Source organism: Convolutriloba macropyga, chromosome 6 (genome assembly GCF_964194025.1).
Source record: "Convolutriloba macropyga chromosome 6, txConMacr16.3, whole genome shotgun sequence".
In the NCBI taxonomy this organism is placed as follows: domain Eukaryota; kingdom Metazoa; phylum Xenacoelomorpha; order Acoela; family Convolutidae; genus Convolutriloba; species Convolutriloba macropyga.
In genome coordinates, this window is record NC_134473.1 from 68,681,711 (window position 1) to 68,825,889 (window position 144,179).

Below are 144,179 nucleotides of genomic sequence, written 5' to 3' on the forward strand. Positions count from 1 at the left end.
AGGATCGGTAATTTGCGTTCGCACATAATACTCTGAACCGTCATCCACATTTTAGGCTCAATAGTTTACCAAATGAAGAGTTAGAAAACTTTCAAAAATTCAAAATTTTCAAAAATAATCGGTTTATGAATAAAACATTGCTTCAACTCAAATGACTTGGAAAAGTAAATAATGCCACATTAGAAGGCCGTTGAAACCTGCTGTTATTGAGTCTACGAGACAAGACAAACAACAATATCAAATAACAAACATTGTTTACATCCAAAACATGGTCTTTTAAAAAAAAGCAAAATAGTCTCGAATAAATTCTCAACAAAATTTTTTGAACATTAATGGAAAAAACATGGGAGCAATCTTTAACGAGATTTGGTAACAAGTAGACAAGAAAGAACAAAAGCGCATATAATGGACATGAAAGCATTGAATTTAAAATTGTTTTCAAGGTTGAAATATAGACGCTGAAATATTTTTAAAACAGCCCGCTGAGAGAAAATACCTGATAAAAAATACAACAATTTGCTGTTCCATAGGCAACAAAATTTCTTACGGATCAGTTCAACAATTTCGTCAGTATAGTTGATAGGTTTCCGGTTCCAAAAGCATCAATCAACCAATGTTAGCCGGTTTTAAATATATTTTTAAGACAGCTATTTATAACAGGTCACATATGGTTAGTAATCGACTACGTCAAAAATAATTGGAAATTCACCGAAGAGACCCGATGTGACTGATCAGGATTACTTGTAGAATATAAAAACGTTCTGTCGTCATTTAGCGCAAGTTATTGAATCTGGCTTAAGTTATCAGTTTAATTATTGAGATAATTGTAGCTTAATTAAATAGATGTATAAAGTTTCTTGCTGACAAATTGAAGTAACTGATGTCTTTGGCCAATTTACTAATTGCGAGGATTTACAGATTTAATTGTAAAGCCTCGCGGTTAGTCAGTTCGCAAAAGACACCAGTTACTTACATTTGCTTACTTGAAACCGTAGACAACATTTCATATAAGCTGCAATTAATTCAATCGGGCTGTGATTCACAAAACCTTAAACGCCAATCCTGGCTGCTAGCCCTAAAAGAAAAAAATGCAATTAACTTTGCGATTCAGAATCAAAAGAGAATATTTTCAGTAAAATGCTTCCTGAAATTCTTTAAATTTAGTGAGAAACAGCATCCTTTGCAGTGGCTTTTGAATAAATTGAACTAAAAAAAATTAGTTTTTTTGAAGTTCTTTAACAGAAAATTGAATAATCCATTTAATAATGAATGAATAAAATAAATGAAACATTGGATTTAGCCAAATCCTAGTACGAGTAACAAGTAGGAGTCGATCTAGATTTTATTACTAAATGGAGGGTTTGTAACACATTGATCAACAGCTAGTGCAGGCCCCTAAAATTGGTCCAATTTTGAGTAGTTCAGTCTGTAGATTTTTATTAGCAAAAAAGGACTTGACTCACAAAATTTCGAAAGTAAAGTCCACACAAAGGAAAAGAGCCCTTACCTTATAATTCGCTCCAATTTTTACCCGCAAAACTAAGAATGCGATAATCCTAATTAATGAACGTGAATTGCAGAGGCTCGTAAAATTGAAAACAAACATAGCAGTTTTATAATCAATAATATCGGAAATTATGTGAATCAAATTGTTACCAAAAGACGCAAAAGTATATTTTTTTAAATTATGTTGCAATATTTTACCAAATATCGGCAGTATGTCTCTAACGTTTTTCTTGTAATTTGATAAGAGTAACAATGATACAATGGTAAGGAATTATTTGCAAGAGTTAATTCTGGTATTCTTTTGTTTTTCTTATTTGTAAACTGAACGCCAAATTGAAAATATGATTTAACTCTTTTGCAAGAGTGAACTTTTTAATTGCTCTCATACGAAGTATTAATTTGAGCTTTTTCAAACTGAATTAACATCTTAAAATTTTTCTATTTTAATTTGGTCTGAAACAAAATTTGCAGCAATTTCACTTGTCACAAATTTTTATTCAAAAAGATCAATCCAAACTAAGGTTCTGCAGCATTACATATTCAATTTTAACTTTTTGATAGCAAATGCGCAAACCTTAAGAATGACCGAGATAATTGAGAAATTTAATCTTGTTTTACCTCAGTTTAAAAATGGATGCTCTGAGCACATCTATTGAAAGTTGTTTGATTTCTTCATAATGAACCAAAAAAAAATATTAGAAAGACCTTTGCTTAAAATGTCTCAGTCAAAAGGGAAGAAATTGTGTTGAAAATCAAGAGAAAAACGCTTCTAACCAAGAGAAAAGGCTAATTCAACAGAAAATGCGATCTTATTCAGTGAATATTTAAAAGGATGCCAATATAGCAAACTTTAGAACGCTTTTCTAGCGAATAAAACAACTTAAGAAAAAAATTTTGAAGTAAGCAACACCCAAGATCTCATGAAAGAACAGTATCAATAGTTTTTAGCTGATCGGTTCTGGTTATGCTTGAATTAAAATATCTTACCTCTGAGCTTAAAGTTAACAGCAAAGGGCTCGATAATTTGCGTTCGCACATAATACTCCGAACCGTCATCCACATTTTAGGCTCAATAGTTTGCCAAATGAGGAGGAGATAGAAAACTTTCAAAAATTCAAAATATTCAAAAATAATGGTAATTTGTAAAAACATTGCTTCAACTCAAATGACTTAGAAAATCAGATAATGCTACAATAAAGACCGATGAGAATTGCTGTTATTAAGACTACGAGAAAAGACAAACAACAAAATCAAATAACAACAATCATTGTTTACATCCAAAACATAATGTCTAACTTTTGAAAAAATATATAAAGCAAAATAGCCTCAAATAATTTCAAAAGTTTTTTTTTACCATCAGTAGAATAAACATCGGAACAGTCTTTAATGAGACTCGGTAACAAGTAGACAAAAAAGAACAAAAGGCATATATTGGACAAGGAGGCTTTGAATTTAAAAGAAAGTTTTTAAGGTTGAAAAATAGACATTGAATTGTTTTTAAAACAGCCCGTTTAGAGACAATACCTGGCAAAAATACAACAGTTTGTTGGCTGTTTCTTTCATAGGCAACAAAAGTTCTTAAGGATCAGTACAACAATTTTGTCAGTATAGTTGTTAGGTTTCTGGTACATGCAATAAAAAGTATGTTAGCTTTCATAGCAAATGAACGGCATAATTATGATGTAACAAAAGTAGTATTTATAGAAGGTACGATGAGCCACATCCACACTTTTTTTTTACTCATAATGACTGAGATAAAACTCTTAAACGGAAGAACGCGCTCTAGAGCAGTTAGTATCAATTAATGTCGCAAAGAATAAATATAGTTTTTCCATCATAATTTGACAGATTTTGAAAAATACGGCTCACTCTGGCCGTTGTTTTTTAACTGTGAACGCTAAAAATTTGGTCTGTTCTCAGATTTAATTGTCAACATGATTTGAAAATTTTTGGACAGTGAAGTGCTGGAAATATAGTTATATTGATTATGTTGATTGTTTTCTCTTTGCTGCAAAAAAATTTCCTGAAGAAAACATTAATGGTTTCTTAAGCCTATCTTTTTGCGTGTTTTCTAAATAGATTGGGTGCGTCTTGTTTTTTAGTACTGCTGTTGTATTTTTCCAAGTTGAAAAACTGTTTATTCAATGTAAATTGAAACAAGGAGAGAGAAATGTGCACACTCCATGCTCTAATGCGAAAAAAAGCTATGATCTTAGTCCCGCAGGTCTTATGCAATATTCTGTCTGACTATATTTTTGTCCGACTGATTTGTCATTTTTTCGGAAAAACGGGATATACTGACACAGCGGAGTACGTTGTTGCTCTGCCGTTCTTTTAGATATTTACTAGTCGATTATTGCATGCTTCACTGAAACAGTTGGGGACAGAGTTACGAACTCATGGTGTCAAGGGCGAGTGTGCAGGTCTAGATCACAACTGCCCCCCCCCCCACTCGTTCCTGAGAGTCATTTGAAAACGAATCTTACGATGTTAATTGGTTACTGGCCGACTGCATTTTTTGCTGGATTTTTTGGTTTTCTTTGACTTTTCTTTTCAGAAATAATTTTAACTTAAAGCCCGTAGACATCAAGTCCCTTTTCAGTACTAGCGTCCAAGCATACATTTAACAAAAAACTGCCGAAGAGGAAGAAATTCATTGCTTAAAAGCATGTTGGAGATCAATCACCCAACATTAGCCGGTTTAAAATATATTTTTATGGCGGCTATATTTTACAGGTCACCTATGGTTAGTAATCGATAACGCCAGAACAAATTTGAACATTCTCCGTTCAGACCAAATTTGAACAGACCCAATGTGACTGTTCAGGATTTTTTGTAGAATATAAAAAAAACGTTTTGTCGTCATTTAGCACAAGTTATTGAATCTGGTTTAAGTTATCAGTTTAATTTATGAGATAATTGCAGCTTAATTGAATAGCTGTCTAAAATTTCGTGTCAGCTGATGTATTTGGCGAATTAACTAATTGCGAGGCTTTACAAATATAATTGTAAAGCCTCGCGGTTAGTCAGTTCGCAAAAGACACCAGTTACTTCAAATTGCTAACTTGAAACAGTAGACAACATTTCAGTTAAACTGCAATCAATTCAATGCGGCCATCTTTTGCAGTGGCTTTGAAATAATTTTAACTAAATAAAATTAAGTTTTTTAAAGTTCCTTAATAGAAAAACGCATACTCCATTAAATATTGAATAAACAAAATGGACGAAATTTTGGATTTAGCCAAATCCTAGTACCAGTAACAAGTAGGAGTCGATTTAGATTTTATTAATAAATGGAAGGTTTATAGTACATTTATCAACAGCTAGTGGAGACCCCTAAAAATGAGTAGTTCCGCCTGTAGATTTTTATTAGCAAAAAAGACTTGATTTAAAAAATTTTGAAAGTAGAGTCCAGATAAAGGAAAAGAGCCCTTCCCTTATAATTCGCTGCAATTTTTACCCGCAAAACTATGAACGCGATAATCCCAATTAATGGACGTGAATTGCAGAGGCTCGTAAAATCGAAAAAACATAGCATTTTTATAGTTTATAACATCGGAAATTATGTGAATCAATTTGTTATCAAAAAGATTCAAAAATAATTTTTTAATATGTCTTCATATTTTACCAAATATCGACAGTATGTCTATAAGTTTGGGGAAGAATTGAAGACTGGTTTTTCTTAGTTAAATGTTTTTCATGTTATTTGATAAGAGTAACAATGGTTAGGAATTCATTGCAAGTTAAATTCTGGTATTCTTTTCTTTTTCTTATTTGTAAAGTAAACGCCAAATTGAAAATATGATTTAAAACTTTTCTGCAAGTGTGAACTATCTAATTGCTCTCAAACGAAATTTGTAGCAATTATATTAGCGCAATTTTTGGCTTGACCGATTTTATGTCTGATCCATTTAATTTTTCGTCCAAAAAACGGGATAAGCATGTAGCCCCGGATGGCGGCATTAAGTTTGCGAGTAGCTCTCTTAGAGCCTCACGCCTTACTAGTCTCTAAATATGTGATTCGCCAAAACCATTTTAGGAGACAATTTCAGGGTGTGAAGGGTGATTCTTAGTCTTAAATGTTTAAACCCCCTCCCCCCGTCGTCACCCCCTCAGTCCTCGTCCAGCTCTCCCACAACCCTACCCCCATCGCTTTACACCGCCACTCCACTCAGAACCCCTAATGCTAGTATCTCTGATCCCCAGCTGGCTGCCACCAAAGCCAACCGCTCACCGGTCTTTTGAGAGCTATTCGGATTCATTTTTTTGCTAATTTATGGAAACAATTTCTGTGAAAATCATTTTTTGGTTGTACAGTACCACTGCTGTTAATGAACAGCAATATATTTTTTATAAGAGGAAGAGAAAGGTTGAAGAAAAATTAGATATACGGATATTTTTTCTCGTATAATTATCATATCCGATTTCTGTGTACCGATGCAAAGACAATATATGGATCTCACCAATCACTAAAAGACTATATAAAAACACTGTGTCATTGCAAGATTGTCCTAGCAAACTCTGTGTCTTGATCGGAATTATAAGTTATCTTTGGATGGTTAATCTTTGGATGGCTAATAAGAATGTTCATTTCATCAAGGGTACCAAATGCAAATATAGTTTCCTTTTCTTAAAAAAATTTTTGGATAATACACGCATTTAAATGCCACCACATAGAATTTATATGTACAACTAAATAATAGAAACTGAGGATCTATTCTGCCCTTTTGCCTTTTTAACCCCCCTCCCCATATTTCGTGTATAGATCGATATTGCACATGCTTGAGTAGTATACACTTCTCGTTAATAAACTAGGGAGTCTTTCGCTATACCCCCCCCGCGCCTATTGGGAAAATACGCCATATCCGTACTTATAACAACGATATGGGGGGGGGGGGCGGTTCTGTAACTTCGTGTGCGCGGAGATGGTGGGGGGGGGGCTACGGCTATATAGGGAAAGAGCCATTAATTCGGAGCTATCTTTCCGCCATGTGAATCAAATTTTTTGTTTCCACAAGCCTTCTAAACAAGCCTTTTTGAGTTAAAAATGGTCAGTATAACCTAATAAGAGGTGGGATAGGTGGCGAGGCTAATTCAAGTACCAGATAGGATCATAACGGGTCTCTATATAGGATGTGAATTGTTCAATATCGATGTTTAAACTCTGTTCCTGGAAAAGGAAATGATTCTATAAGGTTACATGACAATTTACCCAACGCCAAAATACCCAATGTGCCACAACACCCAATTTATTTCCCACAAAACTTAATATACTAAGTAAATATCCTTTAATAAATAGTAAATTATCTCACTCACAAATAGTTTTTCTGATAATTTTAGCAATAGGGTAAAATATCGGGTATATCTTGGATATTTTGGCGCTGAGTTTTGTCTTGTCACCATTCCACCCATAATCGGTATAATTAATACCCCTCCCCCGTACCCCATAAGAGTGGGAGGTCATACAGAATAGATTTGAAAATCATCCCATGTTTACTTCATTCTGAACAACGATTTCAGACTGAATGAGCGTTTCTTTTGCCTTTTTTCAATTGGAGAGCTTGATGCATTGGTTGGCTCTATTTGTTGTTGACCAGCATTCGTTGAGTCATTCCCAGTGGCTCCTCTGGAGTGGATAACCATTGACTTGGCATCGGGGTCATTTACACACAAAGCGAACATACTCAAGGAGCATGTTTTGTCAAATAATGCACCCAAGTGACTAATTATGATGCAAGACTCACCCGGCCCCTCGCTGGGCGGCACTTCACCCCACAGACTATTAGGATTAGAGTTGGAGGGGTACATGCATCCAAACAACTTTTTTCTTTTTATAATTTTCTCAATATTTAAATCTTATGCTAAATTAAAATTTTATGCTAAGTCAAAAAACCAGATCTTTTTTGTTTGTGACCCTCATCTCAGTGGGTTAATATTAATTGTAATAGTATGAAGCATGTGCTTTAATGCAGCATTAGGAATATCTATAAGCAATGACACATATTTTTTGTACCGAAATCTGCTACATAATTTGTTCCTGATACCATGTAAAACAACTACCAGTCAACATTAACGATACGGCACAATCTAGTTCTGAAATGTTCAATTTTGTTCAATTGTAAAATAGGAAAATAATTTTAGCAAAACCCGGAAGCAATTTTCTATTAGGTGATCCGATTTTTCCGAAGCAATTTTTCTCTAATAAAGCAAGTCTTTTGAAATTAAAAAAAAACGATATTAGCTAAGGTGTGTGTTCGATTATATTTTTGCAGAAAAAATATCTTGTTTTTACTAGATTTAAGGTTTGTCTGGAGATAATAAAGTGCAAAATAGGCGGGTTAATACACTTTTACAGTTAAAAAAGGAGTGGACTTTCTTCTTGAAAAAGTTTAGGCCAAAAGTAGATTAGTTTTTCCTAAGAATTGATACTTACATTACGGAGTTTATGTTGATCAGTAGTTTTGATAAAGCAGAAAGGGCAGCTTAAAATTAAGAAGTTAATTCTGATGTGATTTATATCTAAGATTGATGGCAGTGATATAAATTGAAGCAGGAAAGCTGTACACGAACCAGTTTGCCGTTTTTCGTTTGTTTTGTTGAAATTTTTTCTTCATTGATCATTTAATTTTACACCGTTTCTAGAATTCGTCAAGTTTTGTTTTCTAGTCCAACCAGTCTCGTGTTGTTTGTTTAAAGAAAACTAAAATTGGGATTTTGAAACTTCTTGTTTTCGATGTTTTGTTTTTTAATCTGCTTTTTGATTAGTCTAGGAGAGTATGAATGAAGAAAATGCTGTTTTTTGCCTTTCGCAACAAATGAGCTTTTTTCAATGAGCTTGAATTTCCGAAGGCGTTAGCAAACCTCTATGAAATTTTGGTTTCCTTCTGAAACCGTTTTCCTCTTTTCACACAAAACTGTCTGCTCTAAATTGTTTCAATTGTTGACGGCTGCATCAATTGTTATGCAACTGTGCTTCAGCAACCTGTGCCTATTAATATTGCTTTTTTGTGCTGTAAGTTCAGAACAAATTGAGCTTTGTTTTTTTTGTTCTTGCCTAATTTTCGTATCTGATTTCGGCGTACCCACAAGAAAAACAAATTTATTAAAATAAGTTTTAATGAATCAATTATAAAACTAAAAAAGTCAGCACTCGATGGAATGCTTATGTTTTATCATACAAGACTTTATCGTTTTTTTTTGCGCGTAAACTTTTCAAAGTTAATCAGCTGCTTCATCTTGTCAATTTTTTTTTCAACACCGCTTATGTTCCTCTCTCACTCAATATAGCGTATGCTGAAATATACTAATTCAGGACCCATTTGTTTTAGTTGAACTTATGAAAAAAGAAAGGTTGTTTCTAAACTAATAAGGGTTTTATAGCTTAATATTATGTAGGACTAGACAATGCAATAGTAAGATAACTAGTCATATCCTACTGTGAGAAAAAACCAATTCCTTCATTAAACAGTACCAAAAGCCCCCTCCCCTAAGAAATGGAGGTCACGCCTCATGGAATTGAAAAAAATTCCTAGTCTCTAGATGAGTTATTTCAAAATATTCGAGCGTGTCTTGCGCTTTTTTGCGGGCGGGTAGATGTTTATGATGGGTATGCTGGTTATACACTGGATGGTTTATGCTGGTTTACCATTCAAAAGCGTTCATCGGTTATTCCCCTTGCTTCCTCTGACCTGGATAACTATTGATTGGGCGTCCGGGTAATTTACACACAACGCATACATGCTAAGGTTGCAATTTTGATCAATTAAAGCTCCCAAATGACTAAGTATTATGCAAGAATTATTGGGGTCACCGCTTGGCCCCATATCACCCCATAGACTATCAGGACAGGAGTTGGAGGGGGAGGGGTACAAATATCTAGAAATCACATTTTTACATCTCATTTTGGTAACATTCATTAGAAAATTCACGCCATTTCTCTTCTTCCCCCAAATTTAAACGTATCAAACTGCAACCCCACGCGTGTTTGCTTTTTAGGCATAATGCATAAGGAATGACACATACTTTGCGGGGGGGGGGCATTTAATGCTGGTGAACTACAAGGAAAAAATGTTCCAAAATCTTCTGTGCAAAATGTTTCTAATGCTTTGCAAAACAATTAAGTCAGCATTAACGATACTGGGATAGGAAATAATCCACTTGAAAAATTGGAAAAGGATTTTAGCAGAATCCTGAAGCCAGTTTTCTTTTAGGTTAAAAGTTTGAGGCTTCCAATAAGCTTCACTTAATTTTTTTTAGAATTCTTTAAGGGTTAAGGTCCTTCTTCCAATCTCGTTAGTCGTTTCCGGTTTTAAAACACTGAAATTGGGAATTTGTTGTTCTTTTTGATGTTTCTTTTGATTTTGTGCCGTAATGAGCCCAGGTAGGTTAGATAGCAGTCTTGACCAAAATCGGCAGTTTTTATTTTTTTTTTGTAATTAATACAATTATTAAACATGCCTTTTTCAAAGAATGAAAATAAAATTTAACAGATTTTTTTCATAGTTTTCATAATCTAATCTCGAATGTTAAAAAAAACCAAAAGAAATTTTTTCCTACAAAACTCTAAGATAGGAAAATCAGCTGATATGCGTTTGTCATTTGATGACTTTGTACTCTTGTTTCTGTTCATGGTCAAATTGTTTTCTCTTAGTATCATATCTGCTAGTTTCTTGTTTAAACGGCCAGCCAATTGTTTTAAACACTTAAATAATGATTATCACAAAACTTTTTTTTATTTTTATAGTTTTGAATCAGAGTTTATATAGAATAAATTTGGTGTCAATGGCAACAACGAACTGTTGTTAAATAGTACAATTATCATAATTTAGTTGCTCTTTACTGTTGTTGTTTTTTCTGTGATTGGTTTCAAACGATGTTTTTTCTTTAACTTTTAAAAATTGCATTTCTTTATTTCTCCAATTCACTTCTCAAATTGTTTGATTTAAACTTCAATCTTCGTTAAAATTCAATCCGGAATTGTTTTTTCCTTATTGTAATAGCCTAACTGGTATAGGTATCATCCTTGAGATACTTTTGAGAATACTTTTGTTTAATTTCGGCTACATATTTGCACTCCTGTTAATGATAATGGAACTCAATTTCAAAACTAACCATCGCAGACTATTATTAATCGTTTAAACATTGCGTACATATTTTGTTGAAATAAAGTAACACCACCCAGTATTAGTTGTTTGACCCAAGACCCCTCTGATAAAACCATTTTAGAATTGATGAGACCATACATTGTCCGCAGCCTTAGTTTCCATATGTGTTGGAAGCGGCCATAGCCTCCGTCCAACACATCTTTCAATGACAAAATTGGGTCTGGCTTGATCCAGAGCAGTCTTGGGTCGAGGACCTCATTCTGTATAAGCTACGTTGGTTTTAGGTAAAATTCCTAATACTGTGTCATTGATTTCAGGTATTTTTCCTATAAATATGTTGTTAATTGTGCCTATTATTTTTATAACTGTGTTGTTGATTGTGGCTATTACAGAATGTAGAATTTCAGCAACTCTGGTTGGCGGAAAATTTAAAATACAGGAACTTTATGCGTTCAAATAACGTAAGTTGGGCCATGCCTCGCTTCCCATGGCCCGGCCTCAGCGGTCTGTGTGACTTGAAATGAATCTATCACAACCGAACATCAGGTAATGGTTACGTGACTCTGCTTAAAGTCATTGCGAACTTCTGGCGTTTATCGAGAACAGCGAAGCTGTTCGAGATATTAAGTCAGAATTTCGAAGTGACTTCTGCAGTCACGTAACCATGCTTAAAACACGAAACGCGCGCGTTTTAAAATGACGAAAGTCAACGGAAGACAACTTCTGGCTAAGCAGTAACTTCTGGCATTTTAACTTCTGGCACTGCAGACTTTCGGCATTTTAAAATGTGCACGTGAGTGTTTTAATTCAAATTACCTATTTTTCTGTTTTTGGATTAACAATCCCTGTGGATATTTATGTTAAGGTCTACATCCAGTTTAAAAAAAACGTGGAAGCTTTGTTGAGAGCATTATTGATCAATAATGAGAGCGTTATTGATCAATAAACCAACCAGAAAGCAGTGTTTAGATTTTCATGATTCTGATTGGTCAGCTATCACAACTTCTATATTTTGATGAGGCTACCATTTTCACTTGTTCAACCGTATACGATTTGGCATAACAACCATGTTTTATCATAGGAGCTAGGAATTTCACCCAAAAAATTTAATTTCCAGCCGTGGAGTTTCACGAATGAGACTACGGAGAAACTACTTACGTCGATTAGTTAGCCAATGGGATGGTGGCTTTTTTCCCACATTGCAAGGCGCCCACTAAACTAGATCGGCGTCTTCCACTTTATTGAGCTTATCGGTTTTACGGGGTTAAATTGATCTGCTTTTTCGCTTTTTTGATGTTCGTTGTGACAGTTTTATTTCATATCCCACGGGCCGCTGAAGCACGGCCAAGGCAGTAAACTAGCTTTTTCTCTAATAACAGTGTAAGAAATGCTATAAATTTTGGATCTATTCTGTCCCCCCCCCCCCCCCCCCCCAGTTTAGTGAGCATAAATCTTTTATGACCCCCAGGCGCACGTGCTATTTGCTTACATAGTAAGTACTATATAACATCATATAATTGCAACTGTGGGTCATAAAAAACACTGGGGGGCTGAAACAGAATAGATCCTAAATTTTCAGCGCACGTCTCACATATTTTAAGCGCTTTTCAGAAACTGGTAATTATGGTTTTTGTTTACACGGAGTGTACCCCTCCCTCTTTTCCATGGGCAATCGAATGGACGCAGACCTCCAATGAGGGTTAGATATCGTCAAGTTAGTATCGGATATAACAGCTTGTTGTTTGACAAATCCTATCCACGAATCTGCGGTAGCATTAGCCACTTTGAAGTACTCTGCAACTTTTAGCACTTCTTCATAAGACTGTGGCTCATACAAAATGCCGCTGCTGAAACACTTTATAGGGTCAGGGGAGCTATTCTCTGCAACTCAACCCCCCACCCCCCTCCGGGATTATAATTGACATAGCAAAACCAAAACAATTGGCCAATGAAGATAGCTCTGTAAAAATTAAAAAAACCAAAATTTCGCTTGAAAACGATGAATCACAGCAAAATTTTTTATCAGGATCCTAAACTAGGTGACTGAGTTTGCCGAGCAGTTTCACTTGTCAAAAAAGTGAGAGAAAAATGAACTCTACTGTTTCATAGAATAGAGGACAAAATGCTAGAAGACGAACTAAATATTTTCTGCTGCCTTAATTGGGGCTTTTAACAATTAGGATGTATCAACGCGAAAAAATATTCGAACATAAAATGCCCTCAGGTTGATGTACAGAACAGATTATTCCGAAATGTCTAACACAAAAACACATTGGTATCACTTAATATTTTTGAGCCTGATGGTTTTAATTTCAGCGAGTATTAGGACGTTAACTACCTTCTAACACCTGTATCAATCGAAACATTTTTCAAAATATTTTATCGAAAGATCTTCAAATATCGCTGTTTATGTCATTCTTAAAGCAAAAGCGGGTTTGAAACTGTATGAAACCCATCGACGTATTTCAGTTACACGATTGGTTGCTAATCTCTTTAGAGACCCTTCCGCAATCAAGTGTGATACTAAAAATAAATAAACGTAAGCGAGAGAATATTAAACAATCAGATTCAAGTATTTAAAATACGTGCGGAAATCGTTCAAATTTATGTAGAATGCTCGGAGAAAGTGCAACTAACATAATTTCAATAAATCTAATCAAATAACCTATAATATAAGGCGTGTTTAGACTTAATAATTTTCGGTTTTTTTGCATGATTTTTGAATAGAATGGTGACCGGCTTTGATCTCAAGTAGCATAAACTGACTGATACCAGTCAGATTAGCAAAAAGACTGCCGTCTAAAACACTTGTTGCTATCCACAATGGAATCTCAATACGTTGCTTAATGTTGATTTACAAACACGTTGATTTGGTTAACAGGATTTGTGTCGTTATCTGGAATAATAAAGAATAAACTGAATGGAAAGAGTGATTTGCACTGATGAATACAATTCTTTAAGAAGAATAATTGTCAGTCAGAAACAGAGAAACAGATTGAATTTTAGAAAATTAAATCCTCAACAGCTGCTTTCGCAAAAGTTGGCTAATACTTTGCAAAACCACTCTGGCAATGGGAATGGGGAGAAGTTGATTGTCTTTCATTAATTTTGCTCAAGCATCATAATCAAAATCACGCCAAATGCTGGAAAATGGTATCTTTATTCAATTATGCAATGAATTTTTTTCATTGTTTAAAAAGTAACTATACAAAATTGTACTTCGAAAAAATATCAAAAAACTTGAAAGATTGAAAAGTTAATTGGGATCTTTTCAACAATTGCCCCCCTTTGGTACCTAGTAGAGAATCGCCACCCCTTCTATGCTATACTTTACCATAATATTACTTGGCCTAAAGTTTAGATAGCCGAATATCAGTTTAAGCGCAATTGCTGACCGCTGTTCACGGCCATGCCTCTCACGCACTGTGGGATGCAATCCGGAAATCGCGGGTCGGTTATCGCGGCGAAGCCACGCGCGCCCACCGACCCGCAAGTCGGGAAATTCTTTTCGCTTTGTATTCCAATTCGGCTATTTGCCCTAGCGTGGTGCATTTTATTCTATCCAGTTTAACAGTATATGCATACGTGGAAAGCCTTTAGTCGTCTCTGATTGGTTAATAAGTGGCTCCCTTAAATTCTATTCAAGAATAGACCCCCCTTTTGCAAAGGGGGGGGGGGAATTGTTGAAAAGATCCGTTAATTGTATCACATGGAAGAGCAAACAATGGTAAGTTTTCTGATGAAGACGTTTGCTAAATTGACGTCAATTTAGTTAAATCGGCGTCAATTACTACTCGAAGTTAGGTCGATGCCATTCAAGACATTGTTTCAGTCAAACTTAATTTTTCGTTCAGGCGTTTTCAAAATTTTTATTGCAGTTAAATAGAACCGAGAAACAAAATGAGGATTCAGAGTTCTCTCATTACACATAGTTTAGAGAAGTCTCGTGATCTTACCAAGAACGAAAACTTGATATCAGTGAAGCTTTTTACTCAAACAAAAATCTCAAAAACTGGGAAGTCAATTGTTTTTTTTGCAAAACCAGTTGCAAAATGTTAACTGAACAAAAACAAATTCCTGACTTAAATTCTACAATTATTTGAAACTTGTTCCATTTTCAGGTAAAATAGATTCATAATTCATTTTCTGCAAATGTTAAGACGGCAACGTCAACATTTTGAGTTTTTTTTGGGTAGCAATATTTTACGTTTGAGAAGTTATTTTACGTATTCATTTGTTTCTATATTTTCCTAAAACTAAGTTTAAGGCGAGGTTTTAGGTATAATTTTACCTGCTCTTAAAAGCATTTTGTTTTGAGATCTAGTACAAACCTTCATCTTAAACATGTTAGTATAAATCTTTATCTTCTTTTCAGGCCGCGATATAATTTTAGGTTTGGTAGTAAAAGAGTAGTCAAACGTAATTTAGCTGCGATGAACAGTTGAAAAGTATTGGAGAGTTTGGAAACTTGGGTGGCACAAAAGACAGTAAAAACGATGCTACAAGAACTGCCTTCTTGCAGCATCGTTTACAATTTTTTTGTACCAATTAAGTTTCCAAACTCTCCAACAGTTTTCAACTGTTTTTCGCAACTAAATAACGTTTCATTACTTTTTTTCAGTGGAGTGCACGTTTTTCTCAGAGGAGCCAAATTTCGGAAGCTTTATTCTTATTTTATATTGAGCAAGCAAATGCGTTAAGCAAAACTCAGTATTGTTTAAAAACCATCATCGTTGCCAACTTGAAAAATTGTACTAAAGTGCACACATGTTTGCTAAAGTGATGTCAATTTAGTTCAATTTATTTGAATAGTTAAATTGAGGTCAATTCAATCTACGTTGATGCTGTTCAGGAAATTGGTTCAGTTTTATTTAAATCTTAGTTCAGGCGATTTCCAAATTCCCAATCCAGTTCAATTCCCAATGCAGTTCAATAAAGAGGAACAAAATGGGGATAAATGGTTCTTTTGATAACACTAAGAACGCACGCACAATATCAGCGGAGCTTTTAATCACACAAATCAGAAACTCAAAAACTTTAAAACAAGCCATTGCAGACTTGTTGCAAAATTTAAACTGAAAAAAAATTAAAAAACGGCAGGACCTAATTTCCTCTTTTAATTGAAACTTTATCTGACTTCCAATTAAAACATAAAATTCTTCGCAGTTTCTAACTTATGTTTTCAAAAGCCTCTTCATCAATTTTTGAAGTGCAATGATTATTTTACGTTGTAAAAGTTAATTTAAATGTTTATTCGAGAGTTAAATGAGAAATTTCTCGTATAAATTTGTTTCTATAAATCCTTATAGTAAAACTTAACGACAAGTTTCAGGTTTAAGTCTGCCCATTAATAAGAGCTTTGTTTTGCAATCTCAAACATGTGAACTTAAGAAGCCACCCGGTGATTTACCGGTCTGACAACTTATCAAACCAAGCAGTAAACCTATTTCAATCAAACTAATCGTTCAGCAAACTTTTGATAAAAACAAAGGTTCCGTTTTTGCTGTAAGAAAGCTAATTTGGTAGCAAGAAAACAAAAACGTTAGCTGCAAATAGGAACAACGGTTAAGATTATTTTTTGATTCATTGCAATGCCGCTGAGACTCGGCTTCATTGAGACGAAATAAGAAAATAAAATAAATAAAAAACACGGAAGAAAACCTTATTGAAAACAACGAAAATTTTTTGGAAAATGCCAAAGTTGCTAAACCTGTTAGATATGACGTGGAAGCATGAAATCATTCTTTTAGCTTTGATTAATTCAATGAAGTTCAATCATTTAACATTAGAACACACGTATCACATATTCAACTTTTAGAGCATTCGTGAAAATATATCAAGACAAAACTACTAAAAACAAGTCGAAATTTAACAAAAAAAATTGCTCTTAGAAACCGATTTTTTTCAAATGCTGTTCTATCTTTACAATTTACAATAGGTTAACATGCTTCAAAGCTACTCGTTCTTTCGGTTTTTACTTCAGCGTAATTAGAATTGCCGTTCTCAATCAGTTTTGATTATTCCAACTTCACTTCAAATAGGCGTGAACAGATATTAAAATAGACAACACCGCATTACAAATTAAAATAGTTAATTTTATAAACTAAAAAACAGAGAATGAAAAATCGGAAGAGATAATGACGCAGCCATCAACAACCGACTAGTGTTATACAAATTGATCTCAAAACCCAGTCTCGTGATAATTTGATTGTAGCCAGCTTCTAGCGTGATAGTTCTTCATCATTTTTGCATTTCTCATTACACGTTTAGAAAACGCATTAATAAAGTAAAATCTGCAATGACAACTTTCGCAGTTCAAAGTGTTTGTTTTTGAGGAGTTATTTTGTGTGCCACTCTATCGTGACCACTTCGTCTGACAGCACTATCTATGGTCTGGACAGTCTAATCAGGACCCCATCCAGAGTCTGCACCGTCTGATCAGTGCAATACTTAAGGTCTCGAGAGTCTGATCAGGGCCCGCCCAGAGTCTGGATTGTCTGATCATAGCGTGGTATAGGATCGGGATAGTTGTGTGGTATGAACAAACCGAATAGAGCTCTTTCCTGAGCCTGTACGGTCTGATCAGAACCAAAAAGTCCAGCCGAAAAACGCCCAATACCCTGAAAAAAAGAAGATTTAACCCCCAAGGGGACTGTTTTTTGGGGAGCGCTTCCCAATTTTACTTGAAGAAAGATAAAAGACCACGATAAAAACTTAGTTTTGGTAATTGCTGTCGAATTGAAAAGTTTTTATTCTTTGGACTAAAAATTTTTTTACTGTTGAACCCAAAAACCATATACATAAAATAACGTCGTTTTTCTGAAAATAAAACATTATATCAATGATTACTGAGATACTTAAACAGTTTAAATTGTCAGTCGGGGTAGTGTCATGGTAGTTAAAAGTGTCAAGCCGCAAGATGTTCTTGAGGTTTCTCGAAGCCCGTAAAAAATTAGAGTGTGCGTGCCCTCACGTGCTGTGCCCTTATTAATAGGCTGATAGATTACCAATATGAAAATCAAGGAGACTTGAGGCTCCTTACGGTACTCAACTCCTCAAAGAGCAGGACCCCAGATCGTCTTCGCACCGATGCTCTAGCTTACCTTGGCTTGGAATTCATTCCTCTAAAGGACAGTAGACTAAATACCCAAGGCTCCGGCTAAAGCGTAGGTGCACCCTCTCAGTGCGCGCCCAAAATGGGTCTGCCCCCACCCGTGCGACGCAAATTGGTCTGGCACCCTCAGTGCCCGACTCAAGCCCTCATTGTGCGACAAATCGGTCTGGCACCCCCGTGCGCAACTCAAGCCCTCATTGTGCGACTCAAATCGGTTTGGCACCCCTAGCGTACAATTCAATTTCGCATTGTGCAACTAAAATTGGTCTGGCACCCCCAGTGCACAGCTCAAGTTCGCATTGTACAATTAAAATTGGTCTGGCACCCCCAGTGCACAACTCAAGTCCCCATTGTGCGATTCAAATCAGTCTGGCACCCCCAGTGCACAACTCAAGTCCCCATTGTGCGACTAAAATTGGTGTGGCACCCACAGTGCACAACTCAAGTCGCCATTGTGCGACTGAAATCGGTCTGGCACCCCCAGTGTACAGCTCAAGTTCGCATTGTTCAACTAAAATTGTTCTGTCACCCCCAGTGCCCGACTCAAGCCCTCATTGTGCTACTCAAATTGGTCTGGCACCCCCAGTGCACAACTCAAGTTCGCATTGTTCAACTAAAATTGTTCTGTCACCCCCAGTGCCCGACTCAAGCCCTCATTGTGCTACTCAAATTGGTCTGGCACCCCCAAAGCACAACTCAAGTTCGCATTGTTCAACTAAAATTGTTCTGTCACCCCCAGTGCCCGACTCAAGCCCTCATTGTGCTACTCAAATTGGTCTGGAACCCCCAGTGCACAACTCATGTCCCCATTGTACGACTAAAATTGGTCCGGCACCCCCAGTGCCCGACTCAAGCGCTCATTGTGCGACTCAAATTGGTCTGGCACCCCCAGTGCACAACTCATGTCCCCATTGTACGACTAAAATTGGTCCGGCACCCCCAGTGCCCGACTCAAGCGCTCATTGTGCGACTCAAATTGGTCTGGCACCCCCAGTGCACAACTCATGTCCCCATTGTACGACTAAAATTGGTCCGGCACCCCCAGTGCCCGACTCAAGCGCTCATTGTGCAACTTAAATTGGTCTGGCACCCGCAGTGCTTGACTCAAGTCCCCATTGTTTGGCTGAAATCAGTCTGACAACACCAGTGCGCCGCGACTTAAGTCTAACTGATCAGAACGGAACAAAATTTGATCTGGATGGTATAATCGGAGATAACTTGGGTCGCGCACCTCGTCCTGGGTAAATTTAAGACGATGTATAAACAAATTTAAACAGAAGTCCGAATAACGTTGAAACAAAACACTCAAAAACAGGCTGTTTGCAACGCCGGAACAGGTGCGACTAACGAGCTGTGAATATAGATACCAAAAAGTACAGAATTGAGTCTATGTCGCTTAAAAAACTACCATTAAAAACTTCTCAGCTATAAACACTGTTTCAAGCCTGTTCAATTTTACTCTACAGAAGCGTTTTTTAGTGACTTTCCTCAGATGAAACATAAGCATTAAAGGATCTATTCTAGTTTGGCCGCAGCGGCTTAGTTGGCTTATGAATTCTACGCCCTTCAGGCTCATGTTATAGTTTTTTATTCAGTAACCGTTATATAGCAATACATAATTCGTAAGTTGGGAGAAATCACGTCGTATGCGCAAATGCTGTTAGTAAAAGAGAGAAGTCATTCAAAATTATTCGAGGTTTTCAGTTTTCCTTGGTTAAAAAAATGTAAAACGAAAACAGCGTGAGGAAACAATTGACAAGAATCACTATTCAAAAGTTGTCATCGAATAAAGAAAAAACTAGACAGGGAAATAACTCAAAATGGATAGAAACGGTCACGAAACTCACAAAACTTTTAAGTTGTCGCTGGTGCACAAGTATCGCTAGCACGAAAGCGATGTATTGCTCAAAAACCGTTTCGTCATTCTATTTAAAAATTATCAAAAATATGTCACGTTGGAAACTCAATTTTTTCACTCCACTTACTGTTTAGACAAGACCAAAATCACAAATCAAACTTGTTTTCAACGATGACCACAGATTGTACACGTACACAAATGTGTACACAGATTTGAAGAAGAAATGGCCGCAAGGTTACCCCAAAATGGTTTCAAAAGTATCTTTGATAAAAAAAAACTGCTTCAAATATTATGTAAGCTACAATAGGCTGATATTTGGCTTTGTAGTAATTCATCTACGAAAGAACTGTAATCAATTGCTTGGATCAATCGAACTCAAACAATAGGCAGGCCAATTGATCCCTATTGTAGTCGGATAGAGGGTACGATGTCAACAACGACCTCGAAGTGATGGTATTAAAAGATTATTACAAAAATCAGGCGTCAAAAAATTTATTTGAAAAATCAAAGTGTCTGACGAAAAATCGATCAAGCAAAAAAGCATTTAACATAAAACTGCTGAATAAAAAGCATTCAACATAAAACTGAAGAATTGCTCTTGAACGACAGGCGAGGTAACTTAATTCAGGGGCTGTAGCCTAGCTCAAGGCGTGACTGACTACTCAAATGACTGGCGTATGGGATCCTGCTTAACAGTCACACAATTAAAAAATAAGACAGTAAATATCTATTAAACTAAAAGTTGGCTCCTAACAGTGTTGCACAATAAAACATACCAGAATACCGAAAAAAAGCCCCCATCATTGATTCCCAGTAACCCAATTGGGATAAATAAAAAACAATAAATAGATTATTTTCAGAAAAATTGATCAAAGAGTGCACTTTCTTAAGTAGATTTTGTGGTAAAGTGTTCCTTAAAGAGAGGGTACAATGAATAGAGTTATTAGCACTAAGCTTTAGACCTGGTAAACAAGAGTTTTTAAAACAAAAATAACGGTCAATTAAAGCTCGGCATAATGATTTAAGCTCCGTTTTTGATTGCGTATTTCAATAAAGATTCTATTTGTTTAAAACAGAATCACTATCGAAGCTGGGTAAAGTAGAAAGTTCATTTGAAGAAATAGAAAATAGCAATGCCGCAAAATTTCCAAAACGACCCAAAATAGGGAGCTGACCACACTAGCCAAAGATACCAAATTAAAATAGAATTAATAGTTTTCAGTATACTGTTCTGCCATCCCTTTCATTCACAGATTGAAAAAATGCAGTGTTTTTCAATAATTAATCAATTAATTATCAAATAAATTGTTTTTGAACTACAATTAGGCCTTTTTCTGTCTTAAACAACTCACAAGAGCAAACAACTGAAAATTTAGTAAAGATTACTCCCATTACAATGGTCGATTTCGAATTGTATTGAGAAGTTTTTACAGTTTGTATTGCAGGTATCCACTAATATTGAAAAGCAACTCGCATTTATATTTTCATAGTCGAGATAATTAAAAAAGCGTTATCCAAACAAATTTTCTCTAGCACGTTAGCTGCTCAAAATCCACAACACCAACCATTTAGCACACGACGGTACAAAGAGATAATAATTTCAAAAATAATAAAAGAAACTTTTACTCAACTGTCTGCATAAGAATCTTTATGCAGTAGCAATTATTTTTTTTTCGATATGAATTTTCTCACAGTTAAAAAAGAATTTCAACTAATTACTCTCAAAAAAGAAATAAAAAATATTCTTAACAGAATAACGATGGTTTTCATACCTCCTTTAATCTGCAAATGATCCATTACCAAAAATTATCTATGGAATCTTTATCGTTATAAATAAAATAACGCTGGAAACTAAATTTTGACCAAAAAACTGAACAGATGAAAACGATGAAAATGAAATTGATATAAAAATGTATAAATTTTGTCAGAAAGTTTTCCACAAAAATTGAAAAAACATCTCCCACCTTTCCTTAACCTATAAAATTGATTACGCTTTTACCAAAAGCAGGAAACGAGAAACACGGAAATTTAAAAGGAAGATCATTTGAGCAATTTTAGGCAATAGACAATCAAAATGAACTTTTCTTGCCACTCAATCCAATCTGAACACAGAAAACCTGAAATGATTTTCAAAACTGACAATTAAAATATTGAGAAATTAATTTAGAATTTATTAGATTGAGTCTAATAGCAATCCAAAATGTTCGAACTGTCTGAAAACAAAGTGAGAACGTGGATTGATGAAGCATAATGGAACAACATCAATAAAAAACATAGCTTGGTAAATATGCAGTCTCAGGAAAATGAAAAAAGCGAAAATTCCTTTCTTTTCATTAGATGCTAAGATGTTATATTTATAATAATCTGGTTAATAATCTGCATACCTTATTGCACATTCTATTAGCTGCTCTCAAAGCCTTCAATTAGAGTGGTAAACAATCAGTTAACGTCATCTCCAATTTACCTTGCTCATATAAAGGTGGAAATTGACGTCAATCACGCAATTCAGCCGAAAATGCTTAAATTAATCAACAAAAGGCAGACTAAGTGATCCTGACGTCAAATGGTCGTAAACATATTGGCGACGAAATAAAAAATAACCGGAAGTGCCCTGGGGCATACCGAGCAGTCGGAGCTTCTCCAGCATAATCTTAATTGTAGCCGCATGTAATATCATTAGTCTTTAAACGTTTCTTTACCAGACCAGATTTGTTTAACACCCTTGTCAAAACAAGAGATTTAAGCATTAACATCACTGAAACCTCTCAAAATAAAAACAAACATAGCCGGCAGATTGCCGGAATAGCTGCGAAATAGACTTGCGTGCCGTAAAATACAGATGGAAAAAGATACAGAAGTGAGTTGATAATAGTTATCGCAGCCGCCTATAAAACTTAAGTTTATTTCAAAGGAGGTTGTTTTTGGGTGCAAAAAAAGTTTCCCTGTCGCGTCTCGAACCTGCGATCTCCGGATTAACAGCCAGTTGCCTTAACCACTCGGCTGTCGGACCATACAATCTGTTTTCTAACAATCAACTTTGTTTTAGGAACAGATTCTATTTCTGAATAACCGCAATTTAGGTCACGCAGAAAGCGTGAAATCAAGCGTGAAAAAGCCATTTAAGCAGTGACGAGACAGAATGTTCTAGAACAAATGTAAAACGAAAATAAAGCGTCAGACGACGAAACAAAAAAAAACCAAGAGCACCGCAATATAGCTACGCTCAGCTTACAGCTTCGCAGCTATAATTACATCATTCAGAATCCATACTAAAACTTTGCATTGAAATAAAACATAGGAAATAATTGAAATATATCTGGTGACGTTAAAAAATAGCCGAATTCAGGACAGACAATTGCTGATAGGCTAAAAAAAACTCACCGGGCACATTAACATGAAATAACTAATGTTAATGGTATGAAATGTTCAATGAACACTGCGAGCAAAAAGATACATAGTGAACGCATGTAATTCTGTCATTTAATAGGAACGAATTTTTGAAAAGAACTAAAAGATAGGACAAAACAGAAAAATTGTTTCGGCGTCCCAGCAATTAATACAGAAAAGATATATTTCTCTCTTTCGCTATTGTAATATAATAATTGATCATGAAAGCGACAAAGAAAACAGACAAACAACAGAGCCAGGGAAATCGATCACTACCACACAACAAAGCCCCATAAATATTTTAAGAAAAAGTATGTCAGAACTTTTAACACTAACTCAAAAAAGCAACTGAAAACAAAGAAAAGATGAAAAAGAGGCTTGTATCATTTAATTTTTAACGACTGGTAAAGCAGAGCAAATATATTTCTAACTACCAGGAAATAGATGGAATGATACATGCTACAATTTAAGATACACGCTACAAAACTACTTCATAATTTTTTTAGCTAACAATCAAAATGAGAAAATGAAGTAGAAAAACAGGGACAATTCCTAATTTAGCACTTGATGCTTAGAAAACATAGCCACCCTCTTCTGCTGTCCAACAAACGCTGAAAACAGTTCAGTTTCAGACAATAAAATAATTTGCATAAAAATAAATTTAATTTGTCGAAGATTCGTCAAAAATTTACTTATGAAACAAAATTTCACTAACAAAAAAACAGAATGTAAAAATAATTCAATTATTATAAACACAATACGAAAATCTCAGCACGGCGGACAGAAAAATGTCTATACAATAAAAAAACTGGAAAATATTCGACAAAAAACAACCAAAATCGGGACTAAAATGTATAAACATGCATAAACAGAAACATAAAAAGAAAACCTGCACGTTGAAAAGGGCCTTTAATTCATTAACTATCAAACAAAAGTTCCCATAAATATTGATTTTTTGAAAAAAACTGCTCGGACCTTAAAAAAGCTTAATGAAAAAAAAATCCCAAAGGATGAGAAATACGTACCATTTTGCAATTGAAAATCTTTATTAGGCTCTCAAAACTGGTTTTAATTTCAGAGTGTTACCTGTTAATTCAACATCAATTAGAATTTGTTTTCACAAAGAACTTAACTACAAGCAAAAGATTGAGCACCAAATAAATGGAAAGACGCCCAAAAATCGCGATCTATATGCGTCATTCAATCAAAACACTCGCAATGTCCAAAAGTTATTCACTGAGTGCAGCGCATGATTAAAAACTTCTCGCTCGGAAAAAAGGTCAAACGGAAAATTTCGTTTCGTTTCTGCATAATAAAAGGAGTACTTCCGGTTATAAAATACCTAAAGGAATACACCTCTCTATGTCGTAAAAATCCACTCAGCGGCTATTAAAAACGAGCCAACGCAAAAGTTTTGAAAATGCTGCATGTGATCGATATTTAGCTCGCTAAGCGATAACACTTTTCCACGCCTAATTTTCTCGCTTTCTCAAAAATATGGCATAAGTGATGTCGCTTTCTTTTCTCTGCGATTCATCAATTTGACCTGAACACTTAACTTCTTGTTTTCAACTCTCCGAATAAAGACGCTTCAAAAATACTCCTCCTTCGAGTCGTAAAAAGACAGTGCCCTGAGACTATTCAAATTTATAAGTTCACATCAAGGTCAACTGCTTAAAATTTGAATGTTGAGCAGCTTATATCATCAAAATTAAGAGGTCACATGGGAAAAGTCAATCGAAGTGAAAACTTTGTATCAGACACAAACTACAGTAATTGCAACCAGTTGTATTTGAGAAATTTATTGTTAAACGCTGGTTATTAGCCGCAAGTTCGCCTGAATTCGCATTAACTCTCATTAAATACTGAGTAAGCAGATTAACTACAATCCGAAGGGACAGCATGTTTCATTTTTGCATTACAAACCTTTCCGTTCTGCAGTATTCTAAAGCAGCCCCAATATCTCCAACTTCCACTCGACTGCGATGGAAGCATCTACCGTCCACTCCAGGCACTTTGTTATAATGGATCGGACAAAACCCAACACACGTTTCAACATGAATCAATAAAACCCACAGCCACGTAACGAAAAAGATGGACCAATTCATTCTATCGTCCTCTTCTGTTTGTTTAACAATGTCATTTGTAAACACAGAGCACCATTAGAAATTCGAATGCTCTCTACTTCAGCAAAGGCTTCCTTAGTATACCAGCTAAAGTTAAGATATATAGCTGAATGAAAATAGGCCAGTAATGTAGTAAAGAAAGAACACCTTAGATTCCCAGATGCGATTATTGGCTCAATTCAACAAGAACAGAATTACAGTCGCGTTTTCATGCTAGGTTCCATTAATCTAGCTTTAACATACAATATAGCCATCACGTAAAACTTTACTTTTCTAGTTGACCATTGAAAACTTTAAAGCACCATGTAAAGTCGATTCAATTTGAATAAATTCTCTTTGAGAAATCATCTTCAACATTTGGCTTTTGGGGTGCTAATTAGATAAAGAAAAGCAATAATTGCTCAGAAAATACGGCAGAATGGCTTATGGCCAGCTTGACCCAAATGGCCAGAACCGGAAGCAAACAGCCGATTGCTATATTGATTTTATATATATTTCTATATCTTATATATTTCAATGCTGATTGATATATATTTCTTGCCAAACGTAATCCAAAACCTGGAAAGATTCTTCTTCATCCTCAAGTACCGTCTTAAAAGACACCATCCCAAAAGAGTTCGTGTTATCGATTTGGTCAACCATTTTACAGAAATTTAGAACTAATATTGACCTCATTGACCAATTACACACACAATAACAAAAAGATATAGTAAACGGTTTGATCTGTTCCTAACGCTAGGGCAAAAATAAGAAAACTAGGTTTTCAATTTCAACAGTCTAATCAACACAAAACTATTACTATCTTCAACAATAACGATTTGAACTTAAACCGACTAACGTCGGACGCATTGCTCTCGAACGACTGCGGGGGCGATGTAATTTTGAGAGGGTACAGGCCACAGAAACTTCTATGGGTGCAAAAATTTCAGACAAGATTGGGGGTCGAACCAGCGCTCTCCAGGATTGAAGTCACTCCCATTACCCGCTGTGCTACACGTACCATGTTCGGTGATCCCTCACAATCACTTTTATTTAGCAACAGACTTAATTTCCGAATACGAGCAATTTCAATCACAGAACATTCAAAGAAGTCAGAAAAGAAAAGCCACCCGAGACGTAAAATTGACGGAACGTTCTAGAAGAAAACGTTCAAACAACAATTTTGCATAAAAAAGACCAACACGTTTACAATAATTGCTCAAAACTTTGTTCGAGAGCAATTAATAACAGTCTATATTGTCCACAATTAACCAAGTTTATTTGATATAACCTTAAAAAGAAATCAGTTTGCGAATTACTTAATCTTCCTGATTTGTTCAATTTGTTTCCTCCAAAACTCGGGTGGATAAGTTTTGATGGCTGGGTCGTCGTGTATCACAACAGCAGGCAAATGACCCGAGTAGGCAAAATTCTGTGAGATTTTCTCTTGGAATGAGTCAGCAATGTAGCAGCAGAGATAAGTTGTAATAATCCTGTGTCCTGAAACATCAGTTCTCACAGTCGTAAAACGATCAAATCAGAGCATAAAGAAAAGTGTCATTTTGGTATTCTCAGACATCAGGTTAATCAGATTTCATGACGAAACTTTTCAGAAAAACATACATTTGTTCTCGCTTAAGATAATTGTAGCCAAAAAAAAATAAAATTGCGAGTCTACTTCATAGGAGCCGGGATATGACAGCGAATTTGCGCCCTGAAAGATCCATGCCCTGAAAAGTACACAAACAAGGTACTCAAAGAGGAAAGTGGCTTTTTGAGACACACTTTAATTCTAAGATCTTATCATGGGATACAGCTCGCATAAACACGCCAGCACCTCCAAAAACCTAACTAAACCACCAAGCATTTTACGGTTTATACAAATTTTACTTTCAGGGGCCTTGCGTTAAAATCAAGATCTTATAAGTATATCTTTCTCAGATACGCGATTAGAAGCAGTCAAATCAAAGTCATTAGATGAGGCAAAAATGAATTAAAACAAAACAAGCGTTATTACCCTGACCCAGAATTTAAAAACATACCCGGCAGATTGCCGGAAAATAGCCGCCGTTGATTCCCATAACTCTATTGGGATAGAAAGAAAAGAAAATATCAACAAAAATTGACAAAAACATTTTCAAGTGCGATTTACTTTGATGTCATTTCGTAGTGGAACATACTCCTGTCTCTGTGAGAGGCTACAGGGCCTAGTATCAATACCAATAAGCATTATAGATAGTAACTAAAACTTATGAGAACAAAGTTCAAGTACCGGGCATCTAAAAAATGGGCTTTATGGGTTTATCCCGTTTCTATTTCTGACTTTGATTTTTTTAATACTGACTGTGTTCATTTTGAATTGCTTTGCTGAGCAGCTGCTGTTTAAAAGGACTTTTAGCAGAATGACAGAAGAGAGAAACTAGCCTAGAGAAGTCGAAAAGATTTCACGCAAAATGTCGAAAAAGCGGCAAAATGGGTAAAGCAAAAAAAAAGTTCGACGAAGTAAAAAAAAACATAGCAGGACAAGTCCTGACGTACAATTCAAAAACAAAATGGGCCGTTAATCAACATCTAACCACTCTTGACAACAGGAATATTGGCGAAGTGAGTGCAATTAAGTAAAAGCTCGTATGAAAGAAACATGGGGATCATACGCAGATAGAGATCTCGATTATGAATAATTGCTACTCATCTTTTTTATCATCAAAAGTAGAAAAAAGCAGCTTGCTCTAAGATAATAGGTAACTATACTATCGAGCATTTCTTTGATTCTGAGACTAAAACTGCCTTCTCTGAATATTTCTGCCTTGAGTTATTTCATGTTTCGTTTTTGATCAAGGTTTCACGTCAAAGTGTATCTTTGTCTACACAAATAAAAAACGAATTAGACGAGTTCAAGCCGCTAGAAGAGCAGCGCAACTCGCAGATCCATTTACAAACATACCCGGCAGATTGCCGGAAAATAGCCGCCGTTGATTCCAATAAGCATGATTGGGATTGAACGAATAGAATATATTGAAAAAAAATTTTTGTACAAAAATATTTTTTAAGTCCGATTTATTTTGATGGCATTTCGTAGTTGAACATACTTCTGTTTCTTAGAGAGAGGCTACAGGGGCTACTATCAACACCAATAAGCATTAGAGGTGGTAACTAAGACTTATAGGAACGACGTTCAAATAGCGGGCATCTAAAATTGGGCTTTATGGGTTTATCCCGTTTCTATTTCTGACTTCAATTTTTATACCGACTCTGTTCATTTTGAATTGCTTTGCTTAGCAACTGATGTTCAAATTCACTTTTAGCAGAATGAGAGAAGAGAGAAACTAGCCTAGAGAAGTCAAAAAGATTTCACGCAAAATGTCGAAAAAGCGGCAAAATGGTAAAGCGAAAAAAAGTTTGACGAAGTAAAAAAAAATACGAGCGCAATAATAGCCGGCTGATAAGATGAGGGCGGCTATTAAAAATAGTTTATGAAGTGCAAGAATTGCTGCTTTCTATCTACCTCAGGATGCTGCTCCGCTAAGTCAGCACAACAAAACACGAGGCCAAAATTCAACTGAACTTTCATGACTTTGGTTAACAGAATGCCATATATAACATTTCAACTACATTTCGCTAGAGAAGACAAAATCACGTCAGTGAGCCAACTTAGTTCGAATTGGTTCTGCCTATAAAGACTTTTTCTAATTTGCGCAAGCAGATGGATTTTAATTAAAAAATCTTTCATTTTGACGGTCAGTGCAGGTAGACGTTCAGACGTCACCTTGCTCATCGCCATCACTAGAAAAAGCCAGCAGTTCCAAAACACTGACTGAATTACGGAGTCCTTCTTATACGGTTTGAACTGATTATAATTTCAGCTACTCTCTTATTTGAGTAAGGATCAGGACTTCAATAATGTATCTTTTAACTCAAACGTACTTAAAGGTAGCCAAAACAAGGCGGCTAAAGATTAATATATTACTCAAAAAAAGAGGAAAAACAACTCAATTTGCTTTCAAATAGAAGAAAGACTGCTACAAAAGGCTCATCGCCAGCAGTAGAAAGACACCAACAATTCTATAAAACTGACTAAACTACCGAACTTTCTGCAATACCAACAAATCCTGCCTTCAAAGCCACTACAAGCAGCAAAAACGAAAAGTACGCAAATTTACTACACTGCCACAGAAACTAAAATTACAATAAACACTCAATTACATTCATTATGGCCTAATAAACAACGTACAAACAAGCGCCACAACAGGAGTCTTGACGAAGTGACAGCAATTGAGTACAAAGAATCGTATAACAGACCACCAGCATTAGATTAAACGCAGGCAGAAAATCAGATCAATATTTGCTACTCTATGTTCTTGTATCTAATGACTAGAAGTAGGAACAGAGCCGCTAGCTCTACGAGATAACGACTAAATAATCTATTTTTTCTTAAATTCTGATTGACTCTGCCCTCAATTAGTTCTTCCTGTTTTTGTTTTGATCAACCATTCTTGTCCAAATATATCTTTGAATACAGAAGTGCAAACAAAATTACACGAGTCGACGCCGCTATAAGATAATTGCAACCCACAGATCAAATTATAAAATAATTTCACAAAATAAAAGTAAAAGGCTGAGTGTTAACCCAAATTGCACAAAACTTTCAATTTTTTTGATAAACAGAAATCAGTGTAAATATAACACTTCAAGTATGTTATGGCTCGGTAGGGAATAAAAAATAAATTGAGAAAATGCGCCAAATAAGCAAAATAATTCTGGGATCTTTTTACTTTTGCGTAAAGATATGGCTTTAAAAGAACATCTTTTGCTTAATTCATGAGCAGCTAGAAGCTGACAAATGAAAGCAACAAGAGAAAAATTAAAGCAGGTTTTAGTATCCTGCCTCAACCGCCAAAACTAAAAATTTCAAATACGTAATGGGTCGTTAAACAACATTCAATCACTCTTGACAACAGGAATTTTGGCGAAATCAGAGCAACTAAGTAAAAGGGACCGTATAACAGAGAAACATGGGATCATACGCAGATAAAAAATCGATTATGAATAATTTTTTATCATCAGAAGTAGAAAAAAGCAGCTCGCTCTAAGAGAATAGGTAACTTTACTATCAAGCTTTTCTTTGACTCTTCGACTAAAAATGCCTTCTCTGATTATTTCTGCCTTGAGCTTTTTCATGTTGTGGTTTTGATCAAGATTTCACTTCAAAGTGTATCTTTGTCTACACAAATACAAAAATAAGTCCTGTCCAAGCCGCTAGAAGAGCAGTGCAACTCGCAGATCTATTTACAAAAACAATTTGATGAAGTGCAAGTTATGCTGCCGTCTGTCTAACTCAAGATGCTGCTCCGCTTAGTCAGCTGAACAAAACAGGAAGCCAAAATTCAACGAAATTTTCATGACTTTGGTTAACAGAATGCCGTATATAACATTTCAAGTACATTACGGATCGCTAAAAAAATCAAGCCAGTTTTGAAACACAGCAACAGATTTTAAAAACACAAATACATTATGGCTCACTGAACCATACACAATCAAGACCGAAAATGGCTACTGGCAAAGTGACAGCAAATAAGTACAAAGGATAGAATAAAAGACAACCAAAATGAGGTTATAAGAAGGGAGCCATAAAAAATTGCCACTCTATATTCTTGCTATACTATAATCTCTGAAAGTAGAAGCAGAGCCGCTAGATCTAAAAAATTTTTGACTAAACCAACCAGCTTTTCTTGGACTTAGATTAACTTTGCCTACAATTAGTTTGTCTTGTTTTGATTTTGATTAAGATTTCACATTAGAGTATATCTTTGTATACACAAGTCCAAATAGAATTAGACGAAGATAAGTGCAATCCGCAGATCCAATTATAAAAAGATTTGCTGAAAAACAAGTAAAGGGCTGTTGAACCAACAAGTGTGTTGAACTATACTTTCACTCAGTTTGTTAAAGAGAAATCAGTTAAACATAATAACACTTCAAGTATATTATGGCTTCAAGTAAATTATTTCAGAAATTTGACGCTTAATTCATCTGTTTAACTCAGTCGCTGTGAGACTGAGAAGTTGCCTCATGAAGGCCACCACGTGAAGCAAAAAAGTAGGTTTTATTACACTGACTCGTACCAGGCAGGAGGACTAAGGGAGAAGTTACAGCAATCAAATACAAAGAAACATTAAATAAACAACATGGCACTACACGCAGAAACTAAGACAAAGAATTGCAACGCACCATTCTGATAATCAAATAAGAACGCTGCAGCTAGCTGTAAAAATGTGACCCTTCTAACAAGATTTTCTATGACTCGGATCAACTCTACCATCAGTGAGTTTTTTCCTGTTTTGGTTTTAATCAATCTCTCAGGGTAAAGGATAAATTTCTAAAGAAAAGTCCAGAGAGATTTAGACCGGCCCACACCGCTAGAAGATTAGTGCAACTTGCGGATCCATTACCAAAATCGAATTCAAAGAAAGGCCAGTTATGTTGCCTTCAGTCTAACTCTCGATGCTGATGCACTAAGTCAACAATCCAAATGAAAATGCCAAAACAAACTTAATTTTCATTACTTTGGTAAACAGAATTTAGTATACATTCCTATTTCAAGTACATTAAGATCCACTAGACAATATAAAATCACTCCAGACAAGGGGCATCAGAAAAATTTGACTCAGTTTAACCACATAGAGCAATGTTCCGTGAAACATTAAAAATGCAGTAAAGGACTTTATTACCTGTAGCAACTTAAGATCACGATGTAAAGAGTAAAGATTAGCAGAACAATAGCGTTACAAAATGTGTAAAAGTAACTGATTCTTTCTTATTGTAGAAATAGATTTTTTCAATCGAACTATCCTCCTTCACTGATCATCTTCTTTCGCCGATATATTGGGTGTTTTCTGACCAAGGGTTTGTCATTTATCACAACAGCAGGCGAATAACCGGTTTAGGCAAAGTCCGTCCAGATTTTATCTTACAATGAGTCATAAACGTAGCAGCAGAGAATTTTTAAAAATTCTGTGTCCTGGAAGAGCAGTTGCAACAGTCACATACAGATCAAATCAGATCATAAAGAGCAACATCGTCATTTTAATATTCTCAGATAGCGATTTAATGGGATTTGATGCCATAAACGTTTCAAAACGCAAACATTTAGCCTAGAATGAAAATTGTACTAAAGAAATTACAAATAATCACAATGACAAATAATAATAGGTCAGACAATAACCTATATTTGTTCGGAGACCTTATTCTGACCTCAGCGAGCTTTTCTAATTGGCGTAATGAGCTGGACTTATAATGAAAAAATTTATCGCTTTACTCCTGCGCGACCAGAACTTGCCTAATGTAGACTACCAACTGAAGCAAAAAGCATGTATTATTACACTGCCTCAGGACTAAAAATTTAAACAAAACACTAAAACCATATGGCTAGTTAAATCATATTAAACCGAACCAGACAGCAGGACTAAGGGAGAGGTGACAAAAATTTAGTACACAGGTTCATAGAACACATAACCAACATGGGACTTGACGCAAAAAAAAAGTAAGACAAACAATTGCTGCGCACTGTTCTGATAATCGAAAATGGAACACTGCAGCTAGCTGTAAAAAAGTGACTATAACAACAAGCTTTTCTTTGACTCGGATCAACTCTACCTTCAGCTAGTATTTTATTCCCGTTTCGGTTTTGATCAACCTTTCACGGCAAAGAATAAATTGCTATACAAATTCCAGAGAGATTTACACCAGCTCACACCGCTAGAATATTAGTGCAACTTGCAGATCTATTACAAAATCGAATTCAAAGAAAGTCCAGTTCTGTTGCTTTCTGTCCAAATCTCGATGCCGATGCAATAAGTCAACAACAAAAGAAGAAAAGGCCAGAAGCAAACTAAATTTTCATTACTTTGGTAAACAGAGTTTAGTACATAGTCACATTTCAAGTACATTAAGGCCCATTAGACAATATAAAATCAATCCAGACAAGAGGAATAAAAATATTTGACTAAGTTGAACCACATAGGGCAATGTTCCATGAAACATCAAAAATGCAGTAAAGGACTTTATTACTTGTAGCAACTTAAGCTCACTTGGGAATGAGTAAAGCTAAGCACAACAAGGCCGTAACAAAATGAGTGTAAAAGTGACGAGTTCTTTATTATTATAAGGACTAATTTTTTGAATCAAATTATCCTCCTTCACTTATCATCTTCTTTCACGCATAAATTGAGTGTTTTTAAACGATTGATTGTCATGTATCAAAAGAGCAGGCAAATAACCAGTGTAGGCAGTTCGTCGAGATTTTCTCTTGGAAAGAGTCAGCAAAATAGCTGCAAAGATAAGTTGCAGTAATCCTGTGTCCTGAAAAAGCAGTTCCACAAGTCACACCCACAGATCAAATCAGAGCATAAAAAGCTACATGGTCAGTTTAGAATTCTCAGATTTCGTGTTATTGGGATTTGATGCCATAAACTTTTTCATAACAAACATTTAGCCTAGAAAAAAAATATTACCATAAAAGTCACAAACTATCACGTCAGACACTAACCCACATTTGTTTGGAGACATTGTTCTGAACTGAGCTTTTCTATTTGGCCTAATGAGCTGGACTTAAAATAAAAAATCTATCGTTTTACTCAAGCGCGAACAGAAGTTGCCTAATGAAGACTACCACCTGAAGCAAAAGGCATGTTTTATTAACTGCCTCAGGATTTAAATTTACACAACACACTAAAATCATATGGCTAGATAATTCATATAAAATGGAATCAGACAGAAGGAATAACGGAGAGGTGACAAAAATTAGGCACAAAGGGTCAAAACATATAACCAACATGGGACTAAATTCAAAAAGAAAGACAAATAGTTGCAGCGCACTACTCTAATAATGAAAATTGGAACACTGCAGCTAGCTGTAAAACAGTGACTATACCAAGAAGCTTTTCCTTGACACGGATCAACTTTACCTTCGGCAAGTTTTTTCTGTTTCGGTTATCAACTTTTCAAGGCAAAGAAGAAATGGCTATACAAATTCCAGAGATATAGAGCAGCGCACACCGCTAGAAAATTAGTGCAACTTGCAGATCAATTACCAAAATCGAATTCAAAGAAAAGCCAGTTATGTTGCTTTCTGTCTAACTCTGGATGCCGATGCAATAAATCAACACCAAAAAAAGAAACGCCCAGACACAAACTAAATTTTCATTACAGAAGTTACTATAAAAACTCATTTCAAGTACATTTTGTCCCCCTAGATAAAAAAATTCACATCAGACAAAAGGCATATAAAATCCTTCAATATGTTCGAGCACAAACAAATTTTCATTACTTTTGTAAACAGAGTTTAGTACATAGTCACATTTCAAGAACATTAAGGCCCACTACACGATATAAAATCACTCCAGACAAGAGGCATAATAAATATTTGACTTAGTTGAACCACTTAGGTCAAGGTTCTATGAAACATCAAAAAAGCAGTAAAGGACTTTATTACTTGTCGCAACTTAAGCTGACGTGGGAATGCGAAAAGAAAGATTAGAACAAGGCCGTAACAAAATGAGTGTAAAAGCAACGAGTTCGTTATTATTGCAGAATTTATTTTTTGAATCCTTCTTCTCTGGCCATCCTCTTTCGCGAATATATTCCGCCTTTTTTGACAAAGGGTTTGTCATTTATTACAACAGCAGGCGAATGACCGGTGCAGGCAAAGTTCGTCCAGATTTTCTCTTACAATGAGTCATAAACGTAGCAGCAGACAAGTTTTAAAAATTCTGTGTCCTGGAAGAGCAGTTACAACAGTCACATACAGATCAAATCAGATCATAAAGAGCAACATCGTCATTTTAATATTCTCAGATAGCGATTTAAAGGGATTTGATGCCATAAACGTTTCAAAACGCATACATTTAGCCTAGAATGAACAATTGTACTAAAGAAGTTACAAATAATCACGTCAGACAATAACCTATATTTGTTTGGAGACCTTATTCTGACCTCAGCGAGCTTTTCTAATTGGCGTAAGGAGATAGACTTAATATGAAAAAATCCACCGTTTTACTCATGCGCGACCGGAAGTTGCCTAATGTAGACTACCACCTGAAGCAAAAAGCATGTTTTATAACACTGCCTCAGGACTAAAAATTTAAACAAAACACTAAAACCATATGGCTAGATAAATCATATAAAACCGAACCAGACAGCAGGACTAATGGAGAGGTGAAAAAAATTAAGTACAAAGGTTCATAAAACATATAACCAATATGAGACTTGACGCAAAAAGAGAGTAAGACAAATAATTGCTGCGCACTATTCTGATAATAAAAATTGGAACACTGCAGCTAGCTGTAAAAAACTGACTATACTAACTAGCTTTTCTTTGACTCAGATCAACTCTACCTTCAGCACTTTTTTCCCTGTCTCGGTTTTGATCAACCTTTCACGGCAAAGAATAAATTGTTTTATAAATTCCAGAGAGCACCTCACACCGCCAGAATATTAGTGCAACTTGCAGATCCATTACCAAAATCGAACTCAAAGAAATGCCAGTTCTGTTGCTTTCTGTCTAACTCTGGATGCCGATGCAATAAGTCAACAACAAAAAAAAACAGAAATAGACTAAATTTTCATTACAGAATTTACTATAAAATCACATTTCAAGCACATTAGGGCCCACTAGACAATAGAAATTCACATTAGACAAAAGGCATGCTAAATCCTTCAATATGTTCGAGCACAACTAAATTTTCATTACTTTTGTAAACAGAGTTCTGTACATAGGCACATTTCAAGTACATTAAGGCCAACTAGATAATATAAAATCACTCCAGACAAGAGGCATAATACATATTTGACTAAGTTGAACCACATAGGGCAACGTTCTATGAAACATCAAAAATGCAGTAAAGGATTTTATTAATTGTCGCAACTAAAGCTGACGTGGGAATGAGTCAAGAGTAGAAGTACACGGCCGTAGCAAAACGTGTAAAAGCAACGAGTTCTTTATTATTGTAGCAACTAATATCTTGAATACTTCTTCTCAGACCATCTTCTTCCACGTTTTTAACCAAGCTATTGTCATGAATCGCAACAGCAGGAAAATGACTCGTGTAGGCAAAGATCTTCAAGATTTTCTCTTGGAACAATCACGTCAGACACTAACCCACATTTGTTTGGAGACATTGCTCTGAACTGAGCTTTTCTATTTGGCCTAATGAGCTGGACTTAAAAAAAAATCTATCGTTTTACTCAAGCGCGACCAGAAGTTGCCTAATGAAGACTACCACCTGAAGCAAAAGGCATGTTTTATTACACTGCCTCAGGATTTAAATTTACACAACACACTTAAATCATATGGCTAGATAATTCATATAAAATGGAATCAGACAGAAGGACTAACGGAGAGGTGACAAAAATTAGGCACAAAGGGTCAAAACATATAACCAACATGGGACTAAAATCAAAAAGAAAGACAAATAGTTGCAGCGCACTACTCTAATAATGAAAATTGGAACACTGCAGCTAGCTGTAAAACAGTGACTATACCAAGAAGCTTTTCCTTGACACGGATCAACTTTACCTTCAGCAAGTTTTTTCTGTTTCGGTTATCAACTTTTCAAGGCAAAGAAGAAATGGCTATACAAATTCCAGAGATATAGAGCAGCGCACAACGCTAGAAAATTAGTGCAACTTGCAGATCAATTACCAAAATCGAATTCAAAGAAAGGCCAGTTATGTTGCTTTCTGTCTAACTCTGGATGCCGATGCAATAATTCAACACCAAAAAAAGAAACGCCAAGACACAAACTAAATTTTCATTACAGAAGTTACTATAAAAACTCATTTCAAGTACATTGTGTCCCCCTAGATAAAAAAATTCACATCAGACAAAAGGCATATAAAATCCTTCAATACGTTCGAGCACAAACAAATTTTCATTACTTTCGTAAACAGAGTTTAGTACATAGTCACATTTCAAGAACATTAAGGCCCACTACACGATATAAAATCACTCCAGACAAGAGGCATAATAAATATTTGACTTAGTTGAACCACTTAGGTCAAGGTTCTATGAAACATCAAAGAAGCAGTAAAGGACTTTATTACTTGTCGCAACTTAAGCTGACGTGGGAAGGCGAAAAGAAAGATTAGAACAAGGCCGTAACAAAATGAGTGTAAAAGCAACGAGTTCGTTATTATTGCAGAATTTATTTTTTGAATCCTTCTTCTCTGGCCATCCTCTTTCGCAAATATATTCCGCCTTTTTTGACAAAGGGTTTGTCATTTATCACAACAGCAGGCGAATGACCGGTGCAGGCAAAGTTCGTCCAGATTTTCTCTTACAATGAGTCATAAACGTAGCAGCAGACAAGTTTTAAAAATTCTGTGTCCTGGAAGAGCAGTTACAACAGTCACATACAGATCAAATCAGATCATAAAGAGCAACATCGTCATTTTAATATTCTCAGATGGCGATTTAAAGGGATTTGATGCCATAAACGTTTCAAAACGCATACATTTAGCCTAGAATGAACATTGTACCAAAGAAGTTACAAATAATCACGTCAGACAATAACCTATATTTGTTTGGAGACCTTATTCTGACCTCAGCGAGCTTTTCTAATTGGCGTAATGAGATAGACTTATTATGAAAAAATCCACCGTTTTACTCATGCGCGACCAGAAGTTGCCTAATATTGACTACCACCTGAAGCCAAAAGCATGTTTTATTACACTGCCTCAGGACTAAAAATTTAAACAAAACACTAAAACAATATGGCTAGATAAATCATATTAAACCGAACCAGACAGCAAGACTAATGGAGAGGTGAAAAAAATTAAGTACAAAGGTTCATAAAACGTATAACCAACATGAGACTCGACGCAAAAAGAGAGTAAGACAAATAATTGCTGCGCACTATTCTGATAATAAAAAATGGAACACTGCAGCTAGCTGTAAAAAACTGACTATACTAACTAGCTTTTCTTTGACTCAGATCAACTCTACCTTCAGCACTTTTTTTCCTGTTTCGTTTTTGATGAACCTTTCACGGCAAAGAATAAATTGTTTTATGAATTCCAGAGAGCACCTCACACCGCCAGAATATTAGTGCAACTTGCAGATCCATTACCAAAATCGAATTCAAAGAAATGCCAGTTATGTTGCTTTCTGTCTAACTCTGGAAGCCGATGCAATAAGTCAACAACAAAAAAACAGAAATAGACTAAATTTTCATCACAGAATTTACTATAAAATCACATTTCAAGCACATTAGGGCCCACTAGAGAATATAAATTCACATTAGACAAAAGGCATGCTAAATCCTTCATTATGTTCGAGCACAACTAAATCTTCATTACTTTTGTAAACAGAGTTTTGTACATAGGCACATTTCAAGTACATTAAGGCCAACTAGACAATATAAAATCACTCCAGACAAGAGGCATAATACATATTTGACTAAGTTGAACCACATAGGGCAACGTTCCATGAAACATCAAAAATGCAGAAAAGGATTTTATTACTTGTCGCAACTTAAGCTGACGTGGGAATGAGTCAAGAGTAGAAGTACACCGCCGTAACAAAACGTGTAAAAGCAACAATTTCTTTATTATTGTAGCAACTAATATCTTGAATCCTTCTTCTCAGACCATCTTCTTTCACGTTTTTAACCAAGCTATTGTCATGTATCACAACAGCAGGATAATGACCCGTATAGACAAAGTTCTTCGAGATTTTCTCTTGGAACAAGTCAGCAACGTTTTTGCAGCGATAAGTTATAAAAATGCTGTGAACTGGAAGAGCAGTTCCAACAGTCACAGAGATCAAATCAGAGCATAAAGAGCAACATCGTCAGTTTAGTATTCTCAGATATCAAGTTAATGGAATTTTACGCCATAAAATTTTCATAGCTAACATTAAGGCTAGAATGAAATATTGTTATGAAGAAGTTACAAAGCATCAAGTCAGACAATAACCTACATTTGTTCGGAGACCTTATTCTGATCTCCACGAGCTTTTCCAATGGGCCTAATGAGCTGGACTAATAATGAAAAAATCTATTGTTTTACTCATGCGCTACCACCTGAAGCAAAAAGCATGTTTTATTACACTGCCTCATGATTTAAATCTACACAAAACACAAACCATATAGCCAGATAAATCATATAAAATACAATCAGACAGCAGTACTCATAGAGAGGTGAGAGAAATTAAGTGCAAAGGGTCACAAAATATATAACCAACATGAGACTAAACGCAGAAAGAAAGTAAGATAAATAATTGCAACGCACTATTCTGATAATAAAAACAGGAACACTTCAGCTAGCTTTAAAAAATTGACTATTCCAACAAAATTTTCTGTGACTCGGATGAACTCTAATTTCAGCGAGTTTTTTTCCTGTTTTGGTTTTGATCAATCTTTCACGGCAGAGGATAAAATTCTAAAGAAAAGTCCAGAGTGATTTAGACCAGGCCACAACGCTAGAAGATTAGTTCAACATGCACATCCATAACAAAATTGAATTGAAAGAAAGGCCAGTTATGGTGCTTTCTGTCTAATTCTCGATGCCAATGCAATAAGTCAACGCCAAAAAAAGGAAGGACCAGAAACAAACTAAATTTTCATTACTTTGGTACACAGAATTTACTATAAAATCACATTTCAATCACATTATATTGGGCATTTTTTTACCAAGGTATTGTCGTGTATCACAACAGCAGGAAAATGACGCGTGTCGGCAAAGTTCTTCGAGATTTTCTCTGAGAACGAGTCAGCAACGTAGTTGCAGCGATAAGTTATAAAAATCCTGTGACCTGGAAGAGCAGTTCCAACAGTCACACAGATCAAATCAGAGCATAAAGAGCAACATCGTCAGTTTAGTATTCTCAGATATCAAGTTAATGGAATTTGACGCCATAAAATTTTCATAGCTAAGATTAAGCCTAGAATTAAATATTGTTATAAAGAAGTTACAAAGAATCAAGTCAGACAATAACCCACATTTGTTCGGAGAACTTATTCTGATCTCCACGAGCTTTTCCAATGGGCCTAATGAGCTGGACTAATAATGAAAAAATCTATCGTTTTACTCATGCGCGACCAGAAGTTGCTTAATGAAGACTACCACCTGAAGCAAAATGCATGTTTTATTACACTGCCTCAGGATTTAAATTTACACAAAACACAAACCATATGGCCAGATAAATCAAATAAAATTGAATCAGACAGCAGGACTCATAGAGAGGTCAAAGAAATAAAGTGCAAAGGGTCACAAAATATATAACCAACATGGGAATAAACGCAGAAAAAAATAAGATAAATGATTGCAACGCACTATTCTGATAATCAAAACAGGAACACTTTAGCTAGCTTTAAAAAACTGACTATTCTAACAAGATTTTCTGTGACTCGGATGAACTCTACCTTCAGCGAGTTTTTTTTTCCTGTTTTGGTTTTGATCAATCTTTCCCGGCAAAGGATAAAATTCTAAAGAAAAGTCCAGAGAGATTTAGACCAGGCCACAACGCTAGAAGATTAGTGCAACTTGCAGATCTATTACAAAATCGAATTCAAAGAAAGTCCAGTTATGTTGCTTTCTGTCCAAATCTCGATGCCGATGCAATAAGTCAACACCAAAAAAGGAAAGGCCAGAAACAAACTAAATTTTCATTACTTTGGTAAACAGAATTTACTATAAAATCACATTTCAATCACATTATATTGGGCATTTTTTTACCAAGGTATTGTCATGTATCACAACAGCAGGAAAATGACCCGTGTCGGCAAAGTTCTTCGAGATTTTCTCTGAGAACGAGTCAGCAACGTAGTTGCAGCGATAAGTTATAAAAATCCTGTGACCTGGAAGAGCAGTTCCAACACTCACAGAGATCAAATCAGAGCATAAAGAGCAACATCGTCAGTTGAGTATTCTCAGATATCAAGTTAATGAGACTTGATGCCATAAAATTTTTAGAGCTAACATTAAGCCTAGAATGAAATATTGCACTAAAAAAGTTACAGATAATCACGTATAAGACAATATCCCACATTTGCTCGGAGACCATATTCTGACCTCAGCGAGCTTTTCTAATTGGCGTAATGAGATGGACTTATTATGAAAAAATCGACCGTTTTACTCATGCGTGACCAGAAGTTGCCTAATGAAGGCTACATCAAGCAAAAAGAATGTTTTATTACACTGCCTCAGGATTTAAATTTACACAAAACACAAACCATATGGCTAGATAAATCATATAAAATGAAACCAGACAGCAGGATTAATGGAGAGGTGACAGAAATAAAGGACAAGGGTCATAAAACACATAACCAACATGAGACTAAACGCAGAAAGAAAGCAAGATAAATAATTGCACGGCACTAATCTGATACTGAAAACAGGAACCCTTCAGCTAGCAGAAAAGTGACTTCCCACAAGATTTTCTTTGACTCGGATCAACTCTACCTTAAGCGAATCTTTTTTCCTGTTTTAGTTTTTATCAACCTTTCACGGTATCATAAATTCACTCAACACAAAAGGTATAAAAAACAAATGAATAAGCTGAACCTCTAAGGGCATGTTCCGTAAAACACCAAAAATGCTGTAAAAGACTTTATTACTTGTAGCAACTTAAGCTCACGTGGGAAAGAGCAAAGATAAGCAACAATATGTCGTAACAAAATGAGTGTAAAAATGAGTGTAAATTAGTGTAAGAGTGTAAATGAGTTCTTTATTATTGTAAGGATTAGTTTTGTGAATCAAACTATCCTCTTTCAATGATCATCTTATTTCACGCATAAATTGGGTGTTTTTAACCGAGGGATTGTCATGTATCACAAGAGCAGGCAAATAAACAGTGCAGGCAAAGTTCGTCGAGATTTTCTTTTGGAAAGAGTCAGCAATGTAGCTGCAGAGATAAGTTGCAGTAATTTTGTGTCCTGAAAAAGTAGTTCCAACAGTCACACCCACAGATCAAATCAGAGCATAAAGAGCAACATCGTCAGTTTAGAATTCTCAGATAACGCGTTTTCATAACAAACAATTAGCCTAGAAAGAAAAATTATACAAAAAAAGTTACAAACTATCACGTCTGACACTAACCCACATCTGTTTGGAGACATGGTTCTGAGCTCTTCAATTTGGCCTAATGAGCTGGACTTAAAATAATTTGATGTAAATTCTATCGTTTTACTCATGCGCGACCAGAAGTTGCCTAATGAAGACTACCACCTGAACCAAAATGCATGTTTTATTACACTGCCTCAGGATTTAAATTTACACAAAACACAAACCATATGGCCAGATAAATCATATAAAATTGAATCAGACAGCAGTACTCATAGAGAGGTGAGAGAAATTAAGTGCAAAGGGTCACAAAATATATAACCAACATGAGACTAAACGCAGAAAGAAAGTAAGATAAATAATTGCAACGCACTATTCTGATAATAAAAACAGGAACACTTCAGCTAGCTTTAAAAAATTGACTATTCCAACAAAATTTTCTGTGACTCGGATGAACTCTAATTTCAGCGAGTTTTTTTCCTGTTTTGGTTTTGATCAATCTTTCACGGCAGAGGATAAAATTCTAAAGAAAAGTCCAGAGTGATTCAGACCAGGCCACAACGCTAGAAGATTAGTTCAACATGCACATCCATAACAAAATTGAATTGAAAGAAAGGCCAGTTATGGTGCTTTCTGTCTAATTCTCGATGCCGATGCAATAAGTCAACGCCAAAAAAGGAAAGACCAGAACCAAACTAAATTTTCATTACATTGGTACACAGAATTTACTATAAAATCACATTTCAATCACATTATATTGGGCATTTTTTTTTTACCAAGGTATTGTCGTGTATCACAACAGCAGAAAAATGACGCGTGTCGGCAAAGTTCTTCGAGATTTTCTCTGAGAACGAGTCAGCAACGTAGTTGCAGCGATAAGTTATAAAAATCCTGTGACCTGGAAGAGCAGTTCCAACAGTCACACAGATCAAATCAGAGCATAAAGAGCAACATCGTCAGTTTAGTATTCTCAGATATCAAGTTAATGGAATTTGACGCCATAAAATTTTCATAGCTAACATTAAGGCTAGAATGAAATATTGTTATGAAGAAGTTACAAAGCATCAAGTCAGACAATAACCTACATTTGTTCGGAGACCTTATTCTGATCTCCACGAGCTTTTCCAATGGGCCTAATGAGCTGGACTAATAATGAAAAAATCTATTGTTTTACTCATGCGCTACCACCTGAAGCAAAAAGCATGTTTTATTACACTGCCTCATGATTTAAATCTACACAAAACACAAACCATATGGCCAGATAAATCATATAAAATTGAATCAGACAGCAGGACTAATGGAGAGGTGACACAAATAAAGAACAAGGGTCATAAAACACATAACCAACATGAGACTAAACGCAGAAAGAAAGCAAGATAAATAATTGCACGGCACTATTCTGATAATGAAAACAGGAACCCTTCAGCTAGCTGAAAAGTGACTTCCAACAAGATTTTCTTTGACTCGGATCAACTCTACCTTAAGCGAATTTTTTCCTGTTTTAGTTTTAATCAACCTTTCACGGTATCATAAATTCACTCAACACAAAAGGTAAAAAAATTAAATGAATAAGCTGAACCTCTAAGGGCATGTTCCGTAAAACGCCAAAAATGCAGTAAAAGACTTTATTACTTGTAGCAACTTAAGCTCACGTGGGAAAGAGCAAAGATAAGCAACACAATTTCGTAACAAAATGTGTAAAAATGAGTGACTCGGATCAAGCTAGTTTTTTTTCTGATTTGATTTTGATCAATCTTTCACGGCAAAGAATAAATTGCTATATAAATTCCAGAGCGATTTAGACCAGCTCACGCCGCTAGAATATTAGTACAACTTGCAGATCCATTACCAAAATCGAATTCAAAGACAGACCAGTTATGTTGCTTTCTGTCTAACTTTCAATGCCGATGCACAAAATCAACACCAAAAAAAGAAAAGGCCTGAAACAAACTAAACTTTTATTACTTTGTTAAACAGAATTTACCATTAAATCACATTTCAAGTAGATTGTGGCCCATTCTAACTCCAGACAACAAGCATAAAAATATTTGAATAAATTGAACATCATAGGTCAATGCTCCGTAAAACATCAAAAATGCAAAGAAGGACTTGATTACTTGTAGCAACTTCAGCTCACATGGGAAAGAGTAAAGATTAGCAGAACGATGCCGTAACAATATGTGTAACAGTAGTTTTTAATACTATAGGATTATTTTTTTGAATCAAACTATCCTCCTTCAATGATCATCTTCTTTCACGCATAAATTGAGTGTTTTTAAACAAGGCATTGTCATTATCCCAAGAGCAGGCAAATAAGCAGTTTAGGCAAAGTTCGTCGAGATTTTCTCTTGGAAAGAGTCAGCAAAGTAGCTGCAGTGATAAGTTGCAGTAAACCGGTTGTAATAATCCTTTGTCCTGAAAGAGCAGCTCCACCAACAGTCACACACACACAGATCAAATCAGAGCATAAAGAGCAACATCGTCAGTTTATTCTCAGATATCGAGTTAAGGAGATTTGATGGCATAAACTTTTCATAACACGTACATTTAACCTAGAATGAAAAATTGTACTAGAAAAGTTACAAATAACCACGTCAGATAAGCCCACCGTTTTCTGACCTCAGCGAGCTTTTCCAATTGGCGTAATGAGATCGACTTATAATGAGGAAACCGATCATCTTAATCACGCGCGACCAGAAGTTGCCTAATGAAGGCTTCATGAAGCAAAAAGCGTGTTTCATTACATTACCTCAGAATTTGAATTTACGCAAAACACTAAAACCACATGCCTAGATAAACTGTAAAAAATCGAACCAGACAGCATGACTAATGGAGAGGTGACTGAAATTAAGTACAAAGAATCATAAAACATATAACCAATATGGGACTGTAAGGAAAGTAAGATAAATAACTGCAACGCACTATTCCGTTAATCAAAACCGGAACACTGCAGCTAGCTGTAAAAAAGTGACTATTCTAACAAGCTGTCGTTTGGCTCGGATCAACTCCACCTTCAGTAAGATTTTTTTCCTGATTTGGTTTTGATCAATATATCACGGTAAAGGTTAAATTTCTACAGTAGTCCAGAGAGATTTTGACCAGCCCACAGCGCTAGAAGATCAGCGCAACTTGCAGATCTATTACCAAAATCGAATTCAAGCACCAATTCAAAAACCAAAACAAAGGACAAAAACAAACTAAATTTTCATTACTTTGGTGACCAGAATTTACTATAAAATCACATTTCAAGTACACTGGACAAAATCAATTCACTAGACAATATGAATTCACATCAGACAAGAGGCATAATAAAAATTTGACTAAGTTGAACCACATAGGGCAATGTTCCACGAAACATCAAAATTGCAGTAAAAGACTTTATTACTTGTTGCAACTTAAGCTCACGTGGGAAAGATTAAAGATTAGCAGAACACTGCCGTAACAAAATGATGGTAAAAGTCACGAGTTCTTAATTATTACAGGGACTAATGTTTTGAATCGAAGTATCCTCTTTCACTGATCATCTTTTTTCCCGGATAAATTGGGTGTTTTTTAACCAAGGGATCGTCATGTATCACAACAGCAGGCAAACGGCCAGTGTAGGCAAAGTTCGTCCAGATTTTCTCTTGGAATGAGTCAGCAATGTAGCTGCACACATAAGTTGTAATAATCCTGTGTCCTGAAATAGCAGTTCTCACAGTCACACAAAGATCAAATCAGATCATAAAGAACAGCTTTGTCAGTTTGGTATTCTCAGATATCGAGTTAATGAGACTTCAAGGCACAAAATTTTAACAACACACATTTAGCCCAGAATTAAAAAATTATACTAAAAAACTTACAATTAATCATGTCAGACAAAAACCCAGATTAGTTGGAAAAACTTATTCTGACCTCAGTGACTCTTGCTAATTTCTGTAATGAGATTAATTTATATTGAAAAGATCGAACGTTTTACACGTGCGCGACTAAAGGTTGCCAAATGAAGGCCACCACATAAAGCAAAAAAGCATGTTTGATTATAATGCCTCAGCATTTAAATTTACACTAAACAGTAGTTCCTTTTGACTAAAACTTCACATAAAATCGTACCAGACAGCAGGACGAATGCAGTGCCAGCAATTGAATACAAACGATCGTGAAACAAACATGGGACTAAACGCAGAAAGTATGATGAAAAATTGCAACGCACCATTCTGATAATCAAAGAACAGCGCATCTAGCTCTAAGTGACTATATCATCAAAAAATTTTTTACACGGATTAGCCCAAGTTTTGAATCGAAGTATCCTCTTTCACCGATCATCTTCTTTCCTGCATAAATTGGGTGTTTTTTAACCAAGGGATCGTCATGTATCACAACAGCAGGCAAATCACCAATGCCGGCAAAATTTGTCTAGATTTTCTCTTGGAACGAGTGAGCAACTTAGGGCACGGACAAGTAGTAATAATCCTGTGTCCTGAACGAGCAGTTCCGGCAGTCACAGGTCAATCAAACCAGAGGATAAAAAACAACTGTCAGTTTAGAATATTCCGATACCGGGATAATGAGATTCAATGGCACATAGTTTTCATAACATATACATTTAGCCTTGATTAAAAATTGTACTAAAAACTTAAAACTAATCACGTCGCACAATAGCTAACATTAGTTGGAAGAACTTACTCTGACCTCAGGGACTTTTCTAGTTTCAATAATGAGATGCATTTATATTGAAAAACAGCCAGCAGATTGCCGGAATAGCTGCGAAAGATTAGACCTGCGTGCCATAGAGATAGAAACAGATACAGGTCAAAATTGAAAAAAATCGACGCCGCTAAAAAAAACTAGGTAAAAAACATTCAGCGATAAATTAATAAAGCTTGTTAAAATTCCATTCGCAGAGAAGCCTCTTATTAGGGACCTTTATTGCACATATGAGTTCCTTTGACCTTAAACAAATTCAAACTAAACTTAAGTTTTACAGTGCAAAAGTCATTTCATTGAGTGAGGTAAGTCACGTATGATCAAAATCTAATAACGCAAATAACCTAAAAACTTTTGCTAAAGCGAGTGAGAAATTACCAAAATCGAATTCAAAGACAGACCAGTTATGTTGCTTTCTGTCTAACTTTCAATGCCGATGCACAAAATCAACACCAAAAAAAGAAAAGGCCTGAAACAAACTAAACTTTTATTACTTTGTTAAACAGAATTTACCATTAAATCACATTTCAAGTAGATTGTGGCCCATTCTAACTCCAGACAACAAGCATAAAAATATTTGAATAAATTGAACATCATAGGTCAATGCTCCGTAAAACATCAAAAATGCAAAGAAGGACTTGATTACTTGTAGCAACTTTAGCTCACATGGGAAAGAGTAAAGATTAGCAGAACGATGCCGTAACAATATGTGTAACAGTAGTTTTTAATACTATAGGATTATTTTTTTGAATCAAACTATCCTCCTTCAATGATCATCTTCTTTCACGCATAAATTGAGTATTTTTAAACAAGGCATTGTCATTATCCCAAGAGCAGGCAAATAAGCAGTTTAGGCAAAGTTCGTCGAGATTTTCTCTTGGAAAGAGTCAGCAAAGTAGCTGCAGAGGTAAGTTGCAGTAAACCGGTTGTAATAATCCTTTGTCCTGAAAGAGCAGCTCCACCAACAGTCACACACACACACAGATCAAATCAGAGCATAAAGAGCAACATCGTCAGTTTAGTATTCTCAGATATCGAGTTAAGGAGATTTGATGGCATAAACTTTTCATAACACGTACATTTAACCTAGAATGAGAAATTGTACTAGAAAAGTTACAAATAACCACGTCAGATAAGCCCACCGTTTTCTGACCTCAGCGAGCTTTTCCAATTGGCGTAATGAGATCGACTTATAATGAGGAAACCGATCATCTTAATCACGCGCGACCAGAAGTTGCCTAATGAAGGCTTCATGAAGCAAAAAGCGTGTTTCAATACATTACCTCAGAATTTGAATTTACGCAAAACAATAAAACCACATGCCTAGATAAACTGTATAAAATCGAACCAGACAGCATGACTAATGGAGAGGTGACTGAAATTAAGTACAAAGAATCATAAAACATATAACCAACATGGGACTGTAAGGAAAGTAAGATAAATAACTGCAACGCACTATTCCGTTAATCAAAACCGGAACACTGCAGCTAGCTGTAAAAAAGTGACTATTCTAACAAGCTTTCGTTCGGCTCGGATCAACTCCACCTTCAGTAAGATTTTTTTCCTGATTTGGTTTTGATCAATATATCACGGTAAAGGTTAAATTTCTACAGAAGTCCAGAGAGATTTTGACCAGCCCACAGCGCTAGAAGATCAGCGCAACTTGCAGATCTATTACCAAAATCGAATTCAAGCACCAATTCAAAAACCAAAACAAAGGACAAAAACAAACTAAATTTTCATTACTTTGGTGACCAGAATTTACTATAAAATCACATTTCAAGTACACTGGACAAAATCAATTCACTAGACAATATCAATTCACATCAGACAAGAGGCATAATAAAAATTTGACTAAGTTGAACCACATAGGGCAATGTTCCACGAAACATCAAAATTGCAGTAAAAGACTTTTTTACTTGTTGCAACTTAAGCTCACGTGGGAAAGATTAAAGATTAGCAGAACACTGCCGTAACAAAATGATGGTAAAAGTCACGAGTTCTTAATTATTACAGGGACTAATGTTTTGAATCGAAGTATCCTCTTTCACTGATCATCTTTTTTCCCGGATAAATTGGGTGTTTTTTAACCAAGGGATCGTCATGTATCACAACAGCAGGCAAACGGCCAGTGTAGGCAAAGTTCGTCCAGATTTTCTCTTGGAATGAGTCAGCAATGTAGCTGCACACATAAGTTGTAATAATCCTGTGTCCTGAAATAGCAGTTCTCACAGTCACACAAAGATCAAATCAGATCATAAAGAACAGCTTTGTCAGTTTGGTATTCTCAGATATCGAGTTAATGAGACTTCAAGGCACAAAATTTTAACAACACAAATTTAGCCCAGAATTAAAAAATTATATTAAAAAACTTACAATTAATCATGTCAGACAAAAACCCAGATTAGTTGGAACAACTTATTCTGACCTCAGTGACTCTTGCTAATTTCTGTAATGAGATTAATTTATATTGAAAAGATCAAACGTTTTACACGTGCGCGACTAAAGGTTGCCAAATGAAGGCCATCACAAAGCAAAAAAGCATGTTTGATTATAATGCCTCAGCATTTAAATTTACACTAAACAGTAGTTCCTTTTGACTAAAACTTCACATAAAATCGTACCAGACAGCAGGACGAATGCAGTGCCAGCAATTGAATACAAACGATCGTGAAACAAACATGGGACTAAACGCAGAAAGTATGATGAAAAATTGCTGCAACGCACCATTCTGATAATCAAAAATCAGCGCATCTAGCTCTAAGTGACAATATCATCAAAAAATTTTTTACACGGATTAGCCCAAGTTTTGAATCGAAGTATCCTCTTTCACCGATCATCTTCTTTCCCGCATAAATTGGGTGTTTTTTAACCAAGGGATCGTCATGTATCACAACAGCAGGCAAATCACAAATGCCGACAAAATTTGTCCAGATTTTCTCTTGGAACGAGTGAGCAACTTAGGGCACGGACAAGTAGTAATAATCCTGTGTCCTGAACGAGCAGTTCCGGCAGTCACAGGTCAATCAAACCAGAGGATAAAAAACAACTGTCAGTTTAGAATATTCCGATACCGGGATAATGAGATTCAATGGCACATAGTTTTCATAACATATACATTTAGCCTTGATTAAAAATTGTACTAAAAACTTAAAACTAATCACGTCGCACAATAGCTAACATTAGTTGGAAGAACTTACTCTGACCTCAGGGACTTTTCTAGTTTCAATAATGAGATGCATTTATATTGAAAAACAGCCAGCAGATTGCCGGAATAGCTGCGAAAGATTAGACCTGCGTGCCATAGAGATAGAAACAGATACAGGTCAAAATTGAAAAAAATCGACGCCGCTAAAAAAAACTAGGTAAAAAACATTCAGCGATAAATTAATAAAGCTTGTTAAAATTCCATTCGTAGAGAAGCCTCTTATTAGGGACCTTTATTGCACATATGAGTTCCTTTGACCTTGAACAAATTCAAACTAAACTTGAGTTTTAAAGTGCAAAAGTCATTTCATTGAGTGAGGTAAGTCACGTATGATCAAAATCTAATAACGCAAATAACCTAAAAACTTTTGCTAAAGCGAGTGAGAAATGACGTCACGCGCGCAAATGCCGTTAGTGAGAAGAAGAAGTAATTCAAAAAATTTGACCTTTTCAGCTTTGCTGTGTTAACAAATGTAAAACGAAAAAAGAGCGTCAGACGACGAAACAAAAAAACCAAGAGCACCGCAATATAGCTTCGCTCAGCTTACAGCTTCGCAGCTATAAAAAAGATCGTTTTACTCATGCGCGACTAGAAGTAGCCAAATGAAGGCCACTACATAAATCAACAAAGCAGTCTCAATAGACTGCCTCAACATTTAAAAATACTCTACACACAAGTAGCTACAACCGAGATTGTATTGATTTCAATTAACACTACCTTTAGTGAGTTTTTTTGTTTTGGTTCTGAGTCAGGCAAGTATAATTCACTACACTCACGTCGAAATAGAATTAAACCAGTTCATGCCGTTAAGAGACTAGTGCCACTCGCAGATCCAATCTCAAAAAACAATTTGATGAGCAGGAGGCTACTACGCCCAGTCATTACTAAAACATGAATCCAAAACTGAACAAATGTCTAATAATCTGATGAAGAATTTACTCTTATCACTAAAACAAGAACAATAAGGCAGGACAGAGAAAATATAATCAAATCAGGCAATGAGCTATGTTTGTTAGATGAATAAGTTCGAGCACATATGACAATTTAGAAAAAGAAAGGGCAAATTTAGAAAAAGAAAAGGCAAATTGACTGTTTTTATGTAATCTACTTTGACAGGGGAGTTCAAAAAAACAATTTAAAAACACATTGGAAGCCTATTTATTACTCTCAGGTTGACAGAATATATAGAATACGCGCTATTATTTCGTTTCTCTGGTTATTTTTGCTTCCTACAGCAGTTTAGAAACGGAAATTGCAAATTGATTGCTTTTATGTAATCTATTATGTCAGGGGAGTTCAAAAATACAGTTTATCAGCACATTGGAAGCCTATTTATACCTCTCAGGTTGACAGAGTACATAAAATACCCGATATTATTTCGTTTCTATGACTATTTTTGCTTTCTAGAGCAAAAAATTAGAAAAAGGGCCAATTGACTTTTTATGTAATCTACTTTGTCAGGGGAGTTCAAAAAAACAATTTATAAACACATTGGAAGCCTATTTATACCTCTCAGGTCGACATAATACATAGAATTCCAGCTATTATTTCGTTTCTCTGGTTGTTTTTGCATTCTAGAGCAAAAATTTAAAAATGCAAAGTGCAAATGTTTTCATGTAATCTACTATGTCAGGGGATTTCACAAATAGTTTATAAACTCATTGGAAGCCTATTTATACTTCTCAGGTTGACAGATTACATAGAATACCCGCTATTATTTCGTTTCTTCGATTATTTTTGCTTCCTAGAGCAAAATTTTAAAAGAGGAAAGTGCAAATTTATTGATTTTATGTAATCTCCTATATTAAGGAAATTTGAAAATACAATTTTTACACACATTGGATGCTTATTTATACCCACCAAGTTGACGAAATACATAGAATACGTCCAATAATTTCGTTTCTCCGTGAATTTTTGCTTCCTAGAGCAAGGGTTTAGAAAATGAAATTTAAAATTTATTGGTTTTATGTAATCTAGTATGTCAGGGGAGTTCAACAAAACAGCTTATAAACACAATGGAAGCCTATTTATACCTCTCAGGTCGACAGAATACATAGAATACCCGCTATTATTTCGTTTCCCTGGTTATTTTTGCATCCTAGAGCAAAAATTTAAAATGCAAAGTGCAAATAATTTCATGCAACCTACTATGTCAGGGGATTTCACAAATACATTTTATAAACATATGGGAAGCCTATTTATACCTTTCAGGTTGACAGAATACATAGAACACCCGCTTATATTTCTTTTCTCCGGTTATTTTTGCTTCCTAGAGTAAAAGTTAAGAAACGGAAATTGCAAATTGATTGCTTTTATGGAATCTAGTATGTCAGGGGAGTTCAAAAATACAGTTTATAAACACATTGGAAGCCTATTTATACCTCTCAGGTTGACAGTGTACATCGAATACCCGCTATTATTTCGTTTCAATGACTGTTTTTGCTTCCTAGAGCAAAAGCTTAAAAGAGGAAAGTGCAAATTTACTGATTTTGTAATCTCCTATATTAGGGGAATTGGAAAAACAATTTTAGCACACATTGGATGCTTGTTTATACCCACCAAGTTGACGAAATACAGAATACGTCCAATAATTTCGTTTCTCTGGTTATTTTTGCTTCCTAGAGCAAGGGTTTAGAAAATGAAATTTCAAATTTATTGGTTTTATGTAATCTCCTATATCAAGAAAATTCAAAAAAAAAATAATTTAAAAATACATTGGATGCCTATTTATACCCGTCAGGTTGACAGAATACATAGAATACCCGCTATTATTTCGTTTCTCTGGTTCTTTTTGCTTTCTAGAGCAAAAGTTTAGAAACGGAAATTGCAAATTGATTGCTTTTAATGTAACCTAGTATGTCAGGGGAGTTCAAAAATACAGTTTATAAACACATTGGAACCTATTTATACCACTCAGGTTGACAGAGTACATAGAATACCCGCTATTATTTCGTTTCTTTGATTATTTTTGCTTCCTACAGCAAAAGTTTAAAGAGGAAAGTGCAAATTTATTGATTTTATGTAATCTCCTATATTAAGGAAATTTGAAAATACAATTTTAACACACATTGGATGCTTATTTATACCCACCAAGTTAACGAAATACATAGAATACGTCCACTAATTTCGTTTCTCCGGTTATTTTTGCTTCCTAGAGCAAGGGTTTAGAAAATGAAATTTCAAATTTATTGGTTTTATGTAATCTCCTGTATCAAGAAAATTCAAACTTTAATTTATAAACACATTGGATGCCTATCTATACGTCATGTTGACAGAACCCAAAAGAATACCCGTTATTATTTCGTTTCTCCGGTTATTTTTGCTTTCTAGAGCAAGGGTTTAGAAAATGAAATCTTAAATTTATTGATTTTATGTAATCTCCTATATCAAGAAAATTCAAACTTTAATTTATAAACACATTGGATGCCTTTTTTTAACCGTCAGGTTGACAAAATACATAGAATACCCGCTATTATTTCGTTTCTCTGGTTATTTTTGCTTCCTAGAGCAAAATTTTAGAAACGGAAATTGCAAATTGATTGCTTTTATGTAATCTAGTATGTCAGGGGAGTTCAAAAATACAGTTTATAAACACATTGGAAGCCTATTTATACCTCTCAGGTTGACAGTGTACATCGAATACCCGCTATTATTTCGTTTCAATGACTGTTTTTGCTTCCTAGAGCAGAAGCTTAAAAGAGGAAAGTGCAAATTTACTGATTTTGTAATCTCCTATATTAGGGGAATTGGAAAAACAATTTTAGCACACATTGGATGCTTATTTATACCCACCAAGTTGACGAAATACAGAATACGTCCAATAATTTCGTTTCTCTGGTTATTTTTGCTTCCTAGAGCAAGGGTTTAGAAAATGAAATTTCAAATTTATTGGTTTTATGTAATCTCCTATATCAAGAAAATTCAAAAAAAAAAATAATTTAAAAATACATTGGATGCCAATTTATATCCGTCAGGTTGACAGAATACATAGAATACCCGCTATTATTTCGTTTCTCTGGTTCTTTTTGCTTTCTAGAGCAAAAGTTTAGAAACGGAAATTTCAAATTGATTGCTTTTAATGTAACCTAGTATGTCAGGGGAGTTCAAAAATACAGTTTATAAACACATTGGAAGCCTATTTATACCTCTCAGGTTGACAGAGTACATAGAATACCCGCTATTATTTCGTTTCTTTGATTATCTTTGCTTCCTACAGCAAAAGTTTAAAAGAGGAAAGTGCAAATTTATTGATTTTATGTAATCTTCTATATTAAGGAAATTTGAAAATACAATTTTAACACACATTGGATGCTTATTTATACCCACCAAGTTGACGAAATACATAGAATACGTCCACTAATTTCGTTTCTCCGGTTATTTTTGCTTCCTAGAGCAAGGGTTTAGAAAATGAAATTTCAAATTTATTGGTTTTATGTAATCTCCTATATCACGAAAATCCAAACCTTAATTTATAAACACATTGGATGCCAATTTATATCCGTCAGGTTGACAGAATACATAGAATACCCGCTATTATTTCGTTTCTCTGGTTCTTTTTGCTTTCTAGAGCAAAAGTTTAGAAACGGAAATTTCAAATTGATTGCTTTTAATGTAACCTAGTATGTCAGGGGAGTTCAAAAATACAGTTTATAAACACATTGGAAGCCTATTTATACCTCTCAGGTTGACAGAGTACATAGAATACCCGCTATTATTTCGTTTCTTTGATTATCTTTGCTTCCTACAGCAAAAGTTTAAAAGAGGAAAGTGCAAATTTATTGATTTTATGTAATCTCCTATATTAAGGAAATTTGAAAATACAATTTTAACACACATTGGATGCTTATTTATACCCACCAAGTTGACGAAATACATAGAATACGTCCACTAATTTCGTTTCTCCGGTTATTTTTGCTTCCTAGAGCAAGGGTTTAGAAAATGAAATTTCAAATTTATTGGTTTTATGTAATCTCCTATATCACGAAAATCCAAACCTTAATTTATAAACACATTGGATGCCTATCTATACGTCATGTTGACAGAATACAAAGAATACGCGTTATTATTTCGTTTCTCCGGTTATTTTTGCTTTCTAGAGCAAGGGTTTAGAAAATGAAATCTCAAATTTATTGATTCTATGTAATCTCCTATGTCAAGAAAATTCAAACTTTAATTTATAAACACATTGGATGCCTTTTTTTAACCGTCAGGTTGACAGAATACATAGAATACCCGCTATTATTTCGTTTCTCTGGTTATTTTTGCTTCCTAGAGCAAAAGTTTAGAAACGGAAATTGCAAATTGATTGCTTTTATGTAATCTAGTATGTCAGGGGAGTTCAAAAATACAGTTTATAAACACATTGGAGGCCTATTTATACCTCTCAGGTTGACAGTGTACATCGAATACCCGCTATTATTTCGTTTCAATGACTGTTTTTGCTTCCTAGAGCAAAAGCTTAAAAGAGGAAAGTGCAAATTTACTGATTTTGTAATCTCCTATATTAGGGGAATTGGAAAAACAATTTTAACACACATTGGATGCTTATTTATACCCACCAAGTTGACGAAATACATAGAATACGTCCACTAATTTTGTTTCTCCGGTTATTTTTGCTTCCTAGAGCAAGGGTTTAGAAAATGAAATTTCAAATTTATTGGTTTTATGTAATCTCCTGTATCAAGAAAATTCAAACTTTAATTTATAAACACATTGGATGCCTATCTATACGTCATGTTGACAGAATACAAAGAATACGCGTTATTATTTCGTTTCCCCGGTTATTTTTGCTTTCTAGAGCAAGGGTTTAGAAAATGAAATCTCAAATTTATTGATTTTATGTAATCTCCTATGTCAAGAAAATTCAAACTTTAATTTATAAACACATTGGATGCCTTTTTTTAACCGTCAGGTTGACAGAATACATAGAATACCCGCTATTATTTCGTTTCTCTGGTTATTTTTGCTTCCTAGAGCAAAAGTTTAGAAACGGAAATTGCAAATTGATTGCTTTTATGTAATCTAGTATGTCAGGGGAGTTCAAAAATACAGTTTATAAACACATTGGAGGCCTATTTATACCTCTCAGGTTGACAGTGTACATCGAATACCCGCTATTATTTCGTTTCAATGACTGTTTTTGCTTCCTAGAGCAAAAGCTTAAAAGAGGAAAGTGCAAATTTACTGATTTTGTAATCTCCTATATTAGGGGAATTGGAAAAACAATTTTAACACACATTGGATGCTTATTTATACCCACCAAGTTGACGAAATACAGAATACGTCCAATAATTTCGTTTCTCTGGTTATTTTTGCTTCCTAGAGCAAGGGTTTAGAAAATGAAATTTCAAATTTATTGGTTATATGTGATCTCCTATATCAAGAAAATTCAAAAAAAAAAATAATTTAAAAATACATTGAATGCCTATTTATACCCGTCAGGTTGACAGAATACATAGAATACCCGCTATTATTTCGTTTCTCTGGTTCTTTTTGCCTTCTAGAGCAAAAGTTTAGAAACGGAAATTGCAAATTGATTGCTTTTAATGTAACCTAGTATGTCAGTGGAGTTCAAAAATACAGTTTATAAACACATTGGAAGCCTATTTATACCTCTCAGGTTGACAGAGTACATAGAATACCCGCTATTATTTCGTTTCTTTGATTATTTTTGCTTCCTACAGCAAAAGTTTAAAAGAGGAAAGTGCAAATTTATTGATTTTATGTAATCTCCTATATTAAGGAAATTTGAAAATACAATTTTAACACACATTGGATGCTTATTTATACCCACCAAGTTGACGAAATACATAGAATACGTCCACTAATTTCGTTTCTCCGGTTATTTTTGCTTCCTAGAGCAAGGGTTTAGAAAATGAAATTTCAAATTTATTGGTTTTATGTAATCTCCTATATCAAGAAAATTCAAACTTTAATTTATAAACACATTGGATGCCTATTTATACGTCATGTTGACAGACTACAAAGAATACCCGTTATTATTTCGTTTCTCCGGTTATTTTTGCTTTCTAGAGCAAGGGTTTAGAAAATGAAATCTCAAATTTATTGATTTTATGTAAACTCCTATATCAAGAAAATTCAAACTTTAATTTATAAACACATTGGAAGCCTTTTTTTAACCGTCAGGTTGACAGAATACATAGAATACCCGCTATTATTTCGTTTCTCTGGTTATTTTTGCTTCCTAGAGCAAAAGTTTAGAAACGGAAATTGCAAATTGATTGCTTTTATGTAATCTAGTATGTCAGGGGAGTTCAAAAATACAGTTTATAAACACATTGGAAGCCTATCTATACCTCTCAGGTTGACAGTGTACATCGAATACCCGCTATTATTTCGTTTCAATGACTGTTTTTGCTTCCTAGAGCAAAAGCTTAAAAGAGGAAAGTGCAAATTTACTGATTTTGTAATCTCCTATATAAGGGGAATTGGAAAAACAATTTTAGCACACATTGGATGCTTATTTATACCCACCAAGTTGACAAAATACAGAATACGTCCAATAATTTTGTTTCTCCGGTTATTTTTGCTTCCTAGAACAAGGGTTTAGAAAATGAAATTTCAAATTTATTGGTTTTATGTAATCTCCTATATCAAGGAAATTCAAAAAAATAATTAAAAATCACATTGGATGCCTATTTATACCCGTCAGGTTGACAGACTACATAAAATACCCGTTATTATTTCGTTTCTCCGGTTATTTTTGCTTTCTAGAGCAGGGGTTTAGAAAATGAAATTTCAAATTTATTGATTTTATGTAATCTCCTATTTCCAGAAAATTCAAAAATATAATTTGTAAACACATTGGATGCCTATTTATACCCGTCAGGTTGACAGAATACATAGAATACCCGTTATTATTTCGTTTATCCGGTTATTTTTGCTTTCTAGGGCACGGATTTAGAAAATGAAATTTCAAATTTATTAATTTTATGTAATCTCCTATTTCAAGAAAATCCAAAAATATAATTTGTAAACACATTGGAAACCTAATTATACCTCTCAGGTTGACAGAGTTCATAGAATACCCGCTATTATTTCGCTTCTATGATTATTTTTGCTTCCTAGAGCAAAAATTTAGAAACGGAAATTGCAAATTGATTGCTTTTATGTAATCTAGTATGTCAGGGGAGTTCAAAAATACAGTTTATAAACACATTGGAAGCCTATTTATACCTCTCAGGTTGACAGTGTACATCGAATACCCGCTATTATTTCGTTTCAATGACTGTTTTTGCTTCCTAGAGCAAAAGCTTAAAAGAGGAAAGTGCAAATTTACTGATTTTGTAATCTCCTATATTAGGGGAATTGGAAAAACAATTTTAGCACACATTGGATGCTTGTTTATACCCACCAAGTTGACGAAATACAGAATACGTCCAATAATTTCGTTTCTCCGGTTATTTTTGCTTCCTAGATCAAGGCTCTAGAAAATGAAATTTCAAATTTATTGGTTTTATGTAATCTCCTATTTCCAGAAAATTCAAAAATATAATTTGTAAACACATTGGATGCCTATTTATACCCGTCAGGTTGACAGAATACATAGAATACCCGTTATTATTTCGTTTCTCCGGTTATTTTTGCTTCCTAGAGCAAGGGTTTAGAAAATGAAATTTCAATTTATTGGTTTTATGTAATGTCCTATATCAAGAAAATTCAAAAAAAATTAAAAAACACATTGGATGCCTATTTATACCCGTCAGGTTGACAGAATACATAGAATACCCGTTATTATTTTGATTCTCCGGTTATTTTTGCATTCTAGAGCAGGGGTTTAGAAAATGAAATTTCAAATTTATTGATTTTATGTAATCTCCTAATTCCAGAAAATTCAAAAAAATTTGTAAACACATTGGATGCCTATTTATACCCGTCAGGTTGACAGAGTACATAGAATACCCGTAATTATTTCGTTTATCCGGTTATTTTTGCTTTCTAGGGCAAGGATTTAGAAAATGAAATTTCAAATTTATTGATTTTATGTAATCTCCTATTTCAAGAAAATCCAAAAATATAATTTGTTAAAAAATTGGAAGCCTAATTATACCTCTCAGGTTGACAGAGTACATAGAATACCCGCTATTATTTCGCTTCTATAATTATTTTTGCTTCCTAGAGCAAAAATTTAAAAGAGGAAATTCCAAGTTACTGATTTTATGTAATCTCCTATATTAGGGGAATTTGAAAATACAATTTTAACACACATTGGATGCTTATTTATACCCACCAAGTTGACGAAATACAGAATACGTCCAACAATTTCGTTTCTCCGGTTATTTTTGCTTCCTAGAGCAAGGGTTTAGAAAATGAAATTTCAAATTTATTGGTTTTATGTAATCTCCTATATCAAGAAAATTCAAAAAAAAAATTAAAAAACACATTGGATGCCTATTTATACCCGTCAGGTTGACAGAATACATAGAATACCCGTTATTATTTTGATTCTCCGGTTATTTTTGCATTCTAGAGCAGGGGTTTAGAAAATGAAATTTCAAATTTATTGATTTTATGTAATCTCCTAATTCCAGAAAATTCAAAAAAATTTGTAAACACATTGGATGCCTATTTATACCCGTCAGGTTGACAGAGTACATAGAATACCCGTAATTATTTCGTTTATCCGGTTATTTTTGCTTTCTAGGGCAAGGATTTAGAAAATGAAATTTCAAATTTATTGATTTTATGTAATCTCCTATTTCAAGAAAATCCAAAAATATAATTTGTTAAAACATTGGAAGCCTAATTATACCTCTCAGGTTGACAGAGTACATAGAACCCCCGCTATTATTTCGCTTCTATGATTATTTTTGCTTCCTAGAGCAAAAATTTAAAAGAGGAAAGTGCAAATTTACTGATTTTATGTAATCTCCTATATTAGGGGAATTTGAAAATACAATTTTAACACACATTGGATGCTTATTTATACCCACCAAGTTGACGAAATACAGAATACGTCCAACAATTTCGTTTCTCCGGTTATTTTTGCTTCCTAGAGCAAGGGTTTAGAAAATGAAATTTCAAATTTATTGGTTTTATGTAATCTCCTATATCAAGAAAATTCAAAAAAAAAAATTAAAAAACACATTGGATGCCTATTTATACCCGTCAGGTTGACAGAATACATAGAATACCCGTTATTATTTCGTTTCTCCGGTTATTTTTGCATTCTAGAGCAGGGGTTTAGAAAATGAAATTTCAAATTTATTGATTTTATGTAATCTCCTAATTCCAGAAAATTCAAAAAAATAATTTGTAAACACATTGGATGCCTATTTATACCCGTCAGGTTGACAGAATACATAGAATACCCGTTATTATTTCGTTTATCCGGTTATTTTTGCTTTCTAGGGCAAGGATTTAGAAAATGAAATTTCAAATTTATTGATTTTATGTAATCTCCTATTTCAAGAAAATCCAAAAATATAATTTGTTAAAACATTGGAAGCCTAATTATACCTCTCAGGTTGACAGAGTACATAGAATACCCGCTATTATTTCGCTTCTATGATTATTTTTGCTTCCTAGAGCAAAAATTTAAAAGAGGAAAGTGCAAATTTACTGATTTTATGTAATCTCCTATATTAGGGGAATTTGAAAATACAATTTTAACACACATTGGATGCTTATTTATACCCACCAAGTTGACGAAATACAGAATACGTCCAACAATTTCGTTTCTCCGGTTATTTTTGCTTCCTAGAGCAAGGGTTTAGAAAATGAAATTTCAAATTTATTGGTTTTATGTAATCTCCTATATCAAGAAAATTCAAAAAAAAAAAATTAAAAAACACATTGGATGCCTATTTATACCCGTCAGGTTGACAGAATACATAGAATACCCGTTATTATTTCGTTTCTCCGGTTATTTTTGCATTCTAGAGCAGGGGTTTAGAAAATGAAATTTCAAATTTATTGATTTTATGTAATCTCCTAATTCCAGAAAATTCAAAAAAAAATTGTAAACACATTGGATGCCTATTTATACCCGCCAGGTTGACAGAATACATAGAATACCCGTTATTATTTCGTTTATCCGGTTATTTTTGCTTTCTAGGGCAAGGATTTAGAAAATGAAATTTCAAATTTATTGATTTTATGTAATCTCCTATTTCAAGAAAATCCAAAAATATAATTTGTTAAAACATTGGAAGCCTAATTATACCTCTCAGGTTGACAGAGTACATAGAGTACCCGCTATTATTTCGCTTCTATGATTATTTTTGCTTCCTAGAGCAAAAATTTAAAAGAGGAAAGTGCAAATTTACTGATTTTATGTAATCTCCTATGTTAGGGGAATTTGAAAATACAATTTTAACACACATTGCATGCATATTTATACCCACCAAGTTGAAGAAATACAGAATACGCCCAAAAATTTCGTTTCCGGTTATTTTTGCTTCCTAGAGCAAGGCTCTAGAAAATGAAATTTCAAATTTATTGGTTTTATGTAATCTCCTATATCAAGAAAATTCAAAAATATAATTTATAAACACATTGGATGCCTATTTACACCCGTCATGTTGACAGAATACATAGAATACCCGTTATTAATTCGTTTCTCCGGTTATTTTTGCTTTCTAGAGCAAGGGCTTAGAAAATGAAATCTCAAATTTATTGATTTTATGTAATCTCCTATATCAAGAAAATTCAAAATTTAATTTATAAACACATTGGATGCCATTTTATACCCGTCAGGTTGAAAGAATACATAGAATACCCACTATCATTTCGTTTCTCTGGTTATTTTTGCTTCCTAGAGCAAAAGTTTAGAAACGGAAATTGCATATTGATTTCTTTTATGTAATCTAGTATGTCAGAGGAGTTCAAAAATACAGTTTATAAACACATTGGAAGCCTATTTATATCTCTCAGGTTGACAGAGTACAAAGAATACCCGCTATTATTTCGTTTCAATGATTATTTTTGCTTCCTAGAGCAAAATTTTAAAAGAGGAAAGTGCAAATTTACTGATTTTATGTAATCCTATATTAGGGGAAATTGAAAATACAATTTTAACACACATTGGATGCTTATTTATACCCACCAAGTTGAAGAAATACAGAACACGTCCAACAATTTCGTTTCTCCGGTTATTTTTGCATTCTAGAGCAGGGGTTTAGAAAATGAAATTTCAAATTTATTGATTTTATGTAATCTCCTAATTCCAGAAAATTCAAAAAAATAATTTGTAAACACATTGGATGCCTATTTATACCCGTCAGGTTGACAGAATACATAGAATACACGTTATTATTTCGTTTATCCGGTTATTTTTGCATTCTAGAGCAGGGGTTTAGAAAATGAAATTTCAAATTTATTGATTTTATGTAATCTCCTAATTCCAGAAAATTCAAAAAAATAATTTGTAAACACATTGGATGCCTATTTATACCCGTCAGGTTGACAGAATACATAGAATACCCGTTATTATTTCGTTTCTCCGGTTATTTTTGCATTCTAGAGCAGGGGTTTAGAAAATGAAATTTCAAATTTATTGATTTTATGTAATCTCCTAATTCCAGAAAATTCAAAAAAATAATTTGTAAACACATTGGATGCCTATTTATACCCGTCAGGTTGACAGAATACATAGAATACTCGTTATTATTTCGTTTATCCGGTTATTTTTTTTTGGCTTTCTAGGGCAAGGATTTAGAAAATGAAATTTCAAATTTATTGATTTTATGTAATCTCCTATTTCAAGAAAATCCAAAAATATAATTTGTTAAAACATTGGAAGCCTAATTATACCTCTCAGGTTGACAGAGTACATAGAGTACCCGCTATTATTTCGATTCTATGATTATTTTTGCTTCCTAGATCAAAAAATTAAAAGAGGAAAGTGCAAATTTACTGATTTTATGTAATCTCCTATGTTAGGGGAATTTGAAAATACAATTTTAACACACATTGCATGCATATTTATACCCACCAAGTTGAAGAAATACAGAATACGTCCAATAATTTCGTTTCTCCGGTTATTTTTGCTTCCTAGAGCAAGGCTCTAGAAAATGAAATTTCAAATTTATTGGTTTTATGTAATCTCCTATATCAAGAAAATTCAAAAATATAAATTATAGACACATTGGATGCCTATTTACACCAGTCATGTTGACAGAAAACATAGAATACCCGTTATTAATTCGTTTCTCCGGTTATTTTTGCTTTCTAGAGCAAGGGCTTAGAAAATGAAATCTCAAATTTATTGATTTTATGTAATCTCCTATATCAAAATTCAAAATTTAATTTATAAACATATTGGATGCCTTTTTATACCAGTCAGATTGAAAGAATACATAGAATACCCGCTATGATTTCGTTTCTCTGGTTATTTTTGCTTCCTAGAGCAAAAGTTTAGAAACGGAAATTGCATATTGATTGCTTTTATGTTATCTAGTATGTCAGGGGAGTTCAAAAATACAGTTTATAAATACATTGGAAGCCTATTTATACCTCTCAGGTTGACAGAGTACATAGAATACCCGCTATTATTTCGTTTCAATGATTATTTTTGCTTCCTAGAGCAAAATTTTAACAGAGGAAAGTGCAAATTTACTGATTTTATGTAATCTCCTATATTAGGGGAATTTGAAAATACAATTTTAACACACATTGGATGCTTATTTATACCTACCAAGTTGAAGAAATACAGAATACGTCCAACAATTTCGTTTCTCCGGTTATTTTTGCTTCCTAGAGCAAGGGTTTAAAAAATGAAATTTCAAATTTATTGGTTTTATGTAATCTCCTATATCAAGAAAATTCAAAAATATAATTTATAAACACATTGGATGCCTATTTACACCCGTCAGGTTGACAGAATAAATAGAATACCCGTTATCATTTCGTTACTCCCGTTATTTTTGCTTTCTAGAGCTAGGGTTTAGAAAATGAAATTTCAAATTTATTGATTTTGTAATCTATTTCAAAATTCAAAATATAATTTGTAAACACATTGAATGCCTATTTATACCCGTCAGGTTGACAGAATACATAGAATACCCGCTATTATTTCGTTTCTCTGGTTATTTTTGCTTCCTAGAGCAAAAGTTTAAAAGAGGAAAGTGAAAATTTACTGATTTTATTCAATATCCTATATTAGGGGAATTTGAAAATACAAATTTTTACACACATTGGATGCTTATTTATACACCTCAAGTTGACGAAATACATAGAATACGTCCAATAATTTCGTTTCTCCGGTTATTTTTGCTTCCTAGAGCAAAAGTTTAGAAAAAGAAAGGGCAAATTGACTGTTTTTACGTAATCTACTTTGTCAGGGGAGTTCAAAAATACAGTTTATAAACACATTGGAAGCCTATTTATACCTCTCAGGTTGACAGAGTACATATAATACCCGCTAGTATTTCGTTTCAACGATTATTTTTGCTTCCTGGAGCAAAAATTTAAAAAAGGAAAGTGCAAATTTACTGATTTTATGTAATCTCCTATATTAGGGGAATTTGAAAATACAATTTTAACACACATTGGATGCTTATTTATACCCACCAAGTTGAAGAAATACAGAATACGTCCAATAATTTCGTTTCTCCGGTTATTTTTGCTTCCTAGAGCAAGGGTTTAGAGAATGAAAATTCAAATTTATTGGTTTTATGTAATCTCCTATATAAAGAGAATTCAAAATAATTTTAAAAAACATTGCATGCCTATTTATACTTGTCAGGTTGACAGAGTACATAGAATACCCGTTATTATTTCGTTTCTCCGGTTATTTTTGCTTTCTAGAGCAAGGGTTTAGAAAATGAAATTTCAAATTTATTGATTTTATGTAATCTATTTCAAGAAAATTCAAAAAAATATAATTTGTTAACACATTGGAAGCCTATTTATACCTCTCAGGTTGACAGAATACATAGAATACCCGCTATTATTTCGTTTCTCTGGTTATTTTTGCTTCCTAGAGCAAAACTTTAAAAGAGGAAAGTGCAAATTTACTAATTTTATGTAATATCCTATATTAGGGGAATTTGAAAATACAAATTTTTACACACATTGGATGCTTATTTATACATCTCAAGTTGACGAAATACATAGAAAACGTCCAATAATTTTGTTTCTACGGTTATTTTTGCTTCCTAGAGCAAAAGTTAAGAAAAAGAAAGGGCAAATTAACTGTTTTTACGTAATCTACTTTGTCAGGGGAGTTCAAAAAACAATTTATAAATACATTGGAAGCCTATTTATACCTCTCAGGTTGACAGAATACATAGAATACCCGCTATTATTTCGTTTTTCTGGTTGTTTTTGCATCCTAGAGCAAAAATTTAGAAATGCAAAGTGCAAATGTTTTCATGTAATCTACTATATCAGGGGATTTCACAAATACAGTCTATGAAAACATTGGAAGCCTATTTATAGCTCTCAAGTTGACAGAATACATAGAATACCCGCTATTATTTCGTTTCAGTTACTATTTTTGCTTCCTAGAGCAAAGTTAAAAAGAGGACAGTGCAAATTTAACGATTTTATTAATCTCCTATAATAGGGAAATTTGAAAATACAATTTTAACACACATTGGATGCCTATTTATAACCACCAAGTTGACGAAATACATAGAATACGTCCAATAATTTCGTTTCCTTGGTCATTTTTGCTTCCTAGAGCAAAAGTTTAGAAAAGGAAAGTGCAAATTGACTGTTTCTATGCAATCTACTTAGTCAAGGGACTTCACAAAACAGTTTACAAACACATTGGACGCCTATTTATACCTCTCAGGTTGACAGAGTACATAGAATACCCGCTATTATTTCGTTTCAATGATTATTTTTGCTTCCTAGAGCAAAATTTTAAAAGAGGAAAGTGCAAATTTACTGATTTTATGTAATCTCCTATATTAGGGGAATTTGAAAATACAATTTTAACACACATTGGATGCTTATTTATACCCACCAAGTTGAAGAAATACAGAATACGTCCAACAATTTCGTTTCTCCGGTTATTTTTGCTTCATAGAGCAAGGGTTTAGAAAATGAAATTTCAAATTTATTGGTTTTATGTAATCTCCTATATCAAGAGAATTCAAAATAAATTAAAACACATTGGATGCCTATTTATACCCGTCAGGTTGACAAGATACATAGAATACCCGTTATCATTTCGTTACTCCCGTTATTTTTGCTTTCTAGAGCAAGGGTTTAGAAAAAGAATTTTCAAATTTATTGATTTTATGTAATCTATTTCAAGAAAAATCAAAAATATAATTTGTAAACACATTGGATGCCTATTTATACCCGTCAGGTTGACAGAATACACAGAATACCCGCTATTGTTTCGTTTCTCTGGTTATTTTTGCTTCCTAGAGCACGGATTTAGAAAATGAAATTTCAAATTTATTAATTTTATGTAATCTCCTATTTCAAGAAAATCCAAAAATATAATTTGTAAACACATTGGATGCCTATTTATACCCGTCAGGTTGACAGAATACATAGAATACCCGTTATTATTTCGTTTCTCCGGTTATTTTTGCGTTCTAGAGCAAGGGTTTAGGAAATGAAATTTCAAATTTATTGATTTTATGTAATCTATTTCATGAAAATTCAAAAAAATATAATTTGTAAACACATTGGATGCCTATTTATACCCGTCAGGTTGACAGAATACATAGAATACCCGCTATTATTTCGTTTCTCTGGTTATTTTTGCTTCCTAGAGCAAAACTTTAAAAGAGGGAAGTGCAAATTTACTGATTTTATGTAATATCCTATTTTAGGGGAATTTGAAAATACAAATTTTTTCACACATTGGATGCTTATTTATACACCTCAAGTTGACGAAATACATGAAATACGTCCAATAATTTTGTTTCTCCGGTCATTTTTGCTTCCTAGAGCAAAAGTTAAGAAAAAGAAAGGGCAAATTAACTGTTTTTACGTAACCTACTTTGTCAGGGGAGTTCAAAAAACAATTTATAAATACATTGGAAGCCTATTTATACCCCTCAGGTTGACAGAATACATAGAATACCCGCTGTTATTTCGTTTCTCTGGTTGTTTTTGCATCCTAGAGCAAAAATTTAGAAATGCAAAGTGCAAATGTTTTCATGTAATCTACTATATCAGGGGATTTCACTAATACAGTTTATGAACACATTGGAAGCCTATTCATACCTCTCAGGTTGACAGAATACATAGAATACCCGCTATTATTTCGTTTCAGTGATTATTTTTGCTTCCTAGAGCAAAGTTTAAAAGAGGATAGTGCAAACTTAATGATTTTATTAATCTCCTATAATAGGGAAATTTGAAAATACAATTTTTACACACATTGGATGCCTATTTATAACCACCAAGTTGACGAAATACATAGAATACGTCCAATAATTTCGTTTCCTTGGTTATTTTTGCTTCCTAGAGCAAAACTTTAAAAGAGGAAAGTGCAAATTTACTGATTTTATGTAATATCCTATATTAGGGGAATTTGAAAATACAAATTTTTACACATTGGATGCTTATTTATACACCTCAAGTTGACGAAATACATAGAATACGTCCAATAATTTTGTTTCTCCGGTCATTTTTGCTTCCTAGAGCAAAAGTTAAGAAAAAGAAAGGGCAAATTAACTGTTTTTACGTAACCTACTTTGTCAGGGGAGTTCAAAAAACAATTTATAAATACATTGGAAGCCTATTTATACCCCTCAGGTTGACAGAATACATAGAATACCCGCTATTATTTCGTTTCTCTGGTTGTTTTTGCATCCTAGAGCAAAAATTTAGAAATGCAAAGTGCAAATGTTTTCATGTAATCTACTATATCAGGGGATTTCACAAATACAGTTTATGAACACATTGGAAGCCTATTTATACCTCTCAGGTTGACAGAATACATAGAATACCCGCTATTATTTCGTTTCAGTGATTATTTTTGCTTCCTAGAGCAAAGTTTAAAAGAGAATAGTGCAAACTTAATGATTTTATTAATCTCCTATAATAGGGAAATTTGAAAATACAATTTTTACACACATTGGATGCCTATTTATAACCACCAAGTTGACAAAAGACATAGAATACGTCCAATAATTTCGTTTCTTGGTTTATTTTTGCATCCTAGAGCAAAAGTTTAGAAAAGGAAAGCGCAAATTGACTGTTTTTATGTAATCTACTTTGTCAGGGGATTTCAAAAAACAATTTATAAACACATTGGAAGCCTATTTATACCTCTCAGGCTGACATAATACATAGAATACCAGCTATTATTTCGTATCTCTGGTTGTTTTTGCTTCCTAGAGCAAAAGTTTAGAAAAGCAAAGTGCAAATTTACTGATTTTATGCAATCTACTATATTAGGGGAGTTCAAAAATATAATTTATAAACATATTGGAAGCCTATTTATACCTTTCAGGTTGACAGAATACATAGAACACCCGCTTATATTTCTTTTCTCCGGTTATTTTTGCATCCTAGAGTAAAAGTTAAAAAAAGTGCAAATTTTTTGATTTTATGTTATCTCTTATATTGGGGGAGATTGAAAATACAATTGTTACACACATTGGATGAATATTTATTCCCCCCAAGTTGACAAAATACACAGAATACGTCCAATAATTTTGTTTCTCCAGTTATTTTTGCTTCCTAGAGCAAAAATTTAGAAAAGGAAAGTGCAAATTGATTGTTTTTATGTAATCTACTTTGTCAGGGGAGTTCAAAAAACAGTTTATAAACACATTGGAAGCCTATTTATACCTCTCAGGCTGACATAATACATAGAATACCAGCTATTATTTCGTATCTCTGGTTGTTTTTGCTTCCTAGAGCAAAAGTTTAGAAAAGCAAAGTGCAAATTTACTGATTTTATGCAATCTACTATATTAGGGGAGTTCAAAAATATAATTTATAAACATATTGGAAGCCTATTTATACCTTTCAGGTTGACAGAATACATAGAACACCCGCTTATATTTCTTTTCTCCGGTTATTTTTGCTTCCTAGAGTAAAAGTTAAAAAAAGTGCAAATTTTTTGATTTTATGTATTTGGGGAGATTGAAAATACAATTGTTACACACATTGGATGAATATTTATTCCCCCCAAGTTGACAAAACACACAGAATACGTCCAATAATTTTGTTTCTCCAGTTATTTTTGCTTCCTAGAGCAAAAACTTAGAAAAGGAAAGTGCAAATTGATTGTTTTTATGTAATCTACTTTGTCAGGGGAGTTCAAAAAACAGTTTATAAACACATTGGAAGCCTATTTATACCTCTCAGGCTGACATAATACATAGAATACCAGCTATTATTTCGTATCTCTGGTTGTTTTTGCTTCCTAGAGCAAAAGTTTAGAAAAGCAAAGTGCAAATTTACTGATTTTATGCAATCTACTATATTAGGGGAGTTCAAAAATATAATTTATAAACATATTGGAAGCCTATTTATACCTTTCAGGTTGACAGAATACATAGAAAACCCGCTTATATTTCTTTTCTCCGGTTATTTTTGCTTCCTAGAGTAAAAGTTAAAAAAAGTGCAAATTTTTTGATTTTATGTTATCTCTTATATTGGGGGAGATTGAAAATACAATTGTTACACACATTGGATGAATATTTATTCCCCCCAAGTTGACAAAATACACAGAATACGTCCAATAATTTTGTTTCTCCAGTTATTTTTGCTTCCTAGAGCAAAAATTTAGAAAAGGAAAGTGCAAATTGATTGTTTTTATGTAATCTACTTTGTCAGGGGAGTTCAAAAAACAGTTTATAAACACATTGGAAGCCTATTTATACCTCTCAGGTTGACAGAATACAAAGAATACCAGCAATTATTTCGTTTCTCTGGTTGTTTTTGCTTCTTAGAGCAAAAGTTTAGAAAAACAAAGTGCAAATTTATTAATTTTATGTAATCTACTATATTAGGCAAGTTCAAAAATATAAGTTTTAAACACATTGGAAGCCTATTTATACCTCTCAGGTAGAAAGAATACAGAATACCCGCTACTATTTCTTTTCTCCTGTTATTTTTGCTTCCTAGAGTAAAAGTTTAAAATAGGAAAGTGCAAATTTATTGAATTTATGTAATCTCCTATATTGGGGGAGTTTGAAAATACAATTGTTACACATATTGGATGAATATTTCTACCCCCCAAATTGACAAAATACATAGAATACGTCCAATAATTTTGTTTCTCCAGTTATATTTGCTTCCTAGAGCAAAAGTTTAGAAAAGGAAAGTGCAAATTGATTGTTTTTATGTAATCTACTTTGTCAGGAGAGTTCAAAAAACAATTTATAAACACATTGGAAGCCTATTTATACCTCTCAGGTTGACAGAATACATAGAATACCAGCTATTATTTCGTTTCTCTGGTTGTTTTTGCTTCTTAGAGCAAAAGTTTAGAAAAGCAAAGTGCAAATTTATTCATTTTATGTAATCTACTATATTAGGCGAGTTCAGAAATATAATTCATAAACACATTGGAAGCCCATTTATTCCTCTCAGGTTGAAAGAATACATAGAATACCCGCTACAATTTCTTTTCTCCTGTTATATTTGCTTCCTAGAGTAAAAGTTTAAAAGAGGAAAGTGCAAATTTATTGAATTTATGTAATCTCCTATATTGGGGGAGTTTGAAAATACAATTGTTACACATATTGGATGAATATTTCTACCCCCCAAATTGACAAAATATATAGAATACGTCCAATAATTTCGTTTCTCCGGTTATTTTTGCTTCCTAGAGCAAAAGTTTAGAAAAGGAAAGCGCAAATTGACTGTTTTTATGTAATCTACTTTGTCAGGGGAGTTCAAAAAACAGTTTATAAACACATTGGAAGCCTATTTATACCCCTCAGGTTGACAGAATACAAAGAATACCAGCAATTATTTCGTTTCTCTGGTTGTTTTTTCTTCCTAGAGTAAAAGTTAAGAAAAAGAAAATGCAAATTTATTGATTTTATGTAATCTCCTATATTAAGGAAATTTGAAAATACAATTTTTACACAAATTGGATGCATATTTATACCAGCCCCCAAGGGTCAAAGTTCTAAACATTTAATTTGTTTGAGGTTTACTTATTGGTTTTCAGTTTTTGAAGATGATCCCGATCGAATTTTTAATTTATAATTTTTCCATTCGATTGGCCGTAAAAAATACTACAAAAAAGCCCTTAACAAGTACTCTGTCACTTGAAACAGTATGAGTCGTTTAGGATTCAAAGTTCTCGCTTTTTTTGAGGTTCAGCTATTGGTTTTCATTTTTTGAAGGTGTTCCCGATCGAACTTTTTATTACTGTTTTTTTTCATCCGATGGGCCGTGAAAAATACTACAAAAAACTATTAACAATTACTCTGTCTCTTGAGCCAGTATGAGTCGTTTTAGGTTCAAAGCTCTCGGCTCTCACTTTATTTTGAAGTTCAGTCATTGGTTTTCATTTTTTGAAGGTGTTCCTGATCGAATTTTTAATCTTTTTTTTTCATTCTATTGGCTGTGGAAAATACTACAAAAAGCTCTTACCAAATTTTCTGTGCGATCAGTAAAGTAAGTCGTTTAAGCCCCAAACTTGTCGGCTCAAGTCGTGTTATTACGTAACCTAAAAAATCCAAAGATTTGTAAAATCTCCAAAACTATCGAAGCTACGTCAAAAAGGGCTGACATTCCAGATACGGGTACATACGGGTACAGTTATACCGGAAAATCGATTTTATAGTTCATTGGAGCCCATACTCAACGACATTTTACAAATCTTTGGGACACATGACGTCATGGAATTCCCCAACGTCATGTGACCTCATGGAAAGTGACAGTCGAAAAAACGTTAACTCCAAAAATGATCTGATTTTCTTGAAATTTATATTATCGGAGTCCCCGTATCCAGGCGGAGGTCACTAAAGAAGTCTTCAAAATCTCAGTTTTCACGTTAGAAGTGGTTATTTGCACGTTTAAACACCTGAAAATCAGTTGGTTCTTTATTATCAGTTATTTTAACTTAAACAATGAAAAATTCCTTCAAATTTGTTTTATTCATTCCGTTGGTGTCTCCTGCTCAGGTAAAAGGAATGGGGGGCTGGTGGTGTCCTTTATATAGGTTTTCTTGGGTTCTGGGGGCGTTTTAACACTAAAACACGCTGTGTCGCACTAAAAACTTTGTAGCTTAATAACTCTGTGAAAACTTGCTCAAAAAGTTCGAGATATAGCTTGATAGACTTTTGTCTGGTAGTGGGCTTTGAGGATTTTATACCGTAACATTTGGGAAAGCACCATAGGTATATATATTATTTTTCCCCAGAACAAAAACCAATAGTGTTTAATGTGAACAATTGTAATTGAACTTTGAAGCTTAATAACTGTGCGAAAAATTGTTCTATTGAAGTGGGATATAGCTTAAAATCTCAGTCCCGACATAGACTTAAAGAATTAAATATGGTTATAAGGGGGAAAACACTCTAGATACCATATATAGCCTGCGAAACGCAATAAAAGCAATTATTTGTTGAACAATTGTTTTAAATATTTGAAGCTTAATAACTCTGCGAAAAAATGTTCAATGGTAGTGTTATATAGCTTAAACTCTCTGTCCGGACATAGACTTTAAGAGTTTATTATGTTTATTTGGGGGAAAACACTTTAGAAAGCATACACAGCATGCAAAACTCAATACAAGCAAATTCCGGTTGAAAAATTGTTTTAAATTTTTGAAGCTTAATAACTATGCGAAAAACTGTTCAATAAAGTGGGATATAGCTTAAACTCTCTGTCCGAACACAGATTTTAATAGTTAAATATGTCTATCAGGGGGAAACCCTCTATAAACCATATACAGCCTGCAAAATGCGATACAAACAATTTTCGGTTGGGCAATTGATTTAAATGTTCGAAGCTCAATAACTATGCGAAAAACTATTCAATAGAAGTGGGACAAAGCTCTTAATATCCGCCTGCACCTAGATTTTAAGAATATTATACGTTATTAAGGCGAAAAATGTTCTAGGTTCACTAGAAATCTCTGAAGAGCCGATTGTGTGACTCCTACAATCAAAGTTAATTAGGAAAATTTAAATAAATGTGGCTGAATGAAGAGCCGACTGTGTTGCTCATTTATTTAAATTAAATTAAATTGTAAAACGTAGAAACCTTCGAACAGCCGACTGTGTGGCTGACTGAAGAGCCGACCATGTGGCTCATTAAATTAAATTTAATTAATTAAATTATCAACAGTAGAAACCATTGAACAGCCGACTGTGTGGCTGAATGAAGAGCCGACTGTGTGGCTCATTCATGTAAATTAAATTAAAACCAAAATAAAATTCTAAAATAAAAATAACAAAAAAGCTCCGTTTTAAGCGGGTTTGTTGCCTGCTTCGCTCCGTAAATTCAAAAAAAAAGTAAGGATTGAAATAAACTGCCAACGCTCTGCAGGTTTGTTGCCTGCAACGTACTTGCGGTTTAAGCGGGTTTGTTGCCTGCTTCGTTCTAACAATATATATAAAAACGCTCCGGTTTAAGCGGGTTTGTTGCCTACTTCGCTCCGTAAATTAAAAAAAGGGAAGTAAACAATGAAATCAAATACGAACTCTCTGCGGGTTTGCTTCCTGCAGCGGACTTGCGGTTTAAGTGTGTTTTTTCCTGCTTCGTTCCGTAAACAAAAAAATGAAAGTAAAGATTGAAATAAACTACGAACTCTTTGCGGGTTTGTAGCCTGCAGTGGACTTGCGGTGTAAACGGGCTTGTTGCCTGCTTCGTTCTAACAAAATTAAATACTAAAAACGCTCCGGTTAAAGCGGGTTTGTTGCCTGATTCGCTCCGTAATTAACATTAACACTACATAAGGAAATAAATTGAAAACAACCTGCGGTTTTGCTGCATACCTTGGCTCTAGAACAGTCTGATTGAAAAGGGAAAGTTATAGGTTTTCCTGATGAAGAAAAATAAACGCAGGACACAAGGAATAGTAAAGAACTATCGCGAAACAAAACAGAGATGAGGGGACAATCTCCTTGTCTAGTGACGAGCCAACGCCTGCGGCTGATGCAGAGCGTGAAAGAGTGAAAAATACACAAGAAGACCTTGATAGGCATTTTGAAATGATCCGAGCAGAAGCCAAGGAGGCTAAAAAAGCGAAAACATCATTGCAACGAGTGGGGACAAAACGGAAGTAGACCAGAAGTCTGACACAAAAAATGATCAAGGAGAAACAGTAGATATATCGAAGGTTGCAAAATAAGATCATTCAGCAAATAACACCAACACGAAAACGCTGACTATCAAGACAACTGAATCGAGAAGAGAGGCGAAATCATTGCCTTCTACAGGGGAACTAAAATTACAGAAGCTGAATTCGAGGAAAGACCATCTAAAAATGACAGAATACGTTTTTTTCAACAAATCCTGGAAAAAATACGTTGATGGTAAAAACTCATCTTGTAAAGCAAGATTATTCAATGATTGTGGACAATACAGCAAGCCAAACTGTGCTGCAAGGATTTACACAGACAAGAATAATCAAAAACAGATCAAATTTGTCGCACTAACTTTAATTGAGAAGGACGAAGAGATCACTTACAACAACGGAGGATCAAATCTACCATGGCGGGAAAAAGAAGTCAGAGAGACAGACAAGTACTTGCTGGATTAGTCCACAACCTCTCACAAAGAAGCCATCAACAATAACGAGCGACAGAGAAGACATCAAAGTTTCCCAAAATAAATACATCTACTCAATCTGAAGTGATATTGAAAGCATATCTGATAACAATGAAAGCCAAACTTCAAGCAGACATTCCTTCTAAACACGATTCCTTCTGAAAGCTTGGTAAACTGGCGTCCCTCTCCTTGTGACGCAAAAGGAAATGTGTTCATTGATTTCGATTTGAAAAATCCAAATTTGAAACCGATTTGAAGAAGTCCAAAAAGACTGAAGAGGATTTGGACGAGGATTGACCCTGGGAGTTCGAAAAAGACCAAAACTGTAAAGCCGATACAAAAATGAAACCAGGGAAGTCATCTATTCAATCAGCCTCAACCAAGAAGAAGGTGGATGAACGCAGTGAAACCAAAAAATTCTACTCAAAAACGCCAAAGGTGATACCATTGACAGAAGAGGAAGAACTGCCGAAAAACAAAACATACCTGAAGGATTTGACCTTGGTAAAGATTGTGATGGGTACTGCCTGTATTTCAAAATGCCTATTTAATATCTAGGAGAGTATTCATTACATCATCCATTTTGTCAAGAAGCAAATTAAGGGAAGACCGCTAGTGAATGACGGGAAACATCTGCATTTCTTGATAGGTTGTATGCATTATACCAGAATTTGCAATAAGAACAACTTTCCTTACATTGTTGAGCACCTGCAAATTATACATAAAAAGACAGCAGTAGCTGGAGAAAATTATTTGGTGTAGACAATAACTCCAGAGGACGATTATCAGCTTCGACTACCCTCGGTTAAAGCGGGTTTGTTGCCTGATTCGCTCCGTAATCAACATTAACACTACATAAGGAAATAAATTGAAAACACCCTGCGGTTTTGCTGCTTACCTTGGCTCTAGAACAGTCTGATTGAAAGGGAAAGTTATAGGTTTTCCTGATGGAGAAAAATAAACGCAGGACACAAGGAATAGTAAAGAACTATCGCGGAACAAAACAGAGCTGAGGGGACAATCTCCTTGTCTAGTGACGAGCTAACGCCTGCGGCTGATGCAGAGCTTGAAAGAGTGAAAAATACACCAGAAGACCTTGATAGGCATTTTGAAATGATCCGAGCAAAGCCAAGGAGGCTAAAAAAGCGAAAACATCATTGCAACGAGTGGGGACAAAACGGAAGTAGACCAGAAGTCTGACACAAAAAATGATCAAGGAGAAACAGTAGATATATCGAAGGTTGCGAAATAAGATCATTCAGCAAATAACACCAACACGAAAACGCAGACTATCAAGACAACTGAATCGAGAAGAGAACACTTGAACAGAAGATTTGAACATGCGGACCTTGATCAGTATTTAACAAAGGATCCGGATGACAGAACAAAGGATCCGGATGAAAGAATTTACGAGCGATTTATTGATGAAACAATTGGAAAAGGTGTGTTTGCAAAACGTCAAATCTCCCAAGGCGAAATCATTGCCTTCTACAGGGGAACTAAAATTACAGAAGCTGAATTCGAGGAAAGACCATCTAAAAATGACAGAATACGTTTTTTTCAACGAATCCTGGAAAAAATACGTTGATGGTAAAAACTCATCTTGTATAGCAAGATTATTCAATGATTGTGGACAATACAGCAAGCCAAACGGTGCTGCAAGGATTTACACAGACAAGAATAATCAAAAACAGATCAAATTTGTCGCACCAACTTTTATTGAGAAGGACGAAGACATCACTTACAACTACGGAGGATCAAATCTACCATGGCGAGAAAAAGAAGTCAGAGAGACAGACAAGTACTTGCTGGACTAGCCCACCACCTCTCACAAAGAAGCCATCAACAATAACAGCGACACAGAAGACATCAAAGTTTCCCAAAATAAATACATCTACTCAATCTGACGGAACAAGTGATAGTGAAAGCATATCTGATAACAATGAAAGCCAAACTTCAAGCAGAAATTCCTTCTAAACACGATTCCTTCTGAAAGCTTGGTAAACTGGCGTCCCTCTCCTTGTGACGCAAAAGGAAATGTGTTCATTGATGTCGATTTGAAAAATCCAAATTTGAAACCGATTTGAAGAAGTCCAAAAAGACTGAAGAGGATTTGGACGAGGATTGACCCTGGGAGTTCGAAAAAGACCAAAACTGTAAAGCCGATAAAAAAATGAAACCAGGGAAGTCATCTATTCAATCAGCCTCAACCAAGAAGAAGGTGGATGAACGCAGTGAAACCAAAAAATTCTACTCAAAAACGCCAAAGGTGATACCATTGACAGAAGAGGAAGAACTGCCGAAAAACAAAACATACCTGAAGGATTTGACCTTGGTAAAGATTGTGATGGGTACTGCCTGTATTTCAAAATGCCTATTTAATATCTAGGAGAGTATTCATTACATCATCCATTTTGTCAAGAAGCAATTTAAGGGCAGACCGCTAGTGAATGACGGGAAACATCTGCATTTCTTGATAGGTTGTATGCATTATACCAGAATTTGCAATAAGAACAACTTTCCTGACATTGTTGAGCACCTGCAAATTATACATAAAAAGACAGCAGTAGCTGGAGAAAATTATTTGGTGTAGACAATAACTCCAGAGGACGATTATCAGCTTCGACTACCCTCGGTTAAAGCGGGTTTGTTGCCTGATTCGCTCCGTAATTAACATTAACACTACATAAGGAAATAAATTGAAAACACCCTGCGGTTTTGCTGCTTACCTTGGCTCTAGAACAGTCTGATTGAAAGGGAAAGTTATAGGTTTTCCTGATGGAGAAAAATAAACGCAGGACACAAGGAATAGTAAAGAACTATCGCGGAACAAAACAGAGATGAGGGGACAATCTCCTTGTCTAGTGACGAGCCAACGCCTGCGGCTGATGCAGAGCGTGAAAGAGTGAAAAATACACCAGAAGACCTTGATAGGCATTTTGAAATGATCCGAGCAGAAGCCAAGGAGGCTAAAAAAGCGAAAACATCATTGCAACGAGTGGGGACAAAACGGAAGTAGACCAGAAGTCTGACACAAAAAATGATCAAGGAGAAACAGTAGATATATCGAAGGTTGCAAAAAAAGATCATTCAGCAAATAACACCAACACGAAAACGCAGACTATCAAGACAACTGAATCGAGAAGAGAACACTTGAATAGAAGATTTGAACATGCGGACCTTGATCAGTATTTAACAAAGGATCCGGATGACAGGACCCGGATGACAGAACAAAGGATCCGGATGAAAGAATTTACGAGCGATTTATTGATGAAACAATTGGAAAAGGTGTGTTTGCAAAACGTCAAATCTCCCAAGGCGAAATCATTGCTTTCTACAGGGGAACTAAAATTACAGAAGCTGAATTCGAGGAAAGACCATCTAAAAATGACAGAATACGTTTTTTTCAACGAATCCTGGAAAAAAGACGTTGATGGTAAAAACTCATCTTGTATAGCAAGATTATTCAATGATTGTGGACAATACAGCAAGCCAAACTGTGCTGCAAGGATTTACACAGACAAGAATAATCAAAAACAGATCAAATTTGTCGCACCAACTTTTATTGAGAACGACGAAGAGATCACTTACAACTACGGAGGATCAAATCTACCATGGCGGGAAAAAGAAGTCAGAGAGACAGACAAGTACTTGCTGGACTAGCCCACCACCTCTCACAAAGAAGCCATCAACAATAACGAGCGACACAGAAGACATCAAAGTTTCCCAAAATAAATACATCTACTCAATCTGACGGAACAAGTGATAGTGAAAGCATATCTGATAACAATGAAAGCCAAACTTCAAGCAGACATTCCTTCTAAACACGATTCCTTCTGAAAGCTTGGTAAACTGGCGTCCCCCTTCTTGTGACGCAAAAGGAAATGTGTTCATTGACTTCGATTTGAAAAATCCAAATTTGAAACCGATTTGAAGAAGTCGAAAAAGACTGATGAGGATTTGGACGAGGATTGACCCTGGGAGTTCGAAAAAGACCAAAACTGTAAAGCCGCTACAAAAATGAAACCAGGGAAGTCATCTATTCAATCAGCCTCAACCAAGAAGAAGGTGGATGAACGCAGTGAAACCAAAAAATTCTACTCAAAAACGCCAAAGGTGATACCATTGACAGAAGAGGAAGAACTGCCGAAAAACAAAACATACCTGAAGGATTTGACCTTGGTAAAGATTGTGATGGGTACTGCCTGTATTTCAAAATGCCTATTTAATATCTAGGAGAGTATTCATTACATCATCCATTTTGTCAAGAAGCAATTTAAGGGAAGACCGCTAGTGAATGACGGGAAACATCTGCATTTCTTGATAGGTTGTACGCATTGTACCAGAATTTGCAATAAGAACAACTTTCCTGACATTGTTGAGCACCTGCAAATTATACATAAAGAGACAGCAGTAGCTGGAGGAAACTATTTGGTGTAGACAATAACTCCGGAGGACGATTATCAGCTTCGACTACCCTCGAAAGAAAATGAGCCAACCAAAGAGCAGTTGGAAGCCGCAGCGGCAAATAAAGTTGAGAGGCCTGCCAGTAGCAAAAAGGCAGATCAGCTAACAATATCGACCAAAAGAAAAGTTCAGTCACGTAGCAAAACACCTGAAAATCAACCGGAAAGACCACCGAATAAAGTAAAGCTACAGAAAACAGAACAGACGCTCCAAGACGAAAATGCCAATTCTGCGGGGATGAATTTGTTAAGTATCAGACATTGAAGAGGCATTTTGAAAAGATTCACAAAATTGAGGATTCAAGTCTTGTCAAAGTAGTTCAAACTCCATACCCTGCGGAAGGACATCAAAGATGCATATTCGCTTTGTCTGAAATGTTAGAGTTTGCTGGATAGAAAGTCTAGGCATTTCTATGACCCTAAACAGAACGATTACGATCCGGAATGGTGGGCGAAGGTCGATTCAAGTTGAAGATGATACAGAAGATCCATGAGCAAACCGGTACATGAAATTAACTCAAGGAGCTCGTAAAGTTGACTTTAATGAGCTCCTAGACCAGTTCGAGGCACATAAAAAAACGAGACATTGACGAAGGACGAGAACACGACTGGAAGTACTCCAACATGAGGACGTATAAACAGATTCAGGGCTGCAATTATTGCCACAAAAGGTTTACAAAATGCAGCACTACTGTCTGATTGGCTGTCAAAATATAAAGGAATCAGGACAGCGGCAACCAGGGGAAACAACCTGAATTTACTGAAAGTCTTTCTGAAAGAATTTTTCTGTCCCGCAATGGCAAGAAATGCTAATCGTTCAACGGATATATTGACAATTTTATCAGACGTGAACAAAAAGGTAAAAAGGCTCAATCTCAGCTCATCAAAAGAGCAACGTGGAATGCCCTGCCAAGTAAAGATCAAATCCGACAGCTTCTTGAAAAGGTTCAGAGTTACCTTGACATCAAACTTCAAGCAGACACAAATGAGCTTTCCGAAAAAGATTTTCAATTGGTTACGGTGAACCGCATAGCCATTTTTATATTGAGAAACGCTTCAAGAAGCGGTACAATAACGACAATGCGAATCGAGTATATCAACAAACAAAATCCTTGCATATCCAAAAGTCATGACCGTATAGCCATCGAATTTGCGCCCGTTAGGGTTACTGAAGCAAGGAAAGAACCAGGTCAGAGAAGACATTTGGAAAATACTCTTTTGACGGTATTCGATATCAGGTTGTCACAAAACAAGAGATGGACAGGCTAATGAAGTATAGAGATATCAGAGAAAAGCAGTGCTCCAATCAAATGTATATTTTTGCGCCCATGACAGCGACAGAAAGCTGGACGTACAAAAAACAAAAAATTTCGTAAAAAGGTTTCGCGACACTCTTACAAATCAGCATGGCTTCAAAAACTAACTTATATTTTAACTCAACTGTATACCGCAAACTTCTGCGAAAATATTTATGACCCAGTACAACGACGTCTAGCTCGTAAAGGACTCGGCCACGAGGAGTAAACAGCAGAAAACCATTACAATCTCGAACGACAAAAGAAAGAAGTCAGCTTTCACTTCATTTATGATAGAGAAGGTTCTAAGTGCGAAAAAAGATTGCGAAGAAGCAGGTGAAATTGAGGAAGGACCATCCAGCCAACACGAAAATTTGCAGGAAATTGAATATCCATGGAGCAGCGGAAAAAGCGTCGGAATCATTTCCAGCACAATCGGAAGCTGACATTGAAGAAAGCCAGGAAAGTGATGACGAAACTTCTGGAGACATAGATCCTGCTAAAATCCGTCCTCAATGACCAGAAAAACAGCGCTACCAGCTGTCAGAAGCTCATTACAAGGAGGTGGCAACGCTTTACAGAGCTTGGAAAGGCAAAACAGTAAATTTTTCAAAAACCTTTTGAGAATCGGGCATTCCAATGAGCCTGGATGCTATCAAAACAGTTTTTAAACAGATTGAGAGACATTCCAAAAAATGAAAACTGGACTATGATGAACTTCAAAAAACTTCTGAAACTGCATAAGTTTTTAGTACCTTGATTTGTTTATTCGGTTAATTCGGTAAGATTTGAACTTTGATGTATGTTAATTGATTTCTCTTCGGCGTTTTGTATTGATTGATTTGTAAACTTTGTTTCATTTATTGTCAGATTTTATTGGGGAGAAAGAAAAACCAAAAAAAAGAAGAAAAGGGGAAAAAAAGTGGAAAAAAAGGGGAAACATGAAAAACAAAAAAAGAAAACAAAAAAAGAGGAAAAACGAAAAAAATTGGGGGGAAGTCCGCCATGGCCAGGTCCCAAGTCCTGGATGAGAAAGGAGGAAGGGTCTCAAGTTGAAATGAAATTTTGGGGGGGTAACTCCGCCATTGCCAGGTCCCAAGTCCTGGATGAGAAAGGAGGAGGGGTCTCCAATAAACCAAAACTTAAGGGTTAACTCCGCCATTGTCAGGTCCCAATTCCTAGATGAGAAAGGAGGAGGGGTCTCCAATAAACAAAAACATAAGGGTTAACTCCGCCATTACCAGGTCCCAAGTCCTGGATGAGAAAGGAGGGACCCAGAAGCTATAGAAGGGTCCGATTTATTTATTGGCGGGACGTATATTAGTGGTGGGACGTAAGCTCGTATCTAAATATACAAATGGTACGAAATTATTGTGTATACACATCGGAGAGAGGTATTTATATCTAACTCTCTCCGAAGTGTATACATATATTTTTCTTACCATTTGTGTATTAAGGAACAAGTTTACGCCCCACCACTCTCCCTAACTCGTTTTCAAATAATGAGAGGCATTGGGGAGTTGTTCTGGGGTTTTGTGACTGCTTTCAGGTCTATCAGTGTAATTTAGTCATTAGAGGCATGTGAGGTCGTTTTTGGAAGCCCCAAATGCCAGGGGCGTTTTTGGACTTTTGGTGGGGCGTTTATGGTAAAGGGGTCTATGGGGGGCGTTTTTGGTATAATGATTTCCTATCCCAGGGCGTTCTTGGAGACCCCTTTCTTAACAAAAACGCCCTATGGATAGGGCCATGGAAAAAGCTTTCATAAAATTGCAATATTTTATTTTTTGAGGTTTAGAACGTCTTTTCAGGAAAAAATAATCGTAACCGACTATCGTCGGCCGAAATACTCTGAAACGGTGGCGACTAGTCGGCTTTGGTGGTAGCTAAATTTGGCTGCGAGCAAAAGGGGATGTAATTTTGTTCTATTTTTGGTTTATCCCGTTCGTCAAAAGCCTCAGACAAAAAATTAATTAAAGAAAACATCGCATTAAAAAACCACAGGACTAATATAATTGCTTGGAGATTCTTTTAGAGCAATTAAACATAACTGGATTTATGCAGAACGAGCCGCTGAAAGTCCGCTTATAAAGTCTTGACATTTTAAAATTGTTTTTTTTTGAATTTTGATTAAAAAAAGTAAGTCGGCGAAATTTTATTTTCAGAAAAACAAGATATTAGAAAACGACGTTCAGATAGAATGACTGGTAATTCAGCGGCCCATATCGCCCCAATGACTTGGGGGACAATATAGATCCTGTATATAAGATGTGATCTACGTTACAGGCATCAGGTTTCATCACACTCAAAAATATTACAAGTTGAACGTACCTCTTGGGGTCCAGTGGACACCGTCTCTGATCATTTCAGTGTATTGCCACCTTCTCATGCGGAAGTTCATGTCAAATACGTCAAACTCCCTCTCTTTGCACTTCATAGTTGCGTACCAGTTTGCTTGCACAATGTCCAACCTGAACAAAATTCAAAATACAGCCCATAGATTGTCAGGCAATGTTCGAGATATTTACCGTTAAGACATACGGACTCTCTTTTGTTCGTGTTCCTGCAGATTAATGGGCGCGTATCATTTGCACTCCCCAAGGCTCATGTACTAATTACTACCTTATCTCTTGCCACATCGTGATAGGTGGGAAGGTTAGGGGGTACGGGGGTAGATGAAGTAGTGAAGAGTATTGTAAATCAGGTAAGGCAAAACTTCTGAATTTGACCTTTTTACATGTACCTTGGTACAACTTTACTACATTTCTATAACGTTAATGATCACCGTTTATAACCAGGAAACGTAGAAACCAGGAAACGACAGCGTGGCAGGAGCAAACAAGGATATATCTGAATGCGCTTATGAAAAAGGAAAGGAAAAAAGGCGGCTCAGTAATGTGCATTCGCACATAAAGTTCCGACTCCGCTCATTGACATTTTTGGCATAAATGTCTACCAAAGGAGGAATAGATAGAAAACCCCAAAAAATTCAAGTATTTTTCAAAAAATTGTGTATAAACAAAGATCGCCTCCAAGGCAAATAACTCAGTGGAGAAAAAAAACGCCGCATTAGATTGATGAGATCAGTCATTATTAAGAAAGCAAGTCAAGACGAACAACAAAATCAAACAACAATAACAACAAACATTAATTACATCCAACACTTTGTCCCTTTAAAAAAAACTTAATAACAAGCTCAAAATAGCGCCGGATAAAACTGAAACTAAAGAAAAAAAAACTTGTACTTCACCAGAAAAGATACCGGACCACTCTATAAAAAGGCTCGGTAACAATTAGACAAAAAAGAACAAAAAGAACAGCAAAGTTAAAACAAGTTGGCTTATATTTTCAAAAACAATTAATCTCATAACAATGAACACCAATAGATAGCAATTGAAAACATCTAACATGTTAATTATCACATACATCTCTACAGGAGGGCGTTAAGATCTGTCATTAAGCAATTGCTTATGCTAAAAAAAAGAACAACAAATAGAGACAAAAAATAATTTAAAACTTGCGAGAAAACGCTGTCGAAGCCGTAAAGCCACACTTGGTCCCTTAAAATATGTTAAATTGAGCCTTCCTCAAACGCCAAAAACGTGTTAAAGGCCATCTCATGAATGAGAATAGGTAACAAGTAGACCAGAAAAAAGAAAAAGGGGAAAATTAATTAACACTTGAAAACAATTAATTTCAAAGTCATGAAAGCCATTAGCCACAAAAAGAAATAATTAAATAGGTTCGTCTATTCGTCCAAAGGAAGCTCTTGAGACCTGTAATTATTCAGAATATGTCTTACGTCTACAACAAGAACGTTAGATAGACAAAAATCAAAAACTAGTTTAATTTCTGTGCGAAAAACCCGTGTCAAAGCTAGTAAATTCAGATCGAAATCTTGAAAAAACATCAGATTTTGAATACTTGCACCTTCCTTTGACAAAAATAATTTCATATGTGACCTGTAATGAACGAGCCTAGGTAACAAACAAACAAAAATGCAAATTTAAGCAACGTTAAAATGAGTTTTCTTTGTTATGAAAACAATTGTTTTCAAATTCATGAAAGCCATCAGCTATCTACTCCAATCAGAATAAAGTCTCATTTATTGCTTTATAAATTTATTGCCAATGAGACCTGTAATTATCCAGGTTCTCATACGACAAAAAGAGAAAGTAAAAAACGACAGTTACAGACAATTGTAAAAAATTCAATTAAATTCTTCGAGAAAGGGGTGTCGAAGCCGTTAAAACCAAAATCTATGCCTTTCAAGACTTTTATATGTGCAAATGTTCCTTATTCCGAACGCCAATAATGTAATATGTGGACTGTCAAACATGTGAAAATGTGACAAAAACTCAATGGAAGTGGAAGTAAAACTAGCTCCCTTTGTAGTTTACAGAGATTGTGGATTGTTGTTTTGGGGGAGTGTACTTCCGGCAAATTTAATCAAAGTGGACTAAAGAAGCTTATTTCGGGAAATTTTTGATCAAAAAGGCTGAATTTTGAAATATTTAGCAAAAAAATTAAATCAAAACAGTCAACAACTTTTTTTTGTCTCTAAAAATAAATTAAACAGTACTATCGTTAACAATTTTTAAAATTTTTAGTAAAATCGACAAATTTTAGGCGAAATTCCGGAAAATGTGAATTAAAAACAACGGAAATCCGTCTATTATTCACAAAACTTCAAACCTCGATAACTCACTGTAAATTACGAAATTAAAAAAACTTTTTAATTCCATATTCTACACTGCAGGGGCTCTTAAAGGATACCACTCACAACACTCTAAGATGAATATATCGATCGGTCAAAATTGTCTGAACAAAAAAACCATTTGAGTATATAGTTCCTCCCCCCTCAAGAGGGGTCGGAACAAAAAACCAGATATTGCTTAATACTTTAGGAAATATGATAATGAGAAAAAGGCAGAGTGACGGTTAAGGGTACGCAGAAGCAAAGTGGTAAAGTTCGTAGCAGATCGTACAATCAACTGGGACTCTAAAGCGGTCTGAATCTCACAAAAACACTTTTCACCTTTAAAATTGAGATTACTAACCACTGTACATTAGAAGCAAACTAAGGGTACTCTAAACGTCAATGTTCACAGCTCGCAAATCGAAGTCAATGTTCAGAAAGAAAGAAGTCTTAGTGATTCTGGTGGAGCATTAATATGAGCAATTAATAACATAGCTGGCAGATTGCCAGAAAAAAAACTTAATTCTGATCAGTATATAGCCAAAATACTGATCAGAATTTAATATGAAAACACTGATCAGAAGAAAAAATTCTGATCAGTATAAGAAAATAGCCGCAATAACTTTGTAGATTTGCACAATTCCTGAACTACAATTCAAAGATTTAAACATAGCTGGCAGATTGCCAGAAAATAGCCGCAATAGATTCGTAGATCGGCAGTCTAAAAAAACAGTAAAAAAGACAGACCAAAGAAATTTGTCTTTTCATTGAAGGCTGATCTGTTATATTTTGATTAAAAATCTGTATACGTTATTGCTGCCTCTATTATCTGATCTCAAATAGTGAGAGTTGACACAAACCCATTTGACCTTATCTCTTTGAATTCAAGTAAATAAAAGTCAATTTCAAAGTGAGGAAGTCATTTTTGAGAGTGAGGTAAGTCAAGTGTGACCAAAAATTTAATCACGCCCATGAACAAAAAAACTCGCTCCACTAAGAGCGAAAAATGACGTCACACATGCAATTCAGTTGAAACTAGCAAGGACACAGTTTTAAAAGAGGTCCGGGACTGCATTTTAACAAACAATGAAAGTCGTCTCAAAGCCCTGAACCCATACATACACTGATATAGGAGATATCTCCATGTACGTTCCGGGTGTATGTATCGATGGAAAAGTCGCCATACCGAACGTCCTGCGAGAGGCGATGATTGACGACATACACTCCAGCCATCCGGGCACATGGGGTATGATATGCATGGCCACGCATTGCTGGTGGCCATACATGCATCGCGAGCTTATCGTTAAAGCTACAGAATGCAAGCCCTGCACAGTGATCGGTAAGAATCTTAAATCTGTTATCCCCGCTAAGCAATTTAATCCTCATATACCGTGCGTTGAACCAAATCAAGAAATTCAAATTGATTTTGGAGGTCCAATTTTTGATGAAAAGGTTAACGAAATTTACTTCTTAGCAGCTATTGATCGTTTTCCTAAATACCCTACTGCATGTATTTATGACAAGGCAAACGGACCAAATGTTCTAAAATGTTTGGACATGTATATTGAAAATCACGGAATTCCACGATCTATTCGACTGGATCAAGCAAAATGTTTGGTTGGCAATCAAGTAAAGACCTTTTGTAACAAAAATAATATCGATATAATTGAAGCTCCAGTGAACGATCATCGTGCTATTGGACTGGTAGAAAGACTTATTCAAACGATTAAAAATAGACTTGCATGTATCAAAGAGGAAAACTCGTCTGCTAATGCTTTTCATGTAAAGCATGCATTAAGACAATAATACATCAATTTCGAATATGTAAACAAAGAACAACAAGGATCTCGCCTTCCGAAGTACACTTTGGAAGAAAACCTAATACCCCGCTGAGCGTGTGTCCAATCTCACATATGAAAACATTGTAAACTACTATTTAGATGAAGACACAGTGATGCCGGAAGAAATACTTCCCGATGACAAGTGGGTGAATGGGTACCGCAGTGACATTGAGGTCGAGATCGGGATGTCACTGCGGGATAAGAAAATAAAGCATGACAAGCGTGATCCGGGCAGCGAGGTTTCCTCCTCAAAACCAAATATTTCACGCTCGATGCGAGGACAAATCCCTAAAATCCCAAACTTTCTTGCTATTCGAAACCAGCAGCAAGAAGCCAGCACTGTTTCGCATAGCGAACAGCCGACAACTTCGTCTGCAACTACAACTGCCGCAGCGAAACATCCGCAAAGATCATCAGATCGAAATCGTCGAAGCCCATCTTATTACGGCTTTGATAGCCCATCTCCTGACTCGATGATCGCAGCACCGCCTAAACGACCACGACGAGCGGGTGATGTTCAGAATTACCAGCCCCTACCCGAGTCCATTGTTGAAACGGTTCAAAACATTGCGGATCAACAGCCTGCTGAGTTCAATATCTCCCCAAGGATAGGAGACATTTCGCCACCCGCCCCGCGAGATCCTTCTCTTCTAGACATCGACACTCCAACGCTAGTTCAGTCAATGACTGTTTGAAGCCGAAGGACATAATTTAGATGAATGGAACAACTAGAAACTGAGCTCCTAAACGAACTGTGTTAATTAAGAAACTTTATAATTTAATAGTATTTATTTTTTAGATATGATAACCAATACATATATTGTAATTATTTATTTAACCGGGGACCAAGTACTAATTTGTAAATATTATTATTAATTTTCGAAAATTGTTATTGTAACAATTTTCTTTGTCGATGTAAGGGGTATGTGATACCCAAGGATATCATCCTCCGTTATTTATTTGGTGCAGTTTATATTTTATACGATGCCTTAAATTAGTTCATTTTATTTGCCCTTCATAAATTGTTCATACTTGTTTATTTAGTATCTTGTGATCTGTTTGTGATTTCCTTCTTGGTTTCCCGCTTCGTGATCAGATATGTCTGATCACGCATTCACGATTTGCTTTTAAGCAATTAACTCATTCTCTTAACTTTGCAATTCAAATTCAGTTAAACAATTCTTTTTGTAATTCACGCTCCGCGAGTAAGCGTTGAATACTCAAGTCAGGATCTCGCTCCGCGAATCACAGTTTAAGTAAAACTAAGCACACCAGCACCGCGAGTAGCTACTCTATATAAGTAGAGTACAACAGGAATAACAAGAAATCATTGATAGGCCAAAAATAGCAATACCCTCTTTTTGGATCTATTTCTCACTGACATTTTTCGGTGAATGACTTTTCTTGCATCACTGTTTTTTTGCGGCGCGTAGACCTTTTGGCAGCTGGATTATCGGTCATTGACTCTTTATGCATTTAGGTTAATGACTTCTTGCATTTAGGTCAATGACTCTTTTGCAGTCTGCGCCTTTTCGGACAATGACCTTTTACGAGAGCAATTTTTTTGGTCATTGACCTCACAATCTGCCCTCTTAACCATGCTGCTCAACAGCTCTTAAACATGCTCTTCGATAGCTCTTAAACATGCTCTTCAGAGGCTTCTTAAACGTGCATTTTCGCCTTTCGTTAAACACGGTGCCTTATAAACCGCCATGCATTTAATATATAGGAAGGATTGCATGAAAGAATGAACAAAAAGTGCCTGTGACGTCATATGGTCGTAACACAAATCATGACGACGAAATAAAAAAACATACCAGGACAAGTCTGTATGTCCTGGTCATAACGGACTAAGAATGGATTGGAAAAACCATTTAGAAAAAAATTCGATCCAAAAAATCGAAAAAAACAGTAAAAATCAAAGTGAAATTGCCGCATGTGAACAAAAAACCACTACCGATAAAGCGTATTTTTGTTCAAACACCGTTTTCTCACTCTAATTTAAAATTAGAGCGAAAAAAATTCACGCCGCAAAACCACTCGCTTTTTCGCTTCATTTCCTGTTTCGGCGTGACCAAAATCACTACTCCAATTTGACTTCAAAAATCATGAAAATGTGTGAACAGATCTTAAAAAAAGACAGCGCCCCAATACAATTCAAATTTTTTGAATTGCAAAAAACCATGAGAAGGCCAATAACAACCCCAGCTATTGCTGTGCGGCTATTAAACAAAGTAAAAACCTGACTGTCAGCTTCGGTAGAAGAGCGCCTTCTAACACTCAACATAACGTAACCAACACGGACTTAAACACAAAACGAACTTAAATTTTTTGGAGTTTTTTTTGAAAAAAAAAATTGATTAAGTCATTCAAACCATCAAAACATTAAGCAAAGAACTTACACAACAAGAACTTAGATGAGAGGATACCTTTTTGCAGAGAACAAAGGAGAAACCAAGTAAAAGGTCAACAAAAGCGAAATTGCGGACATTAGACATTTTGATTAGGAATCTGTTCAACTTATTGCTGCTTCTATTAGCTGCCCTCAAATAACCTTCAATTAGTGACACGCTTCACACACTTGACCCTATGTCTTTGAACTAAGAAAAGTCAATTTCAGAGTGAGGAAGTCATTTAAGAGAGTGAGGTAAGTCACATGTGACCAAATACTTAATCACGCTAATGAACAAAAAACTCTCCACTAAGAGTGAAAAGTAGCGTCACTTCAGTTTGAAATTGCATAAACGAATGAACAAAAAGCAGATTTGAAGTGATTGTGACGTCATATGGTGGTAACAAAACTCTTGACAAAATAAAAAATCAAGAGAAGGCCAATGAGAGCATCAGCTATCGCTTTGAAACTATTAGAAAAAAAGTCAAACTGTCGCTAAAAAATTCTCTTTCAAAAACCAAAATTTCTTCAAATACCAAAAAAGACAGCGCACCATATAATCCATATCCTTCGGATTGTATAAAAAAATAGAAGGGCAATAATAGCCCAAGCAATCGGTTTATGGCTATTAAACTGGCCAATGGCCGAAAATTTGCTCCAAAACACGGTGGGCGACGGAGAGTCAATTAAAATAGATTCAGGAGGGCGGACTCCTAAGGGGCTTATAATGACTTTACAAGAGCTAATTTTACAACACTAGATGATTTAAAAAGAATATAAACTTAAAAATGAAAAGTTTTGAGCAAGTTTAGTTGACTTGTTTTTGAAGTAAGCTGTCGCCAATTAATTTAAAATGCTGCTTTAAATTCTTAAATATAAACCGCTCTAGAACGAATGGCGAGGGAAACATTTAGAGGGAGACAGGTTAGGGAAACTTTTATGGTGCAAAATCTTCTTGACTAGGGAGAGCTTGGAACCCACGCACTCTCGTAAAGCGCGGAACATTAACCACTAGGGTACACAATGTATGTACGGTTATCCGTCACAATCGGTTTTATTTTAGCAACGGACTTAAATTCTGAATGCGCACAGATCAATCCCCCCATTGGTTTCTATAAAACTGGTATTAGCAGCAAGGCATCGATCCCGTGGCAATGAGGAAGAAGCTGAGGGTATTGATTACCAGGGAGAAATCTCGAAAAACTTTGAAAAGTCGAAAATTCATAGAACCTTAAAATTTATAACTGTCTTAAATATCGCTGAATTGATAGGGTGGACGTTAAGAGGATCGGATGATCCCATTGTCCATCCTGTGCTAAAATGATTGCTCTAGCGAACTAATTTTGTTGTGATTTGTAATTGTTGGAGAAATTTATTCTTTCTTTCTTTCCCAATCAAAAAGTCAAGCGCGAAATAGTCACGCGAGAAAAGAAACCAAAAGAATGTTCTAGAAGACAACGGTCCAACAAAACGGTCAAGAAAAAAGACAAGTTTTCAGTAATTGCTTCAAACTTCGTTCCAGGGCAAACAATCGGGGCAATTTATCAAGCAAAAATCAAGAGTGAAAAAGTATTTAACAAGTGGTCAATCGAAAAATCAGTCGAACGAAAAACCGCATAAAGTCAAACAGTACTGACTAACATAATTACAGAGTTCGACCGTGTGCAATATTATCCAGCTTATAAAAAGGATACATTAATCTACATAGCTTGACTCGGACGTGTTAAATAATTTCCGATAATTCACATGTTGACGTTAACTACCTAACGTACAACTTCTGGGAGTCGAATTGAATGTGAGTTCACTATAATGTTCACTGACCTGATGCTGTCTTTTTTATGCTCAATTTTGGGAATCATGAAGCCACCTCTGAGTTCACTGCTGACAAACAAAGTGGTGAGCCAGATAAACAAACAGGTGGGGTGTAAAACTTGTTTCATCCTGTCCAACAACCTCACAATGTTGATCTCAAACATGTCAACCGACTTGGCTCCATATCGCGTGATATCCCACAATGAGGAATTCATGATCACAATATCTGGTTGAACCCCACGTTCGAAATCTTCTAAGATTGATTCCATATATGCTCCATGGCACGCGGTCACAAAGTAGAATCGGACCATATAGTAGTCCACTTGAAATTGTCTGACTTCTCTGTATCCAATTCCATTTGTCTTTCCCTCGACCAACTTGTCACCACCCTCGACTAGTTGATCTCCTTTGTATGACATTTCTCCCTACGACAAGTAAAACACTCATCAAGAGTTTGAATCATGCTGTACAGTAGAAAGCGCGAAATGAGAAATTTTGAACTTAGAATATATAAATGAAGACATATCCTAGGCTTGAGAGAAGAAGCCTTGAGGAACAGGAAAGAACGATCGGGTCACAGGAGACGCCCAATTTTGATTCGAGACCTTAAAACCAGTTGCTATGACTGGTTCCAACACAGCACTGCTCCATTTTGACAGTAGTTGTGTCAAACCTGCTTAACATGAAATGAATGATTCTTCCATTCACAAAATTGATGTTCTATTCCTCTCCCTAAAGATTGTTTCAGCACTCCGTATCAATTGCACAGCCTACTAAGAGGTAGGGATAATAACAATTCCCAAACACCTTTACAAGGGTGCAAAACAATTAATTTATAAGACCATTTTTAAAGGTGCTAGGAAAATTAGCCGACAGGTCGTTTAGCCGACAAGGAAAAATAGAGAAATTTAGCCGACAGTTTTACATTATTCATCACAAAAACTCATTGGTCCATAAATCAGTAGTTCGGTGGACCATTATCTTTGGTGTGCAGTCGGGTGGCGCTCCACTCGGTCTATTCGTGGCCACACCCCCATGGTGGTGAAGGGGGAGTAGTTGCAACTACTGATAGACCTTTGTTGAGCTAGTTCATAAAAACTGTTCCGCATATTTGCCCGCTTACAATATACCGTTATTAATTGGCCAATCTGAGCTTCAGAATTAATCTACTAGCTCAGTTTCTCTAAATTGTCGGCTAATATTGGTCATTTTTTGGTTATCGGCTAAACACCCTGTCAGCCAATACGGCGGCCACCATCCTTAAAACTGAAAATATAATTGGAAACAGCAACCTCATCAATAAATCACATAGTAGCTGGTAATGGATACTTCGTGATCCGCAGATCAGTTTTCGCTTAATCGAAACTGAGTACTATGAACAGTGACAGACATGAGTTTAGGTCGATAATAGATCCGCGAAAAGCAAATATCCATTCAAAAATGAAAAATTAAGTTTCGCCTAAGATAGGCCAGGGAGCGCGAAACGGGTAACCAATACCCAAATTTTTCTCATCTCATTATATGCACCCTGAACCAAAAACACCCTACTAAATAAAACTAAGTAACAGAAAATATTACCTAACTAATAGCTTTCTCTGTTTTTTTGTTTGGTTAATTTAAAAATGCCCTTATGAGTTTAAAGGGTAGCATCACACTCCTAAGAAGTCTTTTTGCTTCTCTTTTCCTGTGTATGTTGGCAATAACGTCACAACTATTCCTCTATTTGTGTATTTATGTATATATTCGTGCTCAAGATAGATTCAATTTTGAACTCTTTCTCTTATGAGGTGTCTGAAACCAGCCTCAAAGACATTTTGGATAAATTAGCCAACCCAATTTAGAGCCATCGATATGCATAATTATTCTTGTTTCTAGAATCTCAATACTCACATTTGAACCTAGCTTCTTGTTTAAACAAATAATTATTAAGTAATACTCTAATAATTAGAATTAGTAATCCCCTCAATTTTTCACCCCTCAACTCTTTTCACAAACGCAAAAAGCTCCAGTTTTGCGATTTAATTTTTTAACTCTATCCCTTCTATAGTATGTTGCACTGGAACATACAATGTACAATGAATTTGAAATGCAGAGAAATGCTGTTGGGGTGAATTAATAGGGATTAAAAAATAGGGGTGAAAACAAGACACCATCAACTTTAACAGCTCCTCTATATCAAGAAAAGCAACGTTCATTAGGGGAAATAAATAAATACTTTGCGCTACACATATGCACAAATGACAACAAACACGGCCTAAAACTTATATTCATCGAAGTATAATTAAGTAGCAGAAAATCAAGCATTCTATTTAATACTCCATGTCTGGTTTAAGAGAGTATTACTATCGCGCATTTTTGACAAAGAACCAAAAAATTTAAGTTGTTCAACTCTTCCCAGTCAGGTCTCTGATAATAAATCCAGATGCAATGGACCTCTAGAAGACACCAAACAAACTATTATACTCTTAAGATTATTATTATTAAGATCACTTTAAAATAAATAGCTTATTAACTTACCTTGGGGCGCAAATCTGTACCATTGACCATCAGTTCACCCGTGCGCAATAAAGCCACTAAATCCTTATACATTGCACGCACTACCGAATCTCCTAAGAAGACAACAAACCTATTACTGAAGAGCGAACGCGCATCTTCCCATTTGACAAAATTGTCAGTACTTAAAGGAATCATCTCAACCTAACAGAACGAAAAAAATTTAAAAACAATAATTATGATTATCATTGCCATCAAAGCAACCACTTCCGACATGGTCGCCACAACCATCATCGAGAGAGACTTTCAGACAATCCTGTTAGTTGCCCAAACTGAGATCGTTACCAGCATCGGTCAATTACAATTGGATTCTTCGGTTAACGTCCAGTCAGATCTTTAAACAAGCTGCTCAGTCATGTGAAAACTTCAGGAATTTATGACAGTGTTAGAGCGTCACGAGCCCCAGCTACTTTAACTAGCGATCTCGACCTTGGAGCTAAACAGCCTTTTCGATGGAAATCAATTTCGCCAGAAATGGAAGCTGTCCAGTTTTCCCATTAGTAACTCGCTGAACGGTTGTTTCATATGTAGAAAGGAGGACAATGGGTGGAAAGTAAGTTTTGCCTGAGAAAAGTTCTAGCGCGCCAAAAGCTCTCATCGTTCCTTTCAAGGAACGATGAGAGACTATCTTGCTTTCAAGACTATCTTGTTCAACCTTGCCATGATGACGAAAGCATTTCAAAGTTGACGATTTCAGCCCCATATTCCAATAAAAGGGCGCCCCTAGAAGAAATTACATTTATTCTGGTGATGTACATTGCTTTGTGCATTCTAAAAGAAATACCAAAGCACCAGAAAGGGACTTTCTCTGGGCAATAGTCCCAGAGAAGATAGCAGCCCCACAATAGTTACAGATAAAGTTAGTTTAAAAAAAAACAAAGAAAGAAAGAACGCGCATCTTCCCATTTGACAAAATTGTCAGTACTTAAAGGAAACATCTCAACCTGAAAGAACGAAAAAAAAAATAAAAAGCATTTCTTGGGCAATTCTTGAGCATTTCATTTTGCAGCCATATAATAGAATGTAATGACTGATTTTTGTTTTGGCTGTAATTTAGAGGTAAACATAAAGTATCAGTGTTTTTTTCGAGGCACCTGTATGACACCCGAAAGCCACATAAGGGTATCAAAATTTCCCCAATTGTACTTTTACCCTTTGTTCTCCAATTAAAACCTAAGCCCCCCCCCCCCCCCCCCCCCCAACACACACACGTTCCGCTAACTAAGATTATGTTCAACCATAATTATTCTCAGTGTTACAATATCTAACCTTTGGGCGGAGGTCTGTCTCATTCACCATCAAATTATCAGATTGCAGTAACGCCACTAAATCTTTGTACATTGCGCGCACAACTGAATCTCCCATGAAAACCACAAACCTATTCCGAAATAGCATGCGGGCATCTTCCATTTTGACGAAATTGTCGTTATTTAATGGAGGCATCTCGACCTGAAGAATAACAACGGTACAACTAAAACAAAATTGTAGCCTTCCTAAAGTTCTCACTGACAAAAAAATAGGTGGCATAATGCCAAAAATAACCGCGATAGCTTTGGAGACTTGCAGTCTCAGAAAGATAAAAGACCAAAAACAGTTTTATATAAAAAATATCAGTTTTTTTTCAACCAACTGCCGAGATATCATATTTTAGATTGAAACGAAGATGCTTCCGAAAAACTTCTATAACTTGTCTATGTCTGATCATACCTATGTCAATTCAAATGACAGACGGGCTAATTTGATTCAGAGGGGCCTGTAGCTGAATTATTTGATGGGGCAAAAAATCCGATAAGGCGTTGTTTGAAACTCTACCTCCGGCGTTCAAGATTAAAGCATTAACCACTCCGCGATCAAGTTCTTGTGCAAGCTTATCTTACAATCGACTTTTTTTCAGCAGAGTGGAAGCATCACTAAAGAAATAAAAATGAAATAATGCTCTAGAATAGAACGGTCGAGCAAAAAGTTGCGTATAAAGGACGTTTACAATAATTGCTTAACTTCGTTCGAGAGCAATAGTAGTAGTAGTAGTAGTAGTAGTTCAGGCTTCTGCAATGCACGGGTTGAAGCACCCTTGTTGATCGTTATAAATGAGATATTTTCGAAATGGGGTTACAGTTTTTGCACAGGCAGCAAATTCTCCAAGTGCACATGTCAATTTCGTTAAAACTTCTAAAAAAGAATTTCCAATAAATGTCGCTGATCCGATATTTTATATTTCTGTTGTCTGTAAGGTCTGTCTGTTTGTTGACAATATTATAGAGATAGGCTGTTCTCGACCAGAAGTTTTCGTCGCTTTTGAATAATCGTTTTTTCGTAAGTTTGATTTCACCTTTCGCGCCTTGTCCGATTATTGTTGTTGAAATGTATAAACTTTTCTATGGCAATGTTGTATTTATTGTTTATGAGATCACATAGTAGTTATAAGCTGTGAAGTTCGAAGTAAAAAGACAGAGGTAGAATTTTCAGTTTGATTAAACGCTCCTTATATGTGAGAGAAGAACCTATTATCCATTTCGTCGCACTTTTTTGGATTCTTTCGATGAGTACTAGATCGCATTTAGACGGATACCACACTTGGCAGGCGTAGGATATAATTGGTACAATGTAACCCGTGTATGCGTTTAACTTAACTTGAGGGAGAGTTCTGTGGTGAAGATTTCTTCTGAGGTACCAAAGTTCTAACGATTTACAGAATTACAAATAGTGTTGTGCATGCAACTGATAATTCTCGAAAACAAGATATTTACTTAGTTTCGATGCTCTCAAATAAATTTAAATAAAGTGACCCAAACTTAGTCGACCTTATCTCCTGCCCTTTACGCTGCAGAGAAGGATGAAATGTCAATTAAAAATTTAAAAAACAAAAGCTTTCGAACATTGGGTTCATCGAGAGGGTTAAGAATTGAACTAAATTATTCGCAAAGCGTATAAAATTGTCTTTGACTCTATCTACTGAATTCTAAGAATTGAGTTATAATAACAACGAATCTTTGAAATTATTTACAGTTATAACATAATTTACATTTAGAACATTTTATTCACATTTATTACACCTAAATAATTTCAATCTTTATTCCGGAGTTTCTGTATATTGTTTTCTATTCCTGAAAAGGAGTTTCATTCCTCTGTTGTTATCCTTCACTTGTTGGGTTTGAAAACATCTCGAATCAACTTGTACCAGAAAATTTTGAATTTCAGAAGTCAAATTTTTGGGATTTGAACTAATATTTCAATGCAATTCCGGCCCCGGTACTCGTATCGGGTTTTTAGTTGCGTTTCAGCTTTTCGATATAGATGGCTTCTATTGTCATTAGTTTTTTAACCCCGCGTCATGCATCTATAGGAACCGCCTGTGCGCAATTGTTTATATTTTAGCTATTGTTTATTCGTGGTTCTTATCTAAAGTTAAAAACTGGAAGTTGAATTATTAATTGGATTATTATACAAAGTTGGTTTTATTAAATTAGGTTTCAATAGAGTGGTTAGGTTTCTATCGTTGTGGTTATTTGACCAAGTCAGTTTCGTTGATTTGGCTCGAAGCCCGAGCTTTGTCTAATCGAATGTCTATATTCTTTTCCGACACCTATCAACCTTGTGTCAGCCCTAAATCGGGTATTAAAATAAGTTATTAACTAAATCTTTGACGTGAACATATTACGCTCACACTCCCCCTCTTAACAAGAATAGAGTGTACCATTCACTTGAAAATCTAACAATATTTTCATTTACAGTTCTTGTTATTAGAACGTCTTAGTATACGAAAAGTTTGTAGTTTCATATGAAAAATTTAATTATCATTTTTCGTCGTTCATAATTTTTTCTACCTAGTGAAGCCCAAATCTGTTGTACATTTCTTGCGCCGCATCATTTGTCAGCTTTTGATATGCTTGATTGTTGGTCCTGAAGAATTTTGCGTCTCCACCAGCATCAAGTTGCGTCAACAGGCTAATATTGTAGTAGTGTTTTTTGATCTGATCATTTGAAGCAGAATTTTTTACCAACAAAATTTCACATCGCGTAGCAGGCCGGTTCGTAATGTTTCCGATTCGAATCTCGAACAAAAAATTTTCCGTGGCCTTTTTTTTCGTTTCTAAGAGAACTCTTCTGTCGATCAATGACAGCATCTTTATTTCGGCATTCGTTGGCCAATTACTGGTTGCAGTGTTCCAGCTGCTGAAGTTCTGACTACAATTGGTCATCCATCTTCTCCATTCTTCCGATAATTTAGCCCTTTTTTAGCATTATTGACTTTTAAATCGGTAAACTCTTCCTTAAATAAATTGTGGGCAGCTCCCGTGCAGCATTTCTGGATGCTGACGCCTTCAAATTATCTCGAAGTGCATCACATTTGGAACTTCAATTGCCCAATGCCTCTTTGGCCTTGTCACAATAGTAATCCAGTTTTATTAAAAGCTCGACGAAGTCTGTCATAAGTGAAAAATTTGTACTCTTCAACTTCTCTAATTGTGACCACTCGTTTTGCAGTTCCACTTCAGTCTGCAGGGTACGGGACCAAAAATTGGCGGGTGCCTGAAATTCTAGCGTATACACTTTCCGAGTCCGCGAATAACAAGACTCCATTCAGTACACTCCTGGAGAAATCTCGGAAACATTTTTCCACAATTTTTGCATATATTACACATAATCACCAGTTTGCGGGGTCTCGCTGCCGGCTATAGCGAAAAAAAGACCATTTTGGCTTCTAGAGTTTCTCAATAATTTCAGCCTTGAACTCAAAACATTTTTTTGGTCTTCAATTCACGACAAACTTTTCTTTTCTGTTTTTTTGGTCGCGAAATTGAGACGTTCCCATTTTTTCGGTCTTGAACTCACAACAATTTTTTTTTGGTCTCAAACTTGAGACGTACGAAATTTTTCTATACAACTGACACTTTAAGGGACCCATTTTTTTCAATCCTTTTCTTTTGTTCTGGGCGTTAATTTATTAATTTCAGTAATTGATTATACATACGTGTACCCGTTAAGGGATCAAGATCCCCCAATTGTTGTTGCCAAGACGCTCCATTATTAACTAATTCTAAATAGATGAACAAAATAGGAAAACTTTACAAATTGAAAATGAGGTGAACTGTTAAGACTGACACAACAATGTACTTCACTTTTAGCCAAATGTATAATTTTTCTGTTTTTAAATTTCGAAAAAATGTTATTTCGTTTGCCCAAAAGTTTTTGTGCTGAATCTGGTCGTTGCACTGAACAAAATTTTTATGAGTGTTTTTCCATCCGATTTTTGAAATTTGACTCTTTTTTAAGTCTGATGTGGAGAACAGGCTACGATGTAGGCTTTGATCACGTACATTTAATTTTTTTCCGTCGGCCACTGATATACTTCCTGATTGAACTTCTTCACCGTTTCTCCATATTGTCGAAAACTGTCGTCTTCTAATTTGGCGACATTTCAATACAGCGGTTTGAAAGCAGTGATTGTTTAATTATGATACAAAATTTTTTAAAGAGGTTTCTTATATCTAATAGAAAAGTTCTGACCCTCTATTAGCAAGGGAACTTCTTCTTTGCAAAAAGGAAGCTTAGTTATTGTTGCTACGATGTTTGGACATTTAAAAACCTATAAACCAGATCCTGTTCTCTCAGCGTAAGCGTTCTACATCCTGCTTTTTCTCGAAAAGCGTTATTGATAGACTCGCAGCTTTTACTGATATGTCAATCCTTGCTTGAATTTTCAGTCGTTGAATATCAAATTGTAGTGCTCAAATTCTCATTAAAAAATTTTCCCTCCTTTTGAGAGTTCGAAGTTAAAACTGTCAATAACGCTTGAATAAAAATATTTTCATGATTATTTTCAGATTACCAGTTGTTAGTTTTGATCATTTCTTGGAGTAAAAAACACCTCGAACTCCGGTTTATATCACCTGCTGTCCACACAAACTAATTGCTTTTTCCTGTTAAATTCTTAATGCAAAACCTTCATGTTTTTTGTGTAAACTTTTTCCGCTGATAAAGGTGGTCTTGTTGTTACCAGAAACCTTTGCAGGGTCCTCATTATTGAAGTGTTTAATCGTTTGACATGTTTGCTTACCCTAATTTGCAACAAAAACAGTTCACTAAGTCGTTTTCAGTGTATGTGGTTTTAGCGAAACGAGTTTTTGAGAAATCTAGGGGATTCTTAAATTTTATTAGGTTTTTTGCAGCAGCTCTCCTCAAATTGTTCTGATGTATTTTTTTGCAAAAATTAACACATTTCAGAAAAAATTTTCTGCTGTTGGTGAAACTCACTCTACAAACTACGCATACATAGCGCCTTCGCACCATTTTTTCTTTTGACACCTTGACTATGTTCTCCGACATACGTGGTTTTGCTCGCCTGTTGTAAAATGTTTTCCGTTACCGACTTGTTGAGTTTAAAAATCCTATCTCCAAAAACTGGTATGGCAAAATTCTTGTTCTGCCAAATTTTCCTACATGTTCCTTCGTTTAAAGGTATATTGATTTTAATGGTCTTGATTTTTCTGTAACAAAAATGACATCGTCATATAAGTCGCAGGCACTGTGTATGCCGCTTCATAGTTCTGCAAAATTTTAATGTTATCTCAAGCTGAATCTCGGCATATATAAAATGAACTTTTTCTATTGTTTTCGATAATCGAATTGTGTCATCAAGAATTGTACTGTGATCCAGAGAATAGGTCTCGTTGATACGATATTGTCAAAATCATAACTGTATAACTTGATACAAGGTGATGGAAAAACAAGAATGGCGAACAATGCCAGGTACAAACATAGTGATACTCCATCACACGTTGCTCCAGACCAACCCGCTTTTCATTTCGATTCCATTATTTCTTTCTTAATTTTCTTGAAACAAAATCATCATCAATTTCCTGACTGCTAAAGTACTCTTCATGTTTCTAACTAAAAGTAATCCTTTAATTTGTCAGATTCCAAGTTTAATCGGCTGCTAGAGCTTCTAGACATTTCTGTCTCTTACCACAAGATCACTATTAACTTTTTCTTTGGTACTTTTTGTTTTACTACTAGCTTCCTGTGGTTTTTTTTCTGGTTTTGTAGTTTTTGTTTTCTCAGTTTTTTTTCAGTGTACTCTTTAGGTTTTGAAGAAGTTGCACCTCTTACCTCGGCAACTTTGTTTGGCTTCTCTTGCCCTTCAGATTTTTCTAGCTCTGATTCTTAAGCCTTATTCTCAGACGTCTCATTTGTAACAATTAATGAATTGTTAGCATTCTCTGCTTCAGATTGATTTCCTGAGTTTAGATTATTTTCACTGTCTGTGGATGATTCTATTTCACTTATATCAAGATTGAAGATTGTCTGACCTGTTCAAATTGATAATTTGTTCTTCCTTAACTGCTGTTTTTCGTTTCGCCTGAGGCTCAGGGGCAAATAGTTGGTCTTGTGTTTTACAATTTTTTCAGTCGGTCATAAAGTATCCTAATAGCATTCTTCGTTTTTTTATCTTCTATCTTGAAATTGAAATCGTTTATAATTTCAACTATTGTGTCTGGTCCTCTCTAGAAAAAAGTTAATTTTCGTGTATCTTTATTAACCGTTGGTTTGAAAACTAACGCTTCTTCTCCAATTTTTTAGCTAAGTCTATACCTAATGCGATCAAAATATGTCTCCTAGCTGTCCTGTTTGACATCCATAACTTCTCGCATCAAGTTGTGTATTTACTGTAGATTTTGTTTAATTGTGAAAACATAGTCACTTGGTGTTGCATATATGGCAGTCTGTTGTGTGCCTTAGATGCAGTCTCCAGGTATTGACAGTTGAAAACACAGTAGCACAAACAATCGGCTGCATTTTGATAAACTAGGGATTGAGGATCGATAGGCCATCATCGCTAAGAGTCCATTCATGTTGATTTGTGCCTATATATTTGGAAAGAGATTTTTCTATTGTTCGATTTGTTCCTTCGATCATCACAATCCATTATGGGTGGTAGGATGTTGTTGATGTCCTCTGAGTTTCTGGTTCTCTGCAAGGACTACAAAACAAATTTGACAGAAAGTTCGACCCTTGGTCACTGTGTAGGTTGACTGGACAGCCGAATCTCACTATCCAGTGTTCAACAAACGCTCATGACACGGTTTTTCTATCCATTTTCTTACGTAGCTTCTCATGCACGGCCTATAAAAGCTTTCACAGGCCCTTTGTTATGTTCTTTTAATCCAAAAGTGACCTGTGCTAGGAGAGTCTTGCAACAGCTCAAGCACGTTGGAAAGTCTCTCCCATGGTACAAGCATTCGGTAAACAGTCTTAAAATTGGGTTGTGTTGGTGTTTCCGATACAAAATCCCTTCTATCAGACAAAAATTTATATACTGAGACCATAACTCCTTTGATGTTCCATTTTTTACTTGCCGTGGTTCCGGGCTTTTTTTGTTTAGTACCCAACAGTATACTTCTTTCAGTAGTTTGTCAACTTGCTGCGAACCTTGCAATTTTACTCTCTGCAGTTTGTCTAACTGCCAACCTCGATTACCATAGTCAATATGGTCTTGCGCTTCGTTCATCGCAATAGCGTTAAAAAAAGCTGTTTGTTCATCATCTTCTGCGTTTGTGCGCAACAGACAGTCAGCGTGTGGGATTTTTTTGACGGCTCCAAGCTTTATGTCACAATTCAATTGCCCAAGTTTCTTTATCCGTCTTTCAACCATACCGTCTGGTTCCTTAAAACTATGAACCCATACAAGAGCCCTGTGGTCCGTTATAATTAAAAAGTGCTGGCCAAGTAAATAGTTTTAAAATTGTTGCGTAGAATGAACGATTTCAAAGAGTTCTCCAATGCCTGTCAACGAAGCATCCGTAGTTAACGTATACGGATCCCTATCGTTTGGATATCGAAAACTTGGGCTTCCAAAAGCTTCTTCTCTAAAATCAGTTACCGCACTTTTGCACTCTTCAAATTAATTTGACCTATTCAGAAACCTATAAAAAGGTTCTGCTGTTTTTTCGAAACCCGGAATAAACTTTCGATAATAATCCACAAGGCTTAGAAAGGCCCTGATGTTTTTCAGGTATGATGGTTCGTTCATTCTTTCTACCCCTCTTACTTTCTCTAGGTTGACCTCGACTCCACTGTCGGGTATAATGTGCCCAAATAAGCTAACACGCTCTTGGAAAAGTTGCGTTTTTTGATGTGTGGGTGAAAAGATGTACTAAAAACTTTGCGTTTCAAGATTAAACATTTGGTTTAAAACTTAATGTTTTACCTGATTTATGGCTGACACAGTTTGATAAATGTAAGAAAAGAACATAGACATTTGATTAGGCAAAGCTCCAGCTTCGAGCCAATTCAACGAAGCTGACATAATTTTGTTGAATTGGTTAATTTACCACGATGATAGAACCGATAGTGGGAACCGATCAAAATGAGGATTAATTTCATTTATTGGACACCAAACTTACCATCAGAGCTAACCACTCTCTTGAATCTTAATTTATATAAACGTGCGTTTCTTCTACATTTGTATAATTAATAAATTTGCTCCTAAAATTGCATTTTCATCATTTAATCTTTAATCCATTATCCGTTGGAAAACCAGTTCTAATCGTTTCAGACGTTCGCCGAAAATTCTTCCACAAAACGATAACGTCATCTAGATAATTAGAGCCATTTCGTAAGAGAGGCCAGCATAAAATAATTTCATTAGGTACTGAAAGTTAAGTTCTGAAGTCCCATTAACAGACGCTAGACCTATAGGAGCTTCTTTCCTTTTTGCAGGCCCAGAGGTGTTATAATAGTTGCTAAATTTGGACTCTCCTCCTCGAACGCCATCTGAATGTATCCCGACAAAAGATCTATGTTCGAGAAGTACTTGTTTCCCTCCAGTGAATCAATAACCTCGCCAATTTGTGGTTAAGGCCAGCATGTTTTCTCTATTTGTTTGTTCAGAACACGATATTCCATAACCAAGTGATCGGTCCAATTCTTTTTTTGGTACAAATAAGGATAGTGCTGCCCAATCGGGATGTGTTGGTTCGAATAACTCGTCTCGTTCCTAGTCATCAAAAAAATTTTCACGGCTTTTCTTTTCTCAAAGCTAATGCTGCCGTATGTACATCTGAGTGGCACAGTATCCTCTTTTTATTTTCATTTTATGATAAATTTTGTCACAGAGTACCATATCGTTTGAAATTAGCGAAAATATTATCTCATATTTTATGCAAAGGTACCTCACTTTTGTCATTTCCTCACAAGGTAAACCCATTGAACTTTCGTTCGCATGCTTCTCAAAATCAAAAGCAGATAAAGATTTTGTATTGTTGTCAGGGTTGCTTTGCAGTAATCTTGAAAAGTTTTCAATATCCGCACATGTGATTCTCGCAATTTTGTAAAATTCCCTATGTTCTAATGTAGGGTTCAGAACTCGAACCCATACGACATCATGAGCCATGTCATTTAGCGATTTGGTTTTAATTAAATGTGATTTGTCTTCAAACTTTTTCATCGGATTGATGTAATTTCTGTTTTTTTTTGTTTTGTTACCTTCTTCATTGACGATTTTGCATTTAATGAAACCTTCGCAGCGACGAGGTAAAATGTGATCATCAGCAGCAATTAAAAACATATACTTTCTATTTCCTTGTGATGGGTACAATTGTAATGTTTTCCCATTTTTTCCGCAAAACAGTTCTTTTTTTCCAGGGTTTAAAATACAGTCAAAATTATATAAAAATTTCATTCCCAATGAACAATGCGTTATCTCAATTTTGGTCACTAGAAACTCAACTGCTATCTCGGATTAAGTTTTTGAAGTTGAACTTGAATAGCTGTTGATCCCTCAACAGGCATTTTCCCATTTTTGGCAGCTATTTTAATTTTATTGCACACTCTGATCTGGCTCGGTTCTGCCAGTTTCTGGTAGAGTGTATCGAAAAGAAGATTAACACTACTTTCACTACCAATTCAGGCCATTATCAGTTTGCCTTTTGTCATTATTTTTTGCAAACAATACCTCCACTGGGCTGTTTCCGCTACGAAAAATGTCAACGTACCTCGCTGAAACTGAAATCCTGCCATCTTCAGCTAGTTCTTGTTTAAATACGGGCAGTTTTGTGGGAAAATATTTTGACTCCCACATTCAAAACAATTCTTTCAGTCCTTATATATATATATATATATATATATATATATATATTTATATATATCTATATATATTTATATATATATGTATATACATATATATATATATATATATATATATATATATATATATATATAAACACTTAAACATATATTTACTACATATATATATATATATATATATATGAATATATACAAATATATATATATATATATATATATATATATTTTATATATATATATATAATAAATACATATAAACAAATATTTACTTCATATATATATATATATATATAAATATATATATATATATAAATATATATATATATATATATATATATATATATATATTTATATATATGTATGTATATACACATATACACACACACACATATATATATATATATATATTTATATTAAATACATATATATTTATATATATATATATATATAAATACATATATGTATATATATATATATATATATATATATATATATATTTATATATATATATATATATATATATATATTTATATATATATATATATATATATATATATATATATATAGAAAACTTCTAGATATCAATGTCTTTATGTTTCCTCAAAAGAAAAGAGATAAAAGAGACAAAAAAGCAGTTTGGTTTTTGCTATTTTCAAACGTATTAGCAGCAATTTGAAAATTTCTAGACGTCAAACTAGATTTTTGTACAGTATCCATCTTTTTGCAGTGTTCTGAAAACTCTTGAAGATTTGTATATTGATTTTGTTCGGCATCCAAGCAGCTGATCAAAAAGTTGGATTGGGCACGGCAAATCTTATGTGTCCTTTTTGTTTTTTTGTATTCCATATTCTCCATTCAGATTTTTGAGATATCTTTCACTTTTTTGGAAGAAAGTATTTATTGCTTTTGATTTTGTAAAATTCACTCAATGTTAGAAAACTTTGTATTATTAAACTAAGATCCTACTGAGGTTCAACCCGTTCTGTATTTTTGTTTTGAAAGTTTCAGATTTCTCTTGGATTTTATTAGTTTTGTTTTGACAGCATTGAGAATCAATTAGTATTCGCTATAAAATTCTATTATTTATCTCAGTAACTCATCAGGGTCAATTTCGTTTTATCACTTTAGTAGTGACCGCAAAACCATAGCTTGCTTTGTTTTCACTCGTGGGTGGCAAGTCGTTGACGTAAATCAGATTGAAACGGGATAATAAATTGAGTCGTTCAGAAATCCACTACTAACTATGCGTCTTTCTGTTCGATTTTTTTTGACACATGATTCTTGCAATTTGTGAGAACAGGTGGTAAAATTATGAAACTATTTGAAATCTGTGAGGACTTATTGTGGTCAGGAAGGTTATCGAAAGCTTTATAAAGATCTAGATGCAGAACTCTTAGCTTTCTTATGTTTTCGCAATTATACTCACGGTTTGCTCTGTCCACAAGTAATACCAGTTGCAATGTAGCTGATCTGTTCTTAGAAACACCGTATTTCGTTGGAAAAAAGTCAGTTACTGCATAAGATCGTATACTTTTACCGAACAAATTTTTTAAGTCGTCTTGAAACTCAGCAGTAAATGCTTATTGGTATGTAACAAGTGACATCCGCTTGGCCTTTTTCTTGGAAATTGTGTCTGATTTGGTCAATCGTCCCAATGAAAGGGTAGGAACTTTTTAGGATGGTCTTGAAAATAAGTTCAATTGATTTCGGAATGGTTTCAACACATTTTTTCAGAAAAAAGTGTGCAAGGCTATTAGGACGTTTTGCTTTAATCGGAACGCATTTCACGCGATAGATTCAATATCGATTTTGTTGCACCAAAGAATGTTTAAAAATGAATCTGGAAAACTGCGTTCATCGGTAAACAGACTTAAAAAAATATTGTTAAGAGCATCAGCAATTTGATCATTTGTGTATAGCGATGCAGTATTGTACAACATATTTGGCTGAACACGTAATTTTTCTTAAGGTGAGTTGAATCTCAAAATCTTTTTTTTGGCTCAGTTTCACTTCTTCTAAACTTAATTGAACGCTGCAATGATTTGTTTTCCATCTTTGTCAGGGGCCAACTGTTAGGTTGAAACTGTCTTCTGAGATCCAGGGTTAAAGTGTTGCACGGTCAGCCGTGATTATTGCAATTTTTGTTCTGAAATTTTGATCTAGCCACATGTAACGTTAATCTTCTAGGAAATTTATGTCGCTGAAGCAGTATGGGTAGAAAAATTGTTGTCAAATCATTAGGAGCTTCTCAATCTAACGAAGAATTTTTTGTGTTAGTAATACTTAGTGAAAGAAGGCAATCAAAATTGACGTTTGTATATAAATTTGATATAAAGCAATCTTATTGGTCTTCAACTTATTGGTCTTCAAACGACTAGTAGTCTAGAAATCAGTATCTTAGGGATTCTGGAAAATTAGAGGACTTTCCAGCTTGTGTTAAAAATTGTTGTGTAGTCACATTAAAATAAAAACTCAAAAACAGTGTCACCTAACTCGAAATGAAAATTAAATCTCGCAAAATTTTTATTACATGTAAATTTTGCGGATAAAATTTTTTTTCGCGTTCAGCTGTACAATAGCTGAAAGAACAATGAGCATCCTATTCTCATGCCAACGATGGGATCTTAGATCACGCGGGTAAAGGATGCAACGAACCAAGATAAATTTTTTTCGCTGTAATCAAAATAAAAGTTGGGAAATCTGGCAGCACAATTTTTTGGATGCCTAGATCGTGTTCCAGAGAATTTTCGATAGCAATGAGAACCCTTCAATGTTCGCTTTTCAGTTTAAAAAAGTTGACTTGGTAGCTGGATTGTTTTTGTTGACTTGGTAGCTGGGTAATGATAGTGGTCCATTGGGGATTTCGATGACCATCTATATTCCTATGGTGCAAAAATGTCGAACTGAATTGTCAGCGGAACAGTTGCAAATTTTAAACAGCGTCTGAGATCTACCGGATTTAAAATGCCGAAAACTAAAATCCTAACTTTTGTGGTTGTTCACTGTCAATCCCGGAATTGGCTTCCATTTTTCTTATACGAAGAAGATTGATATCGTGGCCGATTTATATCAGTTATCGCTGGAATTTAAGGGAGTCGTTCTCTCTCCTGGCGAAGTAAGTTTTAAACTCAGCAGAAATCGTCGGTTTTCTAGTCTCAAACTCTAAGCGCGTGTTTGTGATTCAAGGATTTAATAATAGAAACTTCCAAGCCGATGACAATTGTATCTGATGTTGTTTTGAATGGATCTGCTTTTCCACGGTTTTTTTTATTTTGTTAATTTAATTTCTCGCATTCCAAATGTTCACTGACCCTATTTACCATTTTTGTATCGAGTTTCAAGGGTGTTATAGAACTAAAAGTTCCCGAAAAACGCTGATTTTTTTACCCATGATTTTGCTTGAATTGTCAGAACTTTTGACGGCTTCGGCGTAACTTGAATGCTGCTTTTCAGCTCTATTTTGTCGTTTATCAATCTTTTGTCCTCTTGGCCTTTTAATTCTAGCTATGATATTGGCAAAATTGTAACGATTTCATTGTAGCTGATCTGTTCTTAGGATCACCGTATTGCATTGGAGAAAAATCAATTTTTGCAGAGGTTCATATGCATTTATCGAAAAAAATTTGTAGGTCGTTTTGAAACTCTGCAGTGAAGGCGTATTGGTATGTAACAAGTGACATCTGCTCTGTCTTTTTCTTTGAAATTGTGTCTGATTTGGTCAGTTGTCCCAATGAAAATGTAGGAACTTTTTTTTGAATGGTCTTGAAAATAAGTTTAACTGATTTCGGAATGCTTTCAACACATTTTTTCAGAATAAAGTGTGCAAGACTATTAGGACGTTTTTCTTTAATCGGAACGCATTTCACGCGATTGATTCAATATCGATTTTGTTGCACCAAAGAATGTTTAAATGTGATTCTGGAAAACTGCCTGTATCACAGACTTACAAAAATTATGTTAAGAGCATCAGCAATTTGATCATTTTTGTATAGCGATGCAGTATTGTACAATATATTAGGCTGAACACGTAATTTTTCTTAAGGTGAGTTGAATCTGAAAATCTTTTTTTAGGCTCATCGTCCTTTCTTCTAAACTTAATTGATCGCTGAAATGATTTATTTTCCATCTTTTGTCAGGGGCCAACTGTTAGGTTGAAACTGTCTTCTGAGATCCAGGGTTAAAGCGTTGCACGGTCAGCAGTGTTTACTGCAATTTTTGTTCTTAATTTTTGATCTAGCCACATGTAACGTTAATCGTCTAGGAAATTTATGTCGCTGAAGCAGGATGGGTGGAAAACTTGTTGTCAAATCATTAGGAGCTTCTCAATCTAACGAAGAGTTTTTTGTTAGTAATAGTTAGTGAAACAAGGCAATCAAAATTGACGTTTGTATATGAAGTTGATCGCAGCAATCTTATTGCTCTTCAACTTATTGGTCTTCAAACGACTAGTAGTCTAGAAATCAGTATCATATGGGTTCCGGAAAATTAGAGGACTTTCCAGTTTATGTTAGAAATTGTTGTGTTGTCACATTAAAAAAACTCAAAAACAGTGTTACATAAATTGAAATGGTAAATAAATCTCGCAAAAAATTTATTACATGTAACTTTTGCGGATTAAGAAATTTTGTCGCGTTCAGCTGTACAATAGCTGAAAGAACAATGAGCATCCTATTCTCATGCCAACGATGGGATCTTACATCACGCGGGTGAAAGATGCAACAAACCAAGATAAATTTTTTCGCTGTAATCAGCATAAAAGTTGTGAAATCTGGCAGCACATTTTTTTGGATGCGTAGTACTTGTCTCAGAGAATTTTCGACAGCAATTAGAACCCTTCTATGTTCCCTTTTCATTTTGAAGAAACTCGATTGTTTTTGTTGATTTGGTAGCTGGATAAAGATAATAGTGGTCCGTTGGGAATTTCGATGATCATCTAAATTCCTATGGTTCAAAAATGTCAAACTGTATTGTCAGCGGAACAGTTGCAAATATTAAAAAGCGTCTGAGATCTACCGGATTTAAAATGCTGAAAATTAAAACCTCAACTTTTATGGTTATTCGCTGTCGATCCCGGTATTGACTACCATTTTTCTTATACGAAAAAGATTGATATCGTGGCCGATTTCATTTAGTTGTCGCTGGAATTTAAGGGAGTCGTTTTCCCTGCTGCCGAAGTAAGTTTTAAACTCAACAGGAATAGTCGGTTTTCTAGTCTCAAACTCTAAACGCGTGTTTGTGATTCAAGACGTTTATAATAGAAACTTCCAAGTCGATGACAATTGTATCTGATGTTGTTTTGAATGAATCTGCTTTTCCAAGGTTTTTTAATTTCGTTAATTTAGTTTCTCGCATTACAAATATCCAATGACCCTATTTACCATTTTTGTATCGAGTTTTAATGGTGTTATAGAACTAAAACTTCTCGAAAACCGCGGAATTTTTAACCATGGTTTTGCCTGAATTGCCTGCTTTTGAAAGCTTCAGCGTAACTCGAATGCTGCTTTTCAGTTAAATTTTGTTGTTTATCAAATTTTTGTTCTCTTAGCCTTTTAATTCTAGCTTTGATATTGGCAAAACTGCAACGGTTGCATTATAGCTGATCTGTTTTTAGGAACACCGTATTGCGTTGGAGAAAATTCAATTTTTGCATAGGCTCATATACTTTTATTGAAAAAATTTTGTAGGTCGTTTTGAAACTCAGCAGTGAAGGCTTATTGGTATGTAACAAGTGACATCCGCTTTGTTTTTTTCTCTGAAATTGTGTCTGATTTGGTCAGTTGTCCCAATGAAAAGGTAGAAACTATTTTAGAATGTTCTTGAAAAAAAGTTTAATTGATTTCGGAATGGTTTCAACACATTTTTTCAGAATAAAGTGTGCAAGGCTATCAGGACGTTTTGCTATAGTCGGAACGCATTTTACGCGATAGATTTCATTATCGATTTTTTTGCACCAAATAATGTTTAAAAATGAATCTGGAAAACTGCACTTATCGGTAAACAGACTTACAAAAAACATGTTAAGAGCATCCGCAATTTGATCATTTGTGCATAGCGATGCAGTATTGTACAACATATTAGGCTGAACACGTAATTTTTCTTAAGGTGATTTGAATCTCAAAATCTTTTTTAGGCTCAATTTCACTTCTTCTAATTTTAATTGAACGCTGCAATGATTTGTTTTCCATCTTTCCATTCTTTGTCAGGGACCAACTGTTAGGTTGAAACTGTCTTCTGAGATTCAGGGTTAGTGTTGCACGATCAGCCGTGATTATTGCAATTTTTTATCTGAGTTTTTGATTTAGCAAAATGTAACGTTAATCTTCTCGGAAATTTATGTCGCTGAAGCAGTATGGGTGGAAAACTTGTTGTCAAATCATTAGGAGCTTCTCAATCTAACGAAGAGTTTTTTGTTAGTAATACTTAGTGAAACAAGGCAATCAAAATTGACGTTTGTATATAAAGTTGATCGCAGCAATCTTATTGGTCTTCAACTTATTGGTCTTCAAACGACCAGTAGTCTAGAAATCAGTATTTTATGGGTTCCGGAAAATTAGAAGACTTTCCAGTTTGTGTTAGAAATTGTTGTGTAGTCACATTAAAATAAAAACTCAAAAACAGTGTTACATAACTTGAAATGGTAATTAAATCTCGCAAAAATTTTATTACATCTAACTTTTGCGGATAAAAAATTTTTGTCGCTTTCAGCTGTACAATAGCTGAAAGGACAATGAGCATCCTATTCTCATGCCAACGATGGGATCTTACATCACGCGGGTAAAAGAGGCAACAAACCAAGAGAAATTTTTTCGCTGTAATCAGCATAAAAGTTGGAAAATCTGGCAGCACATTTTTTTGGATGCGTAGTACTTGTCTCAGAGAATTTTCGACAGCAATTAGAACCCTTCTATGTTCCCTTTTCATTTTGAAGAAATTCGACTGTTTTTGTTGATTTGGTAGCTGGATAAAGATAATAGTGGTCCGTTGGGAATTTCGATGATCATCTAAATTCCTATGGTTCAAAAATGTTAAATTGTATTGTCAGCGGAACAGTTGCAAATTTTAAAAAGCGTCTGAGATCTACCGGATTTAAAATGCTGAAAATTAAAACCTCTACTTTTATGGTTATTCGCTGTCGATCCCGGTATTGACTACCATTTTTCTTATACGAAAAAGATTGATATCGTGGCCGATTTCAATTAGATGTCGCTGGAATTTAAGGGAGTCGTTTTCCCTGCTGGCGAAGTAAGTTTTAAACTCAACAGGAATAGTCGGTTTTCTAGTCTCAAACTCTAAACGCGTGTTTGTGATTCAAGACGTTTATAATAGAAACTGCCAAGTCGATGACAATTGTATCTGATGTTGTTTTGAATGGATCTGCTTTTCCAAGTTTTTAATTTTGTTAGTTTAATTTCTCGCATCCCAAATATTCAATGACCCTATTTATCATTTTTGTATCGAGTTTCAATGGTGTTATAGAACTAAAAGTTCTCGAAAACCGCGGAATTTTTAACCATGGTTTTGCCTGAATTACCTGCTTTTGAAAGCTTCAGCGTAACTCGAATGCTGCTTTTCAGTTAAATTTTGTTGTTTATCAAATTTTTGTTCTCTTAGCCTTTTAATTCTAGCTTTGATATTGGCAAAATTGTAACGGTTGCATTATAGCTGATCTGTTCTTAGGAACACCGTATTGCGTTGGAGAAAATACAATTTTTGCATAGGCTCATATACTTTTATTGAAAAAATTTTGTAGGTCGTTTTGAAACTCAGCAGTGAGGGCTTATTGGTATGTAACAAGTGACATCCGCTTTGTTTTTTTCTCTGAAATTGTGTCTGATTTGGTCAGTTGTCCCAATGAAAAGGTAGAAACTTTTTTTGAATGGTCTTGAAAAAAAGTTTAATTGATTTCGGAATGGTTTCGACACATTTTTTCAGAATAAAGTGTGCAAGGCTATCAGGACGTTTTGCTATAATCGGAACGCATTTTACGCGATAGATTTCATTATCGATTTTTTGCACCAAATAATGTTTAAAAATGAATCTGGAAAACTGCATTTATCGGTAAAAAGACTTACAAAAAACATGTTAAGAGCATCCGCAATTTGATCATTTGTGCATAGCGATGCAGTATTGTACAACATATTAGGCTGAACACGTAATTTTTCTTAAGGTGATTTGAATCTCAAAATCTTTTTTAGGCTCAGTTTCACTTCTTCTAATTTTAATTGAACGCTGCAATGATTTGTTTTCCATCTTTCCATCTTTTGTCAGGGACCAACTGTTAGGTTGAAACTGTCTTCTGAGATTCAGGGTTAGTGTTGCACGGTCAGCCGTGATTATTGCAATTTTTGATCTGAATTTTTGATATAGCAACATGTAACGTTAATCTTCTCGGAAATTTATGTCGCTGAAGCAGTATGGGTGGAAAACTTGTTGTCAAATCATTAGGAGTTTCTCAATCTAGCGAAGAGTTTTTTGTTAGTAATACTTAGTGAAACAAGGCAATCAAAATTGACGTTTGTATATAAAGATGATCGCAGCAATCTTATTGGTCTTCAACTTATTGGTCTTCAAACGACCAGTAGTCTAGAAATCAGTATTTTATGGGCTCCGGAAAATTAGAAGACTTTCCAGTTTGTGTTAGAAATTGTTGTGTAGTCACATTAAAATAAAAACTCAAAAACAGTGTTACATAACTTGAAATGGTAATTAAATCTCGCAAAAATTTTATTACATGTAACTTTTGCGGATAAAAAATTTTTGTCGCTTTCAGCTGTACAATAGCTGAAAGGACAATGAGCATCCTATTCTCATGCCAACGATGGGATCTTACATCACGCGGGTAAAAGATGCAACAAACCAAGATAAATTTTTTCGCTGTAATAAGCATAAAAGTTGGGAAATCTGGCAGCACATTTTTTTGGATGCGTAGTACGTGTCTCAGAGAATTTTCGACAGCAATTAGAACCCTTCTATGTTCGCTTTTCATTTTGAAGAAATTCGATTGTTTTTGTTGATTTGGTAGCTGGGTAAAGATAATAGTGGTCCGTTGGGGATTTCGATGATCATCTAAATTCCTATGGTTCAAAAATGTCAAACTGTATTGTCAGCGGAACAGTTGCAAATATTAAAAAGTGTCTGAGATCTACCGGATTTAAAATGCTGAAAATTAAAACCTTAACTTTTATGGTTATTCGTTGCCGATCCCGGTACTGACTTCCATTTTTCTTATACGAAGAAGATCGATATCGTGGCCAATTTCAATTAGTTATCGCTGGAAATTAAAGGTGTCGTTTTCCCTCTGGGCGAAGTAAGTTTTAAACTCAGCAGAAATTGTCGGTTTTCTAGTCTTAAACTCTAAACGCGTGTTTGTGATTCAAAACGTTTATAATAGAAACTTCCAAGTCGATGAAAATTGTATCTGATGTTGTTTTGAATGGATCTGCTTTTCCAAGTTTTTAATTTTGTTAGTTTAATTTCTCGCATCCCAAATATTCAATGACCCTATTTATCATTTTTGTATCGAGTTTCAATGGTGTTATAGAACTAAAAATTCTCGAAAACCGCGGAATTTTTTAACCATGGTTTTGCTTGAATTGACGGAACTTTTGAAAGTTTCAGCGTAACTCGCATGCTGCTTTTCAGTTACATTTTGTCGTTTATCGAATTTTTGTGCTTTTAGACTTTTGATTCTAGCTTGTTGCATATCGGCCAAAATCTTGCGGATTTTTCTCAAACGTTTTAATACTGTGTCTTTCTATCCTGCAGGTCACCCAACTGACCAATCGTAATTAGTTATCTTTAAAACTCCAAGTTAACAAACTAATCACTACTGATAGAACAGTCAATCAAATCTTGATAGGATTTGTTTCGGATTTGATAATAGTGTCATTAATAAATTTGCTTGCCGAAAAACAGGTACGGTCTTCAGTAAAGCAGAGATCTTCAGTAAAACGAAAGCTCTTACTATTATTTTCAGTCTCTTACTACAGGCAGCACATGATGCTTGCGTGTTTGCTTTGTCAATGACATTCTTACTCTGTGTTGTACTGTTGTTCTACTTTTGTGACATTTCGGATTGTGTAGCGATCAATAAGCGTACTTATTTCATCCTTCTGGAACCCGAAGGACCCCGTGGAATAAGTTTGCCTGATTAAGTTTTCCCCCATTCTTGTGGATCCTGGAGGAACCCCTGAAATGAAAAAAATATTTTATTAAATCGCTAGAAGAACAACAATAGCGGCAACCACGATTTGGACCAGACGAAAAACACACTGAAACACTACTGTTGCCATTTTTCTGTAATACTTTTCTGAGAGCATTTTTCTAGCTGTTTAGCAGGGTTTTTGTTTCTCTTAACGTTTTCATAGTTGCCTTCAGGTGTTTCCAAATGCTCCTACACTTCCGCTCGGGTTCTCATTCATTCTTTAAAAATTTGTTAACAAAGTCGACTCTCAAGCAAACAGATTCACGCTTGGTGATTTCTATTGCAAAACTTTTAATTTGGCGGAATGAAACTGACCAACAGATTTCTGAGCAAAAACTTTGAATGGCAAGGCTTAATTGTTTTCTGGGTGTCTTTCATAGTACGAGAAAGTTTAGAAATTTTAAAAATGTCAAAGTTGGCTAAAAGTTCGATCTAAATTTGTTCAACATCTAATCCAGAAAATCGAAGGACTCCACCTTGTTTGCACTCGATTTACAGTTTTTCTCTGTTATTAGTAAAATTAAACCATTCTGCTGTAATGAATTTTAATAATTAAGGCACCGCGCATGTTATTTTTTTTGTCTTTAAACCACGTCCTTTTTTAATGTTTTGATAAAAGTTTAGGACACACTTTACCAGTGAATACCGTGGCTTTTTAGTTTTCTTAGGATACGTTAACCATTTGTGGTGAAGACTCAGGGAAAAATACCAACGCTTCATTGTTTTCCGGGTGAATCTCATAGTACGAGAAATTTAAGAAATGTAACCGAAAGCTTTGGTCTAAAACTTTTTAGTAAGTTAACTACATACACAATGAGAAGGAAAAACGTTGCTTCAAGAAGGCATCAAGCACTTGATGAAAAAAACGAAGTTTTTCTTGAAATTGTTTGCAGCATGATAGAACTAAAAGAATTTGTACAATATCATTAAACGCGCGCGTTTTCCTCTGAAAGCAGAAAATTGCGCATTGTAGGGTCCAAACTCACTCAATTCTTTGGTCCTCGTGATTGGACATTTGCTTTCACATGTTGTTGAATTGTATTAAAAAACTCTAACATTCGAATTTAAAATTTATATCTAATTTGCAGCAGTTCCGTATTGATGATTCTTCTTGCAGAACTTGAAAACCTATCAAACTCAAACTATCGATTTTCGCCGCAGAAAATATTGAGAGTGAAGGCTAAAATGATATGATGATAGCCTTCTCCTTCTTCTTTATCGACTACTCTTCTTCCGGCCAAATAATCCCATCATCCTCTCGTTACTGATCTGTTTCTATTGGTCTGATGTCATGTGTTCTCATTAATGTACTCCATAGTTTCTGCTACAACGTGGCACCATGGCCGTCCTTGGTGGAGGAAAAGTTTTTCTTTGTCTCAAAATATCTGACTTCAAGTCTTTTCTCAACGCCAATACATCTTGCTGAAGTGCCCCAAGAATGGTTGCGTCTTTTCCATTTTACCCCCCCCCCCCCCCAGCTTAGTGGTCAGATAACCTATAGCCCCCCCCAATCATGGCAATTTTACCATAATGGGGGCTATAATTTCATGGCGGGGCTATAATGGAAAAGACCCGAATGGTTGCATGCATCTCTAGATTAATAAGGTGTCATCCCAATTGGCTAGTGCACGTGGGTATAAAAACGCCGATACTTCTTTCAATGATACTGTCCATTTTGACTGAAAAACTTCATCAAAAGTACCCGCACTTGGACTGGAGTTAGATTTAGCCTTCTTTACAAACTGCTTTGATCCGTTAGTGGTTTGGTCCCTGAATACCAAATTCGGCCCTCATTGGAATTCTCTGAGCGAGCTGATAATATTGTCATTATGAACTTATTAAATAGGTTGGACACTGCCGGTAAATTGTGTTTAAGTAAATATTGTATTTAAACACGGGTGATCTTGCTGGGGTGTGTACTCCTAGGAGTCTTTAATTATTTGGTACTCGTATGTAAGTGTATTTGACTGAGTTGATCCTGGAAGATGATGAAAGTCAAATTCACAGCCGCAGCAAAAGTCATATTGCTATCTCTGTGCTATCCTTCACGCCAAATCTGATCAACTTGAAAAAAACTGTAGTTCATCTAGAGCCCCTGCAAAGAAGCTGACATGACGTTATCGGCTGCTCTTTCACGGATCACAAGAGCAACAGATTTACGTAATGTAAACCAAGTGACCCCATCGAACACCTCGAACCCTTCAGAAGTCGGATATAAGACCGGGCTGAGGGGTCACCGCTAGATATTGCTAAAAAGATGTAAGATTTGCAGTGAATTTGAGTAAAAATTGTGAGATTTGCGCTCAATTCGATCAATGCGGCGAAAAAAAATTTTAACTGGTGAAAAAAATTTTTTCACCGCTTATGCGGTGGAAAAAAAATCAACGCTAAGAAAACGCAATTCTTACAAAAATTCATCCCTAAATTCACCGCTAATCTTACAAAATTTTGTCATTGGAAAAGTTGTTATAAAAACATGCAAAAATACTGCTGAATGACTAGCAACCTCTTAAAATTACGTTTTTTTTTCACCGCTTTTCACCGTTGATCTTACTTTATTTTTTGACCAATACTCGATCCGAGAGCGTTACTAGATTGTTTAGGAGAAGACTACTAGACGCATCTTATCACTTAAAATCAATAGCATTTCTTTGGATCGATGAGAAGAAAGGTGTCATGACATGAAAAAGGACGCAGGGGAATCAAGCTTGCTGAGGCTTGTGCGCTAACCTTTTTCTAGAAGGTCAGATCCGGGAGGAACACTATTCTCTCGAAGACACAAATGATAGAGAAACTAGCTACAACTAAAAGGGCACAGAGTACCAGATAAGACAATGAAAGCAAAAAACAGACAGAAATCCAAGAAGAAAAAAGAGATTAAAGTAAGTAAAACTTTAAAAACAACCTTTGGATAAGGATTGTTTTCACCGTGTTTTGCTTTTGATACGGATGTTTTCTCATTTGTGATGCTCTTTGGTGGCCACTCAATGGGTAGCCTCTCTGCAGTACCCCTCCTACTAATTTTTTCACCAAATTGCTTCCTTTTTTGTTGTTAATCTTGTATGACTATCATCACCTGATCTCTTGTGCTTAAAGTGTAACACTACTCTTGCCTGAAATGTGCTGATTTTTCATTCAGAAGTCAGAATCTCTCCAGTTTCTTTTGCAAGCAGAGCACTTCCGAAAGCAAATTTTTGACAATTTTAAAAAAACAAATTGCATTTTTAAAAATCCGTCGTTCGAAAATCCATGACACTGAAAATGAGCTGAAAATCCATGGCAGCCACGAGCCATCAGGACCTGACAATCAAGAATGCTGAATGATTTTTATATCCCTTAAAACTCCATCGAGCAATCCGCTAAACGATATCAAAATTAAACATTAAAGTACCATCTGCCTCTTGGCACAACTTTGTTATCAATGATATGAAAATACAACTCTTGGTTTGATCAAAACTCCTTGAAAAAGACACAAAAAATGCTTTTCCTAGGTTAGAATTGTAAAAATTGAATGCATAGTGAGTCTTCGGCTATAGGCAGCACTATTTTTTGCTCAGGTTCCAGAACAAAATGAAAGAGATTCAACTTATAGTAGCAAAATACTAAATACGCCCTAGTTTGTTGACAGCGAGAGTTGCTTTTGTTGTTTATCGTTATTTTCCACGAGACCCAGGACTGATGTTATTAGTATGCTACAATTTAGCATTTCATTTTTTTCTATGAAATTTGGACTCAATGTTGTTTCTAGTTATAAGGGTCTGCTTATGTTGCAGAGCATTGGGAAACGCTTTGTAGAAATTCTGGGAAGGACTCTTGAATGATTACTCATCTTTTTCAGCAATAAGTTGAATCTCTTTCATTTTGTTCTGAAACCTGAGCAAATATAGTGCTGCCTATAGCCGAAGACTCACTATGCATTCCTTTTTTACAATTCTAACCTAGGGAAAACGTTTTTTGGGTCTTTTTCAAGGAGTTTTGATCAAACCAAGAGTTGTATTTTCATATCATTGATAACAAAGTTGTGCCAAGAGGCAGATGGTACTTTAATGTTTTTAATTTTGATATCGTTTTGCGGAGTTTTAAGGGATATAAAAATCATTCAGCATTCTTGATTGTCAAGTCCTGATGGCCCGTGGCTGCCATGGATTTTCAGTGCATTTGCAGTTTCATGGATTTTCGAAAGACAATTTATTTTTTAAAAATGCAACTTATTTTTTTAAAAATTTTCGGGTGATCTGGCAACAAAAAATAAGTTATCGGTTTCTAAATATTTGGGTTTTATGGGGTTTACTCATAGGTTGTTTTTCCAATAAATTTGCAGCGCAGTTTTGGCTTTTTGTTTCGGGACTTTTTGTAGGGATATCATTTGAGGATATCAATTGGCGTTGGATATCATTTCCAGTGTCATTTGTTTATCAAATTCACCAAATTTGATTAGTTCTACTTTTGATTAAGATGTAGGCAGTCGCTCTAGGATGAAGTCGTCTGCTAATTTTTTTCACCATTGACCCGTCACTGCTTCCTTTGGTTCCTGGGAAGATCAAATTCAATCCTACGAATGCATAAATTAAGGCAAATTTGGCTTTAGACTGATCTTTTTTGGCAGGAGTTTTCGATTCAAGGTGGCAGTGGGCTCAAGGTTCACCTTATTTTTGTCTACTGTGAAGAACATACTTATCGAATGTACTTCCTCGTTGATCAATTTGTTCACAAGTCCGATGGCTGGCGTCGTATTTGACCTACCACGAATCCTTAGGTAGCCTGTTAGATTTTATCATGGCTATTGTGTTGATTTATTGTTCAGTTATCGTTTTGCTTTCAGAGGTGCTCTGCTTTCACATGAAATTGGAGAGACGCTGACTTCTGGATGAAAAATTAGTACATTTCAGGATAGTCTAACATTTTAAGAACAAGAGTTCAGGTAAGGATAGTCATAAATGATTAACAACAAAAAAGGAAGCGATTCGGTGAGAAAGTTTGTACGAGGGGTACTGCAGAGAGGCTATCCATTGAGTGGCCACCGAAGAGCACCACAAGTGAGAAAACACCCTTATCAAAAGCGAAACACGGTAAAAAACAATCCTTATCCAAAGGTTGTTTTTAAAATTTTACTTACCTTCATCTTTTTTCTCTTCTTGGATTTCTGTCTGTTTTCTGCTACTTTCATTGTCTTTTCTGGTCCTCTGTGCCCTTTTAGTTGTAGCTAGTTTCTCTATCATTTGTGTCTTCGAGAGAATAGTGATCCTCTAGGGTGTGACCTTCTAGAAAAAAAGGTTAGCGCACCAGACCGAGCAAGCTTAATTCTCCTGCGTCTTTTCTTCATGAAATGACACGTTTCGTCACACCGATCAGAAGAAATGCTATATTGATTTCGCGTGATAGGATGCGTCTAGCAGTCTTCTCCTAAACAATCTAGTAACGCTCCCGGGTCGAGCTTTGGTAAAAAAATAATGTAAGATTAACAGTGAATAGCGGTGAAAAAAAACCTAATTTTTAGAGGTTGCTGGTCATTCAGCAGTATTCTTGCATGTTTTTAAAACAACTTTTCCAATGACAAAATTTTGTAAGATTAGCGGTGAATTTAGCGGTGAATTTTTGTAAGAATTGCGTTATTTTAGCGGTAATTTTTTTCACCGCATAAGCGGTGAAAAAAATTTTTTTAACCCGTTAAAAGTTTTTTTAACCGCATTGATCGCATTGAGCGCAAATCTTACATTTTTTACTCAACTTCACCGCAAATTTTACATCTTTTAGCAATTTTTAGCGGTGACGCCTCGACCCGGGCCTATATCCGACTTCTGAAGGGTTTGAGGTGTTCGATGAGGTCACTCGGTGTACACTGCGTAAATCTGTTGCTCTTGTGATCCGTGAATGAACAGCCGATTAACGTCATGTCAGCTTCTTTGCAGGGGCTCTAGATGAACTGCAGTTTTTTCAATTTTTTATACCCACGTGCACTGGCCAAATGGGCTGACACTTTATTAATCTAGAGATGCATGCAACCATTCGGGTCTTTTCCATTATAGCCCCGCCATGAAATTATAGCCCCCATTATGTTATAATTGCCATGATTGGGGGGGGGGGGGGGCTATAGGTTATCTGACCACTAAACTGGGGGGGGGGGGTAAAATGGAAAAGACCCAACCATTCTTGGGGCATTTCAGCAAGATGTATTGGCGTTGAGAAAAGACTTGAAGTCAGATATTTTGAGACAAAGGAAACCTTTTCTTCCACCAAGGACGGCCATGATGCCACGTTGTAACAGAAATTATGGCGTACATTAATGAGAACAGACAATATCAGACCACTAGAAACAAATCAGCAACGAGAGGATGATGGGATTATTTGTCCGGAGGAAGAGTAGCCGATAAAGAAGAAGAAGAATGCTATCATCATATCATTTTGGGCTTCACTCTCAAGATTTTCTGCGGCGAAAATCGATAGTTTGATAGGTTTGCATGTTCTGCAAGAAGAATCATCAATACGGAACTGCTGCAAATTAGATATAAAATTTATATTCGAATGTTAGAGTTTTTGAATACATTGCAACACCATGTGCAAGCAAATTTCCCATCACGAGGACCAAAGAATACAGTCAGTTTGAAACCGACAAAGCGCAATTTTCTGCGTTCAGAGAAAAACGTGCGCGTTTAACGATATTGTACAAATTCTTTGATTTCTATCATGCTGCAAACAATTTCAAGAAAAACTTCGTTTTTTTTGCATCAAGTGCTTGATGCCTTCTTGAAGCAACTTTTTTCCTTCTCATTGTGTATGTAGTTAACTTACAAAAAAGTTTTAGACCATAGCTTTCGGTTATATTTCTTAACTTTCTCGTACTATGAAAGACATCCAGAAAACAATGAAGCCATGGTATTTTGCCCTGAGTGTTCACCACAAATGCTTGCCGTAACGTAAGAAAACTAAAAACCACTTCACTAGTAAAGTGTGTCCTAAAGTTTTGTCAAAACATTAAAAAGGACGTAGTTTAAAGACACAAAAGAGCGGTGCACTAATTATTAAAATTTATTACAGCAGAAAGTTTAATTTTACTAATAACAAAGAAAAACTGTAAACCGATGGCAAACAAGTTGGAGACCTTTGATTTATGTTCTGACCTCTCTTGAGGGGTAAGGAACTAGGTATTCAAATGGGTTTTTTTTCTGTTCAGTCAATTTTGGCCGATCGATATATTCATCTTAGAGAGTTGAGACTGGTGTCATTAGAAAACTTGTCCGGCGTATAATATGGAATTGAAAAGATTTTTTTAATTTTCGTATTTTACAGGGAGTTATCGAGGTTTAAATTTTGAGAAAATAGAGTGAATTCCGGTGAGATTTTATTCACACTTTCCGGAATTTTCTACTGAAACTTTGCCAATTTTGCTAAAATTTGTTATTTTTTTAGAAAGTGTTGTTGATTTTTATTTGTAAAGACAAAAAATATTGTTAAATGTTTTTATTTTTTTGTCCAAAAATCTGGCTAAATATTTCAAAATTAAGACTTTTTCATCAAAAACGGTACGAATTATGTTGTTTTAGTCATTTGATTAAATTTACAAGAAGTACAGGCCCAAAAACCACAAACACAATAATTGTAGACTCAAATGTGTGCTATTTCTACTTCAAATTCCGTTGAGAGTGCTCTGTAATTAAAAGTTGCCGTTTTCTGCTAAATTTATTCGTTGATTATCAAACACTCAGCATCTATTTTTGATTTTTTAACTAACAAAATATCAATATCTATAACATTCCAATAATTAAGTGTTCTTTATGAACAGACAACAATGGCAGGGCTAGTTTTGGACCAGTCTTGAAGTGGTATAATTGAAAAAAAAATTGGATTGTAATCAGTCGATATTTATTATAAAAAAAAATTCGATCTTTTCTACATTAATTAAATAACAAAACATTTCAAACCAAAGCTCAATAATGATAGATCCAATTGGTTTCCGAATTATCTCCACATTTTTGTATCTAGTTGATTCCGTGAAAGCTTATGGTCCTATTGACTTTTAAAAGTATTTGATTTTTAAGTAAATAATGACTTATTGAACTTTGCCTTCATTTTTCTCTTAATTTGGTCAACATAAGAATCAACTACTTTAAAAGCTAATCTTTATTGCGGTTTTATGACTTAAGTTATGGTTTTCTTGTTTTGACACTTGTAGAATTCACATTTAAAAAAAAAATTTAGGTATTTGCCCATTTTTCACGTTTCTAGTTTTGTCACATCATCACGTTATTGAAAGTTCATATATCACAATATTGGCTTTCAAAATAAGGCACAATTGATATTCTTAAAATTCTTGAAGATATAGATTATGTTTTTAAAGGTGTCGACACTATTTTCTCGAAGAACTTATTTGAATTTTTTAAATTTTTTTGTTAACTGTCGGTTCTACTTTGTCTTTTTAGTCGTATGAAATTTGCTGTTCATAGACCCGATTTCATTGTCTTTTCATGGAGGAATAGATTAGCTGAATTAAAAATGCAAAATTAAGTAACACTTTATATTTTTTTGAAAAAAATTCAAATAAGTGAACGCCATTTGTTACAGAACGAAATAACCATATAGATTCGTATGTTCGTCCAAAAGGAGCCCTTGAGAAATTCAATTATCCAGAATAAGTCTTAGTTCTGGATAATTGAATTTCTCAAGGGCTCCTTTTGGACGAACATACGAATCTATATGGTTATTTCGTTTTGTAACAAATGGCGTTCACTTATTTGAATTTTTTTCAAAAAAATATAAAGTGTTACTTAATTTTGCATTTTTTTTTCATTTTTGACTACTTGTTACCTAGCTCCTTTTATAAGAGGTAACATAATGCATTATCATTGCTTGCAGAAAGTGCAATCGAACATTTTTTTGATGGCCATAGTATGGCTTTACTGTTTCGAAATCGTTTTCTGCCAAGTTATAATTGAGTTTTTTTTGTTGTCTGTTTGTTGTTCTTTTTGTAACCGCATAAAAAAGTGAGTACCGGCACTTCTTAATGCCTTCTCTAAAAGCATTGGTATTCGTTCACATGAGGGATATTTTCGATGATTTTTAATGGTTTTGATTTTCATTACGTTGAAATTATTTGTTTTAAAAAAAACAAGCGATTTTTTCAACTTTATTCTTTTTGTTCTTTATTGTGTAATTGTTACGAAGCCTTTTATTTGACTACTCCCATATGTTTTCTGTTGAATTACAAGATTTTTTGTTTAATATCAGTTTTATCTTACCTTTTTTTGACTTTGTTATTAAATTTCGTTTTTTAAAACGGACATGAAGTTTTTGATAGAATTAATTTTTGTTGTTGTTGTTTTGCTGTTCTTCTTGACTCGATTTCTTAATATTTGCAGATATCATCAATGTAATGCACCATTTTTACTCCAACACTGAGTTATTTGCTTTGGAGGCTATCTTTTCGTTCACACACCAATTTTTTTTAAAAAGTACTTGAATTTCTGGGTTTTTCTATGTTCCTCATTTGGTAGACAATCATGCCAAAATTGTGGATGGGCGGGGTCGGAACCTTATGTGCGATCGCATATTACCGATTGGCCTTGTGTGGATTAGATGTTGAACGAATTTAGATTGAACTTTTAGCCAACTTTGACATTTTTAAAATTTAAACGTTAATGGAAAAATGTACTTTCACAAATTACACAAATGCAACCCACTCTAACCTTTTCTCTTTTTTAGGGAAAACCAATCGGTGGTTCATTTCAATGATCATTTGTTTTAACCAAATTGGATCTAAGAAGAAATTCGGGAGGAAAACTCAGCTAACAGATGCGTTTGCGGAGTGAAACTGAAAAATAAGAAATTAGAAACCGAAATTTTTTTCTTGGAACCACCGAGAAGATAGACAAAGATTTTTTTATTGCGATGGAATCTTATCGATTTTCTATAAACCTGTTCACGAGGTTCCCAAAACTGTTTAAGCGTCGTTAAACGGCGTCATTTATAGAAAAAGTTGAACGACTTGTTTCCTTTTGAATGATCAAATGTGCCACTGGGTGAGATCCACTTATGTTGCACACAAACTCTTACTCTTTTCCTTAATTTGATGAGAACGCGAAGCTTTCATTTTGATTTGGCAAATGGGACATATTTGAAGGATGTACTCGCAAATGTTCCCATATTTATCATAAATTGAATGATTCGTACAAGCATAGCATCAATGAGCTTGTTCTTAAATTACTTATGGGATTACTGAGCAACAAACAAATGGGTGCTAGGAAAATTGGCCGACAGGGCGTTTAGCCGACAAGGAAAAAATGAGAAATTTAGCCGACAGTTTCACCATAATTGGTCATAATTTTTTTTTCAATTGGTCATAAAAGTCTCATTGGTCCATAAATCAGTAGTTCGGTTGTGATAGATTCATATCAAGTCCCACGGGCCGCTGAGGCATGGCCATGGCCCGCGAGGCATGGCCAGATGCGGTTAAATACCTTCGTTACACTAGATGATAGACCTTCGTTACACTAGTTGCTGAAAAAACTGCGGTATATTTGTCCGCTTACGAAATAGTGTTTTAAATTGGCCAATCGCAGCTTCAGAATAAGTTTTGTTGTTCATTTTACTTATATTGTCGGCTAAATTTCTCATTTTTTGGTTGTCGGCTAAACGCCCTGTCGGCCAATACGGCGGCCACCAAACAAATGCTATTAAAGCTTTAATCATTGCACAATTTTACACTCTTAAATTTTGCCTTCTTTACGCTTAAAATCTTAACTTGAGTCCAGTCCGGGTTTGTTTTTGGACAATTGATCTTGCAGACGTAGACATATAAATTCTATTGATAAAAACAGAATTGCTGTGCCAAATTTTTATGCATTGTACAAATCAGTATTGATTACATATAGACCTCGTTTCCTGCCCTTTTCCGGCCGGTAATTTGTCTTTTCCTGGTGATAAATCATTGACGCAAATTAGATGAAGTTGTTGTTAAACTGTCGATAGTTTGATATTTTGAAATGTTTTTTACTCTTAAAAAAGACGTGTTTGATCTGTGTTTTTATGTTAATATAGCGGCGATAAGCTAACTCACTCTTTTTTTCTAACTATAGGTGATGCAATTATTACACAATTATTATACTTGAATCTACTGTTCTATCAAAAGCAGTGAGCTTTGATGATACATCTCCTGCACTTGTTCTTCAGACTCTTCTGAACAATGGAAGAAAATTACCACTTCTCGAAAATGATTTGACTGCTAAAAACAACTTCCAGCTGAAAAGCCGCGGCAGCAAATCCAAAAGTAAAAAAGATATAAAAGCCTCTTTAGAGTTTATTTCAATATAGTGCGTTTTTGACAACATAATATAGAAAGTTATCTAAATAGAACTATACGAAAAAATTGACCATGTCCGTACAAAAACACAGTTTTATGCTGTTTCATCATTACCAGAGCCGATCTCCGTGTTTTTGGGCCTGACTTACTAACTTTTATTTGCTTTACTTAACACGTTACTATGTAAAATAAATTGGGCAAGTGCACCTGCCGGTCGTAGCAATTATGGGTTACCTAAGCTAAAAACAAAAAAAACCCAAATAATTGGACGGATTCGGGCAAAAACAACCAGCTTTAGCAATAATTTTTTCTCATAGACGAAACAATACAATCAACGTTACGAGTTCTGCTGCTTCAAATCGGTATCCATTTAAGGGAAGCGGCGCTGGATTGCGATATGAGCCAGAACCGAGACCAAGCATATACGATTGACAATCCCAGTAGTAGCTTGAGCTCAAAAAATTACAGCTTAACCTATTACAGCAAAACTACCGGAACCTCGAAGAACTACTCGAATACTCCAGCCTTATCTCCAGACATTCAAAATACTTCGTTGTCAAATATATTTCTCGAGCAAACTTCTTAAGTAACGCTGATAATGAAAATGTGGGCAAAGAACTCAGTCCGATAGAACTATTATTCTAGGATTACTTTTTATATTAATTTCAATTGACGTACGTCACTCAAATTATTTAAATTTTTTCATTTCATTTAATCAATCCAACTTTCATCGTCTTGCTTAATTGTCTAAACGGTTATTTGTTTTTACCTAGCACCAGAATTTCATTTTCTAGGGCAAATGTGCAACCTAGTGGAATCAGATATTGAATATGACTCGGTATTTTGATTGGGTCTAGGAAAAAACCCATGGAGAAAAACCCCCAAATAATTTAAGATAGGAAATAAATCCTTACAGAAATAACCCCATTTTTAATTTGAATTTTGGTATTGATACTTTGTTCCCCAATGTATGGTCATGGTTCGGCCTCAAGTGTATACATCTAGAGTGAGTATACATATTTTTAATCAGTCAATAAATATACGTTTGACGCGTAAACAAGGGTAAAGAAAATAGAAATCTTGTTCTCAAAAGGCACTTTGTTGCACTACGTCATGCGGGGTTCTAGGAAATAAACCCCACGAAAAAAAAACATTTTAAATTTGAATTTTGGTCGTGATATTTTTTTGGATGCGATAGTTTCATATCATGTCCCTCGGGCCACTAAGGCATGGCCATATGGCTCACGAGGCATGGCCAAACGCGCTAAATGCGCAGCTCTTTAAAAAAGTGGGGGTTTATTTCCGTGGAGTTTTATTTCCTATCTAAAATTAAGTGGGTTTTTTCGTGGGTTTTTCTTATCGAAACCGATATTGATTTACTGTTGCTTACATCTACACTTACACAAAACTTTTGATAATTAGTCAAACGCTATCGGCAAAAGTTTTCACGGTTCTAACGAAAAGTCAATATCAGTACTGGGCACGTCTAATTGCAAGTCATTTCATTACTGATTCAGAGCTATGATCATCTCAGTTCCTACACTAGCCAGTCTAAATGCACGTCTTTGCTAAGGCTTGCATCTAGACGTGCAAGTCTCAGACAGGACTTGACATATATAAAAACGTCAAAAATTGGCCGAACATTTGTCAAAAAATTATCGAAAATTTGCCAAAAAATTGTGCGAAAAAGGTCAGGAAAACGCCAAAATAAGCCGGAAAACTGTCGAAAATAAACAAAAAATTTGTCGAAAATAGGTCTGGAAAACGCCAAAATTAGCCGAAAAACTGTCGGAAATTGTGTTAAAAGTATGAAGTCAAATTTATTCAAAGTTTATGACTGTCTTCGACAGGTAGCCTTGAAAGAGTTTGATGCGCACTTTTGCTTGCATGCTGTTCAAATATTGTACCATTGGAAAACAATTTGTGGTATCATTGTTTAGCAAGCAACGAATTGACTGGAAAAGGAAAACGGCAGAAAGTACACAAATTGAATTCATTTGTTAAGATGAGCTGTTTTTTTAAAAAAAGTGTGCTCTTTATAGGAGCCCTAGTCAAGACCAGATGGTTATCTTGCAAGATCTTCCAAGATTCTTGCAAAAAATGGTTACCTTGGACGATCTTGCAAGAAAATGGTTATCTTGCAAGATATTGCAAGACGATGGCTATCTTGCAAGATCTTGCAAAAAGAATCGTTATCTTGCAAGATTCTCGCAAGTTCGTTCCGGTCGAGCTCTGCTATCATTGGCTGTTTTAGACGCATTATCTTTTATTTAGCGCAAACTATTACCAAAATATAGTGAAATGAGTTTTCAGAGATCATTTGAAGCAAAATTTATACCAGATATCTGTATTTTATTACAGCCGTTGGTATTAATACTGGTTACTCTCATTTATTTACATTAATTCGTGCTTCAAATTTCTTGTTTTGCTACTATGGAAAACAATTTATTTTCTTTTTCTAAATTGATTCAATTTTTAGTTTGAGCGGAAGAAAAAAAGTTCATGCTATTTTGGTTGTAATTATGTATCACAATGTAAAAAAAATTGATGGGAAGCAATGTTCGCGTCTCATTTTGATCTTGTTCGATCATGTTCCATTTATTTGCATATTTGCAAGATCAATGGTTATCTTGCAAGATTCTTGCAAGACAAAGGGTTATCTTGCAAGATCTTGCAAGATTGTGGAAGAAAATCTTTCAAGAATTTTGCCAGAATCTTGCAAGATAACCATCCTTTGTCGACTGGGGAGTGTTCAATTGCTTGAGATGCACCGTGAAAAATCAAGGTAACAATTCTGACGCCATTTGTTTGCAGATCATTTGCAACCAATCAACATATTCCTGTCTGAATTTGGTACAATAAGCAAAGGTGTGACTGGAAAGGGAAAACGGCAGAAAGTACACAAAGTGAATTCATTTGTTAAGATGAGCTGTTTTTTTTAAAAGTATTCTCTTTATAGGAGTGTTCAATTGCTTGAGATGCACTGTGAAAAATCAAGGTAACAATTTCAGTAAAAATTTAAGAAAATGAGTGTACAAAAATTTTTTGTAATCGTAGCCGCTTAAAGTTGGAATGAAAACAATCGGCGCTTCTTAAACGCTTTGAAGATGTTTTGCTTTATTTTTTTAATTAGCTGCGAAAATGGTACTAAAGAAATCACAGCTCCAACTCATTTCCACCGTACAAATTTTGTCGCGAGTTAGGCCATTGAAGAAAACTTTTCAAAGCCTCGAGTATTTTTTTAAATAAAGTGGTTATCTAACATTCCCAACGCAAGTAAAAAAAATCAATACATCTCCTCCAATTTCTTTTTTGTTCGAATAAAAATTTTTCAGTTCTAAACGAGAATAAGTATTGAATTCATTTATATCATGATACCTACTGCTGACAACCAAATAGCAGCTAGAATTACTGAATACGTCAGTTTTCCAAAGTTAGCACTTAAAAAATGAGCAGCGCAATTGTTTTTCACGGGCTCACAAAGCAAATTACACTGATTGATTCAGAGAACTCTCTCTCTCTCTCTCCAGATCAGCAAAAATTTAAACGAAATAGAACTGGGAGTCTCGGTAATGTGCAGTTGTTCATAAAGTTACGACCCCGCTCATCCACACTTTTGACTTAATGGCCGAAGAGACCTGCCATTAGATGACCGAAGAGACCTGCCATTATTGAAACAAATATCCGCAAAATCTGACACAATCCCAAACACTTCTCGAGATTGGGTGTCGCACATCAACTCAGCCATACTCACTACAAAGTTACACCTCCCCTCCCCGAAGGAATTGAGATGGCAATAAGGAAGGCTGAAAACGCCTCCTTTTTGGATTGATATTTAAAATTTGTCAAGCTTAATTTTTGATAGTTTTTCATTTAACACAGTAACGGTTATTATAATCCGAAAACTCTTTTGTTTTTGTTATTTTATAATCCGAAAACTCTTTTTCTCAATTTTGTTCCTCATTTAATTTTGGGTGAATGCAAATAAGGCCGAAGTAAAAGTAATCCGACATAAAAGCAAGCCGAAAGTTATGTAATAGTTATGTAATCTATCAGAAATAATACATTGTTAACTATTACAATCAACACTGCGCATAGTATTATTATGCGTAATGTATTCCAATGCACTAAAGAAATAAACAAACGTCACTTTTCAGACATCTAGTGGGTACGGGCATCAGTGGACCGCTGTCCATGGCCATGCCTCTCATCCGCTGTGGGATGTAATCATGAAACCCAACGGCCCGCCAGGGGCAACTTAAAATACCGGTATCGCAAAATTTTTGGGCTTACCTTGTCTAATTTTCAAAATTTTGCTTGCTTGCCTATCGGTTTGCTTGACCGCCACCTTAATTCTGATTTCATCTTAATTTCAATAGTCAATTTGATCTGATTGGTTGGTACTTTTAGTTATTCCTTATTTGGTACGTTTTAGCCCGCTTATCATTTTACAGTATTAACAATTTTCCATATAGTTCATCACATGTTGTCTGTGTCATTGTCTGTGGCAGAAAGACTTTTAAATTTTTATCGTCTTTTCCCTAATTTGTTTGCCTAATTGTTCAGTTTGATTTTGAATTGCGCATAATCAAAATTTTGTTCAGATTTCCAATTTTAACTAAGTTGCATTCCTTCATAATTCAATTCAAGTTGGTGTTGATCGTCTATAAAACTAAATTTTGCCCGACAAAAGTTGGTCTAGACAAGAAGCGTTTTTTTTTCAATTTGCCAAGCAAACTCATCAATCTAATATAGCGACGGACTTCGCGGAGCAAAAAATCATTGTATTTTTTTTGAAAAATTTCAACCTAAAATTTGTCACAAATTAAAGTGCAGCTGGTTCGCGTGTATAATAATTCTAAAACAGCTATCATAATTCACCTCTCGAGTCACACAATCAAATTTTGCTTTCTAACGTCAATGAAATGGCATTTATATTGACAGAAGAAAATTTGGTAGCATGAGGCTAAAAATTCATATCATAAAATTGAAACATTGAAAAATAGTGAATTTTGGTTTTAAAATGAAATTTAATATACAAAACTTTCAAATACATGAAGTCTGAAGGACAACAGAAGTTTATGAAATGCTAACTTTTTCTATCAATCTTTGCAACTTCGTTAACAATTCTTCCTATATCCGGTCTTTAAGAAGCGCTTTTATGCTCCCCAACTGGCAATGAACGATCGCTGGGTAGCAATCTCACCTGCTTTGGAAAACTGATCTGCGGTTCAGTTGGTGACACGTTTTCAATGTGAACGTTTGATTCCAGAAGAGATTTTTTCAGCTGCACTTTGGATTGTGTCGATCGTGGTCTCTGTATTTTCAATCAATGGAACCGAAGCGTTCTTTGACTTCCTTTTAACCGGACAGGTTGATGTAATGGAAAAACTGATCCGATTATTGCCCTCGCCAAAGCCATAGAATTTCAAATCATTTTTTTCCCACCAGTGATGGCCAGAATGCATATTAGATTTACTACGCCGATCAAGCTAAAACGATTTACAATTAAATTTTCTTTTTTAAGGTAGTTACAATTCGTCTCATCACCATTTTTTCAAAAATAAATTTCGTACAAAATAGGAAAAATTCCCAATTTTTTTACAATTTTAAAAATTTGAAATGTATTGGAGCATTTCGTCTCACAACTGGAAGGGGAGTATTGGTTGAGCGTCATTTTTTGATCGATAATCTTTGGGAGTGCATTTAAAAGAGGATGTAAAAATCATTGCCGAATGTGAAAACTAAGTGTTGAGGTCAACCAGCTTGACCAATTGAAGAGCAGAGAGAAGAAAGAGCGACAATTTTTTGTAATCGTAGCCGCTTGAAGTTGGAATGAAAACAATCGGCGCTTCTTAAACGCTTTGAAGATGTTTTGCTTTATTTTTTTAATTAGCTGCAAAGATGGTACTAAAGAAATCACAGCTCCAACTCATTTCCACCGTACAATTTTTGTCGCGAGTTAGGCCATTGAAGAAAACTTTTCAAAGCCTCGAGTATTTTTTTAAATAAAGTTGTTATCTAACATTCCCAACGCAAGTAAAAAAAATCAAGGCATCTCCTCCAATTTCTTTTTTGTTCGAATAAAAATTTTTCAGTTCTAAACGAGAATAAGTATTGAAATCATTTATATCATGATACCTACTGCTGACAACCAAATAGTAGCTAGAATTACTGAATACGTCAGTTTTCCCAAGTTAGCACTTAAAAAATGAGCAGCGCAATTGTTTTTCACGGGCTCACAAAGCAAATAAAACTGATTGATTCAGAGAACTCTCTCTCTCTCTCCCCAGATCAGCAAAAATTTAAACGAAATAGATATAGGAGTCTCGGTAATGTGCGTTTGTTCATTAAGTTACGAGACCGCTCATCCACACTTTTGACTTAATGGCCGAAGAGACCTGCCAATAGATGACCGAAGAGACCTGCCATTATTGAAACAAATATCCGCAAAATCTGACACAGTCCCAACCACTTCTCGAGATTGGGTGTCGTACACCAACTCAGCCATACTCACTACAAAGTTACACCTCCTCTCCCCGAAGGAATTGAGATGGCAATAAGGAAGGCTGAAAACGCCTCCTTTTTGGATTGATATTTAAAATTTGTCAAGCTTAAATTTTGATAATTTTTCATTTAACACAGTAACGGTTATTATAATCCGAAAACTCTTTTGTAATTTCTGATATTTAAATCACATAAACAAGTTGTAAATATGTTTATTTTTTGGTAGAAGGGAAATGTGGTACTCTAGTCAGCACCATTCCCTTTTTCTCAATTTTGTTCCTCATTTAGTTTTGGGTGAATGCAAATAAGGCCGAAGTAAAAGTAAGCCGACATAAAAGCAAGCCGAAAGTTATGTAATAGTTATGTAATCTATCAGAAATAATACATTGTTAACTATTACAATCAACACTGCGCATAGTATTATTATGCGTAATGTATTCCAATGCACTAAAGAAATAAACAAACGTCACTTTTCAGACATCTAGTGGGTACGGGCATGAGTGGACCGCTGTCCATGGCCATGCCTCTCATCCGCTGTGGGATGTAATCATGAAACCCACCGGCCCGCCAGGGGCAACTTAAGATACCGGTATCGCAAAATTTTTGGGCTTACCTTGTCTAATTTTCAAAATTTTGCTTGCTTGCCTATCGGTTTGCTTGACCGCCACCTTAATTCTGATTTGATCTTAATTTCAATAGTCAATTTGATCTGATTGGTTGGTACTTTTAGTTACTCCTTATTTGGTACGTTTTAGCCCGCTTATCATTTTACAGTATTAACAATTTTCCATATAGTTCATCACATGTTGTCTGTGTCATTGTCTGTGGCAGAAAGACTTTTAAGTTTTTATCGTCTTTTCCCTAATTTGTTTGCCTAATTGTTCGGTTTGATTTTGAATTGCGCATAATCAAAATTTTGTTCAGATTTCCAATTTTAACTAAGTTGCATTCCTTCATAATTCAATTCAAATAGGTGTTGATCGTCTATAAAACTAAATTTTGCCCGACAAAAGTTGGTCTAGACAAGAAGCGTTTTTTTCTCAATTTGCCAAGCAAACTCATCAATCTAATATAGCGACGGACTTTGCGGAGCAAAAAATCATTGTATTTTTTTTTTGAAAAATTTCAACCTAAAATTTGTCACAAATTAAAGTGCAGCTGGTTCGCGTGTATAATAATTCTAAAACAGCTATCATAATTCACCTCTCGAGTCACACAATCAAATTTTGCTTTCTAACGTCAATGAAATGGCATTTATATTGACAGAAGAAAATTTGGTAGCATGAGGCTAAAAATTCATATCATAAAATTGAAACATTGAAAAATAGTGAATTTTGGTTTTAAAATGAAATTTAATATACAAAACTTTCAAATACATGAAGTCTGAAGGACAACAGAAGTTTATGAAATGCTAAGTTTTTCTATCAATCTTTGCAACTTCGTTAACAATTCTTCCTATATCCGGTCTTTAAGAAGCGCTTTTATGCTCCCCAACTGGCAATGAACGATCGCTGGGTAGCAATCTCACCTGCTTTGGAAAACTGATCTGCGGTTCAGTTGGTGACACGTTTTCAATGTGAACGTTTGATTCCAGAAGAGATTTTTTCAGCTGCACTTTGGATTGTGTCGATCGTGGTCTCTGTATTTTCAATCAATGGAACCGAAGCGTTCTTTGACTTCCTTTTAACCGGACAGGTTGATGTAATGGAAAAACTGATCCGATTATTGCCCTCGCCAAAGCCATAGAATTTCAAATCATTTTTTTCCCACCAGTGATGGCCAGAATGCATATTAGATTTACTACGCCGATCAAGCTAAAACGATTTACAATTAAATTTTCTTTTTTAAGGTAGTTACAATTCGTCTCATCACCATTTTTTCAAAAATAAATTTCGTACAAAATAGGAAAAATTCCCAATTTTTTTACAATTTTAAAAATTTGAAATGTATTGGAGCATTTCGTCTCAAAACTGGAAGGGGAGTATTGGTTGAGCGTCAATTTTTGATCGATAATCTTTGGGAGTGCATTTAAAAGAGGATGTAAAACTCATTGCCGAATGTGAAAACTATGTGTTGAGGTCAACCAGCTTGACCAATTGAAGAGCAGAGAGAAGAAAGAGCGACTTTTTGATCATATCACATCTTTGAGAGCGAGAGAGATGTAGCGAGAAAAGTAGGAGTGGAAAATTTCGTTAAGCAAGCGAAATTTTTTTGATCGAGTGTTCCGATTACTTGCGATATCTTTGAAGCATTTTCTTTGCGTTTACTTAATTGTTTTGGGTACGGTGGTTTTTTCTAATAAATCTTAAATATTAATTGTATTTTTGGGATTAATTTTTTACACCCTTAATTATCTGTAAGACTTTAGATTCAATTTTGAGCTAATTTTGTGATATCAGCACTTTTTATATTCTAGACTACTTTTCAAGCATTTTATCGTTCTTTTTACTGCCTTGCGTAATTTTTTCGTTTGATTATGGTTTTTATGTGGGTTTCTATGACCATTCTTTTTCACTGATATCAATTTAATTTTGTTGTAGTCAGAAAAAATTAGCCAAATTCGTTTTTGCTTGTTTTTTTCTCTCTTTATTCGGGCTGTTTTATGCCCAATTCATCTGCTTTCCTTGAGTTTTTTTTGTTCAATTGCTTATTGAGAAGTTTTTTATCGCCAAGTTTTTTTTAACGACAAAAATAGCCAACAAAATTTCTCCAAATTTAGCCAAAAATATTGTCCAAAATAGGTCCGGAAAACGCCAAAGTTAGCCAAAAAATATCAAAAATAGGCCTGGAAAACACCAAAATTATGCCAAAGGTATGAAGACAAGTTTAGTCAAAGGTTATGTCTGTTATCGTTAGGTAGCCTTGAAACACTTTAATGAGCCCTTTTGATTGCATGCTGCACAAATGCAGTACCTTTGGTATTAATTTTAAAACACTCACGTGCACTTTTTAATGTGCCGAAAGTCTGCAGCGCCAGAAGTTAAAATGCCAGAAGTTCCTACTTAGCAAGAAGTTGACTTCTAATGACTTTCGTCAATTTAAAGCATGGTTTTGTGTTTTAAGCATGGTTACGTTACTCTAGAAACGCCAGAAGTTCTCAGTGACTTCAATCTTAGTCAAGTAACCTTGTGGTATCACTGTTTACGCCTAACAGATGCTATAGAATGAGTAATGATGACCTGACGGTTCGTGTTCCTATTAGTATTTGTTGAGCTATTATGTTATCTCCGAAGCTCTGCTTCTAGCAGACGCAGGGCTCGGCTGTCACACTTTCTTCTTTACTTATCTCAGTTCTAAGCGTTTCTGACGCCATTTATTTGCAGATCATTTGCAACCAATCAACATAAACATGTCTAAGTTAGGTACAATAAGCAGAGAGTTGATTGCAAAGAGAAAGTGGGACAAAGTAAACAAAATGAATTCCATTATTAAGGTCGACTGAGTTTAAAAAAAATGCAGGATTCTTCTTTATTGGAGAGTTCAATTGTTTGATATACACGGTGAAAAATCAAGGCATCGTTTTCAAGAAAGAATTAGGAATATGCGTACACCACTTTTTTAATCGTACCTCCTTGATATCCGAATGAAAACAATCGGCGCCTCTTAAACGCTTTGGACGAGTTTTGCTTTATTTTTTAATTAGCTGTGAAAATAGTACTCGAGGAGTCACAGCTCCAACCTATTTCCAACGTACAATTTTTTTTTCGTGAGTTACGCTACTGAAGAAAAAACTTCGAAGCCTCGGGTATTTTTCAGAGATAATTTTTGCAAATTTTCGGAGAATGTTTTAAAACGTTACCAAATTTTGAGGTTTGGTTCTTCTAATTCAATTTTTGCACGATTTTTCTCCGCTTTTGAGGTGTATCGTTTATTGTTATTTTTTGTTGCTTGGTAGATATATTTCAAAATTGAACTGAACTGATTGGACAATCTATTCCAAAAATAAGGTGTCCCAACATTTTTCCAAAGTTTTCCAAAATTACATGTGAAAATTTCTATGTTATCACACCAACTTTGTTCTATTTTCTTTCCTCCATTTGTTGATTGAAAATGAATAATGTAATGAAGCAAAAAATTTTGAAGCTTTAGTTTTTGATTGTCTAGAATGTGAGTTAAGTTTACTTCGAGTGGAGTCAGGAGTTTTCGGGCTATCTTTTTTTTCAAAATGTTCACACTATTTTTGACCTTTTCTTGTCACTGAGAAATCAAATTAGTGTACTGATTTTAGTCACGCTGGAGTGGTAAGAGGAGCAAAATTGAGTAGTTATAAGGCATAATAATTTTCAAAGTGGTTTTCAAACTGAGGTGAGAAAACAGCGTTCAAATGGATTTTTGAACATTTTTTGAAGCAATTTTCTTTCACCTGTGGCATTTTGACTACTGTTTTGTTCATTATTTTCTGTAAGGATACTTCTAAATGCTCATATGTGTGCTCTATTGATGCGTATTTTAAGTTGCCTAAGCCCTTCAAAATGCATCTAAAATTTTTCAAGATATATTCAAGTTTTTTTTTATTTTTCCTGTTTTAAACTCTTCAGTTTTTTTGCTGTTTTATTATTTAAACTAATTAATGGCATATCGCAATAGCTCTCTATTGTGGTATATTTTTTTATTTTTAATAACTTGAAATTAAATTGAGCGGTTTTAACGAATTTGACATAATTTGTTTTAAAAAAATTAGCTTTTTGGACTTTTTGTGTTTTATCGCTTTTTTATTGCTCACGTAATCTGAGTATAAACAACTTTGAATGGCTGTGCTTCAAGTTAGATACTGATAAGTTGTATTGACGGCTTTTTTGAATTCTGCAGTGTTTTCCAGCTTTCTTGCTGTTCTCTCATTTAGTCACAATAATGATAGGTCTTGTTTTCCTCACTCTAGGTGATTTTGAGTTGATCGATTTTTTCGATTCAAAAACTGATCGCTTTAAAGAGTTTTTATACGACCTGTTTTTTTAAAAAAACATCAGTGATTATGTTCTTTATTCTGCAAGTTCTCGTAGTTATTTTTGTTGTCCGTCACCTAGTCTCACTAATGACAGGTGTCTCGGCTCTCCAATGAAGAATGTATGAATATAATTAACCGCTTTGACTGAGAGCTAACATTTTTTTTACTTTTCACATTTCTTACCCGACTAGTTTAAAAAGCTGTTAATGTTTTTTTGGATTTTGCCTGTTTTTTCAATTGTTTTTGTGTTGCCCTGTCACTTAGTCATTAATGACAACTCTAATTTACTCAATGAGTAGGCATTATTGAATCTTAATGGATAGTGCGATAGATAAATTAAGAGTTCACTTTTTATCTGCGTGTTTCAATGACTTAATGCCACTTATCTTCATTGACACCGTAGAAACAGGTTATAGCCAAATGTTGTCTTTTTGTGCTTTTACCTTGTCTTTCAGTGGTTTTCTACAAAATTGGCGTTTGCTGTCTGAACTCCCAATATGTAAAGTTTGTTCGAAGTTTACGTTGTAATAACTTCCGTATCCAAAATCAAAAGGATCAAAAGGATCTTCGATAACCTAAATTATCTAAAATGGAAATGAAACAAATTTGTTTTTAGATTTTTGTAGTTTTCCATTTACTTGTGTGCACGTCTTTATATTTAACTTTGTTATCATCGGAGGCTGACAGTGTTGTTTTTAGTTTGTTCAATTCATTGATACTTAATTCAGGACTGGTCCTACTACGATCTTTCTTGTTTACCCTCTGAGGACAGCTTGAGGTAACCCTTCATAAACTAATGCTTTTTCGTGATGTAGGAGTGTTTCATAGTTTCAGGTCAATAAATGTTTGAAAATATATAGTTCAATCATCTTTCCGTCAAGATGCTCATTAAGCATTCAATACTCGGACTTGATATTGTCAGTAATGTCAATATCAAGGTCTGCGATAAACATGGTTCTATGTCATTACAATGTCCTATGTCATTGGCAAAGGAAATTGTAGTTGTTCCGACTAAATTGGATGGACAGAAGATGATTTGAATAAGGTTGCAGGTCGGTTTCCGGGGTGTGGCTTTGATATTCGTCGGATAAATTGTTCGGGTGGCAACTTATTCAATTGCCGGTGCAGATTTATTCCAGGGCAAAATGAATATGATCAGCGGGTTTGCAAAAAATTATTAAGGGTACTAAGTCAAACGAAAGAAAACAAAGTGTTCAAGGATCTACTAAACTGCATTTTTCTTAAAAAAATAATATCGTATGGACTCTGTTGTTGTTTATGAACAGCCTTGAACCGGGGATCAATTATGACTAAATACCGTGTTTAATCTTATATGTAACCTGTATATGTTTGTGTGACCCAACACGTGTGACCTTGTCTATTTTACTTTTACACGTCTAAACCGGGTGCTCGTTTGAGCTTCATACATTGCATCACGTCGGTAAATATGACGGTAATTTAAAATGTCTTTTCTTTTTCCTTCTGTTAGTTTTCTTCTTATAGAAGAGGTTACGCGTCCTTCCCATTCTCGTACTAAGTGAGAAGCGAACGGCAGATTCCAATAGCTAAAATCGGGAACTCAATTCCGCCGCTGAAAAACTAAATGTATATTCGTCATACAGCTCAAGCAAACGGATCACCTCAAAGTCAAAATTCTCAATCCATAAATCATTATGACAATGAAAATATTGTTAGTCGAGCTAACATTTAAAAAAACAAAGTCATAGGCGGTCTCTGTCGGCCCGTGTCAAAATTAACCCCTGATTATCCCCCAAACTGATATAAGAGTAGGGGGTAACTGTCTATGGGGGGTAAAACGATGCAAGATTAAAGGGGATAATGGGGTCTAATGGGGGAATTATTAGATTTTACACCCCAAAAAGATGTAAGATTAGGGGAAAATTTTAGAGGGGGGGGGGGTGTGAGGGGGGGGGGTAAAAACGATGTAAGATAAAGGGGTTAATGAGGGCAATGGGGAACAGATTCATATAGATAGACCGTCAAGAATTGGGCAATCATTGATCGTTTAGAGGCTGAGTAGAACCGGCGGAGGGTAGAGAGGCCGAGGGTTCAAAACTGGCAGTCTTACATTTCTTAAAACGATATAAGATAAAGTGGTTAATGAGGGTGATGAGGAATAGATTCATATAGATAGGCCGTCAAGAATTGGGCAATCATTGATCGTTTAGAGGCTGAGTAGAACCGGCGGAGGGTACAGAGGCTAGGAGCCAAAACTGTCAGTCTTACATTTCTTAGAACGATATAAGATAAAGTGGTTAATGAGGGTAATGAGGAATAGATTCATATAGATAGACCGCCAAGAATTGGGCAATCATTGATCGTTTAGAGGATGAGTAGAACCGGCGGAGGGTATAGAGGCCTAGGGTTCAAAACTGTCAGTCTTACATTTCTTAGAACGATATAAGATAAAGTGGTTAATGAGGGTAATGAGGAATAGATTCATATAGATAGACCGTCAAGAATTGGGCAATTATTGATCGTTTAGAGGATAAGTAGAACCGGCGGAGGGTACAGAGGCCGAGGGTTCAAAACTGTCAGTCTTACATTTCTTAAAAAGATATAAAATAAAGTGTTTAATGAGGGTGATGAGGAATAGATTCATATAGATAGACCGTCAAGAATTGGGCAATCATTGATCGTTTAGAGGATGAGTAGAACCGGCGGAGGGTACAGAGGCCTAGGGTTCAAAACTGTCAGTCTTACAGGTCAAGAGAGAGAGGGAGAGAGAGAGAGAGAAGCCACTGAATTTGAATTAATTAAATGAAAAGAATAACTCAAGTCGATATAAACCAATTTGATCAGATGATCAGACGTGTTTGATCACGAGACGGGAAACTCTAGACGAAATGAATGAAATTAACAAGAAGCAGGAAACGTGAAATAAATAAGATGGAGACGAACAAGGAATGAAGAGGAAACTAAAATGAACTAAATTATGACATCGTATACAATTTTACTTCACTAATTAAATGGTACAATAAATAATGAATACTGATATGACATACACACTTTTGTGAAAAAAAAATTGTACAATGAAGACAATTTTTTGAGTACATTAATATTAGCAATATTCACAACTTAATATTTGGTTCCCGGTTAAAATAAACAATATATTTACTGGTCATCATAGCAAATAATATGAATATAATATTTTACAATGTGAGTTTCGAAAGTTTTAACTGAGTTTTAATTGAACGTTTTAATCATCGAAACTATCTTGATTCTCTGCTTCAAAAAACGTCATGGCAATTACCTCCTCCTCGAATGTAGGGGTCCTCGGGTCTACCACTGGTCGATTTGGCTGATCAGGAGGAGATACATTGCCGATTACCGGTGACAAATATTTTTGTGCAGTCGATTGCACCGTTTCCACCACCGAGATGTTGATTGGCTGGCAATTCTCGATATCGCCTGCCCTACCAATCTCTCTAGATGTGTTGAAATCTCTGTATCTGGAGAAGAGTTTTCAAAGCCGTAGTAAAACGGACTGCGGCAATTTCTGTCAGAGGAACGCTTGTTTTGAGGTGCAGAACTTGTTGTGGGAGGAACCTGTTGTAATGCGGGTAATGGTGCATTCGGGTGTGGTATCACAAGTTCGCTTTTGAATGCGGGTGGGTAGTTTCTAGTTAGTTCCGCAGATCAGAAAACTTGGACATTTTTGGGATGCCCCGCCTCACCCGTGCAATGTTAGAGCGAGAAGAAGCGATCCGGTGTTCAATCTTCTTGTCCGCTTTAAGCTTGCGCGTGTGTTCTTCGATGTGACTCTGTTTACGTTCATCCGGCCGTTTCTCGCTGTTGCAAAATCCTGGACGGACGGCATATACCTTCAAGCGAATTTGACACTCTTGCTGATTATCAAACTTTGCGATGTTGCTGTTTTTCACAGCTACGACGGCTTTTCCTGGTTCTTTAATGGTAGATCTTGTAGGTCTCATTTCCAGAACGTTCGGTCCCGTAGCCAACACCTTGTAGAGTCCTTCGAGGTTTTTCTTGGAACGGCGTTTGCGTGAATCTTGTAAGCCAATTTTACTTGTATTGCTCGTTCGGAAATGGGTATGGACTTACACAGTCCAGATCTGAGAAATCACAATTATTACTATTAGGTTCACTATTAGGTGTGATTTGCACTGCGGGATCGCATAATTTTAGCAACTTATGTAAACGGGGTGCGGATTGGCTAATTTAAAATTAGGGTGCTTGCAGATGCAGAAATAAGATCAAGTTTAGCGACAATAATTTCCTCATTATAAACTGAAAGTTTTTTAAGCTTTTTTGGTTGGGGTGTTGAGAAAAGTAGTCCCCTGACCCCATTTTGGCATCTGGCATATGCTCAATTTCTAATTGATAGGGTTAAATTCTGTCTAATCAACGGATTAGACGACTCTTATTCCACTTTTTAGAACAATTTTCTGTGAGGATTGAGAGTAGAGCTCTATGGTATGTAATAACTTTAAATTGTTTGCCGGAATAGTTTTTGAAATATTCAATAGACCAGACAACACCCAGGAGTTCCCATTCGCTAACACTGTATCTCCCTTCACAAGAGTTTAGGAATCTAGAAGTGAAGACAATCGGTTTCCACTCATCTACTGATAATTGTTCGAGGGCGGCTCCAAACCCGGAACGAGTTGCATCATCACTTTTAACACAAGTTCTGAGTTGTGGATTATTTTGACAATTTTTGGTTGCGTTCGCGATGCGGCTTTTTATCTCTATAAAACATTTTTTTGTACTTCGGTTCAAACAAATTTGCATGATTTTTTCGACAAAAGGACGTAGTGGATGACTAATTTGTGCAAGATTCGGAATAAATTCACATATGTATTTTACTGAACCAAGAATTGAACGGAGTTTCTTTAGTGTCTTTGGTGTTTCAAGAGTCAAAATAGCAGATGATTTGCTTTCGATTGGCGAAATACCCGGTTGTGATACACGATAACCAAGCCAGTCAATTTTTAAATAAGCGAAGTGACATTGTTGAAGATTAATCCTAAGGTTTTGTTCATCCAGTCTTTTGAGACAGCTTAATACATATCGTTTGTGATCTTCTTTTGATCCTTTACTAACAATCAAAATGTCACCAAGAAAACAAAATGTATTCTTTAAACCAATTAATATGTAATCCATGGTCTTTGAAATTCCACTGGCATATCCGTTAAACTATAAAATCCAGTTTGAAATCTATATGTGCCTGTTATGTCACCGCTTATTATATTAAAATTACAATGATTAGCTGTAACGCGGTCTAGGTTTAACGGACATGCCAAATTCTGTGTAGAGAAATAGATAGTGTTTTGCGACTCAGGATCACTAATTTGTTGTGGTATGATTTCAATTAGCGTGTCAATGTTTGAAATTTGATATTTGTTTTTGCTCTATTTAATAATTTTGAACCAAGTGCGTGTCTTAGTGACTGGTCCTTTTAGCAGAGACTTCTATTGGTGAATTGAAATATATATCAGGGCAATTTGTAAGTTTAATTATGTGTTTTTCATCACGTATTTTTTAAGTTCTGCATATACTTTATCTTGTAGATTAATTGGTATACGTCTCCCTTCTTGAAGTTGAGGTTGAAACTTTTTTGAAAGTTCAGTTTGAGTTATAACCTCGGGAAATTCTAATGCTTTATGTTCTTTAAACGCGGAATGTGGTGAAATGTTATAAACTTGATTGATTTCTGTGAGGATCATTGAGTTACTGCGAGTCCTAACTGCTCAAACTGATCACAGCCGATTAGTGGCTTTAGACCGTCTGCAACGATCGTGAGTTTGGAGGCTCGGGTGTGCCATCCGATACTCGTAACGGAAGTTTGAATTTTTCCTTCATTTTGAATCAGTTCTTTTGAGAAAGTTCGTAGCTGTGGTTTAGCTGTTTCACGTACCCAGAGCGCATGTGAACTGCTGTTGGCCGCCCGCGTTGTGAGTGATTGCTTTAGAACGCTTCAGGTGCTTCCAGGGTCGAAGTGTCGTGGAAATGTTGCTGATTATTATCGGCAAGTTTAGGAGTTCTTTTTTCGCGAGCTCAATTTGAATTGTAGCCACCATGTTCTCCTCGCCACTACTATAGTCAGAATCGTAAAATTGTGATGAATGCAATAAATTAACATAAATTTTTGTGTGTGATTCTTCATTCAAAGTGTTTACTGACCTTTTTGTGGTCTGTGGTTCTGTGGTTTTCGTGTTCTGTGGTTTTCGATTCTTTTGCTTGCGGCAAAATTTAGCGAAGTAGTTCAGCAAACCGCAATTTTTGCAGGTTTTGCCCTTGGTGATACATTTGTCCCGGTGACTAGGGAGCCAACTTCCAGCACAATTTGAAGAGTACAGAGGGGGACGATTGCCTTGACTGTGGAAATTATTTGAGAGCGACGAGTTCGATGATCGAGTACTGGGTGGATATTGAATCGTGTTTAAGCTAGCCGGGAT

At 35.2% G+C, this 144,179-nt stretch overlaps 2 protein-coding genes across 2 annotated transcripts; both read right to left on the bottom strand.

The window, feature by feature from the left end:
- Window positions 1-6,647: 6,647 nt before the first annotated feature.
- LOC142341157 (uncharacterized) lies at window positions 6,648-25,221 on the bottom strand. Its single transcript, XM_075392052.1, has 3 exons — window positions 24,896-25,221; window positions 12,266-12,457; window positions 6,648-7,285 (listed from the first exon to the last, which is right to left on the bottom strand). Exons 1-3 carry the CDS (start codon window positions 25,075-25,077, stop codon window positions 7,000-7,002), a joined length of 660 nt encoding a protein of 219 aa, XP_075248167.1. The 5' UTR covers window positions 25,078-25,221; the 3' UTR covers window positions 6,648-6,999.
- Window positions 25,222-26,249: 1,028 nt separating this feature from the next.
- LOC142341158 (PC-esterase domain-containing protein 1B-like) lies at window positions 26,250-95,156 on the bottom strand. The gene is made up of 4 exons (XM_075392053.1): window positions 94,972-95,156; window positions 91,159-91,574; window positions 82,737-82,876; window positions 26,250-26,574 (listed from the first exon to the last, which is right to left on the bottom strand). Exons 1-4 carry the CDS (start codon window positions 95,143-95,145, stop codon window positions 26,390-26,392), a joined length of 915 nt encoding a protein of 304 aa, XP_075248168.1. The 5' UTR covers window positions 95,146-95,156; the 3' UTR covers window positions 26,250-26,389.
- Window positions 95,157-144,179: the final 49,023 nt, after the last annotated feature.

Excerpts from the sequence above, each read along its gene's own strand:
- LOC142341157 (XM_075392052.1), bottom strand. The coding sequence starts at position 25,077 with ATGAATTGGTCCATCTTTTTCGTTACGTGGCTGTGGGTTTTATTGATT. Across the intron at positions 12,458-24,895 it reads GAATACTGCAGAACGGAAAG|CAGCGGCATTTTGTATGAGC; the intron begins GTTTGTAATGCA and ends AAAGTGTTTCAG. Across the intron at positions 7,286-12,265 it reads CGATTGCCCATGGAAAAGAG|TCTGTGGGGTGAAGTGCCGC; the intron begins GGAGGGGTACAC and ends TAATCCTAATAG.
- LOC142341158 (XM_075392053.1), bottom strand. The coding sequence starts at position 95,145 with ATGCCTCCATTAAATAACGACAATTTCGTCAAAATGGAAGATGCCCGC. Across the intron at positions 91,575-94,971 it reads AGACAGACCTCCGCCCAAAG|GGAGAAATGTCATACAAAGG; the intron begins GTTAGATATTGT and ends TACTTGTCGTAG. Across the intron at positions 26,575-82,736 it reads TGTCCACTGGACCCCAAGAG|GACACAGGATTATTACAACT; the intron begins GTACGTTCAACT and ends CTGATGTTTCAG.